At 35.5% G+C, this 144,179-nt stretch overlaps 1 protein-coding gene across 5 annotated transcripts; it reads right to left on the minus strand.

Moving 5' to 3' along the window:
- Positions 1–16,156: 16,156 nt before the first annotated feature.
- Positions 16,157–100,664, minus strand: LOC149570061 (Pyridoxal-5'-phosphate-dependent enzyme family protein). Of its 5 annotated transcripts, XM_089822700.1 has the most exons (8): positions 100,443–100,647; positions 37,310–37,633; positions 36,960–37,002; positions 36,444–36,800; positions 17,327–17,456; positions 16,886–17,059; positions 16,252–16,536; positions 16,157–16,212 (listed from the first exon to the last, which is right to left on the minus strand). In XM_089822700.1, the coding sequence occupies exons 1-7, from the start codon at positions 100,587–100,589 to the stop codon at positions 16,287–16,289; spliced, it is 1,425 nt and encodes a 474-aa protein (XP_089678826.1). In that variant the 5' UTR covers positions 100,590–100,647; the 3' UTR covers positions 16,157–16,212; positions 16,252–16,286. The 5 variants fall into 5 exon arrangements, with proteins under 5 accessions (XP_089678826.1, XP_089678827.1, XP_089678828.1 ...); XM_089822701.1 differs by having other exon boundaries at positions 16,157–16,536; positions 100,443–100,664; XM_089822702.1 differs by having other exon boundaries at positions 16,157–16,536; positions 36,444–36,785; positions 100,443–100,648.
- Between the last annotated feature and the right edge of the window lie 43,515 nt (positions 100,665–144,179).

Genomic DNA, 144,179 nt, shown 5'->3' on the forward strand with positions numbered 1-144,179 from the left:
TCCGGGCATATTTTGTGCTATTTCGGGAGCCCGATGAGCATAGTTTTGGTCCTACATTTTTGAGCTGTTGTGTAAAGGCTATACGGATCTGGAAATGTCAATTTGTAGGCTGTTATGCTACTGAAAGTTCTGTAAAAATTTCCATTTTCAGATTTATTAGTAATTGGTGAAGCTGTGAAGCTTTTGGCACAATTTCTGGCATACCCGATTTGGGGTTTCTTAAGGAATTTGGAGGATCTTTGTGATATTAGTTGTTTGATCTTAAAGATCTGATTAAAGGTTGGAAATATCATGTAAAATCAGAAAAGGGACATTTCAGTGGTATCAGAGCCATGATCTTGCCAGCCTGAGGGTTTGTAGAAGTTGCAGGTCAGTTTTGACAACTACCCAGATATTGCATTTCAGTTTTGAGAACTACCCAAATCTTGCATGTCATAATTTATGATTGCATGTTGCTTCTAATCAGCTGCATGTAAAAATTTATGGTTGCATGCTACTTCTAATCATTTTCATGTTAGTTCTTGGTGAATTTGGTGGTTGTAGAAGTTTGCATTTCAGTTTTGACAAGTACCCAGATCTTCCATGTCAGTTTTGACAACTACCCAGATCTTGCATGTCATAATTTGGTGGTTGCATGTTGCTTCTAATCAGTTGCATGTCCAAATCTATGGTTTCATGCTACTTCTAATCATTTTCCTATTAGTTCTTGGTGAATTTGGCGGTTGTAGAAGTTTGCATGTCAGTTTTGACAACTACCCAGATCTTGCATGTCATAATTTGGTGGTTGCATGTTGCTTCTAATCAGTTGCATGTCCAAATCTATGGTTGCATGCTACTTCTAATCATTTGCATGTTAGTTCTTGGTGCTTGAAGAAGTTATATCCTATTGGGGTTACACTCTACTTTATCCAGAATGGACAGGTATAGTACAGAGTCTCAGAGGGAACGATCTTGGACAATTGATAGCCAGAGTCAAAATAGTAGAAAGGATGGTTATTTAGACATTCGAGATAAACTTATGAAAATAAGCCATGACATGTCTAAACAGTTGGTTGAGCACCACCGTATAAATGACATGTTATCTGACCCAGCTAAGGTGGATAAGTTGACTGGATTTCTATTGGGCAGATTTTCTCACAGGACAGATGACCCAATTCCCAAGAACTTGCATGAGGAGTTTGAGAAACTAGCTGATAGCCAGGTAGTGGTCTCAGATTCTACTTTGCCACAGGAGGTGGTGGGAAAGGATATTACACAGATTGATAGTAACAGTCAACTTGATACTCAAATTGAGACAATTGTTTACAGGTTGTCAAAGGGTGATGCCACAGGTATTCAGGATGGTATAGTTACAACAGGCAGTGACTACAGTGTAGTGGGTTCAGATGATGATTATGAGGATGTTGTTGTGCAGGATGGTGAGATACCTAGTAGAGATGAGCAGACATTGAGCATTCATGAATTTGCTGAGAAAGAGTACCAGGCGCAGTTAGATGCTTCATCACATGAGGTTGAGGCAGGTAGTATTTCACATGATTTATCCCGCCAGCTGAAGGTGAGTGAAGATAGTATTGTGACTTCATTACCTTATCATGACAGGTATGTGGAGTTAGTTGGTATTGGTCATATTACTCAGGTGAGGAGTTTGCTTGAGTTACCAGTTGATTCTAGTTTACGGATATGGACACGAGATTGTTATATTGGTGTTTGGGATTCAGTTGACTGGAGATCTTTAACACTTTTTGGTAGCAGTGTTTGTTTGGGTGCTATCATGGATTTGATTAGCAGATTACATGGTGTTGTCTTTTCTTGTGCCAGTATCTTGTCTGATGTTGGTATTAGTTTTTATACACCAATGTTGGGCCTTGTTCATATATCCAGTCGGCCATACTTGTTGGAATGTGTTGATGATATTTCATATTTGGCAGTGTGTATAGATGAGTCCCAGGATCATATTGGCATTGATGACATCCAGAAGGATGCAATGGGCAATTTTGAAGACTTAGTTTCCTTGGGTATAGAGGAGTTGGACAGAAATGCTAATGTTTTTGATACTCTGTATGTTGATATGAGTTTTAGATTTGATTCACAGGATATGGATGGTAATACTCTAGAGACTAGTAACTTTGAGGATACTCCTTTAGACAGTGCATCAGAGGAGGTTTGTAGGAGACAGTCAAGCCAGTGCCATCATGTGTCTAATCAGTCGAGAGTTAGTGACCAAGACATTGCTATCACTTGCCAGCATTTCGATGCTGCTCGTCAGTTGTTAGCAGTTTATGGATGGGGTTCTCCTACTAGTGATGAGCAGGGAGGCAGTTATCTTTCCTTGACAGAGTTCCACTCTTTATGGGAGGCTATCCAGATTCTAAGACAGGATTATATGCAGTTGGTAGCCGACAGAGATTATCTTATGAAGTGGGGCAGTACAGCATATGATGCATTGTTGGCCAAGGAAGATGAGGTGAGTGAGATTACTGAGCAGCTTGTGGTGACTTCTGAGATTCTTGAGAGTACACAGTTGGCTTTCAAGGAGTCACAGTTTCATTTGGCTAAGGTGACCATGGAGTTAGAGCGACTACAGTCTTCACCTGATTCTATACAGTCACAAGCAGTGGTGTTTGGTGATCCGAGGATGTCCATGGCCGAGATTGTCAGAGACAGTGGAGATGGGGATGCATCCATTCTTGATACTAACATTGGAATATCAGGTTCATTCCCACTAGAGTTAGGTTCAATTGAGTTGGGTGTTGTAGCAGATTGTTGTATGCCTGACATGGTGGTGACCTCTAGTACTAATGGCACGAAGACTAGAGATGTTGTATCAAAGACCATGTGTGACATTGGTGAGCTGATAGTTGGCATGGTTCCTACTAGTAATACTACTCCCTTCGCAATGTCTTCAGAGGTAGTAGTCAGTTCCAATTTGGTTAATGATCGATTGCAGTTAGTTACATCTGGATTGCAGTCTGAGCCACTGACTGAGATTGGTGCATTCTATCGGCATTACACTGTGAGGTATGCTCATCTGTCTACCTTTGATGACCATGTTGATGAGATGATGATACAGAGATGTACTTTGGTTCCTAGTGCTTATCATCAGTTATGGGACAATTTGATGCCTCAAGATGAGAGTTGTGATGGGCATGACATGGCGATAGGTTCTACAGTTGACAGCTTGATAATACATGACTTAGAGCAGGAGTTTCAGAGTGATGCTTCAGCAGGTGTTGTTATTGATTCTACTCCTTTGGCTATGACATCTCTTGACTTAGCTGGTGATCAGTCACAGTGGGTTGTATCACTTCTTCATGGTGAGCTGTTGACTGAGGTTGGTTTTTTTTATCAACATTATATTGCAGGGTATGTACATCAGTTAGCATTTGATCCTTGTGTTGAGGAGTTGATGGTAGACAAATTTGGTTTGGATTCCATTTCTTACTCTTTATCTTGTAATGTCTTTTCACCATCAGCAGTGTATGGGAGTTATGGTTATGAGATAGTGGCCGATGATTTGCAGAGTTGTGTTGACTGCAGGAGTTGTACAGTGTGTGGATTCTCCATACTTGGTACAGTTTCATTCAAGAGGGTTCACCATTGTTTCAGAGTTGGATTGTACATTCCATATAGGCCAGTGGGATGCGTTGATGGTATTTACTGTGTTGGTAGTTTGATTTGTCCACTTTACTTGGGTTCTGATGTTCTAAGAGTTTGTGCCTCATGGGTTTTTGTTTGTGGTAGTGGTGATTTCGGAGTTTGGTTGAGCTATAATTGTCAATTTGATTATGGATTCCTCTTGGTCATATTGCAAAGGATATTGCAGGAGCCTATGTTAATTGGTAGTAGTATAGTTCATGACTACATTTGGGATCCAGGTGGATTGATTGGTTTATTGTTCAGCCATTGCTTGAGGACAAACAATGATTGGGAGGGGAGGACTTGTCATGTCCCCTTTTCAAATAATTTAAAAAAAAAGAAAAATCTTTGCTAAGGCAGGCAGGCCCAAGAAAGTGAAGTTTCGAAAAAAGGGAGTTAATCTTTGGAAACCGTTGGACTAATAAATGATAATTATTATTAAAATATGTTTCATTAACCTCTCTTGGACGTGAGTTACAGTTATGCCCTTTTTAAAGAGGTTTGGAGGCATTTTGGGGGGATTCCAGACTTGATTTTCGCTCATTCTTTGTTATTCTTCAGAGGCTGCCAAACCTGTGGAGAAGGAGACCCAAGAACGGGAGTTTGCAGGTTTCCAGGGAGACCCAAGAACGGGAGTTTGCAGGTTTCCAAGAAGGCTAAGGACGGGAGTTTGAAGCCATTCCATGTGCATGCTCATACAGAGTTTGCCTTTGTGCTGAACAGTGCAGATTTGTGAGTTTCCGGGTGTATTTTTGTAAGAGTTTGGTGTTTCCGGTTGAGTATTTCATATCAGTTTTGGTTGCTGCTGTATTTTAGACTTTAAGCTATTAAAATAGATCTGAATATATATATTGGGACGTGATTAAACTTCTGAGATAGATTATTAGTGTTCTTGTGGTGTTTCCGGGCATATTTTGTGCTATTTCGGGAGCCCGATGAGCATAGTTTTGGTCCTACATTTTTGAGCTGTTGTGTAAAGGCTATACGGATCTGGAAATGTCAATTTGTAGGCTTTTATGCTACTGAAAGTTCTGTAAAAATTTCCATTTTCAGATTTATTAGTAATTGGTGAAGCTGTGAAGCTTTTGGCACAATTTCTGGCATACCCGATTTGGGGTTTCTTAAGGAATTTGGAGGATCTTTGTGATATTAGTTGTTTGATCTTAAAGATCTGATTAAAGGTTGGAAATATCATGTAAAATCAGAAAAGGGACATTTCAAATTTTTTTACACAAAACCATTAATTGGTAGGGAGAAGTATGAGCTAGTCTGGAATAATGGATTGTGCTCAAGTGAAGCAACCCAGAACCATTGTTTGCTAGCAACTTCCTAATGTTAAACATAAAATAAAGAAACTGCAAAGATTTTATGAACAAATGTCAACACGCTAATGTAGGAACATCTTAGGGTAGTTGGTAATCTTCTATATTTAAGTTTAGTTTTTGCTCTTGGTGATGGGAGTTGGTGTTGCTCGATCATCTGGTGGTGATTCTCAGTTGGAAGATGTGGCTTCGCTGATGGACTTGGTGACTGATTGAGGATGTTTCTTTATTGAATGTGCTTGGTCAATGAGCTTGTGTTTGAATGATGTTTGTTCTCAGTGGTGCTCAGTGGATATGGGCATGCTTGGTTCTTGTGATGACAATCTCGGTTGGTGTGTTCATCGATGTGTGCATTCTTGGTTGTTTTAGTTGGTCAACCTATGCATTTAATTTGGATACATTTATTGTGACATATTTGATAGTTGGTATGTGTGAGGACCTATTTTTGGTCTTGTTTTTTTCTCCTATGTGCATTAAATGATTGTTGTAAGCTAACTTGAGGCATAATGTGTTTTGTCATGAATTCTAGAAATTTCTATTTGTAAAGGTTGACTTGTGGTTGGGATGTATAATAGGAGGTTATGGGTAGCATTGTAAGGCATGAGAGTAGATGGAAGTGTAGAGAAGGAACTACAAAATATAGCAGTTGGTAGGGCTAGTAGCTAAGTGTGGGATAAGGAAACAAGAAGGTTGCTTGGTGGCTTGAGAGGACAAGTTAGATCTTTCTTGGGGATTCTACCAAATTGTTGTGATGTTACAAATCTAGGCTAGCTAAGGATTATTGGGATCTTGTGGGATATTTTTGAAGTTTTTGTTGAAAGTGTTGATGTATTGGTTGTAAATGGGAAGGCCTTATAGCCTAACATGTTGCATGTACTCGGTTATTGAAGAAATAAAGGTTGCATTGTTGTTATATCTAGTGTTGTGTTGTGCTTCCGTTCAGATTGTTTAGCAATTTGGTTGGATAGTCTATTTTTCGACCCTCCAACCAAGTGGATGATGTATCAAGTGGTCTCAAAGGAAAGGTTGATCTAGTCGGGAGAAGCTAGATATTTTGTGTGATTCATGTTGCAGATTTGTGTTCCATGACTTGTAAAAACCTTCTTGGTTGTTCGTGCTAGGTAGAAGATTGTGATATGACTTGTAGACAACTTGGTGGTTTGTCACAAGAAGGTTGGTTTGGATTTGTTTTAGAGAGTTTTGCAAATATCTTGGAAGATGACTCTAAGAAGATGGGCCCCTAAGGTGGTTTCAAATCTCTATGATGTGGTGGAGACAAAGATAACAAAGAAGGTTAGATCATATGTTAGGTCTAAGATGACAATGATGAAAAATGAGATGGTCACATAGATCATGAGGGCTATAACTAGATTCTAAGGAATCTTGGGATAGAGGATGGTTATGAAGAAGTTTTTGAAGTTGTTTGATCTACTGGAGAAGATAGAGTTGATCGGTTGGACAAATATGTGGAAGATAAGGTTGATTAATTGGAAAGATCTATAACTTGGTTGAGTACGAGGCACCAAATGAAGGTTTTGAATATCTCAAGTACTTTGAATCTTGGGGAGTGAATTAGAAGACTACATTGAGCTTAAAGATATTAGAGATTATCTTAGAGTGAGGACATCACAGATTAAGTTGAAGGGACGAGTTGCATTATGGTGGAAAGAATTACAGCGAGATAGAGAAGAAGGTGAGATAAAGATCACTTGATGGAGGTTGATGGTGGTGAAATTGAAGGCTAAGCTCATTCCTGTTGACTATGAACTTGAGTTATTCATGAAGTTACAAAACTTGAAGTAGAAGGAGATAACTATTAAAGACCATACATAGAAGTTTTACAAATTGACTATTCGATCTAGACATGGTTTAAAGTCTATACATGATTATGTCAAGAATGTAATCACTTTTGAGAATGGCGGTATGAAGTTTTCCCTAATTCCTTTGTAAGATGCAAAGCTTGGTAGGAGGAATCTAAGATTTAGTATGAGAGTTGAGTTGAAGGATGTCGAGCTCGGTGGAAATGAAGGAACAATGTCTTGTTAATTTTCAGATACGTCATATAAGGATCAAGTATAGTGTTACATTATGGACATGAGTAGTTGTCACATATTTCTTAGAAGACCTTGGTAGTGTGATTGTAAGGCTATACATGATTGTGTCAAGAAAGTATGAACACTTTTCAAAAGGGTGGTAGGGAGTTTTCCCTGATTCCTTTACAGGATGCAGAGCTCAGTAGGAGGAATCTAAGCTTTGGTAAGAGAGTTGAGTTGAAGGATTCTCAAAGGGTTAGAGATCATCATGGAAAACAAACTTGCAGTGCACTAATGAAGATGTGAGAAGGCATGACAAGTAGTTGTTTGTTGTAGGGAAGGGTTTGCAAAAGTGGAACCAAGGAAAGAGAGTATTTGTTGAGGACAAGGATATGTATGTTCAGAACCAATTTAGGATTTATGTGTTGAATTTTAGAAGATGTTCTTCTTACTGCTGAGAACATATTTTTGCATCTGAGGTGTCTAATGTGGGAGCATCCTAGCATAGTAAGCAATCCTACATGTTTGAGTTTGGTTTTGGCTCTTGGTGTTGGGAGTTAGTATTGCTTGGTCATTTGGTGGTGGTTCTTAGTAGGAAGATGTGGCTTCACTAACAGACTCAATGATCGATTGAGGATGTTTCTTTACCAAACCTTCTTGGTGGATGAGCTTGTGCTCAGTTGATGTTGAGCTCGATTGATGTTTTTGCTCAGTAGTGCTTAGTGGATATGGGCATGCCTAGTTACTATGTTGACAAACTCATCGACAGGTACATTCTTGGTTGTTCTAGTTGGCTAACATATGCATTTAATTTGGATGTATTGATTGTGACATGGATTAACCATTGGGATGTGTGAGGACCTATTTATGGTCTTGGTTATTTCTCCTACGTGCATTTATGATTGTTATAAGATGACTTGAGGCATACTATAGAGTCTAGAAATATTTATTTGTAAAGGTCGACTTATGGCCATGATGTATAAAAGGAGGGTATGGGTAGCATTATAGGGCATGAGAGTAGATGAAAGTGGAGAGAAGTAACTGTAAAATATAGCAATTGGCAAAGCTAGTTACTAAGTGTGGGATTAGGAAACAAGAAGGTTACTTGGTAGTTTGCAAGCACAAGTTAGATCTTTCTTGGGGTTTCTACCAGATTGTTGTGGTTTTACATATTTAGGCTAGCTAAGGTTTATTGGGTTATTGTGATATCGTGTTGGAAGTGTTGATGTATTGGTCATAACCAGGAAGGCCTTGCAACCCGACATGTTGTATGTACTTGATTATTGAAGAAATAAAGGTTATATTGTTGTTATATATGGTGTTGTATTGTGCTTCCACTAAGATTGTTTAGCACTTGGCTGGATAGTCTATTTTTATACCCTCCAACCTAGTAGGTGTTGCGTCACACCCAAAAATTCATGTCTCGTCATAAATTTCTGATTTTTCTAGGTGGTCTTGTATAATTCCTCCCAAATAATTTTCTATATTTGGTTGTGTTGGAACCCTAAAGTTTTTCAAATTTTAGAATCTTGGATCCATGACAAGAGTGGAGATTGCCTTATGGGTGACCATTTCACAAAAAAATTGGTACCATGTAAGGATTGATTCAGGTATGCACACTTATAACTTTAATTTCTATACACCTTAGTATCTTTTCAATATGATCATTTAAATTTTATATTTCTATGATAATATTTTGATATTTTTCATTCAAAAACCATCTTGGTCCTTGCATAAAGTTGATACATCAAATCATTCATGGGCATCACATCATATAAGTATTCTATCTGTTTTCTCTCATTATTTTTTAAGAAAGATATAATTCCTTGTATGAGAAAGCATTTGGTGAGAAAAAGTCATTAAATATGTGAATATTTTGGTGGTTTGTTCAAAAAAACATTAATAATTTGACTTCTTTTTGTGTCCTAAACTAGTACCCATGAGAAGGATTCAAATATAGATATTGTTGATATGACAAATCTATATCAAAGATTTATATAACGATGAAGTGTGAAGAAGTGATTTCACTATTGCAAGGATAGATATCAAAATGGTTCCTTCGAAGATTTTGGAAGCATACATATCAGATAAAAGTTAGCATGGGGCTCGTGATCTTGGATAGTTTAGAGAAATTGATTAGAAAGAGTAAGTAATGGAACCCTCCCGAAATAGCGATAAGGGTAAGTACAAGGTTGTTAATGGACTTAAACCTAAATTCGCAACTTCGTCAAGGTAGGTTCTTTGCCCTTCAGAAAATGCAAAAATGTATGTTCCAAAAGTAAGCATTAACATTTAAAATTTTAATTTATGAGGACAAGCTTTATTCTATTTGAAATTTATGAAAATTGATTTTATAATAACTTTTATAAACATTCTCATTTATTTCAAAAATGTTTTATAGACAAAGGTAATCATATAAAATTCAAAATTATGTATTTAATACAAAAAATCTTTGAGAAACGAAAAATGTTGAAAATGATAAAGCTTTTAAAGTTAAGATGAATAAAAGTTTGATTAAATATTTTTCATATTTATTAAAAATTGTCTAATATTACCATTTTTCTAAGTATTTGATATATTTATTAATGGAAGCTTAATATTTGAGGATGAATATTTCTCACAAAATATACTTTGATCCTTCCAAATGATGTTGAGCTTTATAAATATAAAATATATTTCCCCTTTCGAGATAAACCCAAGGTTGGAATTCATTTTTTCTAAATCAGGAGACATATTATGGAGGGCTTGTGAATAAGTGAAACATCGTGTTCTCAGAAGGTAGTAATCTTGACCCTTCTGAAAATGCAAAAAGGTGAGTGCAAGGTAAGTAATACGTTGATTTTTACCTTATCTTATCATATATTTGATATAATCTTCAATATAAATATTTCAAAGATAGGATTGATGTCATGAAGGTAATAAAATTATATATCTTATTTATAAGTGTTTTTAATATTTGAAAAGTGGTATCATTCAACATTATTATTTTCTATAAAATAAATTTTGTATATTTTGAGGAAAATGATTTTGTCACAATATTTAATAATATATTTGTGAAGATCTTTTAAAGTAACATATTTTATAGAGTGAATAAATGTTTCATATGTTTCCCTATTACTTTCCTCAAAATATAATATGAATGTAATATTTCCAACCCTCTTCGCCGTGAAATATTATGTTTGCCCTAAATTTATAAATATTAGGGTATGTTTATTAAATGTAAAATATTCAGACATGCAGGCAAAAGTTACAAATCATTTATGACATAAAAGGTAAGGTATTGATTTAATTTATATTATAAGGTGCCTTATTAAATTATTTTTTGTGTACGCCTTATATATCAAATGATTATCATTTAGAAGCACAAAAGTATTTACTGGGAGGGATTAAGGAGATCAAAGATTCACTAAAAAATTAGTTCTTTTCTCCAAAGCCAAAGACATGACCTTTCATGAAGATGGCGATTATAACCAAATCTTTTGGATTAAATATTTTATTAAAGCTTTTGCATTGTAAATAATTATGTTAAGTTGCATTTTAGGTTTTAATTAGGAAGCAAGCTGATCATTTGTAGCTTGTACACGTCCTTTCATTATTTATAAAGGATACCATGATCATTCGTAGTAGATATGGTTACATAGTGAATAAAAACATTATACAGATCATGAGATGTTGGCTGATTATTATTGCAACATGATTAGGTAATGCAACTGAAGACAACTCAATTGTACCTTCTTATTTTTTAATCAATAAAAGAAGTATGTTTTTTTCTCAATTGTGGAAATTAGTTTTTCAATATCATGCATATTGTATTGTTCTCTTCAATTCTAAACTATTGTCACATAGATCGAACTACATGCACGCTTTTGATTATCAAATCTCACAAGCAATGTGATGTTTGTCTAATTGGTCTCTTTTATTGGAGTTAACTTCATTTAGAATAGGGTCCATGTTCTAAATTCTCTATCTAATAGTTGATTGTGTGTCCAGTCATCTCCATAAGAGTTTGATGATAAGATCTTGCAAGGTTGACTCCATTTGCTCAATTGGATTAAGGATTGATCTTGCTTAGTTCATTCAAATTCGATATATAATTGTAGTTTGTGTGGTCCTTAGCCTAATTCATTTGTATGCCATTTATCCACTCTCATTTGTATCTTAAATCATCCATTATGCATTCCAAAAGCATTCAGTTGAGTAGTTGTGATTTCTCCTTCAGAATTGCTTGTCATCTCAAGAGCATCATTTAGAAAGACTAAATAAATTTTTTGTCAATAGTCATTGTCAAGGTACACCCAGCTAGGTTTTGCAAGGTCTGAAAAGTAGAAGATTTAACCATTGATTTTTTTATCTCAGTCATTGGCCAAATTGTGTTGAACTTCGCAACATCGAGTAGACAAGACTCATAGGAATTCAACCAATAATTTTAGGAACTAACAAGTTGAAAAAAGAAGTGCTTGAAATTTTGTAAAGAAAATGTTGCAACATCTTCATGGTCACTACTATTAGAACCACCCTTACTAAAAAGAATTTTCTGCACTTAAATCTATCTTGGAATCTCTTCTATCTAAACATGTTTCATGTCTCTTTAATGCAACTAGATCTAAAAATTCATTGTCAATGACCAAGACTTGAGAAGAATTAATATTTGAACCTTTTTTGCTAAAATCTTCTTACTTCATGGATGACAAAAACTGACCTATAATCTCTCCCTCGTAACAAGAATTATTGTACAAGGTGTCTTTCACTTCTTAGTGTTGCAATATCTTATTAGTCTTGTTGTCATATTGCACCATGTTTATTTCATACTTTCCTTTTTCAATCATATTTTTAGATTTTGAAAACTCTTGAACACCACATGACTTTATTTTTAACACAAGATTTATCCAAAAAACCTTCAAATAATAGCATTGTATTTTCAGCATAAAATGATTTTGGAATAGGTATGTTAAAATTATAACCAAAATCATTCTCATTGTCCCCTTCTATAAACTCAAAGGCTATATATTTTGTTTGTGTATCAAAATAAAAGATATCTTCTATTTTGTAACCACTACACATTTCTTGTTCTTGTCGATCCATCATGTTTGCCAATATAAAATTTCTTGTTGGAATCATATTAGAAACATCAAATGTGAAAGGCTAAAATTCTAGAAAAGAAATACTTTCCAACAAGCTTGCATTTGATTTCTCATAGTTAGGCCATTTAGTTGATTCCCCATGAATTCCTTACCAAAATTATTTGCTAGAATTGAGTTAGAATTAATAAATGCAAAGGTTTAGGAAAAAGCTTACAAAGCAACGATAACTTGTGAGCCTCTTATGTGGAGGTCTTGGGTTTGAATCTACCTTCGCTTAACATATAATAATAATAAATTTTGATAAATAATAATAATTAATCTAGGCTTCGGTCGTTTACCAATCGAAAAAAAATGCAAAAGTTTGAAAATCTAAAAAAGAAATGTTTACCAACGAGCTTTCAATTAATCTTTCCCTATTCAATTCTTTCTCAGTAGAAGCAGTATATGTGTGTGCTATTAAATTTTCTATTTTTTAATTGTGATCATTGCTGAAATTAGAAGATTTGTCATTCTTCACATGCAAATGATAAATTCATACAATGATAGGAAAGTCATTTTCAGCCATATGGCATGCATGAAGATCTTCATCATTAAGGTTGTTAGATTTTGATGACAACAAATAGGGGGAGTTGGTTTTGTTAATTTCAAAATGAATTTATTTTGTTGAGGATTTTTCTTGGAATTAAACTTTGTATCATCATCTATTTTGATAGCTTCCCTTTGAGCATCTTCTAAATTTTGTGCCTTCAAACGCTTTAACAAGAACTTAATTTCAATTTGCATTGCAACAATGATTAAGGTTGTTAAATTTTGATGACAACAAATAGGGGTAGTTGGTTTTGTTAATTTCAAAATGAATTTATTTTGTTGAGGATTTTTCTTGGAATTAAACTTTTTATCATCATCTATTTTGATAGCTTCCCTTTGAACATCTTCTAAATTTTGTGCCTTCAAACGCTTTAACAAGAACTTAATTTCAATTTGCATTGCAACAATGAAAACACATGACTGATTACTCTCATTTGGTTGAGAAATTTGAGATATCTTAGATTTATCTTCCTTCATTTGAATTTGCAAGAAATTTAATAACAGTTTGCCAACATCAATTACAGTGTTAAACATCTCAAGCAAATTTACCTTCAAATTGTTCCAGCAAGTAATACAACCATCCTGCAAGTTTTGAAACCAATCAGTAGCATTTCCAATGAGGCTTCCAACAAATAATCTCACAAAGACGTCCTCTTCTTACACATCGAGAATCTCATAGGCGACTGTAACTGCTCTATTGTGTTCATCTAAATCATGTGACCTGGGGAGGCATTCTCTTGATCCCTCAGGATAGGATCAATACTGAGACAAAACAGAAGGCCAAATGTGAGCTCCCCATGGTTGTGTTGCAAAAAACACCACAATATATCTTGGAAGTATTTAATTAAAGATTATGCAAATTAAAACATAGTGTCACCAACTTTGCATGTATGAAAATTAACTGAGAAAAACCAATCTAGCACTGATCTTCATTTCCCTATCCCCAAGAAATTTGTCAAATCTATTAGTAAACAAGTTTTACTTTCCACAAAAACCTTGCAGAGAGACTGTTGAGTACCAAAAAAGGAAGACATAATTTGCAAATAACTGTTGGGTTGCTTACAATTAAAATGTACAACTGCCCTCAAAACTGAGAGGTACAACTCCCTCTTACGATTTTCAATTAATGAAATACTCAGTATACCTTTAACGCACGCAATCGTGTGTGTAGTTACCCAAATATGAAATAATGTTCACTCTTCTTAGCCACCTTAGCTGCTCTACTGTTAGCTAGGACATTAGCCTAATCAATTGGCTCTTTATTTTTCTTGAAAATAACAGATCCAACTAACTTTCAAACTAAAAGAGTACTTAATCTTTGTTTTCTTCAATAACTATTTCAACAAATCCCAACTTAGGAGACCTCAACACATTTTTCACAATCCTCATTCAATAATTCTCCAAGCATAATCATATCATTGACAACATGATTTATGTTTATGCAATATAGTCACCAACACTTCCAACTCTTCAAAACGGGCTCGGATCTAGTGTTACCCAAATATGAAATTATGTTTACTCTTCTTAGCCACCTTAGCTACTCTATTGTTAGCTAGGACATTAGCCTAATCAATTGACTCTTTTTAACCACATTTCACAACCTCCCATAAGTATTTCCCTATCAAAAAGTCATCTAGATGCTCCAATAATCAATCATTTCCAATGACCTGTGGATGCACAGAGAGTTAGCATTTGACATGATCAATTATTAAAGAGATCTAAAATGAGTAACTTGCACCCCAATAAAACATAAGCCTGTAAGTGTTGCTGAACTCTCGTGCCTAGCATTTTCATCTCAAGCAGATGGTTGGGAGTAGTGTGGCAATTAGTCCAACACCAATCAAAAAGTGCATAGGATAAGGAAACATTTGTAAACTAGCCTAATTTTCTCCACCACATATTTAAGTAAAGGAAACGTTTTATCCCTAGATTATCTCCCTTTGCCCCAATATCCAACTCATTAATTGTTCTTCAATATTTTTAAACCAATCCACCTTGATAACAAATTTAAATCTCTACACAACCTTCCATTCCATGTGTGTTTTCTCACTAGTTTCAGCAATTCATGTGTATGTTTTATACGTATATTTTAACATGTTCACCTATACTAAAAGATGATCAATTTTTTTGCAATCCAGTTTTCTTCCCAGCAACATTACAATAAACTATTAACCAAGCACCCAGCCTCACCATGAAATGAGATTCTCAATCATGAGTTGAAATGTACATTGAACCTCATACAATACTTGTGGGCATCTATGACCACAGGTTCTTACTATCATTGGACACTACTTCCCGCCATACTTTGACATAACCAAGGTTGCATTCAAGCATCAATTAACAAAGTATGAAGAAGTTGATCCTAATAATTTTGTTACTCTGATTGGTTAAGAAACCCAGGGTATTTTATTTATAACTTCACACTGTAATTATGCTTGTGTTTAATATGACCTTTGAAGTTGGTTTCTTTTGCTTATTTTTTCAACACACCTACAAATGTGGTTGATTACATAGTGAATTCTTTAGAGTACAAAACTCGCTCATTCACCGCTGTCATTTTGTGTCTGGAAAGGATTAACAAGTGAGTTATACAATTCAACAGAGATACCCAATTTCAATGCAACTACTGCCAACAAGGTTGCCTGCTATACTTATTTCAATGATGTTGACATTCAGTCTGCTAAATATGATACTTGTGGGAGGAAAAGTTACGATGTTTCGAGAACTAGACTACATTGCCACTAAGTCCACTCTGCAAACCTCTCTGGACAAAACCCATAAGGAAATTTCGTCAGAAAAAGACATTGGCAAAAGCTGTTCAGGTGCAGAAACACTTCATAAATACCTCTTTGACACAATTAACTTTAAGGAATCTCGCCACTCCCTCCTATGTTGACTCAAAATTTGGCAAATCCTTTTAACAATTTGAATGTTTGAAAACTATTGAATGTATTTAACCTCATATTTTCAATACACTAACTATTGGGAATCTCACCACTCCCTCCCCTTGTTGCCTCAAAATATGGCAAATCATTTAACAATTTGAATGTTCAAAATTCAAATACTACAAATGTATTTATATCTGGCAGACCATAAAACAATTTTCAATGTTCAAATGTGTTTAAAATGCTATGAACAGAATATACCTCTGTTTCCAGGTCCTCCTAAAACTGGTGACAAATTGAGATCTAGTCTTATCCAAATCTTTGGTGTAGTTTCTGACTGAAACTGGCCAGGGTATATTTACTGGTTAGCTTCCTCCACCTTGTATCCCATTAAGGAAATGGTACTTGCATGCATGCTTCTGTGAGTCCCATACTTATGCATCATTCATAACTTTGAATGAAAATATAAAAGAATATTTATTTATTTTTTTAATTTAATTTATAATGATTTTTCTATCTGCCTAGGGATCAATATTATCAGATATGCAACATTTGTTAAACATACCCTTGCTCCACTCTATATTTGCCAACTTGTCACAGAACTCAAGGGCTTAAACTAAAATGATATCTGAATTCATAAAATAAAAAAGGGAGTGAGTTGCATGATCTGAATTCATAAAATAAAAAAGGGAGCGAGTTGCATGACCAAAGCCAAGTTATACTTTCTTCAATTCACAGAGGTTAAGCAGGGTTGGCAATGCTTTCTTGAGAAAGAGGAAAGTATGAGTTGTATCTTTGAGCTAATCCAAACAATCCTAACGTTCCCCCAGTGTGAAGCATTACAACAATATCATTGCCATTTCTAAATTTTTGACAGGTGAGTGATGCATGCTCCCAACTAGAAAGGGTGTATACTGGGTCCAACAAAATGCCTGTCCTCTGTGCAATCTCTCTGCATAGTTCCAATTCTCCTTTAAATACCCTACCAAATCTGCAAACAAGAAGCAATAGAACAAGAATTTTAAGGGGAAAAAATATCAGTGAGTGATTTAAAGAACATAGAAAAAGTAGCAGCAAAACATAAGGCAATATGGCTAATGAGTATTCTAGCCTCGCAGAACTATCTTAAATAGCAGTTACACATATGTAGTTATTAATGAAAGAAAAGCCACAGGAGTAAAATTATCCTCTGGTATATGATGCCCATGAATAGAGCTAGTCACATCTTAAGTGAATAGACACCTATATAGAAATTATAACTTCTAAATGTCTCCTTTGTCTAAAGGGAAAGTGAAAAATTAAAGGGATGGTGCTTTTCTGAAGAAAGAAAGATTGCTTACTTCCTTGGCATGCGTCGTTCTACCCAATGAACAAGATCTGCAGATTTTTCATCAAAAGTAAATAGGCAGTCCCCCATTATAATCTTTTTGAAGTCAGTGAGTAAGCGAACTTTGTGTTTTTCATATCCTTCGGCAGTATCCGCAAGCATTATCCCAGTAACCTTCCATGGCAATCTCAAAGGTAAACCAAAATCAATTATAACTTGTCCAATAACAATATCACTTCACCTTCAGAAGGATAATGAACCTAAAAAATTCTTTTGGATTTGTCAATACCAAACTACTACAAAAGTAGCAAAAAATATGATGACAACAAATGTCAAATAAAACATAGAAGACATGCTGCTACAAGCGATTGCAATTTTGTCCACACTAACTTATGTACATTTGCAACATAGTCAAAAACAAACTGAAAAAAATTTAATATTATATTTTGCTTACCCTAATAATAAAGCTCCTAAAGCCAATCCAACAGCCGTTGTTCCTGTACCAGAATCTACAACTATTTCTAAGGTTTGGTCTCTTCCAAATAGAAAGGGTTGACTGAGATGATCCACAAGCCTTATCAGACCTGAACAATGCAAAGATATAAAAATGTTAGTATCTATTTCTCAGATGCATCCAATCATGAACCATGCTTATACAGAATATCTAATTACATCATATAGCAAGAAGATTATCAAACCCGATTACCACAAGAATATTTTTATCAGTTTGAAAGAATCTTCATATGACTTAATAAAATTGCACTCTGTATAGAAGGAATTTGGGAAAGTATAGGAAAAGGAGACTTGGCATGTTGAGTGTAGAATGGTTACCAAAAAGAATAATAAAGCATGAATTCAAATATACTAGCATCAACAAAGCATTTACTACCAATATCACACCTACCAAAGTTGGCAAGGGAAACCAGTATACTTCATTGATTACCAAAATTAATGAGTACATGATTCAAGTTCCAATGTTCTTAAATAGTGATCAGTTGGTTAGTTAGACCAAGCGACACATCCCCTCTCTACGCAACTACCCAACCCCAATACTAACTATCTTTAATTACATCATTGTTTTATTACGCCCTACATCTGTCCCCCCCCGCCAAAAAAGAAGTCGTCTGGAAGACAACTACCCAGCAAAAACCAAAAGAAAACTATACTTCAAGAAGTAGGGTGGGAGGACATCCCTGGACTGGATGCTTGTTCATGAATACGTAGTAGATCTCGCTCTGCAGCCATCTGCTTAGCTCGAACTACTTACAGCAGGCACAAGGCTTCCATCCTATCTCTTTCGGCTGATGCCAATTTCTCACCTTGAGCTGCTTTCTCCACTTCCCAAGCTGCTTTCTTTGCTTCCCATTCTGCTTTCATCCTTCTTGTCAACTCCTTTTCCTACTAAAGCTCCATGAATGTCCCACTAAACACTTCCTCCATCTGAGCAAGTGACCGCATAAGTGGTGGTTGCTCCGTCATTGTAGGTATGATACGTCCAACCTTCCATACGCCAACTACCTCCCCATGCCTGACTCTATTCTACATGAGTAAACTCCAATCTGTATGGTGATCTTTCTTCATGAATGGCACAAGGGAATCTGTTGCTTAGATTATGGCATCCAAGTTCTACTCCTTGGCCTCTCTCTCCTTGGTGATTTGCTCCATCCCCTATAACTCCTTGAGAAGCATCTGAGTATTTCCCTCCAGTGACAGTTTTGTCATTTTTGTCACTAATGGCTCCAAGTGCTCACTTTGTGCTTGCTCGCTTTGTGCTTCCATTATGTCTTCAATTTCCATCTCCAAGGGAGGTGATGAAGGTGGAGGTATCATCTCAAACTTTCCTAGCTATTTATCAGCTTCGTCCAATACTATGTCCTCAACTTGTGTTGCCTCCTTCTGAGGTCCCGTTACTTCCATATGCTTCACACTCTGAGCTTCTTTCTTCCCTGTAGATTGTACCACTAAAGCAATTGGCTGAGCCACTTCGATGCCTAGTGGTGTTTGCAGTCTCACACTATGGGTAGTTGTCTTCTTGTGGCATCAAAGGTAAATCAATTTAGTATGAGCCAGCTAGTCTGGACGAACCAAATTTTCCATTGTTGGAAATGAAATATTTTTTTGCACCCCACTGAGGAATTAACTGTCTACTACCTTCCCACTCCTTGTCCAATGTATCATTGCCTACACTGTGTGTACTAATTGTCCTATCCATATTGTCCTTGTTTGTCCTATAGACTACCCCCTTTGTGCCTACCATGTTGTCTGTACGGACTACTTGCATATGGACTTTCATACAGTCGGCAGGCTCTACCAATGCCTTCAGCGTACGAGCTTCCTTACGGACTTCCTATTCAATTAGGTCCACTACTACAAGTTGTCGTACGGGCTTCTTGTGTACAAATTTCGTGAGTTTCCTTGTTCTCTATACGGATCTATTGCGCACAGACCTCCAATCTCTATACAAACATGACAAGTACCTATTTCTATACGTATTTGAATCTTACCATACTCGAGTGTGGCTGTGGGCAATGGTCCATTGACAAGTAACAAGAATGTGATGTCTCCATATGTGCCTTTAATGTGACTTAGTTGAAATTCCTCATTCTCTAAGTCGGAAGAAGATGCTCTTGTACTTGTCGCTTCTCCATTCGAGCATTCATCGTCTTGATCTGTGGTCTAAGTTTGAATAAAAGTCTCTAGTACCACTATGTGTCTTAACTTCTTTCGCTCTCCTTCAGGCCCTATGACATATATATCTATGTGAAACCAATATGCCATGGTAGGCTTATAGGGCTCCACCCTATTTGCTGGTATAAAAGTCCTCCTATGCTCTGGAGCCACCTATGTTCGAACTGCTTCTAAAAATAAGGCAATGGCATGATGAGGCATGTAGAATGCTTTATGCTTTAACTGCAAGAATTCCTTATACCTTCCTAAAAGGACTTGTGCCCAACTATAAACACTTCCCACATTCAATCCATTTACTATGGGTAATATCCAGATGGCAATGTCAAATGTGCAGCTTCCACTAGTGAGTTTGCTTTTTACCAGGTCCACAATGCACCTCCACTCTTCATTGGCTATAAATATTTTCTTCAGCCCCCGATTGTTATTCTTGCTCAAAAAATTTTCCCTTTCATGTTCTATGAGATCACTCCAGCACATGAGTCCCAGCCATTTTTTCTTCTCTTCCATTGTCATTTTGGTTGGGGTTTTTGTTGTATCATACCCTTGGTTAGGGACCCCAAATACTTTGTTTATCTCTTTTGGAGATAATGAAATAGTAAATGTTTGCTGAAAATATTGAATCACAGATTTATGCCCTTTTTTGTCATATCCAGCAACCATAATTCTCAACACAGGGATCAATTTTTTTAAATCAAAAATAGGCATGAAAATGATTTTATCTACCTCTACCTTGCATAGTACCTCCTTTAGCACATGGTTTTCCTCTGCACTTTCCCACCACATCCTACATTCGCTTCCGGCCATGCTTTCAAATGTGATATTGGCAGCTATAATATTTTTTGCATTCTTCCCCTTATCCTTCTTCGCAGCCATTTTCTTCACCTGCAAAGCCTTGTTATTTCTTGAATCAATAATTGTTCCTTTGCTCGGGTTGCCTTAAGTGGACTTCACCATCTTGTGATTATTGTTAAATACCCTAACTATTTTTATGATTTCCCTCTTTGGACTATCTCCTTCCACGTCTCAACCTTCCACCGAATTTTTGTGTACAAGCGGCCATCTTTCCAATGTTTTTAAAATTGTGCATTGTATTATTGCTCTTAGTCGTACGTCGTACAATGAGTTGCTCATGTCCGTACATACCCTCCTACTTGTACAACCTCAACTACCCATACTACTATTCCCACTCATATGACTCATGCTACTCTTGCTCGTACGACCCTTATTGTCCGTACTACTACTTTCACTCGTACGACTCTTGCTACTCCTACTTGTACAACCCTTGATGTCTATACTACTCTCACTCGTATGGTTCTTATTACTCCTAGTACGAACCCCACTACTCATACATGGTATGATGTCTGCTCTTTCCTTACTGTTCGTACATCGTATGGAATTGTTCCGTCATTTCTCCTTGGCCGTACTTCGTACAGCAACAGTTACCTCCTTGCTTTGGTTGTTTGGAAGTTGTAAAGAAACTGTTCCTTCTTGCCACAAGCCATATCGAGTGCCATCATTGCTGATTTGTACTCCAATGTTGCGTATGGTAATTCCCTTATTCTTTCGTACTACTATACTATTCTTCCATCTTGTATATAAAGGAGCAATAATAGGGTTGTTTTTTAATTTTATTATTTTCCCTTTAGTTTTTTCTTTTATCTTCCCCTCCTTTACTTTTTCTGTTATTTCTTCTTTTATTTCCTCCCCGTAGCTTTCTTCTTTTATGTCTAAGGAATAAATGGAAAAAGACTCATTCCTTTCCTTATAAGGTTTCAATTGAGACCCATTGACTAAGTCTTTTAAAGGATTATTATGTAAAGTTATTGCTCCATTTTCCCTTCCATTATTCTGTACGGTCCCAACCATCATATTTTGAACTTACCGAGCTTTATCTCATTTTTGCCATTGTACTTAAGTTCAAGTTGTCCAAGCTGGAAATTCATTCTTTTCAAATGTTTATCATGCTAGAACTTTCGTCTTTGTTGTGCCACCTTGGTAGCCCATTGAGCTATTGTCCTCCTTTCGTCCAGCTTTATTAAGGCATTGAGTCTTCCTCTTAAACTTTGCATGTCTCCTATCCTGTGTTCAACTACCACTCTTAGGCTAGGTACTTCGTATTAAATCAGCATTATGGCCTCCTACTCGTACATTAAGTGAAAAGGGGTTTTAACCGTGGTGGCCTTGTAGGTATTTTGGTACGCTCAAAGGACTGTTGGAAGCCTCTCTTATAATCTTCTTTTTCAACTCCACATGTCTTGTACAAGATGGTCACCAATACTTTGTTTGTAGCTTCTACTTGACCATTAGCCCTGGAGTAATAAGGACTGGAAAAGGTGTGAGAAACCTCGAACTCACTTGTCATTGTCCTGATTACTTGGTTCACAAAGTATACTCCTCTGTCACTTGTTATCTGTCGAGGTATGCCAAACCAAGTCACTATCCATTCATGGTGGAATTTAGTCGTACTTAGTGCTATGTTGTCTAGGAGTACTCTCACCTCTACCCATTTGGTGAGATACTCTATTGCAAACACTATATATCTACACCTGTGAGTGTTTCTAATAGGCAGAGGGCCCACAAAGTCTAAACCCCAACGCTCAAATAGCTCCTACGACTACAAGGGAAATAGTGATATGAAGTCTCTTTTGAGGGGTTTTCCTGCCCTCTAGATGTATCACAACTGAGGACCCATTCCTGAGCATCTACATGAAGTGTAGACCACCTGAGTCCGACTAAGAGTAACATCTAAGCTATTGCATCCGGTCCCATATGACCTCTTGCTAGGCCTTTGTGGAACTCTCCCAAAACCCCGAGGATCTTCTCATCCATCACACATCTCCTTAACACTTCATTCGGCCCCATCTTATACAATAAGTTAATAACCCATTAATAAGTTAGAATGTCTTTCTTTTCAATGCAATCTTTCTCTTTTCTGCCATTGCATTTCTCTAGGAAAGGTAGCAGTTGATAAGCATTGGCCAATACCTTTGTACTATTGTGGTAGTATGACAATTTGAAACAAATGAGCCTTTGGAAAGTCTTTGTTTAATCTGTTTCTAGCAAGTTCTCCTGACTTTATTTTAGATAGCTTGTCTATAATCACATGACATTTCTCTGGAAGGACTATGATTTTGAAAGTAAATTCTTGGAGGATTAGCCTTATACTTACTCTTCCTTGGATAATAGGTTTGTCAACCAAATACATGAGAGCTTGATGATCCACGAAAAATTTAAAAATGTAAATGGAGTGGCTAATAAGTAATGTCTAAACTTTTGAACTACATAGACCATACCTAGTGCTTCTCTCTCTGTGGTGCTATAATTTCATTCCCCTTTCAAAAGTAGCCTTCTTGCAAAGTACACCGGATGGTCCAATCCCTCCTTTCCAATTTGTGCCAAGGTGGCCCCAATTGCATAGTTAGATGCTTCCACATGGACATGAAACTCCTTGTTCCAGTCTAGATATATGAGGATTGGAGCTCCCACCAACCTCCTCTTTAATTCTTGAAAGCCCACCTCTTGGTCCTTTCCCATGCACACTACTCTCCTTTTCTAGTTAATTTCTCTGGAGGTAGGGATACTTCTGCAAATCCCTTTATAATTATCCTATAGTATCCCGCATGTCCTAAAAATGATTTGATACCAATCACATCCATGTGAGCCTCCATGTTAACAATGACTTTGTTTTTGTCAGGGTTTGTTTTCAACCCTTCCTTACATATTATGTATCCCAAGGGCCTGCCTTGGGGAACCATGAATCTACATTTCTTTGGGTGCAATGCCAATCTAGCCCTTCGCTATCGTTCCATGCGTTCTCCAATAACCTGCAGGTGTTGTTCCTGCTTGATGTAGATTGATCAATCATCTAGAAAGGCCTTGAAATTTCCTACTGACATCCCATCAAAGATCTAAAGAATAATTCTTTGAAATGTGATTGGTGTGTTACACAGCCCAAATGGCATCCTATTGTAAGCATATAAGCCATCCTCCGCTACAAAGGTGGTTTTTAGTTTATCCTCTTCGGCAATGTTGATTTAGTTGTACCTTGAAAACCCGTCCATATAAAAGTACATCTCAGTTTCGGCCCCTTCTAGAATATTGTCAGTAAAGGGGGTCGGGAAGGGGTCTTTTATGGTTACTGCAGTTAGGTACCTAAAGTCTATGTAGATCTAGATTTGATTCCCATCCTATTTCAAGGAAGTAACTATGGGCGACGCCCTCTCGTTGGTCTGTACTTTAAATATTATGTCTACATCCAACATCTTAGTGATCTCCTCCAGGACTTTAGTTACATAGTTCTTATTCATTCAATAAGGCCTCCTATGTATTGGTCTTGCTCCAGGTACTAAAGGTATTTGATGCACACATCTCTGGTGGCACTCCTTTTAAGTCCTTGTACGTCCATGCAAACACATCCTTATACTCGAGAAATATTCTAAATGATGTTGCTTTCGATCTAGGATCTCACTCGTCTCCCATAAAAATCTCTTTAGGATGGTCCTCTTTGCTTTAATTCAATTTCTCCAACTGAGGCTCCTCGTATTCTTTTTTTTTATCCTTATGGAATGTGTGTGTTGGGGTATCATTAATTGGGGTTGTGCCCTCTATGTGCTCCTTGTAACACCCTAGATAATCTTCCTCAAGTTCCATCTCTTGAATCCGCAACATATTATAATTTGGCTGAAGTACATCATAGTCCCTCATTTGCCAATGAAATAGGTCATTAAGAGAACTTGTTTCATATTTTGAACATTCTCCTAGTCATAGAATGCCTTCTTCGTCTGGCTCAATTCCAATGCCATCCTCTCCCTCGGCTTCTGAATCGGATGCAAGCTACTGACTTACAGACTAGCTCCTTAAGTCAATTGTGTATTTCCGACCGTCTACTTCGATGGAAAGGGTATTTTTCTTCCAGTTGTGATTTGCCGTTGTTGTGATTAACCATCCTCTCCCTAATAATGTGTTGTACCCCTTCTTCTCCAGGGCAATCACTACAAAATCCAAGAAAAATTGGTGTCCCAATCACCACTTTTTGTCCCATTAAGGTCCCCAATGGCCTTGATCCCATGTTGATGTGCTCCTACCAATTGGAAAGTGGGTGGCCAAAGGGTTGGTTTCCCAAGAGCCTTCCAAGTTTTTTGGGGAGGACATTAACACTCAAGCCTCCATCCACAATAGTATTGGTCAATTTGCACCTCATAATCTCCATCTCTACCACCGCCTTTGTCCTTCCCATCCCTACGGTAAATACAAAAATATTGTGCTTCCCTAATTTTACTTCTTCCTTCAATTGTTCCTCCTTAGTATTGGTTTTGTGTACTATTGTCACCCTTAAGTGCAATAGGGTCTCCAACAGATCCCCAACCTTTATTGGTACAATAGTCTCCAGGACTTGCTTCATGATGTTAGTTTCCAAGATGGACTTAGTGGAGGAAGGTTTAGAAGTACTTACCTTTCCTTTCTTATCTATGAAATCTTGGATCTCCCTGTTGGCTTCGTCCAACATCTCCTTTTCTATACCTAAGTCTAAATATGTGAGTTTCCTAGCTTGTATCTAGGTGATGGCTAATACTTCCTCCTCTAGTTCTTTCACCTCAAGCATATTCCCACTTTTCTGTTTGGGGTAGTTAACATCCTCATGATTACCATGTCTGCACCATTTGTGAGCATCCCTCCATTTTGTCCTCCACTCTGATAGTCACGAGAAAAGTGTCCCCATTCGTTATGTCTCCTAAATTGTATCATGGACCATCCCTTGGAGTTGTACTAAATTTGGCTCCTTCGTGTGTTATTATTACTATTGCTGTTGCTACCCCTCCTGTTGTTTTCGTACCCTCCATGTGATGGTTTCATGTTTATGTTGTATGGGGGAGTAGAGGGAGTTGTGGATGGTTCTTCTCGAATAAATAATGCCTGGGCATTGTGTGCTTTTGAATTGTAGGGACAATCCTTGATGAAGTGCCCCGTTACCTAACATGTCACAGAATGTCTTTCTGGGGCAAGTGTTATTTGTGTGCCCTTCCTTTTCACAGTCTGTACACCATAGTTCTTTTCCTTCTCTTTTCTCCTCCTTGCATCTTGTTATTTCCTTCATTATCCTCATCATGTCTTTTCGCAATGCTTGAATGGTTTTAGACTCGTCCCCACTTTCTTCAAAACTCTCGCTCCCACTTCCATGCCTCCTTCCTTTAGAGGTTTTGCTTTCACTCTCTACATCCATCGTGCAAGTACACACATCAACAAATGATGATGGTGGCACAATTTTCATTTTTCTCCGTAGGGATGGGGTTAACCCTTTGATAAACCACCTTTTCTTTAGCCCATATGCGAGTTTGTTATCTAGTTTCCCTATCAAATCCTTCAACCTCCTACTATATGCTCTTACAGATTCATTTTTCCCTTGTCTTGTATTGTATATCTCTATTACAATCTCATCATCATCCCGTATGAGTCTAAATTCTTCCTCAAAGGTTGTGCGAAGATCCTTCCATGTGGCCTTCTTCCTAGCCTCCAAATCTGTGTACCAATCAATAGCCATACCCCTTAGGGTGGCAGGAAATGCCTTTAACCATTCATCAGTGTCATTCTCTCCATTCGCCTGCCATATGGTTATGCAGGTTTTACAATATCTTGCAAGGTCTTCTGTTACATACCAATTTTTGGCTCAATTTAAAAATGTACATATAGCCGTTGAGGTTTCATGTGAAGTCAATTGACAAGTAAAATCAGTTATGATCATGTGAAATGGTAAGATGGTTAATCGTTATATTTCATGTGAAGATGACATGTTACTTTATCGTTATGATGTTATTACATTGCTATCTTGAAATCTTGGAAAGTTGGTTATTCATCCTAAATTCAAGGGAAGTGAAATGGTGGTTTTCCATTATGATGATTTATGAATAATAACTTGTTATAGTAATTATGATAATATTGAGGAATATGATATTATCATGCAAAAATTTTTTCCTTGTAGAAGCACGTCGAAGAGGGGGAGCATTTCCAAAAAGGAATTGGGCATGGGTGCACCACCTACCATTGAGCAAATAGGTAGAAGTCCTAAACCACCACAACCAAGGAAAAATGGCTAGGCAAACAAGGGTATACTAAGGGGACAACCATGAGCTAACCGGTCCAGCTTATATAATTGAATAATTACACAAGCTTAAATCAAATTGAGATCAATAGTTACCTTAAGTAATATTATTTAATGTTTTAATATTAAGTGATATCGCCGGCCCCTATATCTTATGTTTTAATACTATTATATGTTTTAATATTATTTATTAGCAAAATCTTATTTTCTCTTTGAGCTGCCACCCTTCTATATTGCTTTCATCAGCCTTTTTATTATTTATTTTTGGATGGCCATATTATCAATATTATTATTATTGTCACAATGAGTCGATGGCTAGAGAATCTTGCAACTCATGCCAACTTTGTATCTTGCTCATAACTGAACCAAGAAGGCTACGTTTCTCGTGATGACTCTTGATTGTATATATCTTTCCTCTTTGCAAATCGAGACACTATTACTACCTCATTTTCTATCTTTGTTCTGCTCTTGATACATTTTTTTTGCAATTGATTCACCATTTATGGCGTTTGCATTTAGAGTTTTATATCAGCGCATAATTCAATCATTGCAAGTCGGAGCCTCTTGGAGAAGGCATCCGTGCATCAGCCAGAGCTAATCCTATTGTGCAAGTCTGACCAATAACCAGGTCATGTTGTTATCTCTGCATATGAATCAATATATTTTGCAAATAGATCATAATGCATGACTGAAGCATTAAAGCTTTCCTATGCTATTCTACTGATTTTAAATGATACAATCATCTTCTTATGCACAACATGATTGTGCCGAAAGGCAATATTTATATTTTGAAAATCATTAATGAAATATAAGCTAGTACGAGGCAGACTTATACAGAAGCATTTTGCAATATGCTTCCTATGATGAGAACTTTGTATTCTGGAGGTTTAGATTTGTAAGGAACATGCGTTTGCCAATGTGTTTTAGCAAGCCAGAATTGATTTAAAGGAACTGCCATTGTGTTACCAATGCCAAAGTGGCTGATATACTAGCTGTTATGTATGCTTAAACATTCCCAGATTTTTTTTCGTGCCAATGACAAAATGGCAAAAGGATTGGCCATTCATAATAAGATATGATTTCACATTTCTCATTAATAAGCCAAGGCCAGAGAGGCAGATTATTGGTTGTGATTAGCATTACTCATACATCCACCCGATGTATCGTCCAGGAAGACGAGCATGGTTGAGATGAAGGGTGTGAGAAAGAAATTATTGAACAAAGGATACTCCTGAATGATAAAAAGAAGAAATAATCAGTAACTCAAACAAGAAAATAAATTGTTAAAAGAAACCATGTCAACTCATGATAGTCCAGACTCTAGAGTATAGGATCTCATTGTGTAGTCGAGCGGTGGGTTGCTACTCTAACGCCAAGATGCTCAGTGGCTGAACAGTGGTGTCCCAAGCCCTATTCTAGGGTAGAAAGGGCCTTTCTCAGCAAAGATTGTGTGGAGATATTTAAGGGTCCAAAGTTGGGAGGTTAAGCCCTTGGCAATGTCCTCTCCACCTGATGCCATGACTTGCACAAGAAAAAGATATGAGCTACATTCAATATCTTCTTTTAACAGGTATTTTCCTTTTATGTACTTGCAAATTTTAGTTGAAGTTATGTTTAGATGGTTAGTATTGTTTAAGCAGTTACTCTCTTTTCAATTGACTAGGATTCAGTTAATCTATTGTAACTGTTGATCCCTTTCATTTGATTGTGTAAAGTTGTAGTTATCACTGTTTTTCAAGTGAACAGGAAATGTAACTGTTAGATTGTGGTGACTGATCAGGAAAGTACTGTACATACTTAATAAATTCTTTGGGGCTCAGGGCATCACCCCCAAAAAAAAATTTGGGCCCTATTTTATCGAGATTTTGGGCCGACGTGTAATTATTAATTATAACCCTAAAGCGGTAAAAACTTGTATAAAAGAGCTTAGGGTTAGGGATTGTTTTATAGTTGTGATGCGAAATTGGTTCTTGCGGCGGTATTGAGCTATAAGGGATTACGGATTGTAATCAGGTTATAATCACTAGATTGTAATAATATCGAACTTGTTGTTTGGTGGACGTTGCCCAAGGATTGGGTGAACCACGTTAAATCTTGGTGTCTTGTGTTCTTTTCTGTGTGATCTATTATTTTCTGTTATTGGTTATATTTGCATGTAATTGTTATTTCTATCTGTGGCTTAATCCTATCAGTAACTTGATTATATTCAATCCTTTCAAGAGGAATGGAAAATAGCTTGTTACAAGAAGGGGATCAAGATCTGCTTTCTTAAGCCATTCATGAATAACAGTATTTTACTTTCATGTGATTCAAGTTCAGTTAAATATGAAATTATCATGTGACAGTTACAAATATTTTCTTCAGCATTGATCGATTAAACTTAGTAGAAAAGATCACTCTTTCCATTTAGTAACTATTAGTTACAATGGCAATTATATATATCATATTTGTTGGTTGAATGCTCTTTCAATTGTTGGTTAAGGCAATTCAGTTAATCTGGTATAACCATTGATCTCTTTCATATGAACATGTAAAATAGTTGTTATAACTGCCTTCTCATGCTCATGAATAGTTAAGGTAATTGTGCTCAATGACATGATAGGTGTTATTTAAGGCAAGGAAAAACAGTTGTTACATCTTTCGTTCCTCCTCCTTTGAATCTCGGAAGTTTTGCTTTTTCGTGCTCATCCTTCTCCCACTCCTCCTTTGATTGTTTCCTCCTATCGGGACCATGCTCCCTCTTGCTGAAATTGTGACCCCTCTTGCCGAGACTGCGTTCCCTCCTGCTAAGATGGTTTCTTGGGTGCTTGGTTTAGAGACTTCTCCCTGTAGTTCCAGCTCTCTATGACTAGAGCTTTGTTCTTGTGTATAACATTGTTCTCTTCGCATCGGGGTCTCGAGGTTCATCCACCACTCCTTCCTTCCCCGTCCTTCTAAGATTGCCAAAATGGCTATGCCCTTTATTATGTTTTCACTTAAATTCTCTTCAATTTGATTTGATTTGGATCTTGGGGATGGTTAACGAGTTCTCTTAAGTGGTGGCATCTTTCTTGTTGTTCTCTATTACGTAGGATTCGTCACCAAGTAGTTTCCCCCTTGGTTTCTTCTTCTCCTACTTGCCTTGGGTCCTCATTTGGTATTAGGGGCATGTATTATTTTATTGCCTAGTTGTCCTCCTTGGATTTTCCCACTCCTTAAGTTCTCGAATACTTCTCTCGGCGAATTGTTGGAGTACTTGTTGCCTTCTCCGCTTTCTTTGTACTTTGGCTCTTTCTTCCGCTACTCGTACCAAGTTTCTAGTGAGCCACAAAGTTATTTGTCCAAGAAGGTCATACACTGTTGGTGGAACCGAAAGTTTGTCCCCTACTATGCTCTTTGGAACTGCTCTCTCTCAAGCTTCCCTTTGCACGTACTGGTCAACAGAAACTTCCCACGCTACCACCAGATCACGTGTTACATGATCTTCCCTTGTTATTGTTGTGGTGACAAAGTGCACCGTATGGTGCAGCCTCACTGTATGGTGAGTCCACCGTACGGTGGAGGTAAACAAGCAGGTAATGCAAGGACCTTATCGCACATTATCATGAAGGTAATGGGCCCTAGAATTTTATGGGCCCCACATTATATAGGGAATCTCATTTGGCAACTCAACTATAGCCCTACTATTCTAGATGGCCAAGCTTCGAACCGTCCAGATTATAGGAAGATACCCCACCGCTTCTCATTTCCTGGGCTAAAGAGCAAAACGAAGTCATTATGGAGGAACTGCTGAAAGCATCCAGCCGCTTCCCGCTTATAAAAGAATAAACAGGCTGGAGATGGGTGGTAGGGCCAACTTTCTATATAAGAATTGAAAGAATAGTGCCCCCCTACTATTCTAATGGGGGCCCATTAGAATAGTAGGGGCCCCCTAAGTCACCGTACAATGACATATATATTTTCTTTAAAATGTACGGCGGATGAGCCATACTATTTTGAGTCATACGGTGATAGATATCTATGCCATGAGTGTTAGACGGTACGGTGGTGTGACAGTACAATGGTGTCATGGTGTCGGATAGTACAGTCATGCCAAACAGTACAGTGGTGCCAAACATGGTGAATGATGTCTAACGGACAGTACAGTGTGCGGGATGAGTATGGTAAGTCAAGTCCGTTGTGTAGAGCATCTGCGTCAACGAAGGAGTGACTAAGCATCTGTGTTCACCGAAGGCATTCGTGTGTGACAGACGGTTGGCAAACCGTTTTGCCTGTAACCATTTGTGGTATTCTATAATGAATTGCATAGTGAATAATGTATGCAAGATTCATTGATAGAGTGTGCTAAGTCTACAGTTGATAGTGATGATTGTATTGTTGTAGAGGCTGCGAGGGCTGAGGCTGTGAGCCTGAAGAACAGTGTCATAGTGGTAGAAGTGGGGTTGATTGTAAAGGCAATATGAGCCTGAGTCTATTATTTGTATGTAATGTATTTGTTACTGTAATACATAGGGTGACACTCTGGTTCTTGGCTGGTGGGTTTTTCCCGAAAGGGTTTCCCACATAAATCTCTGTCTCATGTATTTTATCTTGTGTGTGCCTTTATTTTCTCTTTTCTTATTTTTCCTATGCATTTTAGTAGATTTGATCTTTATATAATTTCCCCAGTAAATTGACATTTGGAAGGCATTTCTGCTAGTAGCCTTCCTAACAGTTATTTCTTCCTCTTCTCCGTCACTGTTTGTGACTTATACTTGTGGTAGGAATGGCCTGCTCATTACTCCATCCTCTCTAATATATGAGCTCCAAGATCGAACTTAGGCAACGACACCAAAATGTAGAATGGTTACCAAACAGAATAATAAAGCAAGAATTCAAATATAATAGTATCAACAAAGCATTTACTACCAACACCACACCTACCAAAGTTGGCGAGGGAAACAAGTATACTTTATTGATTACCAAAATTAACAAGTACATCATTCATGTTTCAATGTTCTTTAATAGCGGGCAGTTGGTTAGGAAGACCAACTAACACATCCCCTTGCTACCTAACTACCCAACCCCCCCATACTATCTTTAATTACATCATTGTTTTATTATGCTCAACTAAAAATCCTCAACCTTTCCAACTTCAAAAGTTTGTGCAATGCACAGCATATGATTACATTCAGAATATGCATCCTAATATATTGATAATTAGAAAATGCTCTACACACAATCTAAGGGGGTAAAAACCAAGTAATCCAGTTACGAAATCACTTCCAACCTCAATTATCCTGGACTTTGATGTGGATCAAAGAAAGTTGAAGAAGGAAACTAAACAAAACACTGCACAGCTTCATCTCTATAATGACAATCCTTGTAACCGTTGTCTAAAGCTATAAGCTAAATGACCACTAAAAAGACAGTGTTTTTATTTAAAAGGTAAAAGTAAAACAGACTCTAGGAGATGGCATTATGCTTAGGCTTTTAGCCTTTTTCTTACAAGCAAGGCAACTGTCTATTTTCCTCTTTTTCCCATCTCCGCACAGATTTCCTCCTCATTAGTGTTTTCTGGTGAGTTTCTTCATGGCAGCAAGAGTGAGACCAAGCTTCCTGAAAAAAGCTTCTGTTCAAATTTATAAGCATGTTGTATAGAGACTCATGGTCTATCTCATATTCTGGTGAGCATCTGTTGAATTTTTATATCAAATAGTTGACTACAGAGAATGCTGAATTGGCAGTAGTGGCTTCTAATTCCATACAGGTCCAGATTAAAATATCAATGCAAGAACATGAAAAATGTTAATTTTTGTGTTCTTTCATCCTATGCGAATGTGGGCAGAAGAAAAGGATGAATGTACTACCAACTTCTGTTTGTGTATGAGCATGCCATGCAAAAGTCCATGGACCGTTTCTCATTTAGGCAGGCATGTATTGAATATTAAAACATTTTCTTTTATCGAATATTTGAGTACATACAGTGCTGACTTAAGTGGTGCAGTGGTTTAAGCTCCCATTTACATTAAGTTCAAATATCAAAGGTAAAACTTAATTGTGTTACTTTGTTTCAGCTTTCATGCAATGTCTGAAAGTACCCCTTGCAGGGAATGAGTTCCAAAGTAATCCCAGGCAGGAGACATATGTCGTCCAGCGATCACCAGGCTAACCTTCATATTTTGTCGACAGTATGTTTCTCACATTCAAGAAAATTTGGACAGTGCATGAAATGCATCCAAGAATCTAAGGGACACAGGAATGGCATCCCTGAAAAATAGGCAGCACAAAACAACTCCAATGACCCTTGCGATGCAAAGGTACATTGTATAAATAATAAAACCATTGGGATTCGGGAATATTGACTAAAAAATAGGAAAAACAAAAAAAAGGTGATTACAAAATTAGAGATCCTTATGAATGTATATTATCAAAATTTATGAGGGTTTGTTGATGCAGGAGCAAGTACTGATTGTAGCAGGCCTGCTGTGAGTTGGAAAATACATTTAAAATAAAATATAAACAAAATTCAGAAATAGTAATTAAAAATTATCAAATTTGAAGGACCAAAGCAAGAGTAGATCATGAGCAATGTCAAGGATAGATGCAGAACAAGGTCTTCATTCAAAGCTGAAGAGAGTCCCTGACTAATTATTCAAAACAGCAAATTTTCCAGCAGCAATGGAGACTCCAGATCTCACACTGAAGGATGAAGAGCTCAATCCAGAAGTCATCCCTCTCAAGCAAAACAGTTATACTTTACAAATTCATAAGCTTCTGGCAAACGTGACTAGGCATTCAAAAGTGGCCACACCACAAAGTAAGATCATGACAAAGGAGAAAGTACAATTTCTGCCCAACTAACTAATTTTCTTTATTTGCAAATGTGAGGCAATGATGGGAAACCTCGCATTTGCAAATAAAGAAAATATATGTAAGAATTTCTGCAATGAGGGATTTAATCCCTGAAAATAACATAAGTGCATCTCCATATTTTCAGTTTATTTGGCCTCCCACTGGACCTATAGAAATGCCATACCATTTATAATTTGGGCTATTCTATTGGGGAATATTGTGTGCCTACAAAGCCACCATAAGCATTCCTTTCACTATATCACTCTATGTGTGTTCATTTGATCTGTATTATCCTCTCCAGAAATTAATACATTTGAAGTCAGAGATAAGTGAACAGACTCAATAACTAGAGTACAAAAATATTCAATTCCACTGCCAGATTTTTCATGATCATAGATAACTCAGATAGGGCTGTCCTAGAGCTAAAAGAAAAGGAACCCAAAGATCCTAAAAGGGGTTTTGAGCATTAACAGGCTAAAGAGGCAACCAAGGACCTGGAATAAAAAGAAAGCAAAACAGCATGTACAGCACCAGAAATAATTTGCCTGAGGCTTAGCATGGTCAAGAGGAAACTCTAGTAGATGGGCAAGGATTACATCGACATCCTCCTCCACACACCTACATCTTCTGACAACTTCAGAATCATTATATAGCCATATCCTTACTGATTACTTACTATCCTGATTTGAATGGGACCGCCAAACAAGCACCAGTACTCCAGGTCCCCATGTGACTGCAGACTCTGAAGAACATAAAAACAGAAGCTTCTCCCACGGCTTAAAAGAAAAACTATGTTTTGAGTAGGTTACATTGTTAAAAGATAATGTTCCTGGAATCAATCCACTGACATGTGGAAGTAATGACAAAATTAATGTTCCAAATTGATCTGTGAACAAAAGGTCAAGAAGAATCTACGATAGACCAGGAGGCTCTGGCATTTAAAGAAGGAATTGGAGACAAAAATAGATTGGCTGCCACCAAATGTTTATCTACAAGAGGATTTAGATTCAGAGAATAATAATGTTGAGTCTGAATCTCATTCAAACGACACAATTGAAATAATTAATGAGACTGACTTGGAAAAGTTCTCCCTATATAAGCAGAAGAAGAAAAGATTAGTAGTTGAAATGATAAGAGAGGTACGCCACCAAACTCGAAGTCAAGGGGATTCAGAAACCATCGAAGGATACGCTCAATAAAGGTAATAGAAAACATGCAAGAACAGCACAAAACGATTGGGCCCATTGGGGAGAATACTACAAAATGTAGGTATAAAGCCCGTTGCATAGAGCAAGAGACAAGACCCTATCATATTGATTATCTCATAGAATACAAGTTCAAATTGCAAATTGACAAACAGAAACTGCTAAAGACATTAATAATCAATGTGAAGCCTGACATAGTGTTACAACCTACTGAAGTCTCTATGGAGGTTTTCATGTTTTAGCAGACTTGCTAATAAGATTTGCAGTTAAATTTGGATCTTGTGATTACAAATTTCAAATGGTTCCTCTAGGGATCTTTAACACCCTCCCAATGGGACATTAAGCAGGCTTCCACATTGTGCTTGTTCACTCTCCCTGTTGAACTTCAATCACCTTTACTGAATTGTAACCAACATCCAGACCTGAATTTTGGAGACAGAAAGTAGATGCCATGGGATTCTCTAAGGGCCTACAGTAAATAAATAAAATGGACAAGAGAATCCTTGGAAGAATTTGATAGAGTGGCATATCATTCTAAAAAGTCAAAAGCAAAGATTACACATTTAACAACATATTTGTCATTTGAATGTGACCCGTAGCAAATTTTGAAAGTTGGGATGTTATTCCAAGGGGTTGAGCTAAATTGATTAAACACTGAGGTTTTATTGTGGAAATCCAAAGTGTGAATCCCCACTGGAACATCTAATGTGCAATTCTAAGTGGCTGCTTCTAAAGCAGAGATGCCGTTTCTAAATTAAAATAAAGTGGATTTTTAAGCAATGACTCTTGGTCTTCCATAGGTGATTTCTATTTGCGAAGGAGCATGTATTTTTTTGTAAAGTGCTTGCAAGAGCTTGTATCATCTCACATGGATGCCAATATGAGCAGAATATTCGCAATTTTGTAAACAATATTCATGAAAAAAAATTGGTTGAATGTTATGCCAGAATGATGGAATCTGATAATTTGGATTACTAAAAGGTTGTGCTCGGGAGTTTAGCCAAAACAAAGCACAAGTATCTACAGCAGAAAAATGAATTGAACCTTGTCTCCAGGTTGAAAAAGAACTAAATCGATTGGCAAGTTAAGATCTTTAAATTATTAGCCAATTTCACTCAGAATCACCTAAGAGTCCAAACCATGGAGATAACCATTTGAATTTGTGGCAATGTGGCCACTAGATGAGGCCTTCAGAAACAAAAATGAAATCACAGGGTTCAAAGATCTTTGCATTGCTGAGAAACTCAAATCAATCAAGGTTAAACTACAAGTGTGAAATAAAAGACAAAGTCGAGTACAACTTGATAAGGTTAGCTACTCATGTCAGAGATTCAAAGATCTTTACATTGCTCACAAACTCAAATTGATCAAAGTTAAACTAAAAAATTTGGAACCAAGACCAAGTTCAAGATGACTTCACAAGGTTATGATTTTTGAAAGGGTTATAAAAATAGAATTATAACTTGTTAAATAATACACAAACTTAGCATAAAGAAGAAGGCATTCAGAATGAGACACCTTACGATGGAAAAAATTACTGGAACTGTAAATGCCTGTTTATTAAGAAAATTCTAGGCTTAAAGAATGTATAAAACAATAAACAGCTTTGCTAGTTGAGGCAAGCGAAGAGAGGACAAGGGTTTTGTGGAGACAAATTAGTCTAGTCAGAAAAGAAATGAACACGAGTAAAAATTAATAAATGCAGCAGACATGAGCACTGACATTCAAGGCTATAAACTGCTTAAAATCTTCATCAAAAAGAAAAGTACCTAATAATGCAATAGCATCACCTCCACCCTCCTTTACAACTGCCACCTTCCTTGTAGACGTGTGAGTTGCAAAGCATGACATGTTTCCCTCGCTATCATGTTGATGAGAAGCATGATTTTCCAAAAACATAGATGCCACTTTTACCTCGTCATGCAACCACATTATTGAACCATCATCACCAGCTATGATGCTAGCATGTCTTGCAAGTAGTGCTTCCCTATCTGCATAAACAGATCTTGGAACATATATCACATTACCATACATTTCAGATATAAGATTATAGCCTGTTGGGATTTCGGGTTGTTCCCCACGAAGAAGTAAATGAGCCCGTATGCCTCGTTCTGCACAAGCCACAGCTACCAACAAACATTGTACAAATTAATGTTTCTCTATTAGCACTTGTATATGTCATAAGAAAATGTTTCTGATCATTTTAGAAGTGATAGGGATATGATAAAAACATAAAATCAATAAGAACAAAACAAAACATTTGCTAACTCTTTAACATTCCATACCCAACACTGCTGTGTGAGCACTTTGACAACCCCCACATGTAACCTGCAATGGCCAGGCAAATAACAATGAGACAGCTTTTGCAGGAGGAATTTAATGATATTTACATATTTATTATACAGAAATCATTTCATTTTGCGACACTTTGAACTTCAACAAAATGACTACAGGAGTCACAGAAGAAACATTGAAAATAAAAAATAGTATTCATTTGATTTATCACATTCTACCAATTTCCAATTAATTGATATGAGGTGACTGTCGACTACACTTACCTAGATATAAGTATTTCATACTTTCGACAGATTAACTAAATACCTGAAGTCAAAACTCTGCAGGATTGATTTCTCACCACGTCAGTCACTGAATGAGCTTCAATAAGTGGAAGCAACGCATCGAGTTTTCTTGTCTTATTCCCGCTTATCAGAGGGTGCAATAAATCATCTCGAATTACATAAAAAGAATTACCATATTGTCTGGATTCTTTTAATTTCTGACCAAGAGCTGGGTGCGAATTGGAAGAGAACGAAAATAAGTTGGTGCAAGTTCCACCAGACTCTTTTGCATAAGACAGCAATACCTCATGAATTTTGGCCTGTGGACTCCTGAGGAGCCATTTCCTATCAAGGATATGTGAGAGCCATTTATCGTCATATGGTCTTCCCATGGCATTGCTCTGAAACAGAAGTAAGAGATTGTTTTATGAATATTTTATATTTCCTTAAAATAAGTTTAATGTAATGATTTTAAGCCATATTGTTAACATAGTAGAGATTAAACAAAATCTACCAAATTATGATTCTAAACTTATCTTGAACAAACAATTCTGAGCATAGATAGCACAACACTCAGCAAGTAATTTGCATGGCGGAGCTAGTAATTGATTAACGATGAATAAAACTGAAAAGAATAAGGTGTGCATGCAAAACCTATTAACACAAGCCAAACTTATCAACACATAACATAGATTAACACAAGAAAAAACTATGCATCCTGCAGCTTGACCTATCCACAGAACGTTGAAGTCTTGGTATACATCAGTAGAACAAAATCAGATATATTACAACTTGCTGTATTAATCACTTTCCCTGTCATGCACAATCCTATTGGTTGGTGACATTTTCAGCCTTATCCATAGTTACGTTAAAGCTCTTTCTTACCTCAGAACAAAAAATGCATCAATTCATATTAAAAGGAATAAGAAATAACATTGTGCACAAGCTGTTAAGAGATTACCAGAGGAGGAAAAGCCCAAAAGCAAAAGCACAAAAACAAGGAGGCCAACACAAACCAAGTGCTATGTATATAACAAACAATCAACAAAGGCACCAAGAAAGCAACAAAAATGCTGCCAGTCATGAAATTTGACATATTAAATATAGGATTAAAAGGGCAAAAGGAAACCAGAAAATAATACAGCAAAGGGAGCACGGTAAAATGCCATCACAGTACAGAACTGATCTAAATTCGGTAGTGAATTCATAACAATACAATGTAATCAGGAACCTGCAAGTATTGTTCAGCAAAATGGACAGTAGGAAGAACTCGAAAGTCAATTGTATGCATCAGTCGTCCCCAAATATTATCAAAAACTGAGTTTTTAAATATCAACATGGAATTCCAGTAGTCTCTGAAATCTGACAGACTTGAACATGAAGAGCCTATGCAAAATAAAATAACAAACAAATTACAAAATTTCACTAAATAGTAGGAATTTAGATATCCCAACTTGGTGGGGCAGCTTGTTCGGGATCATTCTTGGAAGCCTCTGGATCATTCCTTCCATCTTGAAAGACAATGGCCCCATTGCAATAACCTGTTGCAACAGATGAGAGAAACATGTAGCAATCTGTTCACCAGTAAACCACTTGCCTTTACCCAGTTGCTTTCCTGCTTGGACAGCACGATTCAAAGGAACCTGTGCAAAAGTAGAGTTTTCAAGAGAACATCAACAATCTGATCAGTATCTAATGAACCGGTGGTCTTTGGGTTCAATTTGCCAGCATGAATTGTATCAGCAACATCAGAAGTGTCTAGCAAAGGTGGAAAATATGGATGCAGCAACTCCACAGTAAAAACAGGGATGCCTAAAAATGGTGGAATATTCAATTCAAAAGCATTCTCGCCAATCTGCTTGATGATAGTGTATGGGCCATATCACAGAGGGCAGAATTTATTATGCGGCCCTTGAAGCCTTTCTTTTTGAAAATGAATCCCAACCTTATACCTGAAAATGATGTGGTGTGTGATGCTCATCATGGTGCTGCTTGTAGTTTTTATTTTCTTGCTTTCCTATCTCGTGGACCTGTTGCTGCAAATGGCAATTTTTATCGATAAATTTGGAAGCCCTGTCTCCCTCCTTATCTAGATATGATGTTGGCTCATGTTCCATAGCTGGAAAAGATAGATCTAGCGGAGCTAGAGGCTGATATCCTAAACACACCTCAAAGGGACTATATCCAGTAGTACCATGAATGGCATGATTGTAACCAGGCTGCACATATGGAAGACTCTCATCCCAAGTGCGAGGATGATGAGAGTGATACATACAGAGGATGTGGATAATCATATGGTTAACTACTATTTGCCCATCTGTCTGTGGGTAAAAGGCTGTGGACTTTGTGAATTTTGTATTAATCATTGCCCAAAGTTCTGACAAAAAATTTCCAACAAATCTGCTATCTCTATCTGAGACAATGCTCTGTGGTAACCCAAAATGGACCTAAACAAGAGTGAAGAATAGTTTGGCAGTGCCTTCTGCAAAGACAACTTTTTTACAAGCTACTATAATGGCCAAAACCTATCCGCCACTACATACACACACAATCATGACCACATTTGGTATGGGGTAAACCAGACATGAAATCCATGAAAACAGACTGCCAAGATATATTGGGAGTAGGAAGGGGCATATACAATCCTTTCTTACGATTTACAGGCTTTGTGATCAAACAATATTGATGTGAAATTTCTGCGAGTATGCTGACCGCCTCTGACATCTATCATTCAGCAATTTTCCTTGTGTCTATCAAAACTGCAAGGGTTTATGCCTTTATGGTCTGTGTGAATGACAGTCCCTTTCCCTAGAATGTAGTGTTCCCACTGTTTACAGGCCTGCACATTTCCATACATCTCCTTGTCATATGTTGGATAAAAACAAACTGTCTCAGAAAATGTCTCAGTATGATAGGCCACTGGATGACCATGTTGCATGACAACTACCCCTAGAGCATAATCAGATGCATCTGTTCAGTTTCAAAGGGTTGTTGCAGACTTGGAAGTGCCAAGACTGGTGCCAAACATAACCTAGTAAACCTACTCTTCAATCCCTCAAAAGCTCACTTCTGTACTTCTGTCCAAACAAATTTTGCCTTAGTCCCACCTCTAAGTACTTGATTCATAGGCCATGTCAAATGAGAGAACCCAAACAAAAAATTGCAGTGGAAATTTGCCAATCCCAAGAAGCTACATAGCTCTGTGTTCCTAGGAGAAGACCAATCATTGATTACTTGAATCTTTGCAGGATCTACATGAACACCCCTTTTGTCCACAACATAACCCAACTATTGAACACTCTCCAATCCAAAAGAACATTTTTCTTTATTAGTGTAGAGTTTGTGTTGCTGCAATGTTGACAATGCCTACTCAACATGTCAAGAGTTTTCATCCCATGTTTTACTAAATTTGAGTATGTCATCTAGGTAGACCACCACAAAAGAATCAGTAAATCTAGGTAGATCACCACAAAAAAATTACTAAGGGTCTGAGAACATCATTCATGAAAGTGGCAGAGGCATTTCTTAGCCCAAAAGGCATCACCAACCATTCAAACAACCCTTCTCTAGAATTGAAAGAAGTTTTCCAAACATCTGTAGGATCAATTGGTATACTTAGTGGTATCCGGACTTCAAATCAACTTTAGTGAAGAACTTAGCCCCCACGAAGCTAGTCTAGGAGATCATCAATTCAAGGAATTGGATATTTGTTCTTCACAATGATCTTGTTCAAAGCACAGTAGTCAATGCATAGTCTACATGTGTGTAATGTCCCTTGCCAAGACCTTACATAATTTATCTTAAATTTCTCCATTGAACTTTGGCAAACTAATTCCATATATCTTATTTTCCCTTCTGGATGTCCTATTCCTCAGGTGCAGTATTCCTCTAATACTTTGTAATGAGAAAAGATGTCTTTTCATTTGATTAATTCATTATATTATTATTTATTAATAATGTTATTATTATTAATATTAATACATATTATATATGTACATCAATTTATATATTTTGATTAATTAATCATTATATAAAATTTAAACATCATTTGATTCATTTGCCTACTTAATATTATTATTGTAATGTGATATTATAACATGATTATTATATTATAACTATATCATTACTAATGTTATATTATTATTTTTATTTTATTTCATTATTATTTTTTATTAATTATTCATTAATATTTTAATTACATAGATCTTATTTTGTCAGGGATTCCACGGTCCTCCCCTCTCAAATTTTGCTTGTCCCCAAGACAAAACACACGGGATTCATGGAGTATACATTTTAATGTAGGAAGACACGAAGTAAACATGTAAGTGCATGAAAAAATGAAGTAGACACATTAATGCATGAAGACATGAAGTAGACCCGATGTAGACACATAATGCATGCATTCAAGATCAATGCTTTACAGTTTACAATTTGTAATGAGCTAGGGTCAAGAAAAAGAATTACAAAATTTACTTCTTCAGTAGAATCCTACAACCCCAAGTGATCATTAGTACATACTTGTATATATAAGTTTCAAGAAAATGTGAGTCATGATAAAATCACTCCAAGCTAATCCCATACTAAGCCCATGAGTGAAACTTTGACCCCCTTGGCCTCTGTGGCCGGTGTTGAGCATCTGCACAAGGTCGCCTACTTAGTGGGACGCTTGCTTTGTTTTGCCCTTATTACTGTTTTTAGTCGAGAAGAACACTTAGTATGTAAACAGGTTTCTTAGGCACCAAACTCAGTGGTTTTCCCTCAAAGTTTACAGATACAAGCCCTTAATCCTTTCTTGGGATGTGCCCACAAGGCACTCGGGGTCGTTGATCCCTACCCTATCTTCCAAAAAACCGATTGGGTAGGATTTACACTAGCCTCTCCCTAAATACACCTTTATCCTCTCTCCTTAGACTATCCCTATAGGTAAATTAATAAACTATATGTAAATTGGTTATTATTCAAGTCTATGAGAATGCTGGAATGCAATAGGTTGCTTAGACGCCAAACTCAGTGGTTTTACCTCAAAGTTTACAGATCCAAGCCCTTAAGCCTTTCTTGGACTTGTCCACAAGGCGCTTGGAGTCGTTGATCCTTACCTTGTCTTGGGAATGACCGATTGGTTGGATTTACACAGGCCTCTCCCTTATTGCATTTCTGCTCTTTGTCCCAGCTTAGAAATAATAACTAGCCTTGAGCAGGTATGTTTAATACTGTACATACCAGTTACAAAGTTGCATAAGCTCTGTCTTATGATTTGAGTGTCTTCGATCAAAGTTTGCCATCATATATCTATGCATGTATCCTTCATATATCTGTCACATAGATTCCATATGAATCCAATTTACCTTTCATGTTAATCTCATTCATGTTATATGTGCACCTTTAATCCTCGTTGATTTTTATGCACTGGAAAGGATATTTTATTGGTGATCATATACTTGCTAATGTCTGTCAAAATTGAATATCCAGATTGCTGATTGGATGATGTAAAATACTGCTGAATCGATGTTTTGTGCTGTGAAGATTATACATTCTCCTTACAAAATGTGCCATTTATCATCTTGAGTATCTTCCTATAACCAACCTTGAACCTCTTAAAAATCTACTATATACTTGCTACAAATGTAATCTCTGCAGTATTTGCTATCTGTTATTTATTTATGCTTTGTTGATCTGCTGCTTGTTCAGTTCCCAGCTTTGTACTAGATAAAAAATCATATTTTTCAATGAATAATTCATACAATTTCATTGATTGTATACATTCTTCTCATAAATCTGTTATGATCTTGTTTTCCCTTTGTAAAGACTGTTGTTGGTTATCTGTGCGTATCTCCTACAACTAGCTGTATAAGAGATTTCTGTCTTGTATTGCAATTCTAGCTGGCTATCCAAACAGTTTCTATGACTTGCATCACCTCATCCAAAACCAGGTGTAAGATTCTATAAACATCTAGCCAGAAGGCTATGGCTCAGACGACTACGTGCGAGGAAGTTTACATATACGACTATGTGCCAGGAAGTTTACACAGTCGCTCACACTTGCAAACACTTGTTATATTGCATTCACAATCACCAAAAATAAATCATAAGCAAAAATTCAATCAACCGGCTCCAACTAATCTGACCCCGCCATAAAAAATAACAATAGCAATCGTGTATAGCTTCAAAAGATTGCTCCTGTTCAGTTCTGTCGATTAACCAACATGCTTTAATTGCCCGATATAGGATATAAGCTCAGACTTTAATTTTCTATCAGGATATTTTAAAACTCGTTTTCCAGGAAATAAGTTGCAAGAGCCTAATGTTTAATTAATATTTCTAAATCCTTGATACAGCCAAACAGACAAGCATCTCCAAATACAACACCACCTAATGAATTGCACTTTCAAGTATTATTTGGGCTTTAGCATCACAATATTTCTCTAAACGGTGGTAGTCTTTTCAAAATCCCATCACTTCAAATTTGCAGTGGCATTAGAAGTCTCAATAATTTAATACAGGCAAAGAACATATGTATTTAGGTCAATACACATCAATATTAAGTTATATCAGCTCAATGTAAAGTTGAATGCCTTGTTAATAAATAAAGCGAAACTCAACTTCTCACTTTACTCACGACATCACATATATCTTAATTCTCTGCCGAAAATTAATGGCCAGTAATATTGAGAGCTTAATTTCTACGGCAATTATTTATGTCGGCCAAATGCCAAAATTTAATAGTTTAAGCCAATGCCAAAAAATATAATGGTATGTACTTCTGATTTTTCAGTTACAACAGGAGTCTCATAATAAACTTTAGAAGAATTTCTTTCAAATAAACAGGACCCACAATATTTATCAACAATGCATAGATAATATAATTTCAAATTCCTTTGCAGATGCCAGACATTCACAGCCTTGGTCAAGCAATATCTCCTTAGATGCAATCCACTTCTGATAACGTCAGATTTTTTTTCTTTGCAGAAACATTATACAATTTTAGCCCTTCTGTAAATTTGTCTTTGAAGAAAACCTCACAGGCTGGCAGGAAAACCTACTCTGATAACATTTGTAATGTCCCTTGTCAGGACCTTACATAATTCATCTTAAATTTCTCGAATGAACTTTTGCAGACTAATTCTATATATCTTATTTTCCCTTTTGAATGTCCTATTCCTTAGGTTTAGTATTCCTCTATATAGTTTGTAATAAGAAAAGGTGCATCTTTTCATTTGATTAATTCATTATATTATTATTTATTAATAATAATATTCTAAGATGGTGGTGCTTTCTGTTTTTTGCCGGATGTGGGCATTGGTGCATGCAAGATGCATCTAGGTTCTGCATGGGTTCGCCCAGGAAGTGCATCCTAGAACTATAGGTGCTCTCGGGATGTGCTGAATAGCATCCAAAGAGCACCCACAGTCACAGGGTGTTTACCACATAGGCTAATTACGAAATGCACACAGATAATGAACACGAACAGCAGAACTCCTTAGATTATTCGCATATGCCAACAGATTACATAACTAGTGATAAGATGCTTTACAATGACCCAAGAGGGTGTATAAATACTTTCCGCCGAACCTTCCAAAAGAGGTCCATCAACTACAAAACAATCCTAATCTACCCGTCAGCCCGTTGGCTACAAAATCTCTACTGACGACAACACCTGCCGGCTACAGTTTCTACCGACAACACAGGGTATGCTTCCTGTGTGCACCCTAAGAACCTCCAGGTGCATCCGCACAGCACCCAAGCATATAAACGCCTTTTGGATGCCCAAAGTCACTTAAGTGACTATTTTGCATGTGATTATTTTTGTATATTTCTTGCATTTCTTTGCATATATAGCATACATACATACATACATATACATAGAGAGGGAGAGAAACACACACACACACACATCCAAACACATCCAAGATCCAAAAACAAATTCCCGCTTCCACACATCCAAAATCCAAAAAAAAAAAAATCATGCATCCACCCATCAGAATCCCGCGTCTGCATCAGTATCAGAATCAGAATCAGTAACTTAGATAATATTATTATTATGTTATTCTTATTAATATTGCTAATATTAATGGATATTAAATATGTACATCAATTTATATATTTTGATTAATTAATCATTATATAAAATTTATTTATCATTCGGTTCATTTAAGTACTTCAATATTGTTATTATCATGTGATATTATAAAATGATTATAATATTATAATTATATCATTACTAATATTATATTATTATTATTTTATATTTTTATTTATTAATATTATTTTTAATTAATTATTCATTAATATTTTAATTATATAGAACTTATTTTGTCGGGGATATCACAATGTGCTATTTTTCTTCATAGCCAAAATGATTGGGCTGTCACAAAGTGATGCACTTAGCCAGATATGGCCCTTTCAAGTCAATTCCTCAATCTGGTGTTTGACCTCGTCATTTACCAGAACTGACCTCCCATACATTGGCCCACTTGGCAAGGGTGTCCCTGGTATAATGTCAATCAAATGCTTTACCTAACAATGCTCGGGAACCCCTGCTGGTGAAGTAAAAATATTCTAATATTTTGACAATATTGAATCCATATGTTTCTGTTGAATAGAGGTGGTTGAAGTTCTAGTGATGTGGTTGCCTACGGTTTTCCTATCCCCTTCTTGCAATACCATTAGCAAAACAAAAGCTCCAGTATGAACAATAAAACGTCGACATTGTTTTACACTAATTAAAGAAACAGATTTTGAAGGAATTACCTCAGGAATTCTGTAGTATTGTCCATTCACCCTGACAACAACACTGTGGCCTTGACACATATACATCATGGCTTTGATACATATATGGTTGTCCCAGAAGCATGTCACATACATCCAATGGTGCTACATCACAAATGGCCTCATCTTTGAATGGTTTGATAAAATAGGATAAGAAACACTGTTTGTTTACTTGAATGTCCCTTTCTTGACTCGCCAGCCGATGGAGTATTTGTTGTGGATGAGATTTTGTTTGCAAGTTCAATGTTTTTACTGCTTCAGTAGAGATTGATTCTCCTGACTCTCACAATCAACTATGAAATATAAGGCCTTGCCATTCACCCACCTCTGTAAATAAAATAAACACTCCTCATCTTCCCCATGGATACTTTTCATGGTGGCAACAATGGCATACGTATCTGCTTTAATAATTCTTTCACCATTCTTTTGTTCGAAGGAGTCCGTGGGCTATATGTCAGCCTCCTGCTCTACTCCATGCGTTTCTGTCATCAATGATTTTGCAGCCCTGCAATCCTTTGTAACATGCTGACAGCTTCTATGGATGTCACACCATTTACCTGTATCTTTAGGTGTCTTTTTGCTCTTGTGCTCCACACTGGTGATTGAGATAAAAAACTTAATAGTGCCAGCTTGTTTTCCTGCAAAATTGTTGCTATTCTCCCTCTTGAATTAATTATTTGTAAGGAAATCTTTCTTCCCCTTTTTCATTTAACTTCTCTTCAATTTCCATAGCATACTTATAAGCAGTCACCAATGTTTCAATATTCAAGAAAGAGAGCCCTGTTTGAATGCATCCATGCAGTCCACTACGATATTTTAAACGGTGCCTCTCTGAATCCTGATACCAATCCTTGTTGATAAAGTATGAAACTTATTGGCATAATCCGGTAGAGTCTGGTCATTCTTTTGCCACAAAAATTACCACCCACGTATTTTTCTTCGTGTTTATCTTTTGGAAAATACTCCTCTTGCAACAACTTCATTCCATGTAGGATCACCATCTATTACCCCATTCAATCCGTTCTCCAAGTTCTTGGCAGTGATATTGTTTTTTTCCCACAATTGCTTCATGTGTGCCTCGGCTTTAGGAGAGCAAAGGTTATCTTTTAGCATCGAAAAGGTATTCACAGAAATATATCTATCCAATTTTGATATCCATTCATCCATAGCGTCTGCATTAATTTTACCTTCAAATTTTGAAATGTCATGGTTTACCTGCACCTTGAAAGGAGTATGGGCACTGAATGGTTTTACTCCTCCAACTGATTGTTGGGGACTTTGCAGAATCTGAGAGAATTGCCTCATCATTTCTTCTCTATGTTTATTCAAGGCTTCTTCCACTATGTCCTCAATAGGATCTGCATTTGGGTTTGCCATCTTTGGCCAGATACACCAAAGGGAAGATATATCGATGGGTTATGTGTCTCCAATCCCAACCTCCAATAACCAAACTGTATACAATGTGACGTACAAGAGTGTACCAGCTCTGATACCAATGATCTGAATTTGGTAGTGAATTTGTAACAATACAAGGTAAGCAATAACCTGCAAGTATTGTTCAGCAAAATGGACAATAGAAGGAACTCAAAAGCCAAAGTTGCATGCATCCGAAGTCTCCTAATATTATCCAAAACTGAGTGTTTAAACAACCTGTAACTTCAATAGTCTCTGGAATCCAACAGACTCGAAATGAAGAGTCTATGCAAAATAAAATAACAAACAAATTTCAAATTTTCACAAAACAGTAAGAATTTAGGTACCCAAACTTGGTGGGGTAGCTTGTTCAGGATCATTCTAGGAAGCCTCTAGAGCAAGAACTGAAACCAAGAGAACAACAATGGAACATAAAATGATGCCAGCAGAAATCAACAATCATCCAGAACAAAAAACTCGGGAATTGTTAATCGCACAAAGAAATATCTTAGGCAACGAATTGCCTGCCAGGTTTTCTGAGAGAATCCATCTGTCCACCTCCACCTTAAGGCCAATTTTGTAGAGAGAACCAGCCTCATTGCTAAGCTCCCCATAAACACGAGAGAAGGAAATACTAGCAAAGTAATTTCTCACCCTGTCAATCTGAATTTATTGAAGGGGTATATTTACATTTTCAATTGTGTACCCAATTGACAATTTAATAACATCCAAGTCACCAAAAATCTGAAAATTCTACTGCCAATCTTAACAGAAGCTAATGATCCATAAGTACAGCAAAATTGTTATAGCCCCTGTCCAGACCAGCCCTAATCTGATAAAAGAAAATCAGGATTTAGATATATGATACCTCCAACCAGACATATCGTGAGTGAACCTTGACAAACCTCATCAAAATATCCCCAAGCATGAGTCCAATTGATGGGAGGATGAATCAAACTCCTAGAGAAATTCAGCTTTGAAATGAGTTTCAAATGTTCATAAATAAAGCAATTTTGGAAAATAGAAGCAATCCTAACCAACCAAATACCCTAGGAAACAATCAATGAAGAGCCCTATTGGCAAGTAAAGCACTCTGCTAGAACCACCAGCACTCTGCTAGAACCATCACATTGCCCATGATCCAGGATTGTGCCAACATTTTTGTAACAAATCCCATGTCAACTTCATTCTTAAAAGCAAGAAACTTATAAACCATAATCTTCAGTGTAGGTTCAATCTTCCAAAGGCTCCTCCACTACCAAGCATGAGCATTATAAGCCTCACTATTACATTAAAGCTTTACAAAGGATCTTGCCATTAAAAGTTTTTAACACAGAAGAAATATCCTGATTGGAATCTTATGTGAATGCAAGCAAAATAGATCAAAATAAGCTTTATTACAAATACACTATGTTCCCCGAGGACGCGTACTTGGCCTAAAACCCGGCGTTTCGAGGACGGGGACGTCCCGGGGATGGGGGGACGGGTATGGGATGTCTCCCAGCAGTCCCCAAAAAGTGAAAAAATGCAAGGGACGTCTCGGAAACTTGGGGATGCCAAAGGGAAAAAAGGGGGACGGACATCCCCTTTCCGTACCGGGTACGGCTGGTTGTCCCCCTTTTTTGTTTGCATAAAATTAAAAAAGTTTAACATAAAAAAATATTTAAAAGCCTCCAACTTGGTCGGCCAGGTTGGCCCCACCCCTCCAAATGCCCTAAAAGGCAGTAGAGGTAGAATAGGAGCAGCAGGCTGCTTCATTTTTCTATGTTTTGTTTTTTATGTTGAACATGAACATGATTATGATACATTGATACTTATTACTTCATGGCAGCCCTCTACCCTTTGGGCCTATAGCTTTGGGCATATTTTGATTTTGATTTTCAGATTTATCATGTTTATCATTATGACATTATGATATTGACAATTGTTAATGTTCATTGTTCAGTGTTCACTGATATTGATATGCATTTTGACAATTCGGTACTAAAATCGGATATTATTTCCTAGATGGCATTCAAATGTTGTATGTTATGGTTCTATAATGTTTAAATGACATGCTCATATGAATGATATGTATCTTTGCAAATTTCAATGTATATTTTAAAATTTCCCTATATATATATATATATATATATATGTTAATGTTCATTGTTCAGTGTTCACTGATATTGATATGCATTTTGACAATTCGGTACTAAAATCGGATATTATTTCCTAGATGGCATTCAAATGTTGTATGTTATGGTTCTATAATGTTTAAATGACATGCTCATATGAATGATATGTATCTTTGCAAATTTCAATGTATATTTTAAAATTTCCCTATATATATATATATAGCCATCCCCGTTTGCCGTCCCCCCCCGTCACCAAAATCGGCAAAAAAATTTGCCGTCCCCCGCCGTCCCCGTACCAAAAACTCAAGGGAACATAGCAAATACATGAGGCTCTAGATGGTTAAATGATTCAAGTTAATAAATTTCATGATAAGTAAAGATGGTATAATTAGGGGCTAGTTTATAGTGTGCCTACTTAAGCAACATTCGACACCAAACAGTGCTATGGAAAAAACAAAATCTATCAACTTGTAGGGACACAACCTACCATGTTTTTCTTGACTTGTCAAATCCTATTATCCTAAAACTTCACGTTTACCAGTTTCATATATATTATTATATTTTATTTTAAAAATAAACATTAAATATTGTGGAGGAGGAAATAATGCACCAACCTAGAGACCGGTTAGAATCTCAAGGAATACATGATTCCCTTCTGACCACCTTAGTTGGCCAACTAGGAATGTTGGGAGATCATATTTGAATTCAAGAAGGTATCACTTGGTTTTGAAGCTACGGAGTTGGTTTAGTGTTTCATGTGTGTGTGTGATGTCAATTAACCAATGGTGTGATTAAGTCAATCGGATTATGCCAACTATATTAAGGTTAATTGGTTAACGATTATGATAATTAAATGGACACCGAGCGCTTGGTGTGTCTTAGATGTGCTAATGTGAATTCAAGATAATACTAGACAAATATGGGTATTCTGATCATAGAGGCTGAAAGAGCAAGTCAAAGAGGTCAAATACTGAGACCGGCTAACTCACTATCTCGGAAAGGTGTGCAGGTCTAGAGGACTACAACGCATATGAGGGATGGTAGTGCCGCACTCTAGCGTCTTGTATGGACAAAGTGACAAGGTCAAGAATTTCGATAGAGAATGACTGGGACATGGCCCAAGATACAAAAACAACTATACTGGATGGATAACGAAATTACCAAAATGAAAGGAAACTACTCTAACTACTTGTAACTTGTCTATGTTAAGGACTATAGAAGATAAAATAGATTTATTACAATAATGATGTATGTGATGAAAAAAGGAAAATAAGGTGAGACAAAACCTGATTGGATGGTTGGTAATACAATCCCACGAAGCGCAACGAAGCCACGAACGTACACACAAAGAAAAAAGAAAAGTGTTTGGCCGTTTGCGAGGCTTGCCTCAGTTAAACCCTTGTTTTGGTGTCTCCACCTCCATGAATGACCAATAGATGTGATATGATAATCAATGATAGATAATCGGAAACTAGAAGAAGTGACAATGATAATAGCAAAAAGAAAAGATGAAGAAAATGTGATATACTCAGAGACAAGAGAGTAGGGAAGTAGAAAACTCCCTAATGCATATAATGAAGCCACGTGAATGAGTTTAAGAGTGCAACAATGGCAGAAAACCTGCAATTACATAGAGATATGGATGTAAAATGAATGTAGATGGTTGTGTGTGGAGAGCAATTTGTGAGTATGAGAGCTTGAGAATTTGAAATGAGTCTTGAGAGAGCCAAAATGGCATACAAGAGGGGTTTTTCACAAACCCAAATGGAATCTACATAGGGAAAGGCATCATTTTGAACATTACAAATGTAAGATGATAGGTTTGCAATGTTCAAATGGCTCTTTGAAGTCTACAATTTCCTGCATGCTAGCATGTTGCATGGACATCTCTGCGGCACACACATGTCTGTGGTCATCAGGGCTTGCTTACATGGATTTTGGCTTAATAAAGGCTTAGCAAGTGGTATGATTCACTAAGAGTGACAGGACCCTGTCTTAAATTAAAGGATGGTAGAACACATGAATGACCTTTCCATAGAGGTGTAATTTTACACCATTATATTTTGCCCCCACTTTAGCAAGCATATCATTTTGGATTGGGAAGCTAAAGCAAAGACATTATCTGACTTACCTATGGGAATCGTGTTCATAGAGTTGTCCCTAGCTAGGACTTCTTGTTGTGGTCTTGAGATGGATCAGATTGGTATGTCGATATGGATGATGAGTTTTGTTTTGTCAAACCATACAATAGGGAGATTTTGCAAGTGTGTCGACACACTAGACATGTGAACAGGTGATTTGAAGTAGGTGATTTGGCCCCCAGAAAAGCGATTAATGACGGATTGCCCCCACAAAGGCACATAACGACGAATTGGCCCCCACAAAGGCAAGTACAAATAGTTTGGCCCCCTCAAAGGCAAGTAACAATAGTTTCCCCCCCATGAAGGTAAATAACAAAAGATTAGCCAAGTAACGACGGATTGGCCCCCGTGAAGGCAAGTAACTACGGACTAACCCCCACGGAGGCAAGTAATGCCAAATTGGCCCCGATAAAGGCAAGTGATAGTGATTTGGCCCACAATAAGGCAAGACAATAGTCTGGCCCACAATAAGGCAAGATAGTGGTTTGGCCCCCACTAAAGAAAAATTGAGTTTTAAACATTTTGAGAGAAAAAAACTGTGATGTATGTTGGCAAAATTAGTAGAACATATATATAAATACGACCCCTCTTTGAGATGAGTTGTGTTGCTTGGGGGGAGCATAACTCATCCAAGAAAGGCAAAAAGGCTATGATGGCATCATCACATCCAACACAAGAGACACAAGGAGATCTAATAGAACTAGCATGAGAACCCAAAAGCATGGATGAACATCTACACTCAAAGAAATTATCATCACTACCATCAATGGTACAAATCTAAAGTAGGGCACATGAAAACAAAAAATTAGAAAATTGGGTCAACATAAAAGGGTGTCTAAATGTCCTCAATGCTTTGCATCATCTTCAAATTCAAAAATCAAAGTTGGGATATATAGAAGAAGATGACAAATAAAAGGTTGTTTACAACAAAAAACCTCCTATTTCTAGGTACCTACAGAGTACAAGGGTCTTCCAGAAGGGAACAACAATAACAAGTGCATATGTATAGGAGCACAAGGGAACATGCACTACTGCTAACCTATAGGTGTAAAAGCGGTCCCGACCTTCACAGGTCATCCAATAGCAGATCATTGTCCTCCCAATCTTGATCATAGTGTGAGGGAGGTAGACACTACAATAGAACGGTTGGTAAGGCAATCCCAAGCACCTTGTGGGTAGCCAAGGCTAGGGATGAGGCACTAGGCAGGTCCTCATAAAGAAGCTCAATTGTTGCAAGTAAGAGAGATCTTGTGACGATTGTCATCAACACTATAATATCATCCAGGGAATCGAATATACACACATCAATGCTTGAGGGAGATTCTCGAGGAACAAGCGATCAAGAAGATGCATTGTCAGTTTGCGAAAGGGGTGGAGATGAATTCAGGAGAAAATGGGGCTTGCTCCACTACTAGTACCAAAATAGAAAGAGGTTCCTCAAATACAAACATGCATTGCCTAGATTCTAGGACAAGACCTTGCTCGATTTTACGCTTCCAAGAAGGTGTGGACCTCCTATCTGTCATGGTTGTCTTTAGAGCATCAGAGCGGCTGGTGTGACAATGGTGGTGATGCGAGAGAGAAGCAAAGATAGGTGCAGCTAGCATGAAAGTGCTACAGACAACTTTCATGTGGAGCATGTTGACGAGCTCTAATAAGGGTGCAACATCAAGAAGAGATGTGATAAGCGATGGCTCCTATAACAGAGAAAAACACTTGGAGCAACTTAGCGCAAGGCCCAATGGTCACTCCCAGTGTAGAGGGAAGGGTGACAAAAGAAGCAGTTGGGTGGGCAGAGATAGCAATGGGAACGATGCTGGAGATTGAAGCGGATGCAAGTCCTAAAGGCACAATCTTTGCTTGTTCGGCGAGCTCTCAAGCTGAGGGCCTTTTGCGCCTACATTATTTGCCTCGCACAGCAACTGGTTTTGACGCATGGGGGGTCTAAGTTGAGGAGGTCGAACATGTTGGAATATATAGTCAACTGATATAACTTGCAGGGGGGAGGGGTGAATCAGTTATCTAACTAATAACAGATATCAACCTTATTAAACTTTAACCATATGAGCAATATAATCCAAAACCACAACAAGATACTCATACACAATAACACCAGATATGTTAACTAGGGAAAGCCTTGATCAGAGGGAAAACCCCGATGGGGATGGTACCCACAAGATCATGTACTAATATAAATATTCCTTGTTAGAGGATGGACCCTGTTAGGAGTCAATAACAACATTTAGTACATATTAGTCCCTGTTAAGAGACTTTGAATCCCCATTAGGAGATTCCAACCCTGTTAGGAGTTGTGGAAGACAGCTGGACCCACTACCCAAACAGCTTCAGGTGCAAGATCAATAAACCCACTATCCAAATGATATTTGTATTATTCCTACAAAATAATAGAAATGAAAAGTACTACTTCTTCCTCTTTCTATCCTGTCAATCAGACTTCTGCTTCTTCTGATCTTGTAATCAGATCACAAATCTCATCTCCAATAATCCCTTGGATCACTTACTCGCATTCAGTATACACTTTGCTCCTTTTCGCAGTTCACACACACTTCAATCTTTTTAATCATTTTACAAACAAGGAAAACATCTTTCCTTTATACCATATCTTCAAAATAATTCCTTGAGTCGGCCTCGAGGCTTTCCCAATTAATTATAATAAGATGATTAATTTACAATTATAATAGCATTGTCGGCCCACAATCTATACAACTTCTCACATGTGCGACACTAGGGCTTGCGCATCCACTAACATCATGATCAAAGTATCATAAGTCATTGGCTGACCGTGCATCAACAGATTATATCACTGCCAAAGGATATAAAACAAACATCATAAACTACTTCTCAAGTACTCTGTCTTTGTATTGCTCTCTGTAAATCAGGTACAACTTTTGTATGTCTTCGACTTATGTGTTGTGCATTGAACCACGTCATTAGGACACAATGAAGAACATGTCCATGAATGCGCATCACCAGACAATCAAGACATTGTCCATACAACTAAGATCTCTATCTATTACTCTATCAATCCTCACAAACTTACTGCTATGTTGACATCAATGACAAAAATAGTCATGAATGCGACATTTCAATACTCTCCAATGCTTAGGATACTCCCCAAAGGAATATCATCAGCATTCATGCTAACTGGAAACAAAAGCAACACCATCCTACTTCATAGACTAGACCTATGGTGCCATAGAACACACTGTGGAGGGTCCTACTAATGCAATAAGAGGCAACATTGTAAGCTAAGGCATTGGTGGCTCAGTTATAGCCAACCTTCCCCTTTTTGCCCTACGGGCAGTTGGGGGAACAAGAGCAGCCCTTGGAAGGCTGAGTCACAAGTGCCAAGGGTAATTGTGCGATCATACAAGACTTCTTGTTTTGACTAAAAAGGTTAGGACGAGGGATTTCCAAAAAGATGGGGATAATAAGAGGTCAAAGCACCTTGGGCTTTGGCAAAATTGATGCCTTTCATTTGTCCTTTGGTGAAGAGGGCACCAGAACAAAAGATACCACTATGGGTTGCGTGACGCAGGGGCCCAATAAGTTTATGCAAAAGTGGTCAAGAGAAAAACCCCCACTGGACACCAATGGACAATATCCAATGTTTTGGACCGTGTGGATGGTCACTTCATGTGGGAATTTGAGGCACTTGTGAAACACTGAGGGGACAACTTCCATGGACATCAACTAGGGGATGTCGAGCCTAATCCTAAAGAGGTCCAACTCAGGGACCACAATGAAAATGGTGAAAACCACTCAAGGACCCACCTTGATAGTTAAGGTGATGAATACCAAGGCAAGTAGCAACATTCAGTCATGCGTCCTGATGATGGCATCACACTCATCATATTTTCTCCCATTCAACTTGTTGATGAATAGGGCCTCTTTTGTATCACGTCAACACGGCTTGAGGAGCAGACAAGACACCCCTAACAGTGGTGTCGTTGACGGAAGTCGAGACATAAAAGTGTAGTGGGATCTCTGCTACAAGGCTTGTCCAAGGGTGTGAAAGAGATTGCAATCTCCAACATCCTATGGACTTGCAAGAGGATGAGTGTAATGATCACCATCAAAAATGTAACTATCAAGATACGTTTTTCAAGAGGTTGGGTTCCCGTGGGTTCACCAAAATGTGGAGGAAATAATGCACCAACCTAGAGACCCCTTAAAATCTCAAAGGATACACAATTCACTTCTAACCACCTTAATTGGTCGGCTAGGAGTGTCAAGAGATAAGATTTGAATTCAGAAAGTATCACTTGGTTTTGAAGTTGCGAAGTTGGTTTAGAGTTTCAAACAACTGAATGGGAGTGCATGTGTGTATGATGTCAATTAAACTAGTTTGATTAAGTTAATTGGACTATGCCAGCTATACGAAGGTTAATTGGTTAACGATTAATATGTTTAAATGGACATGAGAGGGGTATTGGTATGTCTCAAATGTATTAATGTGAATTCAAGACACTACTAGACACATATGGCTATTCTGATCACAGAGGCCGAAAGAGCAAGTCAACCAGATCAAACTAAAAGACTAGCTAGCTTCTATCTCAGACGGGTGTGTGGATCCAGAGGACTATACTGCATCTAAGGGACGATAGCACGACACGTTGGCATCCCATATAAACAAAGTGATAGGGTCACGAGTTTTGATAGAAAATGATTGGGACAAGGCCAAAGATACAAAAACGACTGTAATGGACTAATAACGAGATTACCAAAATGAAAGAAAACTACTCTAACTACTCATAAATGGTGTGTGTTATGGATTATAGAAGAAAAAATAGATTTATTATGATAATGAAGTATGTGATGAAAAGAGGAAAATAAGATGAGTAGACTAAACCTGATTCAACAGTTGGTAAAATAATTCCATGAAGAGCGGTGAAGCCACAACCCTGCACACAAAGAAAGGAGAAAAATGTTTAAGCATTTGAGAGGCTTTCCTCGGTCAAACCCCCGTTTTGGTGTGTCCACCTCTATGGATGGCCAATAGATGTGATATGGTAATCGGTGATTGATAATCAGAAACAAGAAGTGGTGACAATGATAATAAGTAGAAAAGATGAGGAAAATGTTATATGCTTAATGACAACAAAGTAGGGAAGTAGAAAACTCCCAAGCACAATAAAAGTGTCCCAATGTGAGTAATGAAGCCACATAAACGAGCTTGAGAGTGCAACAATGTCAAAAAACTTGCAAAATGGATGTAGATGGTTGTGTAGAGAGCAATTTGTGAGTATAAGAGCTTGAGATTTTGAAATGAGCGTTGAGAGAGCCAAAATGGCATGAAAGAGCAGTTTTTAACAAACCTGGATGGAATCCTCGTAGGAAAAGCCATTATTTTGGGTGTTACAAATGCAAGCTAACAAGCTTGTAACACTCAAACAACTCTTTGCACGTTTGCAAATTCACAGACGCTAGCATGTCGTGTGGATGTCTCCACGGCTCACATGTGTTTGTGGTCGTCAAAGCTCACCTGCGTGGATTTTTGGCTTTAAAAAGGCTTAGCAAGCAGTATGAGTGGCTAAGGGTGACGGGATCCTATCTAAAGCTAAAGAAGGGCAGGATGCATGAATTTTATTTACGAAGGGGTGTAAATTTTATGCCATTACACATACTTACCATGTATGTACCTTATTAGTATGTTTTAATTATTACAGCAAAATAGTGAATAGGAGTTTTTTCAATAGGCAATAACAATCTAGAATTCCAAATTGTTGGTTTGTCAAACTCTTGATCTTTGGATTGTTGTGAGATTTCACACTATCGCCCCATTGCAAATGGGGACCCCCTCTTTTGTTTTCCACTTGGACTATTGCAGTAGTTCAATTATAGAGATTTAGCATTGGGCTTAAGTGTGAAGGGATGGGTTTGCATTTAGGTTGAAACGGGGATTTGGCTAAGTCTGGGAGATGGAACAAAATTGGGAGTGACGCTAAAAGAAGAGCTAAATTCAGCTAAGTATAAAAGACATCTTGAGCTAAGACATGTTGCTGAGACACGTTTTGCTACCCATGTAAATGTTGTTTCATCTTGAACTAAGACATATTTTGCTACCCATGTAAATTTTATCCCATCTTGAGCTAAGACATGTTTTGCTACCCATGTAAATGTTATCTCATCTTGAGTTGAGACTTAATTTTCTACCTACATTAATTTTGTCTCATCTTAGAGCCAAGCCTTTTCCTTGTCTCTAATTTTGCGTCACATTGAGTTGAACCTCCTTTTACTACCTATGAAATTTGTGTCTCATCTCAAAGCAAGTGTAGGAAACATCATCTCATTTCAACCCTTGGAGTTGCAACCGAATCTTTGAACCCTTGGAGTTGAAACCTTAAATATTGATCTTTAAACCTTGAAATAGGAATTTGAGCCTAGAAGTTAGTTGCAAATGCATGTGGCCTTCTTTTCATGACATTGGGCCCAACATTTGAGGCAGAACAACCTTAGAAAATAATGTATGAGCATGGGGGAGTAAAATTTGAATTTACCATTAGATGATAAATATTCAATGTAACTAAACCTTGCATTGGGCTTTGGATTAAATATTTCTAATGACATTAAACAAGATAGAAATTAATTTCAAATTAAGGTAAGACCCATCCTGCATCGATAAAACAAAGAGAGAAAATGGCAAAAATTTTAAATAAAATAAATGAAAATGGGTTTTAAATTGAGATGAGATTCAAATTTACCTCAATTTTGCAAAATATGGATTGATTTTAAATATGAAATAATTAATTCATCCATTGTTGCATTGAGATTATCCAAATTGCATCAATTTTAACAAATGGGGAATTAAATTAAGAAAAAATATATCATAAATGGTAATCAATTAAATATTTTCCAATCGAATTTGCATTACCAAAAATTATTTTTATTGGAAATTAAAAAGGAAATTTTATGATGATTTTCTAGGTCTTATTGCAATTATCATTTAAAATTTTTACAATTATTTACAAGTGGTTGTTTACCTTGCAGGATAAGGAACACATTTCCCAAAGTAATGAGGTGGGGTTGTCTACAATGGGCTCTCTTCTCATTAGTCCATGATTATTCATCCTTATCCAATTGTTATGGATTTGAATTTTCTCATTCGCTTACGAAAGCAGTGTATTTCATTGGCCCACAAGGTGGTGCTTCCTTGTAATTGGGTGGGTATTTAATATTTGTAGCTATGGTTATGAAATCTTAATTAGAGCTTATGTGGATCTATCTTGGTCATTCCTTGTATTTGAGCTCCCTATATAAGGACTTCTCCCCTTATTTGTAAGGAAAGGATTTGTTGGAGAATTGTTGCTAACATAATGCCTAATTTTCTCTACTTTTCATTGTTATGTCTTGCATGGTGAATTATTGTGATCAAGTTTTGCATTATTGCATGGTGATCCATATTTCCTCACTTAGTTTAGGATCTTATTTCATGCTTTTAGAAGTAGTTTAGTTGGATGAAAGAATTGTGGATGTTTATTTTCTTGACTCAAATATAAACTAGGCCACTAGCCTCTTGTTGATGGTAGAAGCGCCTTGTGTGGTGAGCTAGTGTAAGTACTCAACTTCAATTGATATCCAATCTTTAGTTTGTATCTATTTGATGGATTGAAGAGGAGATATTGATAAGAAAACTATTTGTGTATTCCTTAGAAGCTTGCACTAGGTGGTGGTATCATTGATTAAGTTGCATCTAGTAGAGAGTCCAAGTCATCCATGATTCCTTCAATCCTAGTTAGAGGTAGAAGTAGCAGTAAGTTTAAGTTCAAGTTGAAGTGGATGTTTGAAGATCAAAAACTATATTTTCATTACACGTTATGAAGCCAAATCTTTACAAGTGCAAGAGTTGATATCCATTGAATGAATAACGTGAGACCCTTTGTGATAACCAACATATCACATCATAAAACATAGTGAAGTCCATGATTAAGAAGGAACCTTTAAGTCATCTCATGATCTAACTTTGCAAGCTTAGCATGAGAGATGACCTCATATCAAGAGAGGATTGAGAGTTTGATTTTTCTCCTTGAAACATTAAGTATTTGATTATGCACGTTGTAGTGAAAGAAAACTCACATCAATAGAAATTGGCGCTTGAAGCAAGGCGCGAACAACTTTCATTCGTGGAATTGTCAACAAGAATGGTCTCTTAAGCTATATTTGAGATAAGAAATCTCTTCAAAAGTTGAAAAAAAATATGAAAATGTTGAAAAATCAATAATATATATAAAGGTTTCTCAATGGAAAGGTGAATGGATGTTCTTCCAATTTGGTTTGATTTGAACAATAAGTTGCATCCATGTGATTTGAGTTAACTTGCAGCAACAGGGAAGTGTAGGATACATGGCATCATTGAACATGAGGAAATGCATTATTTGATATTTGTCTTAAGGGTGGACTTAGCATTACAAGGGAGAATTTTCTTTTTACAAGTGTACAAACCTGTGGTATTGATCAATTCTAAAGCAAAGATCCTCGAGTTCAAAGAAGATAACAACAGGAAACCAAGAAGTGGATATGGAGGAACTACTTGGTGTAGTGTACATCACCTCTCACATTCAGAATCCACTTGCCCATCATGTCAAGACACTATTGACATAATCAAGTTTCAAATGGGTTGGTATGAGGAAGTATCAGCGGGAGGTCGTAATGATCCCTTGTTGGTAACATTTTATCCTTTTGATCATAAATCGAATAATGATAATATTGGAAATAATCATGCTTCAATAATCAAAACATTATGTCTTATTCTTGAATGAATATCTTTCAAGTACACTTATGTATATACAAATGCAAAAACTATATATATTTCCTAATTAATAATTGTGAAAGGAAAATTATATATAATAGAGCTCTTAATAATAATAGCTTTCCCTTATCAATATAAAATATTATTTTAATATCACACCATAAAAATAGTTTTTTGTTATTGAATGAAAGATATTCCTTTAATATCATGTACCTTATAGATTGCTCCCTATTATTTTGGATCTAATATTTAGTGGCTATAGATGGGGATTCATATTAAATATTATTTATTTATTATACCTTTGTTGTAATCTCCCCCACGTGGTTGGTGTTGGAGTTTTATTAACATTGTCTCCCTTTTAATACCTTCTTTGGACTTGTACCATGGCAATACGTGTTGTTACCCATCCTTTAGACTATGTAACATTTAAGTATCCCTTGCCAATTATTGAGTTGACTTTGGTATATTCCTGTCAATGGTTTCATTCCTCCCGTCATATGTTTTCTTGCAATATATATATATATATATATATATATATTCTTCTACTCTTTCCATAATCCATAATACTTATCCGCTTTTACCCTTATCTCTCAGTGCCTTTCCTAATCATTTTTCTCCACATATATATGTAGTGCTGACCGTGTCAAGTGAGGTGTCCCTTGAAACATGGGTCTTGACCTGTTTAGTTTTAAATTAGAGTTGGTGGAGTCTTTGTCGGCTTCTTAACTCAAGCCATCTATGGGTCTCGTAACAAGAGTGATTTAATGTTCATTTGGCGCGCTTATAAAATATTTAGGCAATCCTATATTATGATGTATCAAGCAACTTAATGTGATTTTATACACATAATAACATTGTAACTAAATTTATACAACCTATTTCCAATACATATGGATTCGTTTATTAATATTAGTTTCTTACATAGCTTTATATCATTATATCTATAAATTAATTAAATATTCTTGTATATTTGTCAATGGTTGCTTGTGACATGTTTAAGCCAAGATTTGCATTTTTATTATTGTATTTGATATTCTATGACTGACATTCTTAATTGTTTTTTGATATCTTTCTCATAGTGATTAATATCATTAGATTAAGGATAGATCATATTAGTTTACATGTCATAGTTATTATTATCTATCATTATTAGGGCTCATGTCAAGTTCACCTTTCCTCAAATCGCTTGCCCTCAATCAATTTCTATTTCCCACATGATATCTTAGACATTATCCTAACTTAAAATCAATAGCTTTGATTATTTTTAAAATGATTCGTATGCCTTGATCATTCTAGTCTAGATTATAAAATAATAATCATACTCAATGAAATCATGAAGTACACATATAACCCCAACTTGGAGGTTGTCAATAATCACAAAACGTTCATTTATTACAATGCAAACAACTTAATTAATTTTAAGTAATGTCATATATCTTATAATACCTCTAGTGATTAGCATGCATTTTAATTTTAACCTTGATTCCTTACTTCCCTTCTATACTCATCCTAAGGAGAGAGTGGATTACTTGTAGTAGGGTGCTTGACACCAATACATCCTCTAGTTTTACTCCGCCTCTCCCTACACAACAACATCCATCAACTCCCAGGATCGTATAGTGATTGAATAAGAGAATTGACTAAAACATCCTAATCACTTTTGCATTAAGAGTTATATTAATATAAACTTCATAAACATGAATCCTTTTATATAGTGGATTAGGCTCGATATGCAACATTTATTACACATTTATATCGACATCATATAGGAAAGTTCATAAGAAACATATGCATAAATATGTGAAGATGTGAAGTACACCAATTGTGATGATCCCTACCAAAGCACATGTTTCATGATGAGACAAGAAGTAAGAAAACATGAATTAAGAAAATGCCAACCATTTATTAAGTTGATAGTACCAACAATGATCCTAAATATTAAGTACTAGATGGATCTTTCTTGGTCATTTTTCCATTTCCACAATGAATGGTAGAATTATTGTGCTCAAGTAGAAGTTGGCTCCAAGAGGCTCCCTCGTGAACAAAGCCCATTTTGGGAATCTTCTCCTCACTGTGCCCAAATTACACTACCTTTCACAAACTCCCTCTTCATAAGAAATATGGAAAACTCAAGTAGAATCTTAAACAATTTATTGTGATATTTGAAGACACAAAGTAGACGTGTCAATGCATGAAGACATGAAGCATACACAATGTATACACATTGATGCATAAAGATGCAAAGAATACACGAAGCATACACATATTATTGGACTCCTTATTTAATCTCTTACCCTACAAGATGACAAGATCATGCTCTCATACCACTTGCAATGATCCCTTCTTGGTAACATTTTATGCTTTTGATCATAAATCAAATGATGATAATATTGGAAATAGTCATGCTTCGACAATCAGAAGATTATGTCTTATTCTTGAATGAATATCTTTCAAGTACACTTATGCATATACAAATGCAAAAACTATATAAATTTCCTGATTAATAATTATGAAAGGAAAATTCTATATAATAAAACTCTTAATAATGATAGCTTCCCCTTATCAATAAAACATATCATTTTAATATCACACACCATAAAAATAGTTTTTTTTAAATTGAATACAAGATGTTCCTTTAATATCATGCACCATATAAATTGCTCCCTATAATTTCGGGTCTAATATTTAGTGGTTGTGGATGGGGATTCATATTTAATATTATTATTTGTTATACCTTTGTTATAATCTCCCCCATGTGGTTGGTGTTGGATTTGAGTTTTATTAACATTGTCTCCCTTTTAATACCTTCTTTGGACTTCCACCATGGCACTACGTGTTGCCACCCATCCTTAGACTACGTACCATTTTAAGTATCCCTTGACAATTATTGAGTTGAGCTTGGTATATTCCCGTCAATGGTTTCACTCCTCTTGTCATATGTTTTCTTGTAATATATATATTCTTCTGCTCTTTCTGTAATCCATAATACTTTAATTTATTATCTGCTTTTACCCTTATCTCCCTGTGCCTTTTCCAACCCATTTTTCTCCACATTTATATGAAGTGCTAACTATCTCAAGTGACGTGTCCCTTGGAAAATGGGTTGTGACCCATTTAGTTTTAAATTAGTATCGGTGGAGTCTTCATCAGCTTCTTAACTCAAGCTATTCGTGGGTCCGTAACAAGAGTGATGTAATGTTCATTTGGCGCACTTACAAAATATTTAACCAATCCTATATTATGATGTATCAAGCAACTCAATGTGATTTTATAGTAATATGAATATAACATTGTAAGTAAATTTATATGACCTATTTCCAATACATATGGATTGGTTTATTAATATTAGTTTCTTACAAGATTTATATCATTAGATCTATAAATTAATTTAATATTCTTGCGTATTTGTCAATGGTTGCTTGTGACATGTTTAAGCCAAGATTTGCATTTTTACTATTGTATTTGTCATTCTATAACTAAAATTCTTATTTGTTTTTTAATATTTGTCTCATAATGATTAATATCATTAATTTTAAGGATGAATTACATTAGACTAAGGATAGATCATATTAGTTTATATGTCATAATTATTATTATCTATCATTATTAGGGCTCATGACAGGTCACCATTCCATAAGCCTTTGTGATACGGACTTCGACCTGTAAACTCTGAGGGAATCCATTCTCGATTTCTAAGCAACTTAGATAACACCTATACCTTCCATCCTTGAGTTGAAATAATAACAAGGTAAGATATAAGCATTAAAGATAGCTTAAATCTAATAAGATAAATAACTAATCCTATCAAGAAAACCCCCAATTCAAAGCCTAATGGAGAAATTTAGAATGAATTAAGTAAACGCCCAAAAAGGGACATTACACTCCTTGATTGAGTTGAAATGTATTATGCAAAAGATGTGAGTTAGATATTAGATCTAGGGGTAAAGGTAAGGGTTTTTGACATGCATAGGAAATTAGAAAATAAATGTGTAAACTAAAATTGCAGACCTAGAAAGAAGTGGCAAAAAGGAACCTGTTTCTAAAATATAGGCTGAAATTAGGTCAATGTCACTTGGGGCAATCTTGACCTAAGAAGACAAGATGCAAACGGAAACTACATTTCTAGGATTGCAATGTTGCTCAGAACTTTTCCCAAAAATTTCATCAAAAGCATTTGGATCAATGTTCGGTCAAGCAACGTCAGCCTTGCTTTTTCATATCTATGAAATCTCAATCTATTGGTCTCTATTTCCTCAGTCTAATTCTGAATTCATGTCTCCCAATCCTACCACCTACACATACAAAAAAGGGAAAATGTTGGGTTCATGGGGTTCCTTTGTGTCAAACCCTAATTTTGGATTTAACCATGAAATTGAATTAAAATGTAATTGAAATGGAAGCTCCAAAGTTGAAAATTGAATCATATACCTAAAACTTGTTGATGTAATGATATCCGAATGTGATCACATGTGTTGATGCAATATCATAGAGGAGATCCATCATAAAGACATGCCTTTATGAAGTTATTTTTACTTGCCACAATGCTTAGATTTGAAGAATGCTTGAAAACATGTGTTAATCATGAAAATTAATTTAAAGAATGTTCTTATATACATGTATTGATGATGAAAACAAATTTAAAGTATGCTCTTATATAGGGTTCTCAAGCTATTTCATGAATTAAGCCAACTTCCAATGGTCATATCGAGACACGAGATCAAGGCACAACTAGCAGGAACTTGACGCTAACATGTTTGAATTTGAGCCTAAATTGAAGGATCAACACCCTTGACTTGCCAAAACAAGATAGTAAAGTTGGCACTTGGTGTATCTAAGTCTGAGGTAGAGGTTTTGATCTCCATGCAAGTTCACTTAGATTTTTAGTATTTCAGCTAGAAACAGGATTCGATGAGAGCTAGGACACCACATACTAAGGCAAGGACAAAGAAATGTGGTGTAAATTATACAAGGTTACAATATACAACACTACATTTAGATTGTTTTCGTTTAGTGTAATAGGCCTTAAGTTGATTTCAAAATAATAATAAATAACTATTCGAGATAAGGCTTGACTTTGTAATAAAGTCACTTTAGTCACTTTAGTGACTTAAGTGAATTTTCTATTTTTAGCATTTAGGGTGACTCATGTCATGTTTATCGTTTTGTATGTTTATTTAGTTTCATTCTCCAAACTCTATAGATGAACCTCATTGTAATCAATTACTTAATACCTAATAGAATAATAATATTTTGTGTTCTATTCATTTAATAACAAATGATTCTTTTCAAGAATTATTTGTAGCATTCTCATTTCTATAAACTATTAATCTCTCACAGTCACTAGCCAACAACATTGGTGGTTGAATTTGGTCTTCATAGGTCCTTTAAGACCCTACAACTCTTCAATTGTTGAAATATATCTAAATCATCTCAATAATTATCTTTTGATTCCTCATTGGAACTTAAGAACAAAGTAACAAGACTCAGATCCGGCTCGGACTTGCCTGTAACTCAGCAGTGACTCGGCAAAGTGATAAAACCCTTGAAATTTAGAGATTTATTTGGATTTAAATTAACTCCATGCACCCATTATTGAATAAAGATTAAAGACACAACATCATAAAATAGAAGGCAATTTTATCACATACATAACATACATTGATTACATAACTACAAAGGCAAAAAAATTAAAAATCAGTCGAGTCAAATGAGTCAGCCGAGCCACCTAGGCGAGTCATCTGAGTCACCCAGCGGAATCAGCCGAGTTGACCAGCCAAGCTAGGGTCACGGGTCATTTTGACATGGCTGAGGTAACTTGAGTCGCTGACTCGGACGACTCGCGGCGAGTCTCGTTACTATGCTTAAGAATCCCTAAAGGTAAGCAACTCCCTCTTGTTCTATAATCATTAGAGACATAGCTGAATATATTCATCTTATTCTTATTAATTGTACATTTTGTTTTAGCTTTTTAGGGATCCTAATTATTTGAGCTTTTTTTTTAAATTATTTTTATCTATTTTCACTTGTTTTAACCTCAATATAAAAGCTTTACCTAGAACAAATATAAAACCTAAAGGGTGTTGGAGCTTGTAGCTGCAATAGAGATCTTTATCTCTACACATTATTACTATTAAGGTTACCTTCAGCTGAAAAGGACATGTTGGCTCTTGAAAATGCACCCGGTTTACACTACAAAATAGCAACCACCACACCCTCGATGAAACCCTATGAACTAGCCAAATTCAATAATGAGACAACAAAAAGGGGGTGGACCAACTAACAAGATTTCTTACAAACCTTCTACACTTCAGGCCTTGCAAACACTAGGGGAGCACTCCCTAATTCCATGAATTTTTCATATATTCACCTCTCCTGGAATCAACTAAGCAAGTATCTCCACTATTCAACTACAACACACCAAAGATGAGAAGATTTCGGCTAAGAACCTTCACATCCGTTTTTCACATGTGGAGGATGGTGCTAGAAAATAACTTACAATAAGTTAAACATGAAGGGAAATGGTTCTTTTGATATTTGAAGATTTTCAACAAGAACCAGATATGAAACAAAAGAATATGTAATCTCCCAGCTAAGATCAGTGCCTAATCCATTGGACCAACAAGTCACATGAAATGTAACAAAGTAAAGCAAACTTATGAAACAACCCAAATCTATAACATGCTACCTTGCAACACCTCACATCAGTGATTCAAACTTAGCCTACTTATCAAATGCATATTTAATACCAGCAAATCCATAATCTCTATCAAGCAACTTAGTCAATCCCTTGGATTGAGGCATGAAAGATGAATATTATGTACCTCATTTCATTCATTCCAAAACCTAACTGGTTTACAATAATGGAGAGAGCCAAATCTGAAATCCTTTTCATTAAAACTCTGTTATTCCTCAATTACAATGCATAGATGAATCAATAAACTCAATCACTACCGAGGACTCAACATGGATCCATATATTTGCTCAAGGAAAAAGTACAAGGTGTTGTCCATACAGAAGAAAATGTTGAAGGATGGTGGAATCAAGGCAATGCAAACTTGTTCAATAGGTTGGAACCAACCCTATACAATGGGAAAGAGAAAGAAGATATAGAAAAGAGGAGAATCCCGGATCTGATCTGTGTATGCCATCTGTCCACTTGAATCTTCCTCCACCTGTAGCAAAGCATCTCGCTTCTCTCTTCCCCTTTCAACCAAATATCAAATCTTCATCATTTGCCTCAATGAACTCATCAAAATAAACCCAAATGATGAAGAAACCAACTGTCTGGAAGAAGCCAAACTACTACTAAAACTTCTGCCAAAAACCCCACTAAATGAGTTCGAAGGCAAAAAGATACTAACAAAAACATCTCTACCAAATTTAGAGACAACCCACTTCACCATTAGCCCAGAAATTGAATTTAAAGCTCCATGGCAAAAGCCAAATCAATCTATTGAGAAGGCCCCTGTTTCACAAAACCTGAAATATTTTTCACCTGGTCAAACTTGCACTTGTTTCAACTGTAAAAACATGATTTGCACTTCAAGACCTTTCTGACAGTATAATACTTGTATATTTTATCTACATTTGCACCAAATATACCCCTTTGTATGTGCATACTCTCAATAATAAACAAGCCCTTTCATTTAAGTTACTCTATTCATTCTATAGTCAAAACTATATAAATAGTTCATTTTCTTATTAAAATGTACGCACAAACCTTTGAATTGCAGCACGCTTGTGATTGGTTACAACTTTGACCTCGTACAAACCTTTGAATTGCAACACGCTTGTGATTGGTTACAACTTTGACCTCGTGGGGCCCACCTTATCAACTTACAATTAAAGAAATCTTCACAATCCTTGGATGAGCATTCAAGTTTTTTGAAGATTTAATTATTTATTAGAAACATGCAATTTACCTCCCAAATCCTCCAGTCAAACTTAGTTGACCATCCTATAGGTGTTATGTGTCATGCTCTAATTGGTTGCTCAAAACACATCACTTCCACCTAAGATCCTTGTCAGTGCCTCCGCCACATGTCACACCCTCATAAATTCGCAACCTTTGTGGTGGGACCCACTCGAAACCTGGAGAAGATACACTCTATTACATCCCAATATTTTTGACCTAATTTTAAACTTGTTCATAACCGTTGGATTTAACATATTATTCTTTCATGATCATGTGAAATAAGTAGTTATTTATATACGTTGTATTAACTGTTAATGAAAATGGTCATTAACCAATAATTGTTATTAGATGATTAGCAGTTGCTTGATTTGACATTATGATTGATAATTTAAAGTCTTTTAAAAATGTTTTTATGAAATTATCATAGAATTGAATTGTTATTATGACGGAAGTGTTTTCATGAGTGATTGCTAAAGAAGATGAAGAGGGGGGAAGCATTGCTAAACAAGATCATCGGAATGGGATGCTCGCTTAGTTCAATCATCAGGATCAGTAGGTATGACCTTAAACTTCTTGGAAAGGACACAACAACTTGAATAACAAGATACATTTGTGAGACCCGCATGAGCTATTATGAAAAATAATCTAAGAAAACATAAAATAATCTAATTAAAATATAAAACATACCTCAAGGGATTTTAGTTGATCTTTCATCGTATTATTATATATATTTATATATGTACATATAAATATAAAAATGAAATGGCACCATTATATTATAATGACTTAATAAAATGATATCACCCCATTGATATACTTACATGAATGTATGTAAATATATATTATAATAATAACTGAGTTATAATGTTTCCAACTCTTTCTTCCAACCTTCTATTTTTTCCCTTTTCTTTTCAATCGATTTAACATTTGGCAATTCGAATTGGCATATAATCTTTAAACCAGTGGAAGCCAAGAAGGCACGGCTCTTTCATTTACACTGAAGCCGTGTTTGGAAGACGAACATCCTTTATATTAACCGGACTGCCTTGCTGCGATATGTACATTCAGTAATAACTTCTGCCATAACCCGACTCTTTCCTCATTCCTTCATATAATTTCCATACTCTTAGCTCCGGTTTTCATTGTCATCGAACCTTTGACAACTCGAAACCTCTACAAATATAAGTATTGACATGTTGTGCAAGCTGCCGCACATATTCTTTCTTCTGAAGTTGAAGCTGCCATTATACTCTGAGAGATCGATTGAAGAAGGGCAAATATCTAGTGTCCAGCAAAGCTCAAGCAACTTCAGATAATATACTAGGTCCTGTGAATGATCAATCTTTCCATGTTGCTAATTTATTTCCTTCATCATCAATAAAACTTTCCAATTTCCATAACAATAGATTGCAAGCTATATTCGATCTTGAATAATCATAGGAAAACCTTGTCATGGTTCATAGTAAAGTACCAAGTCATGGAATCATAAAGTATTAAACCAATGGAAGCTAAAACACAGAGAGTTTTTTTAAGTTTTTAATCACAGATATGTGAAATGCTGGAAGCAATCATTCGCCATTAATTAATAGAGCCAATTGTTCTAAGAATCCAGATCACCTAGGACTCACCAGCTGTATAGCCATGGAAAAGGTGAAGAGGTGAGATGAAATCCTGCAAGGATAAAGAGAATAAAGAATCAGATTTGTTAATTTAGAATAAAATAAATAAATCTTACTTAGTAGCTCATGCTCATCCCTATAATGAAACCTGTTGTCAAGTCGAGCGGTGGTGATCGGGTCAATGAACCCATCTAAAATCCCTGGCCAAGGTAGTTTAAGGCATGGTTGCCATCTAATGATTACTTGATGTCAAAAGCACCAATTATGCAAGCATGTCCATTTTATAAGTGTGCGAAATTTTAAACACCAGGATGCTAAGGTGGCTGGACTAAGAACATCCCAAGCTCAATCTCGAGGTAGGGAGGGCCATTCTAATTCAATAGAATGTGTGGGGATAAGTATGGTCTGAGGTTGGGAGGTTAAGCCTATATCAGTGCTTCTCCTCTCACCAAAGCCGAGGCTTGCACAACCAGTTAACAATCCTCTAGATGAATCTTGTATGTTTTTTCCTTCTTTCCTTGTTAAGCATTACTTACTTGTATGAAGAAAGGATAGTTGATCTTATTAGTTATTTCAGTTGATCATAAATACAATTATTTTCAGTTGATCGATAAATTAGTTATTTCAGTTGATCATGAATACAATTATGTTAAGTTAATCGTTAATCTAGTTATTTCAGATGATTATGGATATAGTTATCTTCAGTTGATCGTTATATTAGTTAATTTCAGATGAACATTGATATGGTTATGGTTATTTTAGTTAATTGTTAATAACAGTGAATGTCATATGAAAAGGATTTTAGTTGTCTATTTATGAATGTTGGAAATTCTTTGTTTAAACCGTTTTTGTTTCGATATGAAAAATTATTTGTTATACTGCCGCGAAGTTACAACTACTCGCTAGCGCTTAGCATAACCTTGCAACCCCTTCCATATGACTGTCGCAACCTCACAAATTGACCACCGTGCAACTTCAGAACTTGTTTTGCTGTCCACCACGAGACTGTCACGTGCTTTGCCCAGCCCTTTGCATAACTTCGAGACATGCCACAATTGCCTCATAATGTGTGCTACTTGTCACTTTCTAATTCACTACTCCGATCACTGTGTCATCGCCTAGTTATCACCAATCACACACATGCCCATCAAAATTTTGAGTTCATCGTCACTAGTCCAGCATGGACCCATGCACACGAGCTTTCACTGTCTATAAGTGGAGCGCTTAGGACATTTGACTATTATGCATTCATGTATAAAAACACTTTGAAACAACCACACAACCAATATGGGATATATCAAATATCCCAATCCATGCCCTTCTCTGTGATTTTAGTGGTCTCATAATAATTAAAATGGCACCTAATTTACTGATATGTTGCCTCACATCACGTTGGCATGGAAAACCCCACATACCATTGCGAGCCCCATTGCTACATGTCGCTTCTACTACAAAACGTCACTCCTCCCTTCATTCAAAATGCCAATCCTGTGAAACAATCATGGTGAGTTTTCCACCAAGATCCAACCCCTGTCTGTAATAACCCCAATAGGTTATAACTTCTTCAAACACCAAAAATCTTTATACTTCAATTGTTTGACATTTCGTCAAACACTTTGCAAGCAAGCTCTGATACCACTGTAATAACCCTCCTCAAATTTGCTCTCAAAAATGCTGATTGAAGGCTCAAAAAATTTTGTCAAACAATTCACATGCAAGGGACATATAACTGATATAATATTTCAGCTTGCTTTAAATGAATCTTTCTTCAATTTGCATCAATGAGAATCTTATGCTAGAAGACTCAGAATGGACTACATAATGACCTAACATGAATGTGCAACTTATTCTGACAATTTTCAATGTATATATATGATCTAAGCATGAGAAATGAACATCTACAGCCAACTGGAATTTTTACAAATAGTTGGTATGCAAACTAACTAGCTGATAAATAATGATATTAAATTGCTTAAATGACACCAGCAACTATTATCTTCTTAATTGCAATGAAAATTACAATGCTCATGAAATATGGCCAAGACTTTGGCATTTACATGGATTACAAATGATAATGTTAGTATAATGCACACTTACAGCGGAAAGCTTATAACACCCTAAAAAACAATACTAACAAAGAACCTGGTTGTAGATGGCTGTAATAATTTCCTTCTATGCTGCCCCTTCTGCTTTGCTTTTTTCGAACTGCTTTTTCGACCTACTTTTTTCGGTTCTGCTTTTTCGGATTGCTTTTTCATACCCGCTTTTTCAGCTTGCTTTTTCGGTTCCGCTTTTTTCGGACTGCTTTTTCCTACCCGCTTTTTTCAGCCTACTTTTTCGGTTCCGCTTTTTCAGATTGCTACTATGTTGAATCTCAAGACCATATCTTTCAATGGCGTCAAGATTTCCAGCTTGAAGGGATTTCGTCCTCCAAACTATTGAGACATAATCTCCAGAAAATTTTCCAATTTCTTTGATATTTCCAAGCATGCATAAAAGAAGCTCTTTCATTTCTTTTATAGTGTTCTCACAAGAGCTCCATCCTTCGTTTTCTCAATGTGGGATAAAACATAACTCCCTTTATCTAACTTATGTCTCCAACGTGTTATAAAATAAAAGGGACTCTTTTAATTTAAATATTTCCCACAAATTATAGTCTATGCATTAATAAAGTTAAATATTTAAATTTAACTTTATAAAATAGCTTTATCAATGCATAACAAATCTTATTAATGATAAACAAGTCTTCTTGTCGATTTTAAACAATTACCATCGACATACTGCTGCCACTGGATGTCCGACCATGTCCAAGATGACTTACTATAAATAGTAAGTATGCCCAAAGTTGCCTCAGAACCCATCAGAAAGACCTTTAAATTTAACTTTATAAAATAGCTTTATCAATGCATAACAAATCTTATTAATGATAAACAAGTCTTCTTGTCGATTTTAAACAATTACCATCGACATACTGCTGCCACTGGATGTCCGACCATGTCCAAGATGACTTACTATAAATAGTAAGTATGCCCAAAGTTGCCTCAGAACCCATCAGAAAGACCTGCAACTAAAACTATCTAGGCAAAATGGCCTCGAAGTCCCTTTAATGTCCTGGTTAGCCTACGGGACCGTGGGGAAATAGGCTAACAACAACATCATGCTATGAATGCTAAAAAGGGGACATTACACTGTCAAAAATGACATTTCCTCTAAAAAAGAAATAATCCATCTCACCTAGAACGTGGCCCTTTATCAAATCAATACAAAAACTAAATTAATGCACAACCTACACTAATATAGACACCAATGTCCCTGAAGAATGAACTCTATAGAGTTTGATTGAAACAAGCCCCCACCAAGTTCATAAATCACAACCATTCATTTCGTACACATCATGCCCTTCAACATTTTTGAAATATCTTCTCTGTTTGACCATGTGAGCTGGAATTGTGAATGGAAACCCCAACATGAAAACATTAGTTCCTTGATTTGAAACGACAATAAAATGCCTATGTAGAAATAAACATGGAGTCCACGTTTCAAAGAAGCGTCATTAGTTAAAATACTACACTCCCTTGTAAAAATAAAGCTTTGCATGAGACGAGTTCCTCAAATGCCCTCATGCCCTTGGAACCTTATTGTGTGTCCCATCCTTCATTTGTTGCATGGATCATTTGCAAAAGAGAGCTCCCTACAATTCTCTAGCAATAGGCAAAGTAGCCATCCAACAACCTAGGCAGAGTTGCCTTTGTTTACATAGTGGAGGACAACCGAAACAATCCATTTATCTCTTGTTTGTTTCATGAGTAGATTGGAAAGAGATTTCAATATTGCAAGCGCTTAATCTATGGTTATAGTCATGATAAGAGTGATGCACACTTGCACGCTTGATTCACATGCTTTGCAAAATGACACTCTCTTTGTTGTTTTTTTCCTTTACAAATATCAACATGGATTTCAAACACAGGTCCTCTTGCAAACTGGCAAAAGGATTCATCTGAATTCATCTATAACCTATGATTTTGGCCTATTGAACACCTCTTTACTCTCAATCAAAACATGAGCCAAACCCACATGGCCTCCTGCGACCTTACAAAAAGCAACATCTCCACTGATAACGCCCATTAAGAAGTCAATACACAGGTCAACATATATTTTTAAAACATTTCTCCCGCCTTTATAAGCTACATCCAATTCTCATGTAAGGAGCCAATGTCCTCTCAATGCATATACCATATTTTGCAATTGACTGCATGTTGCATCTAAGAAATTGGGCATGGCTGTCTTAGCAAATATAATGGAGGATATTTGAAACAACCCATTTGTTTTCTTTTGGATTTAATGAGCACCTTGTGAAGAGAACAAAATAACGGAGACTATTAATTTCAAGCACAATCATGATAAGGAAAACAACCATTCATCTCAGTTTTCAAATTGCTGATGAAACGCTAGTAAGAATCATCTCATGAGAAACGTCATTAGACAGTAGTTTTACATGGAAAGTTGTTGCTAAAAAGGATCTCAACGAGTGTGAGCCTTGAGAAATTTCTAACATGTTCAATTCCTTTATTGTTTATTGTGTATATAACCCATACATACCCATTTACTCTTGAATTGAGGATAGATGCATAACCGGCTCAAGCCACTTCTTATTTATTATCATTTATCATAATACAAAACGTGGGCCTTTGTTTCATTTACAAGCTCATTCATAGGATTGATGTCTAGTCCATATTCACTTGTGCCTATATCTGTTATAGATAATATCACCTTTGACATTAGTTCATTTATTTGTTTTATCTCATGAGTAACTCTAGGAAGATCTATCATTAATCCCATTCTCATTCTACCAATCCAATTGGCAAATCAAAAGATTTAGAACACTAGAACACCAACAATTTAGTTTGGAAAACTAAAGAAAAGTTGAAGCCAGTCAGGTCCAATGTGGACCTGGCTAAAAACATTTCGAACTCAAACACCTGATCAGCCCTTCAAACTGATCCATTGAGCACCTCGTATTAATTGAAAATGAAATTTAATCACTAGTTCATTCTTCAAAACTCATTTTTCACCTTTCAAAAAAGTGTCATTTTTGCTCTGACAGGCCTTAAAACCGGCTTTAAAAACTGGCAAAATAAAGTAACCGGGCCATGGCATTTGGCACATTTGTTCTTTGGTTCAAACTCTTTCGTCCTACAAATTTTCGTCTCGGGATGATAACTGGGTCAAAAGCTATTAACTGTCAAAGTTGCCCTTTTCATTTTATCCTGCATGTGAACATGTCAGAGACAAATAATTGCATTTGGATCTGGCTTTGAAAACGTGTCAAACCATTACTTGGGAAGATGAAACTTGGGGCACTTGTTCTTCCCTATATGAAGAGTATATGGTTACATTTTGGGCTCATGATGACAAATAGGACACATTTGGCAAGCCTCTGAAGTCGACTGCCAAAACTTGCAGAACTGGGTAGACTGCTAAAATAGTGATTTTTGCATATGGAATGAACCTAGGAAAATGTGCAAACATATTGGTAAAGACTCGCAACTTAACACATTTATAGTATTTTTAGAGCAGAACATAGTGGTATGATTCATTTAGGCTCATCTATCAAAGGTTCAAAGTTATAGCATCATGAATTGGCCTCCTGATAATTTTTCACATCTGATCAACATCAAAATGTTAGAAATTGCATTTGGAATTGCGTTTGCAAATTAATCAAACAGATTAATTATAAGCTCAAACTTGAAACATGGGAAGTATTTGACTTTACAATGGAGTGGAGAAAGAAATTCCACATTTCAGTCAACTGTCTCAAAGTTATAGTTGGTCAAATAGGGCTACTGGGCAACTATCACACTTGACACTTGGGCAATTTTAAGTTTTTGCAAAATGGAATTGGCTAGGAAAATTTATCATATGGCCTCATCTGGGCTTCAAATTGCACATGACTAATGTCATTTATGATTACAATACAGTGATATGTTCATTTCTTCAAAATACTCCACGGGTATAAGATATTCAATGTCAAACAAGGCTTCCCAGCTAAATGGACATAATGCAACAGCAAGACAACAATTAGCAGCCGACTTTAGGGAACTCAAAAATCTATCAAAACATGTCGAAACGACTTGGAATCTAAAAAATAGGTTCTCTGATATGCATACTAAATGTCCCCAAAGTGACAGGTCGTAAAACTTAACCAGGTACAAGATATTCAAATGCAACCTAGCCCTCTACACACTGTTTGACATAGGCAAAAATGCACGAATGACAAGTGCTCAAAACGACACCTCACCAAATGACTCGAAACTTCAAACTAATGATCTGAGGTGCATGAATATATCAAATGAAAGGCAATGAACATCTGAAACACATCATAGGCCTCAAAATGACAACCCAGTACATAGGCATGAAAAGCATTTATAGGGGGTACTTTTGCAAAGTTTTAACAAGGTACTGTCAAAACTCCTTGCAGATTTTCAAGTCCCAACAAGACATTTATGATAAACTGTAATATTAAATAAAGACATATGTCATTCAACATGCAATAAGGCATGAAAATTTGAAGAGTTGTAACTGTAATAAAGTCACATTTGGGAAATTGTAGAGACCTTCGGTTGGAATGTGAAGAGTCTCTCTTTATATTATATATATCACATCAAGCGATAGGCATTGTACTCTAGAATTTCATTATAAATAAAAATGATCTTTTGCTGTGTGTGCCTGGGTTTTTCCTTTCATTCTCAAAGGGTTTTTCCAAGATATTTCTAGGTGTCTCTTGTATCGTTTCTAGTTATCTGTTATTGTTGCTTATCTGATTTCAGGGTTAAAATTCAACATGGTATCAGAGAAAGGTTCAAATAACAGCAAATAATGGAGTCTTGCAGCTTCTGTTATTCTTGCCTGTATTTTTGAGTATTGAAATCTGGGGTGTAGAATTTGTTTCCTCGGTTTACTATCATGTCTAGAGAAGAATTTAAATGTCCTCTATATAGTAATATGTGGTGAGGATTTATTTTTATTTTCTCTACAACAATACTAGATGTTTAATTGTACATTTATGTGGGAAGTTGAAGGTTCTATGTGATCTTGAATCTTTCAATGCATTGGTTGCCCATATTTATTTTTTCAATAGTTGAAATGCTGAGTCTGGAACAGTTTTTCTTTCGGGAGATAATATTTGAGATGATATTCTGCAATGGTTTTGAGAGAGAAGAAGAAAACAGAAAGATCGACCTTACTGTAAATGGTGATATTGCCCACGACAGTTTAAAATCTTCTTGCTTGAACTTCTCATCTGGATCTCAACGCATATCATTCCCGAGGGGTCCCGCATTTGAATTGTGGCAAAGTAGGGGATATCATGCTCATGCACACTCAAGATCCCGATAACCTGCCTTTTGTAGCGTAAGTGAAAAAGTTCAGAAGCAAAACTTTTCATCGGAGGACTCTCATGGGAAACCACTACAGAGAAAATGGTGGAGCATTTCAAAACGCATGGGGAAATAATAGACTCGGTGACAATGAAAGATAGAAGCACTGGTCCACCTCGCAGATTTGGCTTTGTGACCTATTCCAACCCTTCCGTTGTCAACTCTGTTATGCATCTCACTCACACATTGGATGGAAGAACTGTTGAAATAAGCTGAGAGCGTTATACATTACTGATCTGAAGCGGCAGAGGGGGAGCAGCAGCTGATCATGATAGTGTCATTGCTACGCTCAGATACATTTTCTTTTTCATTTACTCTCGCCATCTATTGAAGCTTGGAGGATGTATTTTCTTTCTTTGACCATAATGGATAGGATTCTCATTGTGAGTTGTATATCTATGTTATTATCTGTTGGCTAATTTTCACAGGATTTTATTGACAGCACAACGTGAGCTGTATGAGTTATATGAGCCGCATATTCGAAAAGTTGAAGCTAAGAGAATAACGACATCCTCCTTTATGGGTGATGTCGTGTCATCATTGTTCATGCCGATCATGAAAAGATTTGTTGTTTGGCTTTTCCTGTCATTTCAGTATTGATGCTTAGCTGGAGCTCTTACGAGCGAACAGACAAGTCTTGCGCTATCGCATTGAGTTCATTAGAATTTTTCTCTTTGCATGTTTTGTTAAGTTCTGGGCAAGAACATCCTCCTGACTGCCCGTGCTTTCAGACACAAAAAAAATATCATTCTGCAGTTATCTCTCCATTGTCGGATATAACTCTCTTGTACACAAATATTGATCTAAGTTGTGGTTGAAAGGAGAATTTGCAGATCATTCCGTCTGCAAGACATTCATCTTGAGTTATCTCTACCCGCATTGTTCTTGTACAGGAGTTACAACCTAAGATTTGGTTATCGGCAAGCTTCAGTATTTCTAGATGATGAAAAATATTATATCAGGCTTTTGATTTATCAAGCAATCTTGATAAATACCTGTGGTGTCAGGCTTGGATTCAAGATCATTTATATTACAGACTGTACATTGCTATTGCAGTTGGGTTTTTGATATTGCAGTTTGCATTGATCCCTGTGATGCTATTTCATCTTGTTGCACAGATTCATAATAAGCTGACATGACTGGAACTTCTTTTGCTGTTCTCGAAAATCAACTAAAACTTTATACTGTTTATTTTTTTGTGATGCTCTGAGTGTGCTGTGTAGGGTGAATCATCTATGATTCTTGCATGCATCTGTGTGTTTGAATTTTTCTATGAGAATTGTATGCTGAAAGTGTGGGCGAATGGTCCAGTCATAGAACTAAAACTATTCTCAAGCGAGGGGCTCAGATGGGTCTGAATGTGGTTCGAACCTGGGCCTTCAATGATGGAGGACCATCAGGCTTAGCAGGCTAAGTATTTTGATTAAGAAGCATGCCTATATTACACAGCTGAAATTATTATTTTTATCTTTGGTAACAGCCTATGTATAACGGCTGCATATATTACATCTAGAACTAATAGTTCTGTATATAATTTCTGGTCCATATTTGTATATATGATCAAGAAAATTATATTTGTGATGTTTGTTTAATGAAGATTCTTGGCCGCAGGATGCAACAAGATATGGATTCCATATTCAGAGGGAGATGTTTAGTCTCAGAAGGAGGTAACATCAACTATTTTATTGGGGTTGTTGCGAGGGAGTGTTTTGAAATCTCCATCATTTTATACATGCTTGGTATTATAGGTTTTGAGACTCTTGATGGAATCGAGTCTTAGCTGCGATTGTATTTCTTGCTGATAATGAGTTCTTATTCATGATAGTTATAAGGTCAACCTAATAACTCTCACTCTGAGAATGAAAATCATGTTGAGAGAGTCCATTATGGCATCATGTTGAGAGAGTCCACGACTGTATTACATTGAAAGAATCAGCGATAAAATGCTGGTTTTAGACCTCACTAACTTGTCATCTTGAAAGATTCCATGTCGTCATCACATTTAGTGAGTCTGTGATAAAAGTTGTTTGAGATTTTTTATGTTGAGTGATTCCATGATCATGTTAAGCGATTCCATGATTATTAACAAATTGTTCTCTTAGTGTCATGTTGAGAGATTCCATGACAACATGACATTGAGAGAATCTAAGATGAAAGCTGGTTGTGTTCTTGCAAGTTTTTCATGTTGAGTGATTCCATTTATTTTTGTGATTAGATGTTATCACTGACATTTTGAGTGCACTCTTGTGTGATTGTTCAGCTAAAGATCTCTCTCTCGCTATGAGGGAGTGTTGGAGTTTGTAGCTGCGATAGAGATCTTTAATTCTAGGTATTATTACTGTTATGGTTACCTTCAGCTGAAAAGGACATTTATGATAAATTGAAATATTAAATAAAGACATGTGTCATTCAACATGCATTAAGGCATGGAAATTCAAAGAGTTGTAATTGTAATAAAGAGTCACATTTTGAGAAATTGAAGAGACCTTCGGTTGGAATGTGAAGAGTCTCTCTTTAATTTATATATATCGCATCAAGCAATAAGCATTGTACTCTGGAATTTCATTATCAATAAAATGATCTTTTGTCGTGTGAGGCTGGATTTTTCCTTTCATTCTCGAAAGGTTTTTCTAGGATATTGATGTTTATCTAATTTCTGGGTTAAAATTCAACGTGGTATCAAAGAAAGGTTCAGATAACAACAAATAAAGTAGTTTTGCAGCTTCTGTTATTCTTGCCCATATTTTTGAGTATTGAAATCTGGGGAGCAGAATTTGTTTCCTCAATTTACTATCATGTCTTTAGAAGAATTTAAATGTCCTTTGTACGGTAATATGTGGCGAGGATTTATTTATTTTCTCTACAACAATACTCCATGTTTACTTGTACAACTATGTGGGAAGTTGAAGGTTCTATGCCATCTTGAATCTTTCAATGCATTGATTGCCCATATTTATTTTTTCAATAGTTGAAATGCTGAGTCTGGAACAATTTTTCTTTTAGATGATATTCCGCAATAGTTTTGAGAGAGAAGGAGAAGACAGAAAGATCGACCTTCTTCAATGGTGAGATTGCCCGCAACAATTAAAAATCTTCTTGCTCGAACTTCTCATTTGGATCTCAATCCATATCATTGCCGAGGGGTCTCGTGTTTGAATCGTGGCAAAGTAGGGGATATCATGCTCATGCGGCTCCGGATCCCAATACCTTGCCTTTCATAGCATAAGTGAGAAAGTTCAAAAGCAAAGCTTTTCATCTGAGGACTCTCATGGGACACCACTACAAAGAAAATGGTGGAGCATTTCAAAACGAAAGGGGAAATAATAGACTCAGTGATAATGAAAGATCGAGGCACTGGTCACCCTCGCGGATTTGGCTTTGTGACCTATTCCAACCCTTTTGTTGTCGACTCTGTCATGCATCTCACTCACATGTTGGATGAAAGGACTGTTGAAATAAGTTGAAAGCATTGTACATTACTGATCTGGAGTGGCAAAGGGGGAGCAGCAGCTAATCATGATAGTATCATTGCTATGCTCTGGTACATTTAATTATTCATTTACTCTTGCCGTCTATTGAAGCTTGGCAGATGTATTTTCTTTCTTTGACCGCAACGGATAGGATTTTCTCATCGTGAGTTGTATATCTATGTTATTATCTATTGGCTAATTGTGACAGGATTTTATTGATAATAGGACGTGAGTTGTATGAGTTGTACGAGCCGTATATTCAAAAGGTCAAAGCTTTTAAGAGAATAACGACATACTCCTTTATGGGTAATGTTGTGTCATTGTTGGTTAACAGTTGGTCCTCCTATTAGATTTTATAACCTCACTCTTTGATACCCAATGTTTTGTAGAGACAAAAGGATGTTTACCAACAAATGGGTCAGTGTATGTATTCTATCATTGCCCTCTGTATTATTAAGTACAACTCCCTATGATTTGCATTGATAGAATAACCAAATCATAGGGCAGTTGTATTCTATAATGATAGAATAACCCTATCCTTTACTGCTCTACAGAGGGCAATGATAGAATACATACACTGACCCTTACTTCTATTCTAAATGCAGAAGTGGAATGAAAGAGGTATGCATATGAGGGCAAATGGAATTACTTTCACTATCAGCCTTGAATGAAATGGAATCCAACCAATACTCATAGATCCATACACATTTGTCTTTCATTTCCCAATGAAACTATCTAACATGATATAAAACCAGCAAGAGAGGAAACAGAACCATATATGAAGAAAGTAAATGGAATCACCTTCACTGTAATTACCAAAATGAAATGTAATCCATATGATTATCACAGAATCACATACGACTGTATTTCAACTCTTAATGCAGAACTAATTTATCCATGGGCCACAAAACATGACAATTAAATAGGATAAATGGAATTAGAGACCAATTCACCATCAAGTTTATTGACCTTTCTTTTGTCAAATGAGGTTACATTTATAATTTTTTGTCCTCTCTGAGTTCAACAAAGCAATAGTCACAAAATAGAAAAGAGAATAAAATATGAAATTATCTAATGATATGAACATGTGGCATCTTTTCCATTGATGATTATGAATCCATAGTACTTCTGGAAACACCAATGACTGTTCAACTTCATGCAATCTGAGGAATCTTGTAGAAAATACATGTTTTCTTCATATTTTGTTGTCTTGCACCAAGTCTATATTATTCATATTCCAACGGTCACTGCACTCTTGAATTCAGACCATCAATCTTAAACCAACGATCGGGATTAAAACATTATAATCCTTCCTTTATAACTTTTTCTACGGGTCCCTCTGTGTACACGTGTTGAACTGTTGTTACGTCGCTATGAATAACAGTCGAGCAACTTTACATAGCAAGGAACATAAATCTTTTTTCAATTTGATGGTGGCAATAATACAATGTTAACCCTTTTACATTGCGATGCGGGTCCACTTCTAGCTATGCACACCGTGGCAAAAAGGTGGCACAATTTCATTGCTTAGAGAATCCGACATTGACTTTCCTTGTTTTGTTGCACTTCGTGACTAGATTCTGATTATGTCTTGTGGAATGTGATGGGCCCAGTAGAGAACACGTGTCGTTTTGTCGCTATGTCAACATAATTAAAACATTCCCATCTTTCCATAACAACAAAGCGACAGCCGTGGATGTTTCTTGAGATCAACAATCCTCGTTGATGTTTCCTAATTACTACACATGACTGAAAGGAGGTTTCACCTGTTGGGTCTTGCGGACAAGTGTCAACTTGTCGCTATCTCGCCATGACTATTCCTCATGCAACTTTTTATAGCGACAAGCGTAGATCTATTTTTGATCTGACGGTCGACGAGATGCATCATTGAATACTTATATTTCCATCATTAAAACATTACCCGTTGATTTGGTCTTCATCGATAATCTGGATTTAGTCTTCTTAACCATCTGACTTGTCAACTTTGCAATGTATATGCACGGATTAAATATTAACAATCGATTTCATTTCAAAAAGAATCATACCACCTTTGACCAGGTTCTTTCACCATTTTTTATGATTTATTTGCTTCTCTTGCATTCTATCTTGATAATCTGCACTATCTTCCATGAAAAACTATTACACAGCATGAATCCTTGTCTTCAACATGATTAGGAACAAAGAAATATGAATTAGTAGAATATCCAAACCTTCTTCTCATCAAGGAAACGCATAACAAACGCTCTAAAACCTAATCACCTAGCCATTGGACTGGTCCATTGCAAATATGATTTCTCACATCAAGTTAGCTCAAAGGAATGATGAGAAGAAGGCCATCCTATGGGCAATCTAAACTCAGACTCAAGATATTGACACTTGACTTGACTCAAAACCCTAAAGCAAAAAGATATGAACTAAAACTTGGGCAACAGTCGGTTCTATCTGGGGATTTAAGCATGATAATGCTTGAAAGAACTCTAGCAATCTCTGGTTCTGCACAAAAGGTGACAACTTGAAAACAAAAAGAACTAAATAAACTAGGAAAACAGCAACAAACTACCTAGGAAAGCAAGCAACTAAACTAAAACAAATTGCATGAAAGGAAAACCTACCTATCTAGCTACTATGCAGGGGTTGCTTTCAATTTTGCATTTGATACAACTTCAAATCCTGCCCATTATAAGAACATGGCAGGGTTTCTCCAGTGGGATATGTCAATTTGAAGGAATTATTTTGATTCACTTGAATGATCTGAAATGGCCCTTTCCACAAAGACTAAAACTTAGAGTGTATACCTCTTGGCTCATGTCTCTTATCCAATAGCAATACCAAATCACCTTCCATAAATTTTCTAAGCCTTGCTCTTCTATCAAACAACTTCTTTATCCTTCCTTGATGTTCAGTGATCTTATCAACCATCTCTTCCCCTTCTTCTTGCAGTTTGGTAAGATACAGGATCCTCTTTTCTAATCCATCTTTGAATACATCCTCTTCAATCACAGTCTTTAGTTTACATGCAGCAAGCTCTAAAGGCAGTAGCAAATTAGCTTTCACTCCATAGACTAATTCAAAAGGTGGGATACCTATAGCTCTTTTAGGTGTGGTTCTATCAGCCCACAAAGCATCATGGATCTACTTATGCCAACTTTTCTGATAATTTGAGACCAATTTCTTTAAAATATTAATCAGATTCTTATTACTAGATTCAGCCTGCCCATTTTCTTGAGGAAAATAATCAGAGGAATGTCCAACTCAAATACCATTATCATAACAAAACTCAATGATTTTTGAAGAAGAAAAATATGATGCACTATCCATTATCAAGTTTACAAGAACTCCAAACCTGATCAATATATGCTCTTTGAGAAATTCACATACTACTTCTAATGAAGTCTTCTTCATTGGCTTTGCTTCAACCCATTTACTGAAATAGTCTATGGCAGTCGGTATGTAAGAGTGTCGTTGACTGGAAGGAGGATTAGTTAGGCCTATAAAATCTAAACCCCATTGATGGAAAGGAGCTTCAATTATCACTAACCTAAGAGGTAGGGCAGCAAGCTAAGGTTTACTAGTAAACATCTTGCATTTCTCACAATTAGCAACCCACTTATATGCATCTTTATACATGCCATGCCAATAATATCATTGCCTCAAAATTTTAAATGTAGATGAAAAGTGTTCTCCACATGCCTCATTATGAAAAGATGTCAACAATTTTACCTACTGCTCTTTATCCACACATCTCAAAAATGTTCCATCAATTGCTCTCTTGTACAAGACATCATCATGAATCACATACTTTAAGGCTTTTGTTTTTAGATCTCTTCTTTGCTTAGTAGTTAATCCATCAGGGCATTCACCATATGTCAGAAAATAAACAATGTTTGAGAACCAAGGATCCTGAAGACTTACCATAAGAGCTTTTGGAGTATCTTCTTCTTTGAATTGTTGATTTTCTACTAAGGCTTTACAGAGTGCATTACCTCTTACAAGTTTGGTTGGCTTAATTTCTATATCATATTCTTGGACTTTTTCTATCCAAACCCCTCTATTATTATGTAGTGCCTCTCGTGTTTGCAATCTGTACCTTGTCTATTTTGATTTGAAAGATACTTGATACCCTCATTATATGTACTTTGAGATGACCTGAGGGTCGAATGTTATACTTTGATTTTAGTACCATAGATGCTTTACTACTATGCTGTTCAGTTTATCATATTTGCATGTTGATGCCATTTTGAGATGACAGTAGGTCTATGATGATACCTGATTATCTAGTATATGGACATATTTATGTTTATGTTATGAGATGGATTTCATGCTATGGTTATTTACTTCAATCTTGTCTCTTTATGCTTTATGCGAACGTGAGTGATGTAAATGGATTATTTAGGTATAATTGAATAAATGGTTAAATTAGTTATTTAATGCATTTATTGCTTCGGCTATGTTATTACATGTAATTGCACTTGATCGTGTGTTTTAGCGTGCAAAATTTATATCCCTGGCAGTGGCACATAGAGTTAGTGATTCAGCTATTCATATTTTACCAATGTCATCCCTATATGGTCAACGTATCCTTATTTAATTGTTTAATTATACCTTTCAATGATTATTAAATCCAAACTCATTTGCATTATGTGATTAGACAAGTGGCCATGTCTGTGCATTTAGCAGTTAGCATTGTCGCGAAAGTTGTCAAGGGATTTTCTGTAATTTTGGATTTTCAGGCTTTAAATTTTATTGAATTTAATTTTTGGCACTTTTGCCTTAGGTGAAATCCTATTATGAGTGATAACCTATTCTCATTTGGGTCGATTCGGAGTTTAGCTAATCTAACTAGCTATTTGCCCTAATCGATTATTTACTCGAAAAGTGATAAGTATTGAAAAAGGGATTTGTTTTCTCACTTCTCACTTTTGCAAAATACAAATTTGAGAGCTTTTTTGAGAATCCTCTTCTGGAGGATCACGTTTCTATTTGTTGTGGGAGCTGTGAGCGTGGGATCTTCGTGAGGTCAATCTCATTGGATCCAGCTCAGGTAGACCTTGCTTTGCTGTGATTTCTAGCAATTTCAGCGAGCGATTTATTTTATTGCATTGTTTTCAATTTCTGCCCCTTTTCCTGTCAGGTAGGGCCTTCCCGTTTTCTTGTTTCTGCTTCGTTTCAACTTCTGTTTCTGGTAGCAATTTGTTAGGAGGCTAAGAACTAGTGTTCCCCTCCGTTTCTATTTGTTGGTTCTACCTAGTTGGTCAAGTATGAACATTTTCCCTGTTTTCAAGATGGAGGTTTGGGGTTTTGCGCCGTTATGCTGGCCGTTTTTGCATATGGTGTACAAACCCAAATTTTATTAGATTTTCAGGATTTTTGTACCCAAGGACCAAATGGATTTTAATTTCAAAGTTTTCCAATTTTTGGGGCTTTTACCTCTTTTTGTGTGCCGCCCTGTTTTCTCAGGTTTTCTTGGCATGATGTTGGTCGTGGACTTGGATCATTCGTTTGGATGTCAGTCGGATCATTGTTGCACTTTTATGTTGCATTGGGATGTGTGTCGCATCTTTCCACCCAAGTCTGTGTTCAATTGAGTGTATTTCTGCATTGTGTTCCCATCTAGTCCTTGTGCTATGATCTTCATGACGGTGGTGCGCCACACACGGGTACGTGCGCATACATTTGTCGGGTGACTTGCGAGACCTGATCTTCTGTGGTACTTTCGGGAGTTATGATCATTAGGGTTGGGTTGGGAATATGCATGCCTACTGGCACTCATCATTGGATGAGCATGGGTAGGGTAGGGTAGCATATGGAGGGGGCTTCTATCTCACAACCTGGTGTTATGGCGCCATAGGGTTGGCAGAGGAAGTTTTAAGTAAGTGATAACTAAATAAAACACTAGGTGGTAATAAAACTTAAGATAATAAAAATGCTTCAGTGTGAAAGCCTTCTGTTGGGAAGTTGAGTCTGCACAGATCCGAGCTTGGGCTTTTGGATGCTAAGCGACTCTCCATGATGTCAGCCCCTACTTAGTAGCCCATTGAGTGTCTGATCAGGACCTGTAGTTTATGCATTGTCTATGATTTTAGTTTTAGACATCATACTGTTTGGTGTGAGTCTTAGCCATGGACGTTTGCCTTGTCTATGTTTGTGGTTGGATCATTATCTCTGTCAGCACAACAGGAGTGGACCTACGGGTTCTACGTGGTTGGGAGGCATAGCTACCTTTACCACTACTGAGGAGCGATGTACAAAGACGGTTCTTTATTCCAGTACGACCGTTACTTGTGTTTCACTTGGTGCTTTGAGTTTCGGAGTATGTTATCTTGTGATTTATGCTTTCATTGGAATGCTTGTATATCATGTTTAGATGATATTAGTATTGACACATTTCCTTATTATGATGTTTAGCATATGATAGATGATGTTATCTGTTTTGTAGGATTATCTTATGCTTTACTCCTAGCATGTTAGATTTCCTTATTCTTATATAGTAGCACGTTTTAGTTGTAACGTCCTCATAAGATAGCACCAACAATCTGGTCGGTAGTTTGGGATGTTATGCGCGGGGGATGGCTAGGGCCCACAATGGTCTTATGATTCTATTACAGTTGGGAGGAAACACGTACTTAGTTTGGTTGTTTTGTTCTTTGCGATATTGTTTCAGCTTATTGCGATGTTGTTTTAGTACACTACGATGTTTCCTTTCGTACTTTCCCTTCACTGCTATCTTAGATGATTAGATGCAGATTCTGTCTTATAGCTTTTGTGTTCAAGTGCCTATACCTCGACTGTGGTTCCAGTACTCCCCGATGTGAAGGTTTTAAGTTCTTGTTTTATCCCGTAATTCATACTTAGAGTTTTTCTTCTATTCTTGGGTGACCATGTGTCAGTATGGAGCGATATTATAAAGTGTCACACGTCCAAAAGAGATCTATCATGCGACCCCTAACTGTATCGCACGTCTCTTAGAGAAATGTCGTGTGATACTCTTAAGTATTGCACCCCATTGAAGAAGTGTTGTACAATACTTGTAAAGTATTGCACACTCTTTAGAGAAGTGTCGCCCAAACCCTGAAAGTGTCGCTCGATACTGGAAAGTATCACGCAAGGCTGATTTAAAGTATTGCCTGGTTTTTGTAAAAAACTTGTCCGGACAAACAGCAGGCACTTTTCGGTTTGACCCGAACTTTTCGAGAAGTGTTTTGGCTACCCTCTTAGGTGTTCTTCAATCCTTTGGCATTGCATTTTGATTTCGAAATGTTTTGAATGTTTGATTTGAAATCAGTTGGGTGTCTTCCGTGGTCAATCGTTTTGGTCAGTAGTGGCATTTGGAGATCCGTTGGCATCGGGATGTTTGGTTAGTCTTCCGTTGCGATCTTTGTGATCCTCGTATGTTTTATGTCATGTGCATCCATACTAGTTAAAAAAAAAAAATTGGCTTATATTTATCCTTGTTCCTATTAAGATAATATCTTATACTTTCTATAATAGTCAACTACTTGTCTGTAGTCCGTCTTTCAGTCTAGATAGGAATGTTTCCTATCCCGTCTCTTTTTTCTTCGGTCCAGATAGAAATGTTTCCTATCCTGTCTCTAGTTTTGTTTCTAATTCCGTCTTCAGTCTACGTTGTTTCTTTTAGAAACAACGTCCTTGTAATTCTTTATAAGGAACACATTTGTTCCTCTGTTAATCAATCAATCATCCGAAAATCCGTTAATCTGCCAATTCTTGAATCTTATAACATGGTATCAGAGCCATGATAAGAAATTTTTCGAAAAATTTATAATTTCTTTTGAAATTATCTACACACCACGACAGTCATCTCTTTTTTGCAACCTCCTGCTCTGCAAAATCTGTGCCTGTTTCCTTGGGAAAGCTCGCAATTTTTTTTTGCAAATCGCGTCAAAATCACACGCGTTTGGAGCAACTCGCATCCATATATTTTTCAGCTCATTTGACAGCAAAATCGCAATTGTAGGGTCAAGGATTAGTTCGTTTTGTTTGCATTCTTCATCATTTGCGCTCTCCCTGGAAAAAATCTGCCATTTTTATCAAGAAATCTGAAGTTTTTTCAAGCCTTTTTCAGCCAGGGCCTTTTTTTTTCGAAACCCTAATTTTTGGGGTCGGAAAAATATTTTGTTTGCAGATTCTTGGTGGGTTTTTCGAGAGCTCAATTGAGTTTTCGTCCGATTTTTCTGGGTGCCTCGATTTTCGAGCCAGCGGATCTAGAAAACGACAGCAGATTCCTTCTGGGTTTTTCGAGCTCTCTTCAGGGTCATTCTCTGATTCTTCTGGGTCTTTCGTATTTTTGCCTCGAAGAACATGCCTTCACAGATTTTCACAGTTTTTCATTGAAAAACGTGCCATGGCATCTCTGACAAATATTCTACTCGAACATAATTCCAAATTCAATGGTCGCAATTATGGAACCTGGAAGCAGCGCATCATCACGATCTTTGAATATCGAAACACCGATCAACTTGTTCTGGGTGTTAGGCAGTGTTCGACTTGCGTCCGACTTCTCCGGGTCCCGATCAAGGCAAAGCTGCATTTTTTGCCTTCTGAATTTGTTTTTGTTTTTTTGGGTTTGTTGATTTTCTCCTCAAAAATCATTTCAAGTTGTCTGTAATACGCAAAGTTGTGTGAGATTCTAGGTTTGTTGATTTTCTCCTCAAAAATCATTTCAAGTTGTCTGTAATACGCAAGGTTGTGTGAGATTCTGGGTTTGTTGATTTTCTCCTCAAAAATCATTTCAAGTTGTCTGTAATACGCAAGGTTGTGTGAGATTCTGGGTTTGTTGATTTTCTCCTCAAAAATCATTTCAAGTTGTCTGTAATACGCAAGGTTGTGTGAGATTCTGGGTTTTACCGTTTTTTCCACAAAAACGAAGTTTTGTAAATGCAACTTATTTTGAGTCATAGCACTCTTCTGGCAAAGCTTCTTGGTTTCAGCATTCTGTAGATCCAAGGAGCATCTCAATTATCACAGAATGTTCCGACATCCATATGTTGACCATTAAGGGAAGGTATTAAGATAATATCTTATACTTTCTATAATAGTCAACTACTTGTCTGTAGTCCGTCTTTCAGTCTAGATAGGAATGTTTCCTATCTCGTCTCTTTTTTCTTCGGTCCAGATAGGAATGTTTCCTATCCTGTCTCTAGTTTTGTTTCTAATTCCGTCTTCAGTCTACATTGTTTCTTTTAGAAACAACATCCTTGTAATTCTTTATAAGGAACACATTTGTTCCTCTATTAATCAATCAATCATCCAGAAATCCGTTAATCTGCCAATTCTTGAATCTTGTAACAGTTCCAAGGATCTTTGGGCAAAGCATTACATATTACAACCAACCTCTTGTTGTGTTAAAATACTTTTTATTGTAGGATTTGCCGCATATATCACTGAATGAGAATGCAACACATAAAACCTGAAATTTTTAAAGGCTCTCACCACTGCATATGCATGTTTTGTCATCTGTGAGTATCTCAATTCTTGATTCTTCAATGGTATACTCATAAAAGAAATTGGAGCTTGTATTCTCTCTTTATTTTCTTGCATCAATATAGCTAACATAGTATGTTCTGAGGCATAACAGTAAATGATGAACTCTTTAGTGTAGTCAGGATGGACAAGCAAAGGGGCTTTGGCAATGGCACCCTTGATATCTTCAAAAGCCTTTTTCCCAACATCGCTCCATTTTAAAGTTTTATTTCCTTTCATCATATCAACTATACATTTAACTATTTCAAATAAGTCAAGAACAAATCTCCTCAAAAAAATTAATTGGCCAAAGAAAGACTTCACTCCAGTTTTACTCAATGGCAGACTCAATTGCTGAATAGCTTTAACTCTATCTGGATCAATTTTCACTCCTTGAGATACAATATGACCAAGTAGCTTCCCTTCTGTTACACAAAACACTGACTTCTTTGGATTCAGTGAGACACCATGATCTTTACATCTTTGCAATACTCTTTCTAGATCTCTGATATGATCTTTTTTTTTCTTGGAAAAGACTATCAAATCATCAAGGCATATGACAATAATTCTATCTGGCATATGAAAATAATTCTATCTTTCAAATCTTCAAAGGCCAAATTCATGCCATGCTGAAAGATTTCAACTGCATTAATTAGGCCAAAAGGCATTCTATTGTAGGCAAAAGTACCCCATAGTGTGGTAAATGCAATTTTGAATTGCTATGCTTCATCTACCTGAATCTAATTATATCCTGAAAAACCATCTAACATGGACATCATTTTTTATCCTACAACAATTTGTAAGAGACAATCCATATTAGGATGAGCAAAATTATCATTAAGTGAGGCTTGATTTAGATTTATAAAATCTACACAAATCCTTATCTCTCCATTCTTCTTCCTCACTGGCATAATGTTAGCAACCCAAGTGGAATGATGAATAGGGTATATAATCCTAGCCTGCAACATCTTGTCTATCTCCTTGAAGATTGCTCCTTCAACTATAGGGTTATAATTTCTTTGCTTCTACCTGGATGGTGTTGCTTCTCGTTTAAGAGGGATTTCATGTTTGAACTTTCCACCCATGAAATTCTTTAGGTCTTCATAACTCCAAGTAAATACATCTTAAAATTCAATAAGTATTTTCCTAATCTCTATCCTCTCCTCTGGTGTACAACACTTGCCTATGTTTATCATCTTAGGACTGATTTTTGTCCCTATATTGATTCCATCATATTCACCACAGGTTTTTCCTTTCTTATCTCTTTCCCTCTTTATGTATGCATCATGCCTATCAAAAAATTTTTCTAAAGAGATTAGATGAGGTGGAATCTTATTATCTTTCAATTGAATCATACCAAGCTCTGTTTTCTTCTTATCACCTGTCACTAAATCATTACTATTTGCATTAGTGCTTCCTTCAAAATACAAGCATTGAAAAGGACCTTCCCCTTCAATGAATTTTAGTATGTGTTTATCATCTTCAAACACCTTCCATGAATCTTCATATCATAGCTAGTGTCTAGGCAGCTTGCAAGTTTGCTAAATTTGCTCTTCTAATTTGGTATCCCAAATCAGGAGGCATAGAGCTAACGTAGAAAGACTTCTTATTATCATTTGTAGGTGCACTAGCAACAGATATTGTTTTGATGAGTTTATTAAATCTTGCATTAAAATATCTCATGGAAACTGATGGTTCATTCTTTATCTATGCCAACTGCAACAACAATACTTGTGCATCCTCTATACTTTTCTAACGTTCTTCAAACTTTTGTTTCATAGTATCCCAATTTGTGATGCATCTTGCAGGTAGGTCTTGAAACCAATCAGCAGCATTGTCTACCAATGTATCTACAAACATTCTAACAGCCATATCCTCATGTTGAGGATTTACTATACCACAAGCTTTATGGAAAGCACTTAAGTGTTGTTCTGCAGAGGTAGTACCATCACCATTAAATATTGGGAAGTTCTTCCTTGATACTCTTGGCAAATCATTATTAGCTGCAAGGGCAAGAGGACCAATAGCATTTCCCCATGGTTGTGCCATAGCTGTTGGTAAAATATTCTAGTTGGTCTAAAAAGTAATAGAAAGTGGAAGTGTTGCACCAATCAACAACAAAGCATCAAAAGTGGTAGGAATGGAAATCCTAGCAACAGGAGGAGAAGAAGATTGACTTCTCCCAGTTCTATTAGGAGGAACAATTGCAGACAATTGAGTATCTTGGAGTTGTTTGGTCACAGATTCTCTTCCACATGTTCTCCCTCTTCTGCAAAGATCTTTTAGGATAGGAGAGTTAGCCTTCTTGAGCTCTTCGTTTATTGGGTCAATCTTTCTTTTCTCCTTGGCACTCCTGGTATATTTGGAATCCAGAGTGTATCAAATGTTCAGAAAAATGGTGTTTTCAATTTATCTTACCAGTCTTCAACTTTGAATTTGCTTCTTTTCTTCAGCAGGTTGAGGCTATAAACTAGTATCAAGTTCTTATGGCAAACACTTCACTACCACAAGTCCTTTCTTGCAACTCAAATATATGGAATTAGATTGCAAATTAATATGAAGGAAAATTATTCAGAGCTTCCATCTGAATCTTCCTTGATAGAGTCGCCCAAAACTATTGGTTAATAGTTTGTCCTCTTATTAGATTTTATAACCTGACTCTTTGATACCCTATGTTTTGGAGAGACAAAAGGATGTTTACCAACAAATGGGTCAGTGTATGTATTCTATCACTGCCCTTTGAATTATTAGGTACAGCTCCCTATGGTTGCAATTATATGCAATGAATATGTTTTTATGAGATCAGAATTTTGACATTATAAGCTCTAAACCTGAGAGCAGTAAAGGATAACCAAATTGTTTGTAGGCACAAACAATTCATGCAAGATGGATTTGAATAACCTATCACACCCAATGATATGACTGTAGTAGATTATCTTGAGATTTCTAACCCTTACTTCTATTCTAAATGCAGATTAACCATCTAAATGCAGAAGAGGAATGAACGAGGTTGAGGGCAAATGGAATTACTTTCACTATCAGCCTTGAATGAAATGGAATCCAACCAATACTAATAGATTCATACACATTTGTCTTTCATTTCCCAATGAAACTATCTAACATGATATGAAACCAGCAAAAGAGGAAATAGAACCATATATGAAGAAAGTAAATGGAATCACCTTCACTATAATTACCAAAATGAAATGGAATCCATATGATTATCAAAGAATCGCATATGATAGTATTTCAACTCTTAATGCAGAACTAATTTATCCATGGGCCACAAAACATGACAAGTAAATAGGATAAATGGAATTATAGACCAATTCACCATCAAGTTTGTTGACTTTTGTATTGTCAAATGAGGTTACATTTATAGTTTTTTGTCCTCTCTCAGTTCAACAGAGCAACAGTCACAAAATAGAAAAGAGAATAAAATATGAAATTATCTAATGATATGAACACGTAGCATCCTTTCCATCGATGATTATGAATCATTAGTACTTCTGGAAACACCTGATGATTGTTCAGCTTCATGCAATCTCAAGAATCCTATTGTTTTCTTTATATTCTATTGTTTTGCGCCAAGTTCGTATTATTCATATTCCAACGGTCACTGCAGTCTTGAATTCGGGCCATCGATCTTAAACCAATGATTGCGATTAAAGCATTATAACCCTTTATAACTTTCTCCGCGGGTCCCTCTGTGTACACATGTTGAACTGTCATTACGTCACTATGAATAACAATCGAGCAACTTAACATAGCGATATAGCGACAAACGTAGATCTTTTTTCGATCTAACGATGGCGATAATACGATGTTAACCCTTTTACTTTGCGATGCAGATCCACTTTCCAACTATGCACACCGTGGCAAATAGGTGGCACAATTTCATTGCTTGGAGAATCTGACATTGACCTTCCTTGCTTTTGACACTTCGTGGCTAGATTCTAACTGTATCTCGTGGAATGTGATCGGCCCAACAGGACACGTGTCATTTTGTCACTATATCACCATAATTAAAACATCCCCATCTTTTCATAACGACAAAGCAACAGTCGTGGATGTGTCTTGAGATCAACGATCCTCGTTGATGTTTCCTAATTATTGCACATGACTGAAAGTAGGTTTCACCTGTTGGGTCCTATAGACAGATGTCAAATCGTCGCTATCTCGCCATGACTATTCCTCATGCAACTTTTTATAGTGACATAGCGACAAGCGTAGATCTACTTTTGATCTAACCATCAACGAGATGCATCATTGAATACTTATATTTCCATCATTAAAACATCACCCGTTGATCTGGTCTTCATCGAGAATCTGGATTTAGTCTTCTGAACCATTTGTCTTGTCAACTTATTAACCATCGATTTCATTTCAAAAAGAGCCATACCACCTTTGACCAGGTTCTTTCACCATTTCTGATGATTTATTTGCTTCTCTTGCATTCTATCTTAATTATCTGCAATATTTTCCATGAAAAACTATTACACAGCATGAATCCTTGTCTTCAACATGATTAGGAACAAAGAAATATGAATCAGTAGAATATCTAAACTTCTCCTCATTAAGGAAATGCATAACAAACCCTCGAAAACCTAATCACCTAGCCATTGGACTGGTTCATTGCAAATATGATTTGCTACATCAGGTTAGCTCAAAGGAATGATGAGAAGAAAGCCATCTCATGGGAAATCTAGACTCAGACTCAAGACATTGACACTTGACTTGAGTCAAAACCCTAAAGCAAAAAGATATTAACTGAAGCTTGGGCAACAGTCATCATTGTTCATATCGCTCATGAAAAGATTTGTTGTTTGGCTTTTCTTGCTGTTTCAAAATTGATGCTTAGCTAGAGCTCTTGCATGCAAATGGACAAGTCTTGCACTATCGCATGAGTTCATTAGAATTTTTCTCTTCGCATGCTTTGTTAAGTTTTGGGCAAGAACATCCTCTTGGTCGCTCGTGCTTTCAAAAATAGAAAAAATATTGCTCTGGAGTTATCTCTCCAGTGTCGGATAAAGCTGTTGTGCGTAGATATTGACCTAAGTTGTGGTTGAAAGGAGAATTTGTGGATCATTCTATCTGCAAGACATTCATCTTGAGTTATCTCTCTACCCGTGTTGTTCTTGTACAGGAGTTTCAACCTAAGATTTGGTCATCTCTGCAAGTTTCAATACTTTTGTATGAACAATACTATATCAAGTTTTTGATTAATCGGGAAATTTGGATAAATAAATGTGGCGTCAGGCTTGGATTCAAGATCAATTGTATTATAGATTGTCGATTGCTATTCCAATTGGTTTTTTGAAGTTGTAGTTTGCATTAGTCCCCGTGATGCTATTTTATCTTGCTGCACAGATTCATAATAACCAAGCATGATTGGAACTTCTTTTGTTGTTTTAAAAATCAATTGAAACTTTATCCTGTTTATATTTTTGTGATGCTCTAAGTGTGTCGTGTGGGGTGAATCATCTGCAATTCTTGCATGCATCTGTGTGTTCAAATTGTTCTATGAGAATTGTGTGTTAGAAGTTCCAGCATCATCAGAGTGTGGGCAAATGGTCCAGGAATAGAACTAAAACTATTCTCAAGCGAGGGGCTCAGATGGGTCTCAATATAGTTCGAACTTGGGTTTTCAATGATGGAGGACCATCAGGATTAGCAAGCTTCGTATTTTGATTAAGAAGCATGCCTATATTAAATAGCTAAAATTATTATTTTTATCTTCAATAACAACCTATGTATAACGGTTGCATGCATTACATCTAGCACTAATAGTTCTGTATATAATTTCTGGTCCATATATGTATGTATAATCAAGAAAATTATATGTATGATGTCTATTTAATGAAGATTCTTGGTTGCGGGATGCAACAAGATAAGGATTTCATATTCAAAAGGAGATGTTAATCTCAGAGGGGGGTAACATCAACTATCTTATTGTGGTTATTGAGAGAGAGTGTTTTGGAATCTCCATCATTTTATACTTGCTTGCTATTATGGGTTTTGAGACTCTTGATGGAATCAAGTCTTCGCTGTGATTGCATTTCTTGTTGATAATGAGTTCTTATTCATAATAGTCATAAGGTCAACCTAATAACTCTTTCAATCTAGGAGTGAACATCATATTGAGAGAGTTCGTGATGACATCACGTTGAGAGATTCTGTGATGGGAGTTGGAAGTCATGTTAAGAGAGTCCATGACTATATCACATTGAGAGAATCCATGATAAAATGCTGGTTTTAAACCTTACTAACTTGTCATGTTGAGAGATTCCATGTCAACATCACGTTGAGTGAGTCCGTGATGAAAGTTGTTTGTGATTTTTCATGTTGACTGATTCCATAATTATGAGTAATAGTTAAAGGTCTATCATGTTGAGTGATTCGATGATTATTAATAAATTGTTCTCCTAGTGTCAAGTTGAGAGATTCCATGACAACGTCACATTGAGAGAATCTATGATGAAAGTTGGTTGTGTTCTTGCAGGTTTTTCATGTTGAGTGATTCCATGATTTTTTTGTGATTAGATGTTATCACTGACATTTTGTCATGAGCCCAAATTGATTAAAAAAAACATATGTAATTAGTTAAAACATATATATTTATAGATTATGATAAATCAATAATGTGATATAATTGTTAATAGTCAAATATAATAAAAACTACCATTGACAAAGACACAAATAATGCCACTCTTTTAATATATGATTATTCAAAGTCCAAATGATATTTATAATTCAATACAACTTACATATGTTTATAAATAAATGTAATTCTAATTGTAAAAATCCTAATTAATAATTAATTAATTAATTACTCTAAATTACATATTAAACACAGGTCTATTCAACAATAAAAAATAATAATATTTATGGGTCACGACCCATATCGCTTTTCACATATAAATAAGGGAGATATGAACAAAGGTGGAGGAGATGGAAAAAGGATAGCAACTATGAACAAGTTGAAGAAGGTCACGAAAAACAAAGGACAGAAGCCCACGTCAACGGTAAGGGAAGACAGGTCATTGCCAAGACTAAAGACCCGATCAGAAATAAAAGAACACCAAATTAAGGGAGATAATTCCACATACCAAAGCACATATCTTACATATGACAAGTCATAGAGCAAGTGCACGCAGAAAAGTAGCCACGTAGATCACACCAAAATCGCATGCAACTCCATACAAGGTGATGGAACGAAGGATGGAGAACATCACGGCAAATTTGAGAGGTTTAAATCAAGCAATCAATAAAGGAATAAAGCGACCTAGTGGAGCCCACCACGTAGCACACATCACCTACGGGTAAGTAGTTATGTATGTTGCACTCCTCATTTAGAAGTAATAATATGGTTAGGAGTATTAAGTTATATGAAGTAGAATATTTTAATGTAAGGTATATTTAGTTATTTTGTATTGGTAGTTTTTGTAATACATAGTAATATTATTATTTTTTATTTAGTTTTTATAATTTATAATTTAGGAATTCCTAAAGATCATTTATAGTATAGATAATAGATATAATAATAAATGAATATTATTTCATAAATGTATACTATTTCAAATATAGTGAATAACATTAATATAATATGAATTCTTTTATAGGAAACGAAGTGGATTTGTTAAGGAAAATCTTGTAGATCTTTAAGAATAACCTCCAAGGATGATGGCTATCTAATTGAGGGTTATTTTGAGGAATACAGGGGGTCTTTGTAGAGGATTATGAATTTATGATGCCCGACTTGAAAGGTAGTTTCAAAAAGGAAGGCCAAATAATCGAGGGTCATTCCTCAGGAACAGAGAGGATCCTCCCAAAGGGTTAGGAAGCTTTATTGAAGGATTCCTTTAGGATATGTAAAAATAGTGACATTCCTAAATATTAATAATCAGAATTAAAATTAATAGTTATGTTGCTAATGATTTGTACGAGTGAAATGATCCTAAGGAATGGGGACATTACACATTTTGATTGCAGCCTTGTGTGATTGTTTAGCTAAAGATCTCTCTCTCGCTACAAGGGAGTGTTGGAGTTTGTAGCTGCGATAGAGATCTTTATCTCTAGGCATTATTAGTGTTATGGTTACCTTCAGCTGAAAAGGACATTTATGATAAATTGTAATATATAAGATAAAGACATGCATTAAGGCATGGAAATTCGAAAGAGTTGTAATTGTTATAAAGAGTCACATTTTGGGAAATTGAAGAGACCTTCGGTTGGAACGTGACAAGTCTCTCTTTAAGTTATATATATCACATCAAGTGATAGGCATTGTACTTCTGATCTTTTGTTGTGTGTGGCTAAGTTTTTCCCTTCATTCTCGAAGGGTTTTCCTAGGATATTTCTGTGTGTCTCTTTCATTGTTTCTGCCTATTCATTATTGATGTTTATCTGATTTCTGGGTTAAAATTCAACAAAGGGATTAATGATAACTCCCTTCCATCAAATCACAATTGAGCTTGTAATAATGCATGACAATAGGCCTCTAAAAACAAGCACCTCCTTTTCGCTGCACAAGGAATCACGTAGCAAACCCCCTCCATGAATGGACATGACACTATCAGATTTTTCTAAGTTCACACAACTGAAGTGATTCCTCCAGTGGTCAGATGCAATCCCAAGACCACTTAAAAAACAGTAGCCAACAGCAACCAGTGGATGTCACTCCTACCAAATCTCTTCACATCTGAGCTATAAAATCAGCAATTCAAATAACACGGGTTAGCATTGAGAACTTAACCATTCACTGTCAAAATGACTATCCATGCATCTGCACTTTCAACCTCCAGCTTCCATTTTCACACCAAAATATTGATCCTTGGTCTACAGCAACACCATCAGCTGTAGTAATAGAGTTGCGATGGTTTACTTTCTTCCTGAGATCCTGAAATAATTTGGCCCAACTAAGATAATGACAGTATCTCACTCACTAAATTGTGAGAAAAGAAAACAAAACCTGCTAGTGTTTTGCGATTGTATTGGAATTCAGTGCATGAATTAGGTCTCACCTCCAAGTTACACAAGATAAATGGAATTTGGTGTATGAACTAGGTACCTGTCATGATTACTAACTTGCAAGCTTTCAAGACTAACTGTTTCCTTGTTAAGGAGATATCTGACATCCTTTGTCTGTTTGTTGAGGTTTGATGTCTATAATAGACTCTGAGAGAGGAAATCCCTTTCAAAAGCAGCTTTCTGCTGCATTTCATCAATTTTTAATTACCTACCGATCACATTCACAATCAATAAATAAAATATTTTTTATCTTTTGTTTTGAACAATAATTGTTAAGATTCTTCTAACAATCTCTGCTTCTTGTTATACAATCATAAATTGGCGTAACCCCAAAATGCCATGTTTGAGGTTATTATGTCACTGCCAGCTTGTTTCCACGTGAGTACATCATAAACCCTTGTTTGCCCTTCTTATGTCAGAGCGATTTCGCTGCCATAATTTCCATTATTTATCTAGCTTGTAGTTGTCATCTATCAGATACCTACTTCTTAAAAATTTTATTAAGATGGTGGTTTATCACTGTGGCAGATTTCAATCCAAATTAACATTACTAATTTCATTCTATATCTATTCCTGACGATTATTGATTAATATTTCTGGAATTATCATATTCTTCAAATTATGCTAACTTTGTACCATTAATATGCATACCAGAGAGAGTAACTGAAAATCCTCGGAATTCATCTGCACAGATTTTACACTAGAATACGTATTTTTGTGATTACGAGCCATTAATTTTGGAAGTGGCAGCTAATACCCCTACTTCGTACTTACAGAAAGAGTTTGCACAACCTGTGGCAACTAAAAAACTGCTTTAAGTTTGAAGCTATCTTGACCAATCTGCAAGGGGAAAAAAACTATAATCCTAGACCCTATGAATAAAACGCACATCCACAAACCAAGATTTAAGCTGAATAAGTTTATTTAAAAACAATATACCTTTGAAGTGCATTTTTTTTTCCAAAAAAACACATATCACGGATTGAAATTACCCAAATGCATCAACGCAGATTAACTTCAGGATTCTTTGAAAAGCAAACTGCACTTAATTACCGTTTGGAAAGACAAAAACGTCGGTCTGAGAAAGGCAGATATGGATGACATTGAAGAGCTACTTCTCCGTATTAACATTGGTAAATGTTGAGGAACTTTAGATGAGCGATATCTGCTGCCTGCTGCCAGTTGCATCTTCTTGTGCATGAATGAAAAGTTTTAATGATGCCAACGAGACCAAATGGTCTAAGGGAGCATACTAAGGATCTTTCATTCTTTCATAAAGTGTCATTTTGTTTCCATCAAAAACTTACATATCCTTTTTTTCTACCTTTCTCTAGGAACCTTTTAAAAAATCGAGATAGATAGATAAAATTTTAATGTCCATGAGGCTAAAAATAGCCTATGGGACAGCAAGACAACTCAAGCAGACTTAAGTAGCAATGTTCGCTTCTTGTGTAGGATGATGATGAGTCCACCCAATTGCTCAATGTACTCTTCGTTGAATAGGTTATGCGAAGAACTATCACATATAGCGTCCGCAAATTTATCTTTGCTACTCTTGTAGGCGTCACATTTTAAAATAAAGTGATGTTCAGTTTCCACTTTCCCAGAATTGCAGAATCTGCAAATTCTCTCTTCCCAAGCCTCCTTTGGCCTCTTCCAACATCCGGTCTCAGAACGAAGTTGGTGAGAGTTGGTTCTCAGCTGAGCAATAAGAATTTTAGCCCTCCAAGAAATGTTGGCTCTTATGTATGCTTTTTGGAGTTGATCACAAGCGGGGTTGAACTCATTTATATAATATAATTTCTTCCTTCCGATCTCGCTTCCCCAATTTCTCTTATAGAATTTCTCCATGACAAAGACCTTTATTTCTTTATTATTTGTGGGGTACATATTGAATTGAATATTCCATTTACTCATCCATTTGATGTTTTGTTGCATCCATGTCTTTTTTCGCTTACATAGTGTATCACTAAAGACAACTTTAGGCCATCTATCCTCTTCCATTTTTTCGATTCTTTTTAAATAGCTTAGAAGGCGAACCATAGCAAGTGCCTCAATAGGAGCAGCCCCCATTTCACTTAGCATGATATCATATGGAACAACGCTTTTGATTTTAAACTTGCTATCATCAAGCGCTTTTGGATTCCTTCAATTTGTTTCCATTGTGCTATAGTAGTGTTGTTGGCCCATAATTCACACCCGTAAAGAACAACTAACAGCACAAGAAGACCGAACAAGGTTTGAATAGTTTTCCAATCCCACAACTCCGCTTCACGGAACCTATTCTGAAGAGCATAAAAAGCCTTCCACCCACCTAATATCCTTTTATACTTGCAGCTAGACCAACTTAGTTTTTTTGTTGAAATCGATGCCAAGGAATTTATACTCCACAACTCCTTCACAAACACTTCCATTGTAATAAAATTCATGTTGGTGCTGTTATTTATTATTAGAGAAAATCATAACCTTAGTCTTGCTGATATTGACCTACATCCCCACCATTCCGCAAAAGCGCTCAAGAGAAGATAGATGATCTTGCAAACCACAGGCAGATTTGGCAATTAAAATGAGATTGTCCACATATAGGAGCAGCTTTATAATAAATTCACCTAGCTGAATGCCTTCACCATTTTGCATGTTTAACCAATCTTCCAATTTGTCAATATATAAACCAAACAAAGTAGGAGATAAAGGGTAGCCCTATTTGACCCCGATATTGTTCCTAAAACATTCTAAAATGCCATCTGAAGTTCTGATTTTGACTTTCACCTCTTTGTACATCCTATGAACAGCAACTCTGAGATGCATAGGAATCCCCAATTCTTCCATCCTAAACCAAAGCTTGTCTCTTGAGATGGTGTCAAAAGCCTTTTTAAAGTCGACAAAGCAACAAAATACCTCTTCCTTTTTCTCCCACTCTTTTTCAATAATGTGTCTCAAAGTGACACAGTGATCCATTGTCGAGTGCTTTGGCCTAAAACTAGCTTGCCCTTTAGCACGTTTATGGTTTTCTTCTACCCATTTGCTAATCCTAGTTTCTATCATGCTGCCAAAAAGTTTAGCAAAGACGGGATTGATCATTATAGTCCTGTAGTTGGAGGGATTGTTAACATCACCACTCTTAAAAAGTGGTATTGCAAGGTTGATTGTCCAATCTTTCGAAAACCTTTCTTGGCAAATTTTGTTGAAAATTTCAGTGATGTGCGGTGCAAGAGTTTTCATACCCCACTTCAGATATTTTGCTTGGAGCACAACAAGGTCTTTTGCTTTACCTCCACCTAACTTCTTAATCCCTGCCTCTATCTCTTGCACAATGAAAAGATTTGTATCATCGTTGACCAAAGGTAGTTGTCCCACTCCACCCTCTTGTTCATAAAGTTTCTTAGCATATTCAAACCATTGGGTGGTAGTAATATTATTATTTTCAGTTTGTTTTCTCCTTGGTTGGAGTTCTTTCCAAAAACGTTTGGGGTTATTTTTGCCCAAGAAAATTAGCTCCTCTCTCCTTGTGAACATAAAATCAATTTTTTTCTTCTTTAGGATTTGTTTGTAGGCCTTAATGTCAAGGTTAGTTTTATTTGACTCCCTTAGGTTTCTCGTAGCCCTCTTGCATTCCTTATCAAACCAAGCATTGGCTGGAAAACAATTAGTTTCAGATTTTCTATTTTTTGCTCTCTTGCATTTTGAAATAGCCTCATGAATCAGATTTGAGAAATCATGACTGTTAACACCATGTTTATACATAGGGTGTCCCATACAAAGTTCCTCAAGAGTAGTTCTGAAAGTGTTACTGTTTTCTGAAGTTGATTTGTCCTTCATTTTTTCAACATATGTTTATGTACTCATGTATTGATGAAGTGATAGCTACAAATCAACAAAGAATAGTGAGAGAAAATGCTCGATATAGGAGTAGATAGAGAGATAGAGAGGAAGATATAGGGAGTAGGAAAAGAAGTAGAGGGTGAGGCATAGCGATGGAAAGACAGAAGATATATGAGGAGATAGATAGAGATATAGACTAGTAGTTGTATCTAAAAGAGGTGCAATATTTTAGCTGATAGTAAAATATATTTAGTATTATATTATTTTGCATCTTTGCTTTGATTCTTATCTTGAGGCTATTAGAAATTCTTTAGGAATTTTTTCTTTTAGTGGATGAAAGCTCTTTCAATCTTCTTCATTCCACTTTTGCTTGAATACTAGTGGAAATTGATGTTTCTGTTGGGCTTCCCTCAGATATTTTGATTAGGTCTTCTATAGGTTGTTGGGTCCAACCTCTGGAACTATGATGGGGTCCCTTTTAGATGCAAATAATATTTTCAAACTAGACACATGGTGGCAAAATGCACCAAGATTAGAGTGCATAAGGAGGCCTCCTAATGGAAGGATGTCTCCCAACAAGATTACATTGTTGATAAGTTGGACGGGTGGCAAAAACGATTCTCTTAAGTGGTCTTGGAAGACCAAATGATTCCTTCACCTATTGTATCCCATACCCCACTTGAACAATCAACAAAGTGTAGCAAGGATAGTTGTGGGAACCAAGGTGATGTTGCCATGTTGAGGAGTAGTGGTGCTACTACACCTAAGGGAAAGGAAAAGCCTAGATGTAGACAGTCTCAGACAAATGATGTGGGTCACCTCTTAGAGGAAAAAGAGACAAGTGTGCTTGACCCTAACCATGAGGTCAAGCTCCTAACAACCCTACAACTAGGCAGATTTCAACGAGGTTATTGGCAAATGACAATGATTTGGAGTGGCAAAAGTCAGCAGCCCAGATTGAAGACAGATGATAGACAGTGAAAGGAAGAAAAGAGAGGAAATCCAAGAATCAGTCTTTTGATATGGTTCTAAGATTTAATTCCAAGGGTACTCATAATGATTGATTCTTTGATTGGTTATTACGGGTCGCTTCTAGTTTGTTGCACTTCTTTTCTCTTGGGATGGTGGTTGTTACTACCCTTGGTTCAGGACAAGCTCCTTTCCCAGTTAGTTACTTTTAATAAAATAAACATTATTACCGATCATAAATAAATAAATAGGAACATGCATCCATCTCTCTCTCTCTCTCTCTCTCTCTCTCTCTCTCTCTCTCTCTCTCTCCCCCCCTTTTGTCTATGTCAAAGATTACATTGATACGAAGATATATATTGCATTCTAATTTAAAACCTCATTAACAATTGGGTATCCATTCCATGAGTCCTCTAAGAATTTGCTTTCCTACCATCCCCTATCTTCCATTAAACATGGTCAGTAATCACATGTCTACAAGACACTATAACGTTTCATATAGATGAACCATTTTGTGGGTTCTGGATTGTAAGAATCCTTTATACCTCATTGGAGTCTAAATATTTAGACCTTAAAATTTTAACCCATAACTACTCTAGGCTTAAATATAAATATCATGACAATTTAGCTCCTAATGCAATGTTCATCAAACTCCAATCTCACAAGCTTGCACCACCATACATTTTTGGCTTATAGATTTTATCCCATCCAAGCAAAGGAAGCTTATCCCCCTCCCCTACACCATTCCAAAAGAACCTCTTCATTTTTTGCTTCACCATTTTAATCACTCTTTTTGGGGATATTTAAGCCCATCATTAAGAAAATGGGAACATCATACACAATACATTTGAGCATTAAGATGCAGCCTGCTGAAGTCAACCACTATCCTTTCAAACCCTCTATCCTTTTCAAACATTTGTCCAGAACTTTCCAAAGGTTAGCCTCATTTCTACCTTGAAACAAAGGGATCCCTAAATATCTACTTGGCAGGACTCCATTTCTTATATTCATGATCCTACTAATTGCTCTTCATTTACATATAGGGGTATTAAAAAATAAAACTTTAGAATTGTGTCAATTAATTTTCTCAGTAAAACATTTTTCCATGCCAATTTTTTATGGAAATGGCATTTTGATGTCAATTTGGGTTTTGCATTGTAAGTATGTCTGGCACTATCGCAATAATGATGTCATGGAGAATATAATGAAAAAAAGAAGACACAACATAAATCACTCCTCATTTGATTGCATTAGAGAGCTTCAAAAATAGAGCTAAGAAAACAAGTCATTGTAGTGGAGAGTTGAGAAATCTAGCCACCACTGTCGAAGTTGACTCTAGTCAGTAAATGGTGCATGTGCAAAACATTAGAGCTAGGTGCGTTTTTGGTATGCCATATTAGAAGTTGGGGTTCATTCATTTTAGGACATTGAAGCAGGCGGCGATTGTCCATGTCAAAAGGGGATTAAAGATATGATTTTTATTTTTGTAAAACTTCTTTGTAAGTATGGTTGGGCACAGACCAACGTGGTGAACAATTTGCAGATTGAGGATTTTATAGGTGAGCTTAAATTTTATTTTATTGATACTATTGTTTAGTCAAGGGAAGGGAAGGGAAACTAAAACTCAATAAATTTTGATTGGTTGTGTTATACCCCAACCTCATTTTTAAATTATTTCATTCATTTTGGATTAAAGATTGAATATAAATATTAAAGCTCTTGTCGTGCCCTTGTGGTCTACATGAGTTGTGTTGCATTGGGTGTTTCTCTTTTCCTTGTCATGCCCTAGTATTTGTTTGAAGTAATAAAATTATTGACGTTCAATTTTTGGTTTTATCTATTCTCTTTCCTTGAACTGGGTATTTGTTCAAATTTAGATTTCCATTCCAAAAGTGACTACTTATGACCGAGTTTTGTATCAAATTGCTCATTGATCAGACATTGTGACTTAATGGCCCTTTTACAGCCATGGAATCTTGTAGGAGTTTTGGATTTGAATATGCTCCTCTACCATGGTTCATCTCTTCAATCCTCTAATTTAAAAAGTACTCTCTTTAGCATTCAATTTTTGGTTATATGTATGTACTTGTATCATTCTTTATTTCTTTGGCTTGAGCTACAAAAACTCTTTTGTCCGTCATTTTGTTTGTAGCTCTGAGACATTCATATACCCAATGCTCATCTGTGACCAGTAGATTGGCTTGTGAAAACCTCTATTTCTACCATGACTTTCTTATTGCTTTCTAGTCATCTTATCTTCAACCTTTAATGCATGCTAGTATGCTTCCTCTGTTAATCTAATACTAAGCTTACAAATTTAATCTTGAATTGTTAAGCAGATTAATATAACTTGAAACATTTTCATCAAGATTTTTTGTTTGGATCATCAATTTGAAGGTTTTTTTTGTGTATCCATTCCCATCCAATTCCTTTTGATGGATATGTTGCAAGTTTTTAAATAACATAATAGAATAGTCAGAAGGAATAGAGCAAAACAAAACCACAAAAATGTTTGGATGATATCCAACAAGTTTGTTCACCTTGGGTTATGGTTGGAACACTAAATCCATGCCCACTTGATGTGTGCAATATACCTATTAACCCTAAAACTCAACCTTCCATTGCCACAAAATGTATAACTATATACTTAGCAAAGGCACAATTCTAACAAAAAAACTATACTCGTAAATCAAATCTTTTGAGAATTAAAATCACAAAGTTAGGAATTTTTTATCCTCCTGCTAGGATTAGAAGCTATATCATTTTATTGATGGAAACAACATTCCATGCCCATTGTTGAGCACTCTTCTTTGTAAGATACAATTTAACCCATAAGTGAAAGAATCGATTCCTACTTCTTCAAGTACCTCAACCTTCCTTTAGGATTCTAGAAAAATTGTGCACAACCCAAAACCAAAATAATTTGGATAATATCTAACAAATAATTTTATCCATGTACAAGTCTACTTGTGTATAAATGTATATAAATGTAGGTAATACAGTTGGAACAAAGAAAACATTCTAGGTATCCTAAGAGACAAGGTATAGCATATAAATTTATAATTATTAAGATTTAAAAAGATGAGTAAGAAGAACTAAAGAGGGAGAGGAGACACAAAATAGTGAAAAAGAAAAAATAATGTATTTGTATTGTACAACACACCTGAAACAAGAAAAAGGTTTTTGCTCCCAACAAAATTGACAGAAGTTGATGTCTCCTCACTATTAGCAGGTAGCAATGATTTAGAAACAAACTTTTAATTGATTTGAGACTTCCCCATGAGAATATGGAGCATACAATCCTATAATTTCAATTGGATGATGAGAAATGCCAAGTTTATTGAGATTTAGGTTGGCTAGCTTTCTCTTAAAGCCCTCCTCCATTGTGCTCTACCACACTAAAAACTCTAACAATGAATTGGGATTCAAATTATTTTCTCCTTTCTCATTAGAAGTTGTTACAAAAGGTGACGTGAAATTTGTAGTTGTCATGGCTTTTGCAGTGCTTTGGTACATGTCATCCGCCATTTGTTTTGGGAAAAAAAATCCCCTCCCACCCTTTTTTTAGCAGAAACTGATAGTTGAGTCATAGAGCATAAATTTATAATTATTACATTGACCAAGGGAATTAAAGTTGTACTATTAAGTCCTCTAACATCAATGTAATAACATAGGACAGTTTCATACAACTTTGACATAATTTGTCTTGGGTTGTTCATGTTGTTGTGACTCACGATTTGGGATATTGATTCCCTTCCTTAGTATCAGTTTCATTCTAAGCATTTTTCTAACTATAACCCAATTTCATTCCATGTTTTTGATTCATGTTCAACATACAATATTGGGTTTTCAATAATTTTGAAGTTGAAGCATTTAAAATAGATTCAAAGTGTCACCTTTTGCACAGATGAAATGATGATATATGCATGTTGAATGGTGAGTGTATGTACTGAGAACTCCAAAATCATCAATCTCATACATTCATCTATACAAAATGCCTTTCTAGTTTCTTTCTACTCACATGCCCATTTCAAATTCATACGATAATCTAAAAATCATGTCAATTTAAGCTCTCAATACACATTTCATTCATTCATTTAGGCCCTGTTTGGTTATAGGAAGATGAGGGGTGGAATAGGATTTCAAGGGCCAAAATTTGGTTACAGAGGAAAAAAGGGGCATTTGGATCATCAAATGCAAAACCTAGTTTCTAGTTTCTTCTTCCAATTTTGCTCCAAAATTGGAAGAAACATCTTCCAACAAATAGGTGGAAGTTGAAATGAAAACCCAAATTTGGGTTTTTATGAATGGGTTTGAATTAAACTATTGAGTCCGCAAAATCTACCTTAGGTTTTTGGAAGATCAAAAATGCATTTGGGAAGATGATGGTTTCTAGCACCGCTATTATTGTTGTGGCAAGTTTCTGGGAAGACGAGGGTTTCTAGTGAGTTTGTTGCGGCTATTGTTGTGCGAGTTTGTTGTGTTGATTTTGTCGTGGCTGTGGTTGTTAACGGCAGCAACGGCTTTGAACACGACTCTCTTCTCCCACCAATCCCTACACACACAATTCTCTTCTCCCACCCACATTTGCATTTTTTGTTTTTTTTTGTTCATTCAATCTAAGGTTGACTATGCATTCAAAACAATAGTAGTTTGTTGTGGCTGTTGTTGTGATGAGTTTTTCACGGCTCTGGTTGTGGTTGGGATTTCTCCACTTTGGATGGCAGTGGCGGCTTTGAACACAACTCTTTTCTCCCACCAATTTCTACACACACAGTTCTCTTCTCCCACCCCACATTTGCATTTTGGGTTTTTTTTGGTCATTCAATTGAAGGCTAACTATGCATTTTGGGTTTTTTCTTTACATTGAAGACATATGTCAGTTCAAAATGATAACAGTTTGTTGCAAGTTGCTTAGAAAAATAGTTAATATATGCTCAATAATGAGTTCCAATATGTGCTCATGCTATTTCCTTTGATTACCTATATATATCATAGTTAAAGCTCTAATTATTTGTACCAATAGCAATGAAATGTACAAGTATATCAATAGCTTTTATCTATACATAGTTGACCTATACATAGTTTATCATGGTTCTATTTCTATCTGCTATCTACTTAGCAAAAGATTCAATACATGTTGTAACTATTTATTTTGAATCTATTTAGCAAAATAGTCAATATGTGCTCATTAATGAGTTCTAGTATAGTGTTGTGAGAGATCAATGCAATACCATTAATCAAAGTGAATCATGCCAATGAAATGAACAATTAAACTATGGATATATCAAGTATGTATAGATCCATGCAAAACCATTAAAAAAAGAAAACTTGTAAACTGGAATTACTTCAGATGTCAATCATGCCAATGCCAATGAAATGAACAACTAAACTATGTAACAATTTCTTGTCGGTAATGAGTTCTAGTATAGTGTTGTGAGAGATCAATGCAATACCATTAAATAGAGCCAAGTCGTAAACTCTGTATGGATCAACTATGTATAGATCAATGGCAATCAAGGCTTTTATCTATGCATAGTTTATGATGTCATAAACTATGTACAAATCAATGCCAATCTTGGCTCTGATCTATACATAGTTCATGCACACACAGTTTATGAGGTCATAAACTATGTATAGATCATTGTAATTCCATTAAACACAACCAAATCATACTCTATGTATAGATCATTGCAAATCCATCAAACACGGCACAGTCATAAACTATGTATGGAGGTACCTAACTATAAGCATTTATGCCTATGACCCTATTCACATGTTTCAGTTTTGCATTGGTAAAGGGTGGATACTAAATCTGTCCTATATTTATGTAGTATATTGTATACATGGCAGATCAATGACAAATCATAGCTTTTATCTATACATAGCTAACCTATACATAGTTTATAATGGTTATGTTTGTATCTGCTATCTACTTAGCAAAACAATCAGTATATATTGTAACAGTTTGTGTCGAATTTGCTTAGGAAAATAGTAAATATGTGCTCAGTAATAAGATCAATGCAAATCATGCCAATGAAATGAGCAACTAAACTATGTATGCATCAACTATACATAGTTTATGAGGTCATAAACTATGGATAGATCAATGCAGAAAGAAACCCTATTCCCACATGCCAACAATGCTCCTTTTCATCTTCTAAAAGATGAGCCTCAGTTTCAGTAGACTCAACGGTTTATTAAAACACATTCATAAAAACCCAAATTCAGGTTATAATTTTTACATATGTATGTGTACATACATACATATGTGTCTGTACATTTATATATGTGTGTGTACATACATACATATATGTTTGTACATTTATACATGTGTGTAGGTACATACATACATACATACATGTGTGTGTACATACATACATGTGTGTGCGTACATGCATACATACATGTGTGTGCACATATTTACATACATACATACACACATACATGTGGGTATACATATAGACAAATGGAATCAGTATTATGCTTTCATTAGTATAGACAGATTACATGGAGTAGAATGACACATTTTTCTAATTTGTTCATTATGGGCTTATGATCCTCAGTAGTTGGTACTCCTTGTTGTATTTGAATAAATAATTGACTTCTTAATGCAATGAGACTAGCAAATAGTCATGTTGTATCTCGATAGGTGATAGTTGATATCTCATAACTGACAGTGTTTAAATTATCCACATTTTAGGCCATTGATGGATCCTCTGGATAGTATAGAGGTTCAAGGACACATGGTTAGGAAGACCACATACACCTATATTCTCATAATTCTTTTTGCTTTTGTTGGCATAGCCAAAGTATTGGTAGCTCGGAAGGCAATCAAATGGGTAAATGAATAAGAAAAGGAAATTCCTTTTGTATAGACATTATTCATTCCAACGAGGTGGATTGTTATCATCAAATTCAGATGAGTAAGGCAACCTTCTTTTCTCTAGCTCATATTCTTAGGCTGAAAGGAAGCTTGAGAGATACGATCCACTTTAAGTTAGAGGAACAACAAATGATGTTCCTCCACACCCTTGGGCACAATCTAAGGAACCACAAGATTTCCCATAACTTTGGGCACTCAGGGGAGATAGTCATTCGGTACTTCCACAAGGTGTTGACGATTGTCTTAGCCCTTCATAGGTATTACTTCATACCACCTGGTCCAGACATTCCTCTCGAAATTAGTGGGAAGGATTGTTTTGAACTGTTCTTCAAGGTAAATTATGCATTGTTACAAGTTTATTGTCTGAATTGTTGTGCTTATCTTATTATTACTTGAGCATACATTTGATCAGTGTATCATATCCCATAGGATTGCATTGGAGCTATCGACAAAATCCATATTCTAGTGCAAGTCGATGTCGACATATAGGATAAATATCATGATAGAAAAGGAAACCTGTCACAAAATGTTATGGGTATCTGCTCCTTTGATTGTAAGTTTCAGTACTGCCTTGCTGGTTGGGAAGGCTCTAATGTAGATAGCCATGTTCTAGCCTCAACTTTGTCTAGATCAAATCTAATTGTAGTTCCCCTCGGTAAGCCAAATCAAATTTTAATATACTCAAGGGTATGTTAGATGTTTCAAGTATTGACAATATAATTTCTTTATGTAGGAAAATATTTTCTAGTGGATGTTGGATATCCAAATGTACTTGGATTTCTCGCTCCTTATTGGTGTACACACTACCACTTGAAAGAGTGGTCAAGAGATAACCCAATAAACTATGCACATGAGTTGTTCAACCATCGACACTCCTCTCTTAGAAATGTAGTAGAATGTACATTGGGTATTCTAAAGTAGTATTTTCCAATCTAAGACATGTAACGTCTTATGATATCATGACACAATCTTATATTGTTTTAGCATGTTGCATACTTCACAATTTTATTACGATAAAGGATGGCCTTCCATCGAAAGTAGCTATTGAAGAGGAAGATGATTGTGATGGGATAGAGGTACCACTACTTGAGACATATGGGTTGTCTCAAGAGGATAGAAATGAGTGGGCCCAATTTTGAGAAGATATAGCAAGTAGGATGTGGGAAGATTATAGATCCCGAGAAAAAATGATTTATTAGAAGGAAATGTGCTTTATATGATTAAATTGATGTATGCATATACAATGATGGTGTGTGATTTCATTATTCTGATATCAGTCCTTGCTACATTCTAATTAAATAAAAAGAGCATTAACTTTCAATTTCACACCTACTTTATGTACAAAAACTCTTGATCATATCTACTATACATAGTCAAACTTGAAATGTAGATTACATTGTTTTAAATGTAAGAAAGCACAATTATCATACATCTTTGCATTGGGAAAGTACAATAACATGCTTCATAATGGGGCTCATGACTATTTACCTACCATTGATATCACCATTTTTTCTTGTTGGTAGTTTTGTTGATGCTAATGTGTTATCATCAATTATTGCAACTTGCACACCAAGCCTCTATAAATGATATTTTGTGGACAAATCTTCCATCCACCACCATAATTCTCATACCCTTAAAAGTGTGGCAATGAAAGCGAAAGTGCTTCCAACACCTTGCTTACTAACTAAACTGATCTCACCATTCATGAGCTCCACCAAATATCTGCACAAACGGTGTAACGATACATCCCTGAGCATGTAATGCAATTCCAACCCCTATGTCCTCTACACTTACAATTAAATTTATAGTATCTAATGATTTGGAAAAGTTTGAATTGACTGGTACAATAGGTTGATGATGTGTATCATTTGATAGGAGTAGCTTAAATGTCTCCCAATGATTCCTCCTATCTATTACCTCAATACCACTCAAACTGTCACATGTTGTAGTTGAGTAATGTTTATAATCTTCAGTTAAATGCTTTCAAGCTTATTAAATGTTAGCCTCATTGCATTAGGATGTATTGAAAGATGATATTTAAATTTTATTATCTTCAATTTAAATGAAATACAACAATGAGTACCAAATGATGAAGATCATAAGCCCACTAGTAACAAGAGAACAACCAATTTGCTAAAAAATCTATTTTTTAGATGTTATTCCTTGTTGCATTCCATTTAAATTTAAAGAGCAGTAACTTTCAATTTCAATCATATGATTACTTTAAATTGTAATACATTTACCTATTTAATATGTTAGCCTTGTTCCATTACGATGTATACAAATTGATATTTAAAGTTTATTACCATCAAATTTAAATGAAATATAGGAAGGAGTACACAATGGAATATACTGAGCTCATGATGAGCATGGATGGATCTAATCATGTGAACCATATGTGTTCTCCCATTACTTTGAGTGATGTAGATGGATCCCTCACTACGAGCAACAAATCTTCTTCTTCAAAGAAGAAAATGTGAACAAAACTGATGGAACACAAGGTTTTAGACTTTCTCCTCAAACAAGTTCATCTCGGACACAAAGGTGAAGGCGATTTTAAAAAAGAAGCCTAGACTACCATAGAGAGGACATTCAATGCAGGGATGAACTTGAATCTATCACAAGATCATTTTAAGAATAAGCTGAAAACATGGAAAGTAGGATATAGAGTAATGGACTTGAAAAATACAAGTGGGTTAGATTGGAATGAAGAAACTCAAATTGTGGACGTTGAGGATTCTGTGTGGGATGAGCTTTTGAAGGTAGGATGATCTTTATACTCATTTGATTAAAGAAATTTTCCCTTCTTATTTTAGTAATGAAAGACTAACAACCTAATCCATCTACTAATGCTTACATGTAGAGGAGAGAATTAAAAAATGCAAAAATGTATAAGAGGTCACCTTTGCAATATTTCAATGAGTTGGCTGAAATTGTTGGCAATGACATTGTTGAAGAGTTCGCAACTACAATGCCCCTTGATGCTGAAGAAGGGCACCCTATGAACAATGCATTCCACGTGCTTGATGAGGACGATACCAATTGTGGTACACCTCTTGATAGCCAACCAAATTTTGATGAAGAGTTATATCATTCCAATCAATCGAGTGCAAGTGGTAGAGGGACTCCTCCACCATCATCATCAATGAGGGAAAAGAGGAAGAAGACAACTCTAGTTGCATCATTGAATGTGATATGCAAAACTATGAAGGAACTACAAGATGGCCTCGGTAAGCCTCAGATTATAAAAGTGGATAAATCTGAAGAGGATAATGTTTTGAGTGCCGCATATACTGCTCTCAAAGTTGTCCCTGAACTAAGTTGAGCAGTTTCCCTAAAAGCACATGATACCTTCATGCTTCAACATGAAAGAGCCAAAGGGTTCTTGATGATGGATGAGGTGGAGATACTGGACTAGATTGCAATGACATTTGGTACGATTTAACTATTTCAGCTACTGATTGGATTGCAATGACATATGTTGCATGATTGCTCTGTTCAATAGTTTTGCATTGATCTCTGATAGCACTAAACTGGAACTATATTGATCTCACAACACTATATTAGAACTTATTACTGAGCACATTTTGACTATTTCATTGGCATTGGTATGATTGGCATCTAAAGTAATTCCAGTTTATGAGTTGCCTCTATTTAATTATTTTGCATGGAATAGTTTATGAGTTGCCTCTGTTTAATGTTTGGCATTAATGAATACATAGTTTAGTTGTTCATTTCATTGGCATGATTGGCATGGATCACTACATACTTTTTTTGTTCATTCATTGGCATGATTGGCAATGATCAATACATAGTTTAGTTGTTCATTTTATTGGCATTGGATCTCTCACAACACTATATTGGAACTCATTGTTGAGCACATTTTGACTATTTTTCTAAGTAGATTGGCAAGAAACTGTTACATAGTTTAGTTGTTCATTTCATTGGCATTGGTATGATTGACATCTGAAGTAATTTTAGTTTACGAGTTTCCTATGTTGAATGGTTTTGCATGGATCTATACATACTTGATACATCCATAGTTTAGTTGTTCAAATTGTTATAGCATATATTGATATTTTTGCTAAGCAGATAGTAGATAGAAATATAACCATGATAAACTATGTATAGGTCAACTATGTATAGATAATAGCCATGATTTCCATTGATCTATACATATTTGATCCATACAGAGTTTACCACTTGGCTTTATTTAATGGTATTACATTGATCTCTCGCACCACTAAAATGGAACTAATTACTCGCAAGAAATTGTTACATAGTTTAGTTGTTCATGGCATTGGCATTGGCATGATTGGCATGATTGGCATCTAAAGTAATTCCAATTAATGAGTTTCCTATGTTTAATGGTTTTGCATGGATCTATACATACTTGATACATCCATAGTTTAGTTGTTCATTTCATCAGCATGATTGGCATTGATCAATACATAGTTTAGTTGTTCATTTCATTGGCATGGCATGATTGGCATTGATGAATACATAGTCCAGTTGTTCATTTCATTGGCATTGGTATGATTGACATCTGAAGTAATTCTAGTTTATCAGTTTCCTATGTTGAATGGTTTTGCATGGATCTATACATACTTGATATATCCATAGTTTAGTTGTTCATTTCATTGGCATGATTCACTTTGATTAATGGTATTGCATTGATCTCTCACAGATCTATACTGGAACTCATTAGTGAGCACATATTGACTATTTTGCTAAACAGATTCTAAACAAACTATTACAACATATATTGATTATTTTGCTAAGAAGATAGTAGATAGAAATAGAACCATGATAAACTATGTATAGGTCAACTATGTATAGATAAAAGGCACGATTGTCATTGATTTGCCATGTATACTACATAAATATAGGATGGAAATCCATACATAGTTTAGGATTTGGTTGTGTTTAATGGTATTGCATTGATCTCTATGTAGTTTATGACCTCATTCATATGTTAAATGGTTTTGCATGGATCTATACATACTTGATATATCCATAGTTTAGTTGTTCACTTCATTGGAATGATTTGCTTTGATTAATAGTATTGCATTGATCTCTCACAACACTATATTAGAACTCATTAGTGAGCACATCTTGACTATTTTGCTAAACATATTCTAAACAAACTATTACATCATATATTGACTTTTTTGCTAAACAGATTCAAAACAAATAATTACAACATATATTGACTATTTTGCTAAGCAAATAGAAAATAGAAATAGAACCATGATAAACTATGTATAGATAAAAGCCATGATTGCCATTGATCTATACATATTTGATCCATACATAGTTTACCACTTGGCTTTATTTAATGGTATTGCATTGATCTCTCACAACACTATACTAGAGCTTATTATTGAGTACATTTTGACTATTTCATTGGCATTGGTATGATTGGCATATGAAGTAATTCTATTTTATGAGTTTCCTTTGATATTATTGGTATGATTGGCATTTGAAGTAATTATATTTTATGATTGGCATTTGAAGTAATTATATTTTATGATTGGCACTATGATATATATAGGTAATCAGAGGTAATCACATGAGCACTAACTGAAACTCATTATTGAGCACATATTGAGAACATATTGACTATGTATAGATAAAAGCCATGATTGCCATTGATCCATACATAATTTATGACTTGGATTTGTTTAATGGTATTGCATTGATCTCTCACATCATTAAACTGGAACTAATTACTTGATCTATGCATAGTTTAGTTGTTCATTTCATTAGCAAGATTGGCATTGGTCAATACATAGTTTAGTTGTTTATTTCATTAGCATGATTGGTATTGGTCAATACATAGTTTAGTCATTCATTTCAATGGCATTGGCATGATTTCATATGAAGTAATTCCAGTTTTTGACTTGGCTCTGTTTAGTGGTATTGCATTGATGTATGTATGAACACAGACATGTATGTATGTATGTGTGTGTATGTATGTATGTATGTATGTGCATATGTATGTATGTATATATGTATATATGTGCATATGTATACATACTTGATCTATGCATAGTTTAGTTGTCCATTTCATTGGCATGATTGGCATTGGTCAATACGTAGTTTAGTTGCTCATTTATTAGCATTCACACAATTGACATGTGAAGTAATTCCAAATGGTTAGTTGGCTTTGATTAATGGTATTGCATTGATCTCTCACAACACTATACTGGAACTCATTACTGAGCACATTTTTACCATTTTGCTAAGCATACTTGATGTATATATATACCTGACCTATACGTAGTTTATGATCTCGTAAACGTTTGGTATAGTTGTTCATTGCATTGTTAATTAAAGCTATAATTGAACCATACATACATGGAATACACAAGGAGTGGCAAATGATGAATGCTCAATTGTATAAATTGAGAGCATATGTTGATAGAAATGTGATTTGGTAGATGATTGTACAATTCATGATTCTGTCCTATGTTATATCTATAGTCCTAATTTGCTTGCATATGTTTTTATTTCTTTTCTTTCTGTCCCTATTTGATTTCCTATGTATGTTCTCACTGACAAGATTATCAAAAGTATTGAGGATTTCTGGTAGATGATTATACAATTCATGATTCTGTCCCATGTTATATGTATATTCCTAATTTGCTTGAGTATTTTTTTTTCTTGTCTTTTTTCCACAATTTGGTTTCCTATGTATGTGCTTCTTGACAAGATTGTCAACGGTATTAACAAATTGTCTTTCTTTTGTATTTTTTTTATTGTTCCTAATTTGTTGATATTGTGAGACCACACATGCTAATAAAAAATGAGCTATATGATGATTGTTTACTATGCATGTTTGTAAATGTTCAATACTTCTGATGCTACTCCTTGGTGTATTCCATTAAAAAATAATTAGGTTTTAGTTTTTCAAGCATGTTTAGTTTGTATATGCAGGGTTGACCATCTAACAATACATATAGTAATGGGAAGATTGAGTAGCATGAGAGGGTTGCTTGTCGAATGTGGGGCATAAGGGTATAGAGCATGGATTTCCTAGTTTTTTTGTATTTAACGGTGTGTTTTGACACCACAATTCATATCATGAATATTGTTCTTTCTCATCAGTTCATGGATATTTTTTTTCTATCTTCTATCTTATGCTATGTATGTAACATTGAATTATTGATCAAATACCTAATTTAAAAATATTTGGATCACATTCATAATTTGAACATATTTTGGTGACATTGTTATTTGAATGTTGGTATCTGTTTGATCTATACATAGTTTATATATGTAGGATTGACCATCTAACAGTACAGACAGTAATGGGAACAATGAGCAACATGAGAGGGTTTCTCGTCGAATGTGGGGCATAATGGTATAGAGTGTGGATTTCCTAGTGTTCTCATATTTAACGGCTAAATCACAAGGTTCGAGTTCAAGTTTGATAACTATGAAGTTCAGATGAAGTTCAACAAGGAAAAAAGATTGAAAAAAATTCGATGATAAATTCGTCTTGTATAATTTTCCAAAAAATATATAAATATATATGATCACAATTCCCAACTGTGGGATAGTTTATAACTTTGTACAAATGATTGCAAGTATGATCATTTTTACTTTCTTTGCTAATAAATAGAATTAAAATAAAAAATAATAATCATTTTATTTATTCTTTACTAATAAAATAAAACTATGAATATTCAAGATATAAAAATAATAATAATGTAGTCTAATTACAAATAAATTAGAAATCATAAATATTAAATTAAATATTAATACTTTACTCATTATAATACTTGTGTTTCACTAATAGAATAAGATTAAAAAAATTTACTTCAAATTCCAATTCCAATTCGAAAATGAACAACCAAACGCAAGAAAAAGATATTCCCAGTCATATTCCTTTCCAATTCCAATTTCTAAATTGGCAACCAAACGCAGAATATGGATTTGTATATTTATCTTCCATGTCAACCAAATGGTTCAACTATCTTCCTAAAATGCATAACCAGGTTTTTGAAAACCTGGTTATGAGACAAATTCATCTTCCCTAACCAAACGGGGCCTTAGGATTGAGGAATGAATATATATGTTTTCTCTTGTTGTGCCCTTGTGATATAGTCTCTGCAGTGATCTCTTGTTGTGCCCTTGTGATCTATGCCTCTACAATGATCTCTTGTTGATCATGAAGAGGATAGGCATGCAATATTGAAGGTCTGCATTACCTATCTTCTATATTTTGTATGAGATTTGGTGTCTACATGCTCATTTGGTGCTGAAATCTTGAATTAGAGTATTGATACAAATGCAATTGATGATCAATACCTAAATATCTTAAGCTCTTCATTCTATCCAGACCATCGAGTCATATTTAGTGTTGAAATTAAGTAATGATGCAAACCCCACAAATATGTTGGACATAGTTAAAGAAAAATTGTGTTTGCTAGGAAACACCATTTTGAATCAAATGGTCTTCTAGAAAAATATGCTGGATATTCTGAAATTGCCTTTGTTTGGTGAAAACTAAGCTTGCAATATAAACTATGCTTTGTTGTATATATGAATTTTGGCATCAAACTTAACTAGTTAATTAGAAGACAATGCAAGGGAAAAAAATGTAGAGAAAATAGAAAATTGGATGTTAATCAACATCATCGTATCATAATGTAGAGACCTTTTAGCACAAAAAATTTATTCTTATTTGACTATTGGATTTATAAGGACCTTTTATGATCATTTGACCATAAGATGCAGAGCATTCTCCTCTCAAGGACAAGTTTCTATAAGGAAGATTCAAATCCTCCACCCAACCATTGATACACTTTGGATTGATTACAAATAACATGTTCAAGCCTATAAATACTCACAAGAAGTTTGTTTTTTCCCAAACCCCTAGGCGCACCCTTAACTAGGATTATTTTCCACTAGCCCTCATAGAAGACAAATATGGGCCTAAATTTTTATGTTTATAAGATTTACACAATCTCATTTTGTATTCAAATACCAATTTGGGCATTCTTCAACATACCAAAATATCAAATAGCATTCCTTTGCAACATATCACCCAAATAATTGACTAGTAACTTCTCCTATAGGCCTAATTAGCCCTCATTTTTAAAGAAACACTAAGAAGGTCTGATCTTCAACTTCTAAATTGTATTAAAATGATTTGGACAAATTTATAATAGTCTACATTACAAAATATTAAAATACATCCTCATATGTCTCATTCCACCAATCATTAGGAAAGTCTATTGGTGAAATGAGACTCTAAACATAATTATTGTGTTTGAACCCTTAAAATTTAGGATTCCTAAACTATTTCTAGTGATTATCTCTAAAATCATCTTATCTTGATGAAAATCATTTAAACTAAAACAAACTAAAATTAGTGAGTACAGACACATATTTAAAAATTACAATAATTCATCACATTCTGGTATAAATCATCACAATCCAAACATGACATGTTGTTCTGAACAACAAAACATTATACTTATCTCACCCTTTATTATCAATAACTACGGGTAAACATCAAATTGTAGATAAGAAGAAACTAAGTGAGGAAAGAGAGGGAAAAAGACCCCAAACATTCATAGTGTTTTTCAAAATATTTAATCCAAAATGTTTCTTGACCAACCTTGATCTATTTGTTGATTTGCAAGAATGTTACCATCCTTTTTGCAAGTTGTGCATTATCTTATTTTGGGATTATGTATACAATTATTTGAATTGGTCTTATCTTGTTGCAAAAAAAGCAGTATATTTTGATAGAACATAATTTAATTAGTAAAATTCTCTAAGTTGATGGTTTAGAGACTAGAGATAAAGTTTGACATAGGTTATTGGCTTGAAATGCATTTGAGCTTATTCATTAAAACAAGTTCCCATGTTTTAGCTTTGTCCTAATAAATATGCATTACTTAAATTGCATTGATACATTATAAAATCAAGAAAAGGTGTTTTTTTTGGTGATAGCATAAAATGGAACTTCGCTACATTTTTGGTTGACAAAGAAGAAAATGTAGTTCATAGATATGCACCCAAAACATCTCCGTTGAAGTTTGAGGTATTTGAAAATTATATATTGTTATTTTGTCAATTTGTTCTATGAAAATTGCATAGTCTTTTCAAACAAATTTTATTATTTCTAGACACGTCTTACAAGAATAATGGCTAATATCTATAATCTTATGTTTGCAGGAAGATATCAAGAAACTTTTTGGTGTTGCCTAATGCACTTAGAAACTTTGTTGTAGCTGTTCTTCCTATTTACATTGAATGTAAGAAGAAATAACTCAACTGAAACATGGTTCTATTATGCCCATACAGGACAAAATGGATTAGTAGTTACCATTCATAGTACAAAATAATTTTGCATACAATTTATTTATAATTCTATTCTCATTTGATTTTATATGTGAAATAATTGGAACGTGCTCATGGCAAAGTGCTTATGACATACAATAGAGAGTTCTTATTCAATCTATGGTCTTGTTTCTCCATGGTATGGATGCACATTGTATGTAGAAAGTTTAGAGGAAATTGGGCAGGGTGGGGTTGTGTTGGCTAGACTTCTTTACTGATCACTTCTTCATCAACCGATACTCATCGTATTATAGGTTCTTGATTCTTTTCCTCATTCTAAAAATGAAATATTTTGTTTAAGATGATATATAAGAAATGATGCCTTATAAGTTTAAGATAGAGAAACATATTCTATAAGTCAACTTCCCCCTACTTCACTTGCCTTTCACAACTAGTCTTCGAGTCCTTGTTTTGGTTGGTCAATTTGTAGTGGTGAGAAAATGTTTGATTAGTATGTAAACAAGACTAAAATAAAATAAATAAGTTAATTTTTGCCTACAATTTATGTCTCCCACACCTTATGTCTTTGTGTTAACAGATCAAATAGGGGAGGACACAACATGATTAGGAAAAAGGTGTTTTATGGTGGATTCCAAATTGGATATGGAAGTTACAACCATAGGCTACATTATCATCAATTGGTCAACTATGATCAAGAAAGCATAACATTTGGAGATGCAAGTACACAACTTTCTAAGGAACAAGTTGTGTTATATAATCACTCTCCACAAAAAACTAATGAAGAAATTAAAACTAATCTAGTCAACATTAATGGAAGAAATTGACAACCTCTACTCAAATATTTTCTCTCATAGGAATGGAGTGTAGCTATACAAGAAACCAATGTTATCCAAGATCAAGGGGAATGGTTGAATAATCATGCAACAACAATTCACAATTTCTTTGCAAGGCCATTTCTAGTTCATTATTATTAATTCCCAAATGATTTTAGTTTTTATTCACATCTGTAGGATTTTGTCCACTCAAACTAATCTAATAAATCGATGCTTTGTGAGACATTTTAGTCCATGGAGTCCATACTTATCTGAACTTGAATGGTTGCATGCTTGGACAAGGAAATGTCAGCCAATATGAATATTTTCAAGGTTTCAAGCATGTCAAAGACAACTTTCACCTAACTCACGTCCTTAACCAATGCTACATATTCGACAAGATCTCTATTGGAAAGAAGACAATATTGAATCGTCACTTAATGATATATTATGTGAATTGTATATTCAAGAATGAGAGAACTCATCTGACATAAAGGAAGGAGAATATAATATTGAATGTGAATCTCACTAATGCTTTCATATGTGTTGGAGAGTTTGATGAATGTCGTGCAAGGACTTCAATTGATGATGATGGACTTTATTGTGAATCTGGACTCATTGTTTCATATGGACTTTAATTGAATCTAGATCTTTCAATTGACCCTATATTTCTGTTTCAAGCAAATAGGAAGCATTTTAAAACTTCATGGTTTTAACAATGTCTTTATATATTGTTATATGTGTATGCATATTGTTGATGTGATGTGTTTTGTTGTGCAAGGACTTTAATTGTGAATCCAGACTTATTGCTTCATATGGATTTTAATTGAATCTAGATCTTTTAATTGACTCTATATTTATATTTCAAGCAAATAGGAAGCATTTTTAGACTTCATGGTTTTAATAATATATTTATATATTGTTATATGTGTATGTGTATGTGTATGTGTATGTTCATGTGTTGAGTTGTGTCATGCAAGGACTTTAATTGTGAATATAGATTCATTGCTTCATATGGAATATAATTGAATCTAGATCTTTTAATTAACTCTATATTTCTTTTTCAAGAAAATAGGAAGCATTTTTAGACTTTATGGTTTTAACAATATCTTTAGATATTGTTATATGTGTATGTGTGTTATACAAATAGTAGTATTCCCTCTCAAGTTCTTGATTTCAAAAAATATAAACCTTCATGTAATTGCTGATGTGTGGTTTTTTTACAAATAATATCTCTAAGTAGTTTGAACATTGTATACCAAAATCTAGTTTTTCCTCCATAACTAGTTGTTCATTATCTATATGTAACTAGGTCTAGGATAATGCCAAATAATATACGTGAAGAATAAACTAGGGAGACAATTGCTAGATTGTAATCTAACTTAAAAATAAAAGGTGATGGAAAATCTTATTGTCCCTGCAAACTTTGTAAGGGCTTAAACTATAGAATAATGCTAATCAAAACAACTAAGTTTCATTATTGGAAGAATGGTCACATTGAAGGGGGGCGTGCCTATCATCAATTGGTAAGTTATTCATTATATCAATTTATTAATTGATATACATATGAAATCCCCATATTATGAGATCATGATTGTGGTTTATTTATGTTCATTGATTTTATATAGGTCGATCTCTCTAGGGAAATACAAGATATCGACCACCAAAATCAAGAGGACATAGTTTCTAAATCAGAGGAACATAGAGGTGTTAATATCCAAGGTGAAGATAATGATCCAAATGAAAGATGATGATCATGCACCAAAAATCACAATTGAAGATGATGGTACAAATACATTGATCCAAGACACATTTAGTCCAAGCATAGCTAATCATGTTGATGATGATGATCACAATGGTGTTAATGATCTACCTCTAATTGAGAAGGCATACAAGACCCTTTACACAGGGTTCCAAACAACTCTTCTCTCTGTTGTTTTGTTGTTGGTGAAATTGAAAGTTATGAATAGTTTATTTGACATAAAAATGTCATGTATGTTAAGGTATGTCATATTATATGTGATTATAGTTAACAAAATGTGAATCATGTACCATTATCTTGTGTAAGAAATTTTACCATTTTCAATTTTATCATGAATATATAAATTATATACAATCACAAAGAGGATATTCTTTAGTGTATCAAAAAGAACATTTCAATATAGTGACAACATTCAAAATTGATGGTTGATATTATAAGGTAGGATCTTGCAAAAGATGATGGTAAACTCTTAAGGCCAAAGCTTCCCTAGTGTCAATAGGAGAAAAATGTGGAATTGGAAGAAGAAGGTATAAATAAGGTCTAGGTGGAGGAAAACAAGAAGAAGGGTCATTAAAGGGAGAGAGATGACCAAGGCTTTACTTATGGTTTTGGGTAGGAGGGTTAATAGGGTTCATAATACAATGTTCATTAATACCAAGATCTAAACCCTTATAACCTCATTGAGTAATACTATTATAACCCATAGTATAAGTACAACTAAGGGTAAAAGGAGATAATTTGGTGTCACAAGAGTTATTGGAAAAGATAGTGTATGGAGGAATTATATGAGAGGTGGTATGGACAAAAGGTTGAGAGGTTGGGGGAGGTGAAAGAGGAGATAGTTCATTTAAGAACTAAGAAATATCAGGGTCATGAAACATACTTTGGATTTGTTGGAATGTAGGAGTTTGATCATTAGGAAGAGTAGGTATAGGATTATGAGGATCGCTAACAAAATGTCTAATGCCATCCTAAAGATTAATGAGAAAGACACATGAAAATCTAATTATGGTCTTAAAATATGCCTTATTTGAAAACCTTGTGTTACTTAACCATAAAAGAACATATCCAAGAAAATAATGTAAAGATATGAATAACATAAAGTGGCAAAAACTTGCATAAACATCATAAGCATGATAAAAATAAATAAAGATGAATAGTATCCATAAAAATCATGATAGACTGTAAAAGCTTAGAGAATACCATATGTGAAAACAAGAGCTATATTAGGTTCACCGAAAGAAGGTAAATATGTAATGAAAATAAGGGAGGTCTAACTCCAAAATTTGAAAAGGAGGAAAGAAGTTGAGTTCACATAAAGAAGGTAAACACCTAAAATAAAACAATCTGACACCAAAAAGAAAGTGGGACAAGTTGGGTTCATGAAATTGTTTAGGGATAAAATGGAGCTTCTTTAATATGATGTAGATCTCCACTTTATGCCACTAAAATATTCAAAAGGATACGAAAGGGGCAATAGATAATCCCCAAATATGATTCTTTGACCCATGTGTGATAATGTGTACATAAAATTAAGCTAATTGATTGAATAATGTATATCTAGGTGCTAAGTGTACACAATCAACCCAATTAAGATATCAATATGAGACAAATATATGAATGGAAATAAAGTATGAAAGACTCACCTTGAAATGTGTAGTAGAAGATATATTTTAGCTCCAATAAATATGGATCTAAGCCTATTTTTGAATATATAATTATGGATTCTCGAATAAAATGATGAAATAGGAAAAACCCATAAATTCTTTCTGAAAAAGTAGTAGGGTCTAGGTCGACCTAACTATAATCTAATCGATCAAGTTTTTGTGAGGTCATTGTGCACCAAGGGCATTGTAACAAAGTCAAACCAACTTATCTGGAAATCTTTTGGGCAGTTATCTCCAAATTCCTTGTTGTAATTCTACTATCTTTCTCCTATAGACAAAAATGATTTTTTTTGTTGTTGTTTGGTGAATGAGGGCTTGCCTTGGTCAAGCCCTAGATTGAGCAATCAAACTTGAATTAAAATATAACTGATAAATGTAATTCTTTCATGTAGTAATATTGAATAATATCAAATGATAGATACAATTACCTCCATGGAAGCAATTTCCTTTAACATGTGATCAAGTATGTAAGTAAAATAGCCTTGACTCAAAGAAACCATAAAGAAATCAAAGAGGCCAAAACCTCATGTATGTAAATGTATTTGACATTCCATGATGAATAAGAGAATATCTTTAACGGATTAGAATGATAGATCTTCTTCTTAGAGCCAAACTCCACTACCACCTTGATGGAAGAATATTTATGCAAGAAGGAGATGCCAACACTTGAATGCTTGAATATGCTTTCTTGAAGAAGAATGCCTTGATTTCTTGCTTTCTTATGGATGTCTTGTAAATATGTGAAATGAAAATGAATCACCAAAACCTCCTTTTATACTAGTTTTTGGGCAGGAAAACAAATCAGGCCTATCAAAGAACAAAATAAATCAATTGGCAAACTTGAGACCTTTCAGGCCCTGAACCCTACAATTACTAGGGATAAGGTCAATCTAGTTGACCTTGACCAAACTAGGTTGACTTGGGTTAACCTAATCCAAGAGGAGGGAAAAAATAGGACCAAACTAGGTTTACTTGGGTTAACCTAATCCAAGAGGAGGGAAAAAATAGGCCTCAAAAAGGCCCAGAAGGATGTGCAGATGGAAATGGAAAATACCAAGCCCACCAAGAGTTGTGACCAAAAAGGTGGCAGAGCAACACCTAGAAGATCGCATCAAAAGGTGAGGGATGATAAAGAAACATGAGATGGAAGAAAGGAGGAGAAAAGAGACCAAAACTACATTGAGGGTTAAAAGGTCTCAAAATGAATTGCGTTCATTTTAAGATGGTGCAATAATAATTTTTTTTTTTTCTAAATCTAATCTGATTTTATGATTACATAAACATCAATAGATATTAGAAATACCAAAAAAATAAAATTGATTGTGAAAGAACATAAATATCATAAAATTTAACACTCCAAAAATTCAAAAATGATACAATCCACATTTAGTAATCTAAAGAATAATCATGCATGAAAACATCATAGTCACTCCACACACTAGTGTCTCTTCTAAAAAGTTTGATTAATTATCACCAATTAATAGTTTGCACATAATTTTATTCACCTTCTCCTTTTCATGGTGTCCAAGAGTCTTTTCTCAAGTCTTATCTTTACTACTTACTTTTCCCACTTCCTTACCAATAGGTTGCACATATAAACATGCCAACATCACATTCTTGCAAGTAAAAAACTTAACATTTATTTCAGATGCTAAAATATTTTTATTTTAAAAATAATTCAATCAAGAAAATTGGATAAAGAGATAAAACAGAAGTAAAGAAGTAAAAGCAAAGTTTCTTGCGAGATGGGGCTTTGTAATCAACACCTTCTCAAGTGCTTTCACTTCACCATCATTAGGATCTTTCATCTCCACCATAGATGGAGAGTGACCATTGTTTATATATCAACTAACATGTGCATCATCTTAAATATTCTCCTTGAGTGGAGTAATGAGAGTACAATCCTCCTCCTCTATTACTTTATTTCTCTACAATAATTCCCCTTAATCTCTTATTTAATTTCACTTGGATTATCCATGAATTGTGAATGAGCATCATGGTGAATTATAGGGAATGGAGATGGTTGCTCATTTTTTTTCTCTTCATTCTATTTTCACATGAACCATAAAGATTTCCATGTTGTTGCTTTGTTGTATTTGTCTTCATCATCACTTCACACAAGTCAAAAATTTATAATACAAAGAGAAGAATGCAAAAGAACTCATTGAGATAAAATCAATGTACAAGTAAAAGAGGCCAGAGGCAAAATGATCTATATATTGATAAGATCCATTAAAATTTAATTAATGTATAGCTAAAGGAGGTGAAAAAAAGCTGATCTATCTATTTACAGGGATCGTTGAGATTACAAGCAAGAGGAGATCAAACAACCATCAAAATGATATATTTTTGACAAGGAAGATAGCCACTTCTAATTATAATTGTGGTTCAATTTAGGGGAGCATAAATTTGTCTCTATATATTAATTAAATTTTGGCACATTTATTGCAGTTTAGTGCCATGCACAACCACTAATATCCTAAATAGCATGGGAAAGAAGTCAGTATTTTGTGATAAGATTAACTGCACCTATGTTGATTTGAAAAAGTGGGATCCTATAGGAGTCCCTTTTGTAGAAATGGAGGAATTCAATAGAAAAATGTGCATTTACTTTATTGTCATGATACTAAGAAACTCTCCTGGTGTGAAAAGACACTGTCGAACAAACTTATAAAAGTAAAATCAAGCCAAAACATTATCTTCAATTCAATACAACTTGGAAACTAATGCATCCTACACCATTTTTCTACTCAATCACAAATATTAATTTTATTTACTCTAGTAAAAGAGATAACCTCCATCTCAAAAGATGAATCGTTTGTGCACCTAAAAGAAAAACATCTACAGGAAACCTCAATGCCTTTATAGTCCAATAATAAATTTATTCATTAAGTATCCTTGGAACGTGAACCTTCAACTGGTCTTTGGTCAAATTTAGAATATATGTCTCCCAAGTTTGCAAAAAAAACCTCATTAGAGCTCTAATTATAAGTGTTCCAATATTCTTTCTAGAAAAACTTTCATTAATATTATAAACATAATAAGTATATTTACTCTTTCCCACTAATGTAGATCCCTTTGTCAGAGGAGAAAACAAATCCCTATTTTCTTCAAGATAATCATGAGACTCAACTTTAATTCTTTCCAAAATCTAAAATCATATAAAAAATAAAAATCAATGAATAAAGAATAGAAGCACAGTTTCAAGTGCTAGTAGTAGCACATAAACCATTCTCTATGGTATTTCCAAACTATGTAATGATATATTCTTTATATTGAATTAATATTCATGATTACAATTTTGTACATGCCGATTTAGTAGAACCTAGCCCCATATACCCTATAACTCTAAATGGTAATCCTTTATGATAATAGTTATTTGTGGGTATGCCTAGGCACATAACCAAGACCTTATAGATATGCTTCTCTATCCCTATGGGCATAATCACATTAAATATATAAATAATGATTTTTTTTTCATTTAACCAGTTAAAATTTATTAAAACCATCAATAAAAGAGGGATCATTAACAAAATCAAAGATTGGTATATTAGAGGCAGAGACCTCTCTTATATATGTCATGTGAGCATTTACAAAAGAAGCAGTTGATCAAGGCTATATATAATGGGGATCTACCCTTGTAGTATTAAGTTTCTCCTTACAACCATTATGCCTTACCACAATGATGAGCTCTACTAAAACTTGAATAACAAAAACAAAAGAATATTTCCATTTGAATGTAATATATCCTATAGCAATAGCATGGAAAAAACCATATATTGTCTTTGTACGCTATAATTTTGTAACCAATTTTTTGTTGTTGCCCTCGATCTCATAAGGATGATGTAGTGATTTTAATCTTAAATTATTTCTATGATGTTAAAATTTATTTTTATGATTGCTAAAGATAAATAAATAAATATGAATTCAAGAATAATGTATATCTTTGACTCTTGCTGCACAAAATTTGAATGAGTAGAGTTGATTAACATGAGATATGATATATAAGGACTATCTAAAATGTTCAATCTTACAATGCAAAACTTTGCGAAGAGAAGCAAGGAAATTGTTTTAAACAAAAGCCTTAAAAAAACATGTACAAATCTCTCTCAAAGGCATTGGAAAATAAATCTTTCAGTATCTATAGTAACTGGTTCATATCTAGCTAAGATGGAATTTAGAAGATTCATAACAAAGGTGCAACTAAATTCTAATTTATAATATAGATTCAAATAGGAGAGGCTTGGGAAATTTTAAGTTCCATAGAGGGAAAACTCATGCTCATAGTATTTTTGGACCACAATAGATAAAGTTGACAAGGAAGAAGAATGTGAAAACACTCATATCTCCAACTGTTAACAAATTCACATGATCTCTATATCCATAAACCATATTCAACAAAAGGGAAAGTGGTTGCAGGTGGAATGAAAGAGAAGATTTGTTTCACTTCAATTGACACCATAAAGGAAACTTTTTTTTAATGCAAAGAAACTTGAAAGAGTAAATGAGATTAATGATAATCAAAAAAATATAATATAATATGAAGAAGGCCTCTTTCAACATATGTCCTTTGGAGGAGTTGCCTTTAAATAGGAACATGGAAAATACATGGTACCTTGTAATAGATACATGAAAGACATGTAAAACCACTTGCTATGATACCAAGCTCAATTGAGTTGCCTTGTAATAGATACATGGAAGACACGTGGAACCACTTGCTATGATGCCAAGCACAATTTCTTGCCAAATTTTTTGAGGAAAACATTGAGAAGATTGCTCTGAAAAATCAATTAATCTAATGGGAAAACAAGAATTTTAGAGGGAGAAATTCATTTATATAGACTTAGTTCTGAAGAACATATTATATAGCATATGTTGGAAGATTTTTTCATTTACCAAGGTTGGGACTAATGCAGAAAAGAAACTCAAAAACATTAGCCCCCACCTTAGACAACTTGGACTAGTAAAATATAACAAGGGTCCAAATGCAAATGATCTAAGTTAGGTTATCAATGCTTCCTTAGAATATGTTGAAGTGATTGGATTTATTTTTTATTATTCCAAATAATAAATTCAACTCTTAAATTTGATATGTCAAAAGTGGTGTTTCCCACTAGTTTGAAATGAGTAGTAACTCTTCATTTAGGTCAAGTTACCCAATGTTAAAGTTGGACTACTTTTATATCCAAAATTATAGCATGCAACGATTGGGCTAGATATCTCTTTCAAAGGCTCTTTTTGGGTTCGAAAATTAGTGCATTACAAAAAAAAATTATGCAATTTCAATGTTTATAGATATTGAACTTAGTAAAAAAAAATTATATTTTTTAGTCAATTTAAAATCAATCAAATAATCAGAGAGTTTGTTTCATATTTACAAATGTAATACACTCTAATTTGTATCCACCTTGCAAGATCCTTCATTGTGTATCTTATTGCTTGAGTTAATGTTGTGTTTGATTATGTAGCATATTCATAATTAGTGTTATCTTTGAGAACTCACCAAACCATTCAAATCTGAAAGATGAAATAACATCTCATTATATATTAGTTTAGACATATTTCCTCTAAAAACTTTTTATCTTTTGATCTATTTTATTTTATGAACTAATTAGAATAGGTTTATATCCAAAATTAACCTTAAAGTATTCCCAAATTTAGGTCAAACTCTTGATAAAAATCATGAAAAAGTTTCAAATTTATAGAAGATTTAAAATCTTGATTACCAATCAAAATTAGACTTCCAAATACAAAAAAACCTTGGCTTAAAATTTTTTGTAACACAGTTCCTTTTTAAATAGAATAAAAAATCTATCATTATTTAAAGTTGATTGTATTATAATTTGTTTTGAACAATATCCATTTTGTATTATATATCACAAATGAGATTATATGGTTGAATACTAAAATATAAAACTCAACATGTACATGCTCATGTAAAATAGTTATGGAAAACACTCAACTCCCACTATTGCCTCCACTAGATTAATAGTTGAGATCATATTCAATGGTTGAATAAAAAATGAATGAAAAGAAGTCTTCAAAAATGAAGAAAATTTTGATTGAAAATAATTTTGTAGCTTTCTTTTAATAACAAGAGACACAAAACATCAAAGTTACTACCAATCATGTGAGCATTTAGAGTTGGGAATAAAAATATTTCTTTAGTTTATTGGAAATAGATGAATAGGTAAAGCTAAATGAGAAGTTGGGAGGAGCAATGGTGTGGTGAGAAGAAGGAAACATCTAATGTTTTTTATTTTATCTAAGAATGAAAGAAATGATATGTATATATTAATTGGTATACATGTGTTTTTTTGGTTTCAAAGTAATTGAATGTTGTATGCAAAATGTACAATAATTTTTGTTGTTGTGGAAGTTAGTTGTCTTGAGATGTTTTTATTAAGTTTTACTGAAGGAAGAAGGGAAACATGGATAACTTTAAATGGATTAACAAGGTTCATTGGCAATTATTAAGATATATTCTAGCCTCTAACTTTATTGTAAGGTAGGCAATAAGCATACCTGCACTAATGTTGAAGTGTGAAGAGTGTGATCAATATAGTTTCACCCCATTGGGTTTAAAGGAAAAAATGTTAAAAAAGAAAAAGTATGTTTAGGAGAAGATAAAAATAAGTGTTGTATATTATAATTGCTTTCCAAAGAAGAGTAAGATTTTAATTTTTCTTTTCTTTGCTTGCTCAATCACTCCCAACAACTCAACTTCATACATGCAGAACATTTCCATGGCTTTCTTGCACTCCAATACTCCAACAATTTATACAATCAAATGAGGAGACATAAAGAATATATAATTTTTATTATTTTTCCTATATACACTTATATATGTATTTGTAAAAAATCTTTCAATTTTTTTAATAATAAAAGTACTAAATCTTATAACTAATTTTTTTGTATATATATATTATTAAAATCATATAAACAAATGATTTTAAGATATACTATATTAAATAATAGAAAATTATAATAATATAGAAATTTTAGTAATTATATTTATTTAAAATTTCGAAAATATCACATCACTTCTATTAAGTCATTTTTTAATATATTCATTTACATGAATCAATCTAATCAATGTTATAACGTTAACGTACAAGAAAGATATATAATCAATGTGCTTAGATTAAATTGTCTCTAATTAAGAAGATTACATAAGAAGATTTGGCAAATAGGTCTCTATCTTTTCTTATTTGAATACAAAGTTTTTTAATCCTACATAATCATTCAATTGAGTTGAAATATCTCTTTCTTCCAACTTTGCCATTTCATAGTGAGGTTCTGCAAAATTCATTACTCCAAGTGCATTTTGTAAAAAATAATCGCATGTCGTTGTACCCATAACTAAAAAGAAACTACAAAAGTGAACCTATCCATTCCATAATAGAGTCTTTAAGTGAACTTATTTGTTTGATAATAAAATCTCTAAGCTTAGACAAAAGTGAACCTATCCATTCCATAATAGAATCTCTAAGCGAACATATTAATTTTATGAGTATCATAAAAAGATCATTGTACAACAAGGGCTCAAAAAGAAGAGACAACTTATGTTGCAAAAAGAGTCTTTTTTTAATGTTTTAACTCATTTAGAGCTTCATTTTGTCCAGCAACTAATGACTATTTCGTACCCAAGAAACTTTTGGCATGATTTCCAAATTTTTGAAGAATCTCTCTTATTGAAATAAAAGTGTGCAATATAATATATTTCTAGAACCTTACAGTAGATATGTTATAATATAATTATTCTAAAAATTAAAAATCAAGCATATAAGTAATGGTTTTTAATTACACACACACACACACACACATAAGTAATCATTTAATTTATTCATAAAGTAGAGATTTACATCAACAAAAAAGCCCTTTAGCCTGGATATTCTTTAACAAACCTCATGCTTACAACAACCACCTAGGCATCTATCCATTACTACATCATCACTCCATTACTACGTTGAAACAAAAATCATAGGCCCACTAAACAAAAGGGGTACACTGACCAATCACAACCCCTCAACGTGATTACTCCATGAATCCCCACTTTTCTTGCATCTCCTCCCTAGTTTCATTGACCATAATCTTGTCCATTGTCTCCACTTTTGACTTTTTGCTTCCCACCACAGGCTATAACACCTCTTGAGGTATTTCCCATGCCTCGCGCGCATCAATCTTGCTTGGTGTGTGCTTTTGTTTGTGTTTGCACTCCTCTACTAGCCCTCCTTGATCTGCCTCCATCAATCCATGAATGTCAGAAACTCCATCTAGGTCTTCCTTAGTTCACCCACCCTTTGCACAATGGACGGTGAGGTGCCAAAAATCATATAAGGTTGAATGCCTTACATTGCCCCTTCAACATGTTGCCACCATCCCACCATCGTTCAAAAACCCACACCAATCTCCAAGGTGTCCATCCACTAAATAAATCCAAGTTACCATTTAGGATCAATGCATAACTCCACCATTCACAAAGCCTCCTCCTTATGTTGGGCATGCACAAATGCTCACACAAAAAACAACACTAAAATGTCCACATTTGTGAGTGGACAAAAGTCTCTCTTGATGAATTCTTTGCAAAATAATTTATTTAACATGTGGATTAAGTCATCCTCCTCAATCCTACATGCGCCCCCCAACTTACACAACATTATCTAACTTCAAAACTTCAGTGTCTACTTCTTCTTGGGCATCTTCAAAAATAAGTTTGCCTCCATCTTAGTCTTTTTAACTAAATTATATTCACATGATATGACGTGAAATGTGAATTGTGATTTCTGATAAAGCCATTTGTGTGTGTAATCAACCAAAAATGATCACCTAGACTATTAGCCCCCTTCTCAACATTTTTGCTAAAATCATCAAGTCACTTATTTTTATCAAATCCTCAAAAATCAATTTATTTGGTTTTATTCTACAGTTTGACCACTATATCCTAAGTTGTTATTTAATTAAAAGAAATATGTCCTCCTTTAATTAAATAAAATACCCCATTCATCTGTTATCCTAAGTTGTACACATAAAAGTATTATTCCCACTTTAAAAATAAATGAAAAGTCTTTTTTTTTGTCTCACATGGAGGACAAAAGTTAGCTCTTGAAAATGATTGGTGGTGTTAGTCCTTAGATAGTTTTGACATTTGAGTGTCAACACACTTAATCACTTTTTGTATTGAAGCCAAGTACACTATGTATGCCGAGCCATAGTGTGTGCTAAGTTAGTATTTCAACAGGTGCTAAGTGACTTCAGGTGCCGAGCAATATATAAGTGTCGAGTGACATATAGGTGTCGAGTCACAGTTGATGCGGAGCAAGTCAAAATGTAGTATATGCCAAGTGAGCTAGAATCATTTATGTGTCAAGCAAGACAAAGTGTAGTTGGTGCTGAGCAATCCAGGATAGTATATGTCAAGCACCAGTAGTCCAATATGTGTTGAGTAACATAGAATCAGCATATGAGTTTGTGCCCTCACAAACTTAGATGTAAATTGTTTTTGGAGCCGACATAGAGAGATTTTGAAAAAGAAAAAAGATAAGGACGAATCATTTACATTCCCTATGCAATCTGCATGCAGCTAATTAGAAAAATGGAGGTATGCAACCAATGAGAAAAATGCAAAGTATGAGTGAGAATTGGAGATTCAATATAGATTGTAGATCCATACCTAACCCTAAGTCTTCACAATCTTTAAAAGGAGGTCGAATACTCAATTAGGTATGTGGATGAGAATAGTGTATGGAGAGATTATAGCAAAATTTTAGTGAGGAGTGAGTAAGACTTAGAGGAACATAGCAGCAATTTCATATCCAATTGATCAGAACAACACAAGGGACAAGGAACACAATCAGATATCATATCTCAGAGGATCAAGGTTAGAAGGAGCAGAACAAGTGCCTGAAATCAGCAATTGAAGATTGTATGCAATTAGGTCAAAGATTCCTAATACTTTCTTGTCATTGTACTAGATGTTGAAATCCTATATTGATAGGTTAGCTTAATAGCTAGGTAGGAGAACCTTTGGAGAAGGTAATTGAAAATCATATGTATCAGGTGGGTTTAACAGCCTATTGCAAATCCTTTAACAGGGTGACACTTCATGTAAATTATTTGTAAATCCTCTAACCAGGTCATTATTGACACAATGTAAAGCCTTTAATAAGGTAGGCCTTCACAGGGAAGACCATCAGAAGTGGTTGAACATTTATTGATGCAGTAATTTTTGTGGGTATCATCCCTACCCTAGTTTTACCTTTTTATTCTTGGAGGGTTTTTGGGTTACCAAATCTAGTGTTATGTGTTATTGCATGTGATTTACTTCATGTTCATTTATATGTTTACTTGCATGTAATTTTTTTTTTCAGTTATATGTTTAAAAAAAAGGGTTAAAAGTGGTGTACTTCTAATTCACCCCTCCCCTCTCAGAAGTACTCTTCCCATCTTTGAACATTCCAACAATTGGTATCAAAGGCACTAGTTCTCACAAGGAGAAGCCTAACAACTTAGAGAAAAGGTCTGAAGGTGGAAGTCTTCAAACTTGGGAAGATCATAGACAATCAAGTGATTGATGTGCACCTAGCTCTACACAAAGACAAAGAAGCCAAAGAAGAGTTGAGAAAATCCTTACAAAGAAGGAAGGAGATAGCCATAGCTAAAAATGACATACACTATAAGGAGATTGATACCACACAAGTGTTTTCCTTCTAAGGAATTTGATGCATTAATAGCAGAACTAATGGAGAAAAATAGAGCACAAGCTGAAGAAATCAGATTACTCAAGCTTGAACAAGAATCACAAGCCATAATGCTTTGTGAAGTGACTGAACAAAAGAAGAGAGCCATTGATGATAAGGCCATGATAGAAGATAACAAAAGAAATCTCACCAATAGATTGGAGGAGAAGACAATTGAGTTTGAAAAGATTTCAAACATGCAGCTAGACACCTTAAGCCAGATGATGAATGCTCATCATGAGCTAAACATGAAGGAAATTGAGATCTCCATCTTGAAGATGCAAAATGAACGATTGCAGAATGAATTAAAGAGAGAAAAGGAGATAGAAAAAAGCTACAACAAACCTAATGAGGCTATCAAGTATTTTGAGCAATTACTGAAAACACCAAGGGCTAGTAACGACACTTCAGGACTTGGCTACACCAGTACTAAACATGGAGAATCATCCAAGACTACAGAAGTAAGGAGAAACAAAGGTAAGAATACTAAACCTACTTGTCATTTCTATGGTAAAAAGAGGCATACCTCTAATGTGTGCAGGAGCAAGAACAATCATCAGCATAATAAGCCCACCAATGCAAGCTTTTGTCATAAGTGCAAAAAGAAAGGATATCAAGCACATGAATGTAGAAAAAAGATTATGAGGACACCAAGATTTGAAGGTCTCTTCTACCACTACAAAAAATATGGACATAAAGCATTTGAATGCAGATCAAAGCCTATGTGGACACCTAATCAGCCTACAAGAGGAACCAATCATGCACATCACTACAACTGGGATTACAACACCAAGTATAACTATCACTATTGTCAAGAGTATGGACACATCCATGAGAATTGCATAAGAACACATTTTAAAGGAAGTTATAGTAGATGGTTAAACCAAAATACATGTTTCAATTGCTTGAAGACTGGTCATATCAGCAGGAATTGCCCAACAAAGTCAAGAGCACCCAAGACAGAAGTCAACAAAGGAAAGGAGAAGGTTGATGTTGAACAAATAAGAGGAAAAATGAACAAGACTTGGAAGAAGAAAGGTGAGTACAACACATCAAATGGAGATATCACTTCACCCAAGAGGTCAAGTGATCACACTTCATCCAACTAAGCAAAAATAGGTGTATGGGACTGATATACAAAGTTGAAACATAAATCAATTCCAAATAATAAAGGAGTATTGCAAGGAAGAAATTAGCATAAGAAAAGATGTCAAGAATTTTTTTGAAGAAGTTGTTGAGTTACCCTTAGATGCCGAGTGAAGCTCTAATGGATGTCGAGTTTCCAATAGCTGGTGAGCTGATAGTTGAAGTTGAGTGAAGTAGAAGTCTAGTGGAAGCCGAGTAAATGAACTACAATGGAAGCTGAGTCATATTGGATGCTTCAAGTGCCGAATTTTACACCTATAAGAATGAAGCATTTAATGCTAGGTCTTTGACAGGTATAAGGTCAAATTTTGTTCATTTTCACATCATTTAGATGCAGAGCAAAGACAAGAAGAGCGAAGATGCAATCGAGTAGCTACCTTATAGTCATTTGCATCAATTTCAACACTGATTCAAAATGAACTCATCAATTAAAAGGTATTTATCAAGTGCTGAGCTACGTAGACTTACAGTTTTTAATACATTTAAAGCCCTAGTTTGGTAAAATGGCCTCTAGCTCTAGAAACCCTAAGGCTAAGGAAGATCATGAGATTCAACTTGTTAGCAATGAAGTCAAATAGCTTGAATTCAAGCCAATCCCCAAATTTTCCTATAAAAATGACTTGGCTAGCACATTATCTATCATTCCACCCAAGGCTGTCATGGTCCAAGATGTAAGAAAGTGCTACAATTGCAAAATTTGTGCCATAGGTGATTTAAAAATCTTCAATGCCTATGATAATTTGTGTGACAATGGAATATTGAAGGACAAGTTTCAAATTGTTGAGAAGAAGGGTCTAACCAAAACCCTAGTTTTTCCTATGGTGTTCAAAACAGAATGGATTCCCATTGTTATGAATCGAATTCATGATGAATATCTTTGGCTAGAGACAAGACCTATTAAGATTACAAAGAGGATTGTGCATAGGGTTACTGGTCTCCCAACCCTAGATTGGCCAAAGACTTTGAGAAGTGACACAAAGGAGGTAATTGAGAAGAACACAGGTGCAAAATGGAACAATAGGGGAATGACTATTGACACTGTGACTGAACCCCTACTTGACTTTGCTATGAGGATAATTTCACATAAATTCCTTTCAATCCAGTAGACTAAACAATGCACCCTGCATAGCTCTTGATGTGGCATATAAGTTGGTGAAGAAAGATCATACATATGATCTAGCAGAAGTCATGTTGCAGCAAATCAATGAGAACCTAGGAGGTATAAGGAGATCAAAAGGTGCTCAATGCAAATTTGGCTCATTTCTTATGTGCATATTCTTTTATGTGATGGAAGAATTCCCTTCAATTGGGAAAGTGAACTGGAATTCTAACAAGTTTGTAGTCACCCAAATCAATGAGTTCATTGATAAGATGAGAGACAATTTTGACACACAGATGACTAGCTACTTTGAAGACTTTAAGAAGTCTATGAAGCAAAGAATGAGAATACCAGTTTCACTGGTAGAGAAACATGTCAATGATATATGTTTCTTGGTTGATATTGATTATACCTATATTCAAGCAACAATACCAAGAGTAAGATGGCTAAGGCCATTAGGATATGAGCTGGATGTAGATGAAGCCTCAGTAGCAATCACAACATTACTAGCAGAAGAAATTGATAAGAAGGCTCCTCGCTTTGGGACATATGACTTTGTCAAGTCCAAAGTTGAGATTGAGTTGAAAACTGCTTCAGTCATCAAGAAGAAAGATAAAATGGTAAGGGAAATAAAGAAGACATTTGGAGCAAACATTGAAGGAGAAGTAGGAGAAGAAGAAGTAGAAGAAGTAGAAGAAGACAGTGAGGAAGAAGAAGAGCAAGGGCAAGGGCCAGTTGAGCTAACACAAGGCCAAGGAGAAGACAAAGAGGAAGGTGTCGAGGGAGAAGAAGCTAAGGAAGCACCTACACCTATCGAGCATAAGAAGAGAAAGGAAAAAACATAGCCTACAACTCGGCCTAAGCCTAAGAAGGTCACCAAACAAGCTCAAACCAAACCAGCTCTAGTTAAGCTAGCAGCAACAAGGGCCACTACAAGGGCATCTACCCAAAAAGCTAAAGAGGCATTAAAGGAAAAGAAAAAAGCCACTGCCCAGCCTACTAAAGAACCTAAGAAGAGAAGAAGATATGTGGCTCAACCAGACACAGATGATGAAGAGAGGACACGGTCAGAGGACATAAGCCAATTTAAAGTGGTAAGCCATCCTCCTAAATTTGAAATTGACAAACTTTGTAATAAGATTAAAAATGAATATTTAAATGATTTAAAGTCTCTCAATTTTAATAAGCTTAGTAGGGAAGAGCAGAATAAAATAGAGGAATTTTTGTATGCCATGATGGTAGAATTTAAAAACACACCTCTAGAGCATGATAACACTATGCCAAAGGAACTATATGAGATAGTTGAGAATAAATGGCATTATTGTTTGAAGATGGAAAGGGAGATTAGAGAATCTACCCTAGCACAAGTGAAGCCTAATATGACAAAGGCTCAAATAACCAAGGCAAACAAGAAACATAGTGAGAAATTTGCACCCAAATACAGAGCCTTTTGCATTCTTCAAAACAAAGTTTAAGATGTTGTAAATAAATTTGCATAGCTACGGAAAACATTATACAAGATAACTGATGATAAGGTGGAAGAAACAAATAAGGCAGAATCTAGTGTCAAAGAAAAGGTGGAACAAAAGAAAGCAAAAGAACAAAAGGGAGAGCAGAAAGCAAAGGAAGAAGCAAAGAAAGAGGAGGAAAAGAAAGGTGAGGAAGAGAAAGGACAAGAGGAGGAATCAACAAAGGGAGAGGAAACTATAGCAACAGCTGACCAGCAACAAGAAGATGAACAGAGTATGCAAGACACACAATTACCTCCTCCTAGTCCACCTCATGTTACCACTACACCTATAGAGACAGTAATCATAAAGGATGTTACTAACAAGATAGCTTAGAAGATTAATCCACTTACTATAGAGGATCTCTCAAAGATCCTTCAACAATCTACTCTACAAGCACAGTTGTGTACAAGCCTTGTATTGGTGAGTGTAGATGAACTTCAAAAGGCAGTAGCAACACCACAAAAGGAAAAGGTGAAATAACAAGAACCACCTTTCACTTACAGAGCTACTAGGACTAAAGTTCTGATGCTTCCACCACTACCTCCACCAAGTGCAATAAGTGACAATGATCAGATGTCGAGTGCAGAAGAAAGGAAATCAGATGAAAAAGAAGATGCACCAAAAGAAAAGGAGCAGGTTGCCATTCAGACATTGGTAGAATTACCAAAGACTAGCACTCCTACTAAGACCATTTAGAAGGTGAGCACTGATGCTATCCCCTTGCAATTTTCAACTCCAGGCTAGAGTTCAACAAGAGTGGCCAGGGTACATGACTATCGAGACCCTGAATTAGATGAAGAGATTGTGATACCCTCCTATGACTCCAAAACTATCACAATAGCACAAATGACTAAAATGCAAAATGCATTGGATAGAAGGATCAGGCAAGAAATATTGAGGAAAGATTTTAAACATAAGCAATCCCTTCATGACATTAAGGGCATCTTCATGGATGCCTTCAACTTGCAGTCACCAGATGAAGGAAAGCCAATAATTGAGCAATTATCAGACATAGTTGACCAGGTGACGAATGAAGACTAGGACACCAATGTTAAATTCATGGAATGGTCAAAAAGAAAATTTCAAGGAAAGGTGAATGAGAAGATATCAAGTGGAATTGCACTTGAACAAGTAGAGTTGGCCAAGACAATAGATAAGGCCAAATTTTTCCTTGAAAACATTTTTTCATTGTATAGGAAGTTGTGTGACTTTTCAAATTTCACACAAGAAACTAATCAAAGAATAACGAGCTTGGAAAGGAAGTTGAAAATTTCTAGCATACAATTACCTAGAGATCTAGCTTAGAGTGAGAAGCATTTTGCACAATTGCTTCACACACAAAGGGAGTTAGCTGTACAAATAGTAGAGGAAGCAAATATTAAGGCTAAATTAATGCAGATATAGTCCTCCATAACCCCTCATTTAGAAGTCCTCCACAAGGAACAAGTTTATGCTAAGACAGTTTTAAAGAAAGATCCAAATCTTTCTACCCTTGATGGACTTATACACCTTGTTGCAGAGACTGCCATCTAGCACAAGTCACTTGACATAGCTTTGGAGAATTGGGATGCAGCTTTGAAAACAATAATGGAGGTAAATAGTAATTTTTTGGCTAAATATGGTATTACTCCTTAGAGCCCTTTGAAAAAAGTGTCAAAAAAGGGGAGATAATAAGATAGGGGGAGAAATAATAATAAGAAAAAGGGGGAGATATATGTTTTGGGGGAGATACAAAATTTTGGCAATCATATGGAAAGTTGCTCTGATGCAAATGCAAAAATTTCATAAGCTCTAATAAACCAGATACAAATATAGACACGGGTACAGAATATAGGTACAAGATAGAAGACAAACAGCATCAGGCACGTTCAGCACAAAATTTTGATTTCAAGAATGACAAGGCACAATCAGCTCAAGGGGAGTTAAGGTATTTTGATATAATTTTGAACAATTTTGAAACTTTGTCGATAAGGTACTCATAAGGAAAGATTAGCAATGTCTAGGTAAGTGTTTTTGACACCCATGTCAAAGGGGGAGATTGTTAGTCCTTAGATAGTTTTGACATTTTAGTTTCAACACACTTAATCACTTTTTGTATTGAAGCCAAGTAAACTATATATGCTGAGCCACAGTGTGTGCTAAGTTAGTATTTCAATAGGTGTTGAGTGACTTTAGGTGCCGAGCAATATATAAGTGTCGAGTGACATATAGGTGTCGAGTCACAGTTGATGCTGAGCAAGTTAGAATGCAATATATGTTGAGTGAGCCAAAATCATATATGTGCCAAGCAAGACAGAGTGTAGTTGGTGTCGAGAAATCCAGGATAGTATTTGTCAACCACCAATAGTCCAGTATGTGCCGAGTAACACAGAATCAACATATCAGTTTGTGCCCTCACAAACTCAGATGTAAACCATTTTTGGAGCCAACATAGAGGGATTTCAAAAAGAAAGAAGGATAAGGATGAATCATTTAGATTCCTTATGTGATCTACATGCAGCCAATTAGAAAAATGGAGGCATGCAACCAATGAGAAAAATGCAAGGTATGAGTGAGAATTTGAGATTCAATATGGATCGTAGATCCATTCCTAACCCTAAGTCTTCATAATCTTTAAAAGGAGGTTGAATACTCAATTAGATATGTGGATGAGAATAGTGTATGGAGAGATTATAGCAATTTTTTAGTGAGAAGTGAGTAAAATTTAGAGGAACAAAGCAACAATTTCATATCCAGTTGATTAGAACAACACAAGGGACAAGGAACATGATCATATATCAGATCGTAGAGGATCAAGGTCAAAAGGAGTAGAACAAGTGCCTGAAATCAGTAATTGAAAATTGTATGCAATCAGGGCAAAGATTCCTAATACTTTCTTGTCATTGTATTAGATGTTGAAATCCTATATTGATAGGTTAGCTTAATAGCTAGGTAGGAGAACCTTTGAAGAAGGTAATTGAAAATCCTATGTATTAGGTGGGTTTAACAACCTATTGTAAATCTTTTAACAGGGTGACACTTCATGTAAAGTGTTTGTAAATCCTCTAACCAAGTCACTATTGACATAGTGTAAAGCCTTTAATAGGGCATACCTTTCATAGGGCAGACCATCAGAAGTGGTTGAACATTTATTGTTGCAGTAATTTTTGTGGGTATAATCCCCACCCCAGTTTTACCTTCTTATTCCTAGAGGGTTTCTGGGTTACCAAATCTAGTGTTATGTGTTATTGCATGTGATTTACTTCATGTTCATTTATATGTTTACTTGCATGCAATTTGCTTTTTAGCTATATATTTTTTTAAAAGGGTTAAAAGTATTGTACTTCTGATTCACCGTTCCCCTCTTAGAAGTACTCTTCCCATCTTTGAACATTTGAACAGGTGGGTACACTTGTGCACATGGATCACTCCACTTTCATCCTCCACCCTTTATTAGATGCATCTTTCCTCATGATCTCCATTGTCTGTTCCTCTTTAAAAAGTAGGGCTCTCTCCTCATTCTCTCATCTTAGACTCTCATGCTAACATTATGCCATAGGTTTTCTTCATGATGTTGGAGCTTTGAAAGACTTGAAGTACTCTTGCATTCACATTTGATATTTGCTCTCTTGTTCTTTCATTATGGCACTTTAGTTTTAGATTCCCTTTTGTGCCCTAGAATAGCTCACCTAGTTTAAATAGGGCTTTTGTAATCTTTCACACTTGTTATCTTGCATCTTCCGTCTCATTTAGTTTATCTTTCATCTTGAATTACATACCCATTGGAGGATTCTTGGATATTGGCATTCGTTGCCTCTACTCTTTGAATCTCTTGTTCTATGGTGCACCTTGCAAGGGTTGCATAGCTTTGGTTCATTTGAGAGCCACCATTTCACTTTTTACAACATTGCACATCATAGATAGAGAGCTATAACCCACCTCTTGAGATGCTCTCTTTCATGGGTATTCTCAAGAATAAGGGTTTATAGAAGTGTGAAACATTTTCTCTACACATTTTTGGCACCCACCATGGGGCTCGAACCATGTTTCTAGCTCCATTTTCTTGTTAATCTCATAT

Source organism: Cupressus sempervirens, chromosome 3, assembly GCF_028749045.1.
Source record: "Cupressus sempervirens isolate cs-2001-9-10 chromosome 3, ASM2874904v1, whole genome shotgun sequence".
NCBI classification, from domain to species: domain Eukaryota; kingdom Viridiplantae; phylum Streptophyta; class Pinopsida; order Cupressales; family Cupressaceae; genus Cupressus; species Cupressus sempervirens.

Coding starts and splice junctions, on each gene's coding strand:
- LOC149570061 (XM_089822701.1), bottom strand. CDS start 100,589: ATGCACAAGAAGATGCAACTGGCAGCAGGCAGCAGATATCGCTCATCT. Junction 36,801..36,959: donor TGCTCACACAGCAGTGTTGG/GTATGGAATGTT, acceptor GTTTGTTGGTAG/CTGTGGCTTGTGCAGAACGA. Junction 17,457..36,443: donor TGATGCTATTGCATTATTAG/GTACTTTTCTTT, acceptor TGCATTGTTCAG/GTCTGATAAGGCTTGTGGAT.